The 121896-nt window shown below is 42.9% G+C and overlaps 8 protein-coding genes, 1 long non-coding RNA gene and 2 pseudogenes across 14 annotated transcripts; 4 read left to right on the top strand and 7 right to left on the bottom strand.

Moving 5' to 3' along the window:
• Window positions 1–285: 285 nt before the first annotated feature.
• Window positions 286–3806, top strand: LOC146649027 (uncharacterized). Of its 2 annotated transcripts, XM_085386746.1 has the most exons (5): window positions 308–453; window positions 581–697; window positions 829–1221; window positions 1773–1889; window positions 2399–3806. In XM_085386746.1, exons 3-5 carry the CDS (start codon window positions 844–846, stop codon window positions 3473–3475), a joined length of 1572 nt encoding a protein of 523 aa, XP_085242872.1. In that variant the 5' UTR covers window positions 308–453; window positions 581–697; window positions 829–843; the 3' UTR covers window positions 3476–3806. The 2 variants fall into 2 exon arrangements, with proteins under 2 accessions (XP_085242871.1, XP_085242872.1); XM_085386745.1 differs by lacking the exon at window positions 581–697 and having other exon boundaries at window positions 286–453.
• A 1942-nt stretch (window positions 3807–5748) lies between these two features.
• LOC146649026 (uncharacterized) lies at window positions 5749–8083 on the bottom strand (annotated as a pseudogene).
• An 18303-nt stretch (window positions 8084–26386) lies between these two features.
• Window positions 26387–28319, bottom strand: phax (phosphorylated adaptor for RNA export). Its single transcript, XM_085386953.1, has one exon. It carries the CDS (start codon window positions 27977–27979, stop codon window positions 26750–26752), a length of 1230 nt encoding a protein of 409 aa, XP_085243079.1. The 5' UTR covers window positions 27980–28319; the 3' UTR covers window positions 26387–26749.
• A 355-nt stretch (window positions 28320–28674) lies between these two features.
• pmpcb (peptidase, mitochondrial processing subunit beta) lies at window positions 28675–37259 on the top strand. The gene is made up of 13 exons (XM_085386951.1): window positions 28675–28807; window positions 29105–29242; window positions 29462–29548; window positions 29757–29886; window positions 29985–30183; window positions 30277–30356; window positions 30510–30622; window positions 35138–35281; window positions 35442–35602; window positions 35700–35785; window positions 35857–35945; window positions 36611–36686; window positions 37088–37259. Exons 1-13 carry the CDS (start codon window positions 28724–28726, stop codon window positions 37150–37152), a joined length of 1452 nt encoding a protein of 483 aa, XP_085243077.1. The 5' UTR covers window positions 28675–28723; the 3' UTR covers window positions 37153–37259.
• On the bottom strand, window positions 37198–45992 carry dnajc2 (DnaJ (Hsp40) homolog, subfamily C, member 2). Its single transcript, XM_085386946.1, has 16 exons — window positions 45796–45992; window positions 44353–44543; window positions 42874–42949; window positions 42684–42782; window positions 42378–42600; window positions 42225–42290; window positions 42058–42149; window positions 41809–41930; window positions 41100–41249; window positions 40928–41016; window positions 40350–40419; window positions 40077–40255; window positions 39903–40003; window positions 39701–39811; window positions 37478–37638; window positions 37198–37354 (listed from the first exon to the last, which is right to left on the bottom strand). The coding sequence occupies exons 1-16, from the start codon at window positions 45848–45850 to the stop codon at window positions 37286–37288; spliced, it is 1854 nt and encodes a 617-aa protein (XP_085243072.1). The 5' UTR covers window positions 45851–45992; the 3' UTR covers window positions 37198–37285.
• A 261-nt stretch (window positions 45993–46253) lies between these two features.
• Window positions 46254–51939, top strand: psmc2 (proteasome 26S subunit, ATPase 2). The gene is made up of 12 exons (XM_085386952.1): window positions 46254–46412; window positions 46667–46704; window positions 46795–46876; window positions 47898–47997; window positions 49628–49759; window positions 49850–49922; window positions 50003–50098; window positions 50195–50359; window positions 50449–50536; window positions 50645–50847; window positions 50928–51024; window positions 51680–51939. The coding sequence occupies exons 1-12, from the start codon at window positions 46343–46345 to the stop codon at window positions 51835–51837; spliced, it is 1302 nt and encodes a 433-aa protein (XP_085243078.1). The 5' UTR covers window positions 46254–46342; the 3' UTR covers window positions 51838–51939.
• slc26a5 (solute carrier family 26 member 5) lies at window positions 51887–74267 on the bottom strand. Of its 2 annotated transcripts, XM_085386945.1 has the most exons (20): window positions 70670–74267; window positions 70425–70466; window positions 70184–70295; window positions 64962–65227; window positions 63810–63949; window positions 63509–63619; window positions 58526–58707; window positions 58196–58360; window positions 57881–58116; window positions 57632–57779; window positions 57053–57166; window positions 56864–56941; window positions 56679–56774; window positions 56318–56424; window positions 56138–56207; window positions 55971–56063; window positions 54474–54578; window positions 54147–54347; window positions 53970–54024; window positions 51887–52615 (listed from the first exon to the last, which is right to left on the bottom strand). In XM_085386945.1, exons 4-20 carry the CDS (start codon window positions 65132–65134, stop codon window positions 52467–52469), a joined length of 2223 nt encoding a protein of 740 aa, XP_085243071.1. In that variant the 5' UTR covers window positions 65135–65227; window positions 70184–70295; window positions 70425–70466; window positions 70670–74267; the 3' UTR covers window positions 51887–52466. The 2 variants fall into 2 exon arrangements, with proteins under 2 accessions (XP_085243071.1, XP_085243069.1); XM_085386943.1 differs by lacking the exons at window positions 70184–70295; window positions 70425–70466; window positions 70670–74267 and adding an exon at window positions 66182–70154.
• A 140-nt stretch (window positions 74268–74407) lies between these two features.
• Window positions 74408–77255, bottom strand: LOC146649020 (zinc finger protein 277-like). Of its 3 annotated transcripts, XM_085386954.1 has the most exons (6): window positions 77166–77255; window positions 76974–77041; window positions 76408–76504; window positions 75608–75644; window positions 75348–75522; window positions 74408–75147 (listed from the first exon to the last, which is right to left on the bottom strand). In XM_085386954.1, exons 3-6 carry the CDS (start codon window positions 76411–76413, stop codon window positions 74976–74978), a joined length of 390 nt encoding a protein of 129 aa, XP_085243080.1. In that variant the 5' UTR covers window positions 76414–76504; window positions 76974–77041; window positions 77166–77255; the 3' UTR covers window positions 74408–74975. The 3 variants fall into 3 exon arrangements, with proteins under 3 accessions (XP_085243080.1, XP_085243084.1, XP_085243083.1); XM_085386958.1 differs by lacking the exons at window positions 76974–77041; window positions 77166–77255 and adding an exon at window positions 76690–76793; XM_085386957.1 differs by lacking the exons at window positions 76974–77041; window positions 77166–77255 and adding an exon at window positions 76683–76747.
• A 3121-nt stretch (window positions 77256–80376) lies between these two features.
• Window positions 80377–84843, top strand: LOC146649019 (G2/M phase-specific E3 ubiquitin-protein ligase-like; annotated as a pseudogene). The gene is made up of 6 exons (XR_014908203.1): window positions 80377–80630; window positions 80812–81122; window positions 81233–81408; window positions 81764–81933; window positions 83303–83520; window positions 84145–84843. The product of XR_014908203.1 is annotated as a G2/M phase-specific E3 ubiquitin-protein ligase-like (transcript).
• Window positions 84725–86486, bottom strand: LOC146649018 (uncharacterized). The gene is made up of 2 exons (XR_014908204.1): window positions 85600–86486; window positions 84725–85521 (listed from the first exon to the last, which is right to left on the bottom strand). It is a non-coding gene; the product is annotated as an uncharacterized LOC146649018 (long non-coding RNA).
• Window positions 86487–88679: 2193 nt separating this feature from the next.
• Window positions 88680–92788, bottom strand: LOC146649017 (zinc finger protein 277-like). The gene is made up of 7 exons (XM_085386959.1): window positions 92705–92788; window positions 91109–91247; window positions 90747–90835; window positions 90551–90633; window positions 90221–90312; window positions 89942–90104; window positions 88680–89848 (listed from the first exon to the last, which is right to left on the bottom strand). The coding sequence occupies exons 1-6, from the start codon at window positions 92730–92732 to the stop codon at window positions 90092–90094; spliced, it is 444 nt and encodes a 147-aa protein (XP_085243085.1). The 5' UTR covers window positions 92733–92788; the 3' UTR covers window positions 88680–89848; window positions 89942–90091.
• Window positions 92789–121896: the final 29108 nt, after the last annotated feature.

Genomic DNA, 121896 nt, shown 5'->3' with positions numbered 1-121896 from the left:
ATCGGATGGCTTCATTTAAGCAGTAATGAATACCGTCAAGTGAGAACCAGAAATGGTGGAGGAACAAGACATGCAACTGTGGAAAAAACTACAACTGTAGCTAAGATTTTGGAAATGGGAAAGGACCTGTTTTTTCCAGATGGGTACTCGCCAAAAGGGAGAGTTGAAGACTTTGTCATTGATATCTGTGATTTTAAAAGAAATCCGATTGCTTTAGATGACACTGTTGGCAAACTTTATGAACAAACCATATTGAAGCTCCTGAGATTTTACATTTGCACGAAAGATGAAACATTGTTAACAGTTCAGTCCTCATCTGAAGAGGATTTTTCTGTCAGCATAACTGAAGAAGATTCACCGGTGACATTACTTGGATTTGACAGTGAGACAGATGATTTTGTCCCAGATCTACTTGAACATGGGGATTCATCTGACAGTGACACTGGCAAACAGGTTTGTTAAAATAAGAAAGTTATTATTAAAAATAATGATCACTTTAAAGTTACTGTATTTTGTTGTGTTTAGTAGTGCTCGGTGGTAACATGCGACATTTTCTAATTTTGTTGTACTATTGTACTAGGTTTGACTGTGCAACTGCAATAAAGAGTTGTCTTATTCAAGTGCTTTATGTACATCTACGAATATTTGCACTTCTGAAGGATGAAATTATTCCAGGAATTTGTTGTTGACTTGTGTGGTAAGGTACATTTAATACATCTGTGAAAGACTTACAGCTTTTTATTCATTAACATGTACAAAATGACTGGCTGCTGAAAAAATAATTGAATTATTTTCGTTTGTGTCTTGTGTTTGTTTTCTGGTTCACAGATTCACAATTTCCAGATGGAACCCAATCCAAAAAAACTGAAATCACTCTGTGAGGCAGTGACAACACAAAGTCCAGAAAAATCCCATCATATGCATTCAACCCCAACAGACATTAAAAACACTGTCGTGGGACAGCGGCAGCAGACTGACTCAAGTGATCATGATTTCCCTGACCACTGCTCTGAAATTATTGATCTGACCAGTATAGTTGCTAACAAATCCTTCAAACTAGAGTCCTGGGACAAACTTCCAGAAGATTTGGAATGTCGTTTTCCACACATAGACGAAGCGGATACGGTTGTATGGAATCCTGAAGAGGATCTTGTCAGAGCAGATGGTGATGACACAGTCGTGATAACCCTGAATTATGTCAACAGTGAGGATCTCAGACAGGTAAGACCATGGACAGTTGTGGTTGATATGGTTCAAGTGTGACAAAATATGGAAATTTATTAATAATCAAATTCAGTAACTTGCATAGTTCTGATTTTAAAAAAGCTGATCATGCATTCCTGCTTGGACAAAATTTAAGCATGTGTGTTATTTTCTGTAATATTCTTTTGGATCGTAAAAGAAATAACTCACAGTACTGTGAAAGAATTGCTCAATTTCTATTAATCAGAATTCATCTCTTGTTTGTTTAAAACTTGATTTTTTTGCAGCAGTAATACAACATTTTAAGTAGCAATAAGTACATCAAGATCTGATAAAAACCTGTGGGATTCCACTGTAATATGTCTTTTTACTCTTGTAAGTGAGACATGTAGGCTGAAAATAAAGTGGTGTATTTTTGTTCTATTTCTTAATACCTATTGACATATTTTGCAGACTTTTTAAGAACATTCATGACTTAGAATAGGCCAAGGTAGAAGATTGAAGAAGAGTCTTCTAATCTTGAAGGGTTAAGGTGTCTGTTGTCAATTAATGCAATACTTCCTTCTCAGAATGCCGACACAAATGGATTACCTATGGATGGTTTCCTGCTACCATTGTCTTCAGCTAATGGCTTGCCCACACCCCATATGCAGTCAATACAAGAGGAAGCACCCCAGATTGCACAGGTAAGATGGATCAATTCAGGCAACCATAAACACCTACCTTTACATACTGTAGAGATGCCAAAAATGTCATGCTATTTTCTGAGGATATGGCAGTTTGTGGGTCTATTTGAATTAAAAGGATATTGTCAGTTGAGAGACAATTCCAGTGTTTTACATTAACATAAGATTAAACAGGAAATTTAGTCTTGAAATCAAGTTATTTACATAACACAGCAGTGAGACATTGTTTTGGTGTCACTATTGTGTTCTCTACCTATTTTGCACATAAGTGAGTCTTCTCATACATGTAAAGAACACTTGTATAATTTTCTGTGAGGCATACAAGGACATCCATCAGGCCACAATGTTAATGTTATATATAAATTGTCAGTGCAACCATGGTTTGGGAATGTACAGCCCACTAAAATTAGACAAATAAATTTCAAACTTTTTCAGAACATTGATATTGTGTAATCTGTACAATTCATTTGCATTTCTTATGGAATGTGCATGTTTTGTCTTTTACTCAGGACCATGGACTGAATTTCATTGCACAAGGTTTGCGTTTAGATTCAAGCAACCAACTTTCCCCATCAAATTCAGGAGACCCACAGAGCCCCCTACATGTATCAATTCGCAGGATAAAAGTTGTTGATGATCTTTTGGCTGTATTTATAGACAGTCGCATTCTGAATGTGACTTTAAAGATGAACTTTGTAAATGAAAATGCTGTTGATGATGCTGGGGTGTCAAGGGAGGTTTACACTGCATTTTGGGAGCAATTTTTGGAACAGTGTGAAGGTGAAAATGAACGAGTTCCAAGGCTGAGGCCAGACTTTAGTGAGGCTGAATGGCAAGCAGTTGGGCAGATATGGGTGAAAGGCTTACTAGACCATGGTGTCTTTCCAGTGAGGCTGTCAAGGGCTTTCATTTTAGCCTGCATCCACGGAATGGACTCAGTTGATGTAGACATTCTGATTGCATCGTTTCTCAACTATCTGCCTCCTGTTGAGAGATCAGCTGTTGAGAAGGCTCTCCAAGGCACAATGGATGAAAATGATGAAGAGGACCTGCTTGACCTTTTTACAAGGATGGGTTCCCACTTCCTACCACCTAAGAACAACATGCAGCCTGCCATTGAAACAATGGCTCATAAGGCCATTCTCCAAGAGCCTAAGTATATAATGGATTGCTTCTCCACACCCATGGCACATCTGCAGCTGAAACTGGCAGACAAGGAAAGTGTGTTATCTCTGTATGAGACAAAGAAGGCCACAGGCAAAAGACTAGTGCAGCTATTTGAAGCAACAAAAATCATGCTGTCTCACGGAGAACAAACAACGTTTAACCATCTTCAGCGTTATGTTAAAAACGCTGATGGAACCAAAGCTGAAAAAATCCTGCGCTTCTGCACAGGATCTTCTGTGATATGTGTTGACAAAATTTTGGTGTGCTTTAATGCTGAAACTGGGCTCAACAGAAGGCCTGTTGCTCACACCTGTGGAGCTACCCTTGAAGTGCCATGCACTTACAGTTCTTATCCTGAATTTCGCACAGAGTTCGACAATGTCCTTTCCAGCAATTACTTTGAAATGGACATCATTTGAACTTGATGAGTGTACTAATGGTTAGAGCTGTAATTTTTATTTGTATGATTATCCTTGAGTTCATAAATTCTGCCTTGTTTCATTTTGTCATTGAAGCATTTGATATATTCAGCCGTATAACAAGCAGTCACAAATTTAATTTTCTGATGGTTTAGTTGTATGTTAGGTCAGATTTCACAAGGACTCTTTATTGTTTAAAATTCTTTGAAAATGACCACATCTTTAACTTCTGTTGAAAACAAGGTTTGTGTTTAGCGTTAGAGGGACAGATCACATCAAAATTTGCTGTACACATTGTCATTATTTTCTTTTACTCCAGCCATCAGCCAGAATAAAGGCTTGCTTTTGTTTTAAGTTGATTGTCCTCTCTCTCTCGTTGTCTGCTTTTGGGTACGTTCTCTCAACACACCTGCATACCCCGCAGTGACACACATTGGCTTGCTGTTTATCCATCTAGAATGTTTTGTCGTGAGTTGCCTAGTTTTGGGAGATATTAGCTGTAGAGATCTCTTCCTTGTTGAAAAACAACATGAAGCTACATAAGGTCTACATAAGGACTTTGCTACTAAGCATTAAGTACCATGTGAAACAAGAGAGGGGTAGGCTTGTACAGTCAATATCTCTAAAATTGGGCAACTCACACTAAAACAGTGTGGATTAAGGAATACTACAGCTAGCGAACAGAAAAATTTGTAAATTTGATTTTAGGGTGAAAAGTCCATTAATATTAGTAAAGAATGTCACTATGGTTGCGAAAGAAGTTATTGAAAGTTAATGATAAGACCCTGTTTACAAATTCTTAAAGCTGATGTGGCCTATAAACATCATCTTGTAACAATAAGTCCTATTTTCCCTTGATTAGCTTCCAAAATGTTTACTAGTTGTTTTGTTAAAAATCATATTGCCATCACAAGTTTTTTTTTTTTTTTGAAAGGACTTTGCCATAATGTGACATACAGATGATTCACAATTCTTTATACTGTCTTATATAATTACAAATTAACAAGCAATGATAATCAGATTTAACAGTTTCTAGGATAAACAAGATTGTAGGCCAGGATTTCTAATTAGATTAAATAGTATATATGGTTAATTATAAAGTATTGCTACATTTTTGACAGATTATGCACTTCTGTCTACCCTTCTCTGAAATTAAAGTGCCTGGGAACACAGGCAGTCAATACACAGATGTTGTCGATATGCTTTTGTCATTTGCAATTTTTTAGTTGTCTGTACTACATAGTCCAAAAATAATTAGAAATTGATTAGATTTCAGTTTATTTGTCCGGTAGTTCAACAACACATATCATCCTTTCAGAAGTGGTGAGTTTTGCAAAAATAGCATTCGAATGAAATTGCTGTTCATCAACAGAACAGGTGGGTGCAAAGAATTTGTTATTCAGCTGATAAAATAAGCTTCAGATAAATTCAGTGACAAAAAAAGAATGTTTATATCTATTAGAAATTCTAAGAGTTCAAAAGGTCTCTATTTAGTTCTTTATTTTTTCAGTTTTGTTTAACCAACATTAAAAAACTAAAGCTCTTCTGGAATCAGAATAAATAGTTTAAAAAAAAAGAAGCAAAAATGACATGAAATAACTATATTTTTAGCCAGAGAAACTGGAGTTCAGCAAAATGCCAAGGTGCCCCCTCTCAGATCATGATGCCCCTTAGTACCATTTCATGTAGCCTGCCAATGTGACAGTTGGCGTTATAATATATATAAAGCAGCAAGGCATAATATCATATCTCTTCGATTTTAAACAGTATTCTAGCCAATATCAACAACTAAACATTCCCATCATTAACAAATACAGATGGTGTAAATAAAAACCAACTCACCATTTAAAAATTATTACAAAATACTCAACATAAACCACCATTATCTGATTAAACACTGTACATTAAAACTCCTAACACATTAAATTAAGATGTGTCTTATGTTTTGATCCATGTATCAAGCCAAATACACAGTTAAAGTAATTCGAAGTAATACACATAGACATGGAACTTGATAACATTTGACAGAACATTACAGTGTTTTTGTGCTAAAGAACACTCAGAATATCATTAACAGGCAGAGACTCCCCTTTATACTTTAGTTCACTGACCCTCCTGGAACACAACAATAAATATTTCTATATAAGATATTCTCATAAATGACTGTGTACTAGAAAGCTTACAGTTTACAGTCTGTTTAACATCCAGAAGTTAGCTTTCGCACATATCACAGGTCAATTTTGAGTAATGTTCTCTGCTGCATTGTATGCAATTTACACTAATGCCATGATGTTCTCTCTTAAATGCATGTACAAGTTCACAGCCTGATATGGTTGGTGGAGTCAGATGGGACTCAGTCATGATGATATTGCACAGTTCATATACATCGGGGTCACATGGTTTGGTCAGTCGAAAAACACACTCAGTTTTACACATTTCAACATGTTCTTCTTCAGTGGGGCAAAGGAAGTCTCTTGTCCCGTAGAGCTCAGGTAATGTATACATTACATTAGGTCGACCACTGGGGATATTGATGTTTGCTGATGGCCTGATGGAGTGTGTATTCCAAACCTGTGCAGTGTCATCCAGCTCATCCTGTTAAAAAGAATACAGAAATTTAAGAAATGCGATCGCATGTACGTATATACATATACCCAAATCACGATGAGACAACTCACTCACTGAGAGGAAGGTTTATTAGATTTATGCAATTTATTATTTTTAAACAATCATGTGCATTTTTGTAATCATGTACTTTACCTAATGTCATCTGTACAAGTGTTTCACACACTAACTACGGTTACTGTTATGCTGTGATATCTTACATTAGTACTATTAGTCTTATTACTACCTGCTTGGCTCATCTACTCACCTCATAATAATCAATTTGTTTTATGTCACTGATCATTGTATTTTGTATTTGTAAGTTATTTTGATATCCCAATCGAAATAATTCCAAATTGTAAATAGTTAATATTATAGATAAGAAAATTTCATATGACATGTCAACATAAACAACATAGATGTTACTGTAGTCTTGGTTGTTGAGCTCTTCCTTAAGGCGGCCGATTGCTTAAACCGAAATTATAGTATTTACACAATTTTTGATTTCATTTACTCCCTGCTCCTCTCACCCGCTTCTCCCTGTCTTGTCTCTTTCTTCCTGCAAGTCTCTCCATTCCCTAAACCTGGTACAGGGCCCTATTTCAGGAAGTGAAAAACGATACTCAGGGTTGAGTAACCCCGAACTGTCCAACTCGGAATATTCGGTTTCAGAAAGGCTGATAACAATTAGTTCAATCAACGTGGAGTTGCTTTAACCCCAAGTTAAGCGCGCGCACGAGGATACATAAAGCCCTTATTAGTGGAGCACAGATTAAGCGAGTCACCATGGAGACGGAGGGAAAGAAGGCGCGGTCAATGTATTTTACAGCGCTTGAGGCCGAAATTCTGATGGCAGCATATGCCGATAACATGCAAATCTTGCAGAAAAAAAGTAACACAGCCTCAGCTGCAAAAGAAAGGGAGCATGCATGGCAAAACATAGCCGACAGAGTCAATGCGTGAGTGTTAATTTAAACATTGATCTAGGGATTTCCACCCATTTAACACGTTATTTATTATATTTTATTTTATATTTTATACATTTTATTTTGTGATGTGATGTGAGCGCAGGTGCAACCCAACAGGCCCCAAACGTTCCTGGCAGCAAGTAAAAATGAAATATAAAAATATAGTCCAAACAGGTAAGGTGTAATTGTATTATGAGCCATAGTGCTTGGTCTGTTTGTCCGATGTAAATCAATTGCAGTTAGAGGCTACATTAATTGTCTTTCTGTAAGCACTTATTAAAATTATCTGAGCACATTACAAGTACATATTTGCTTACTCTGTATGCTCAAATGTGACCCGTTATGGCCACTAGAAAAAAAGCGGAGGCCCGAAAAAAAAGATGGGGGTCCTCCACCACCACCACCACACAGAGGCTGAGCAGTTGGCTTCCACATTTGTGATAATGGGAACACCACAAACGAGTACAGGAGACGTTTCACTTCCTCAGTTTCCTTTATCTCTCACTCACACACGCATGCATCCAGGCACGCAACAAAACATATTTTATTAACTCACCTGGATGAGTTCCATGCAACAAAACTGAAGGAGGTTTTTGTCCAGAAACCCACCATCAAAGTACCCGTTGTCTCTGATGTCTGCAAATAAGGATAACCAGAACTCCAGACACTGGCTGCGAAGAAAACGCCACCAGTATTCAATCCTTTGATTGGCGGTACTTGCTCCCTCCAAGTAACTCTCAGGGGTGTCGTTAGTAGCCACGGGCACAAGGAAACGCTGAAAGCCTCTAACATGGCCATTTTCAGTTCCAAGATCGCCCCTCACAACTCTAGGGCAGCCCTTTAAACGCTGCACCGCTTCTATGTAATACCCCCCGATCACTTTCAGATTACTATTTGTTGTGTATGCATTAAGCCAGATTATTTTTCTCGAGAAACCGTCAATACTACCATTGATACAGATGCCATATGGCTTCAGTTTGTCGTAGGAGTCCATGTGCCAGATGAAATTCGGCCCTTTTGAAAAATAGTTCCTCCGCCTGAAACGTACTGCTTGCCTCAGTGCGACGCCTCGGGGATCCAGCTCCTTCAAAACCAAGCGCACATCCTCTTTCCTCACGCGTAGTCCATGTTCCCTGCATTTAGCGTACATCCATCGGTATCCGTGAAGCTGCCCAGAGTACTGCAATTGGTTGTCTATAAATTCAACCAAGACGGCCAGGTCAGAGTACGCTTTGTGGCGAGTGTGTCCCCTTGCGCTAAGAACTCTCTTCAGATGTCTTTCGCTTATATGAAAACTGTGTCTAATGCAAAGCACAGTTTTAATGTCTTTATAGTTTAGTCCAAGCTCAAAGTAAAAATCTATGAATCGCTCAAATGGGTGTGTGTCCTCCATCGCTGTGGTTGTTTCTAAGGTTTCAGTGCTGATTTGGAGGTCTATGGTACAGACTTTTGCGAGATCTCGCAATACTTATTGCAAGATCTCGCAATACTTTTGCGAGCGCTCGCAATACTTATTGCGAGATCTCGCAATACTTTTGCGAGATCTCGCAATACTTTTGCGAGATCTCGCAAAAGTCCGTCTTAATTTTTTTTTTCTCCCTAATTCTTCTTTTTTTTCCCTCCCTAATTTTTTTTTCTCCCATGTCCCCTGGGGGGCTCCGTAAGTTATGCAGGCTTGTTTGCACAACAAGGCTAAATAATTATATAAACTTTTCTCAATCTAAATAGTGGACTTTGGTAGAATTAAAAAATAAGTGTAGTGCAGGTCTATGATGATTTTTAGTGCTACTATCATCTAGTTCTGATTCTGGTTCTGTCTTGGTTAAGTCCTCAGTAGTCCTGATTTTGAACTGTTGTAGTCCTGTGTTAATTCCGGATCAGTTCTGGGTCTGGTTGAATTGGGGTTTAGTCCTCGTGTCTTGATACAGCCCGACTTTGTTCTGCCTTGCTGCCTAATTAAAAAACTAGTCTAAGGTGTCCTGCACATGTGATATATATTTTTCCCTATATGAAGTCCTTCTTTTTTGAACAAAACTCAAAACAGAGCCAATTAATCTTTCAGTCATTTCTACACCCCCCCCCCCCCCCCCCAAAAAAAAAAAAAAAAAAATCCCACATGCATACTACCCTTTAGGGCTAAGCCCCGGGTGTTTCAAATGTCTGGCTCCGCCTCTGATGTCAACAACCACCAAACAGCTAAAACAGTAAAAGAGAGCAGGAACACGGATTCTGCACGGAGACGTAAACACAAAGCTCGGACCCGCCGACAGATCAGGATCAGTGAGATGTCGCCTTTCTCACCGACGGCACGGACACAGTCGGGGCTGAAAGCCGACAGCTCGCTGATTCTGATGTTTCGGCGGTTTTGTGTTTACGCCTGTGTTTTTTTGCTGATTCTAAAGCTGTTAGTTTGATCTCTCTCCAAACGGAACCAGCAGCAAAAGAAGATCCAAACTACGCTTCACATAAACATCATCATGAACTCACTCTTAGTGATAGTAGTGATGTGTCTGTTGCGAACGAAACGGCTCTTAGTTCTGACTCTTTGAAGTGAACGATGCCAACTCCTTATTGGGAGCCGTGGGGGGGTTCTCACCCTCTCTCTCGCACTTTTTTCCCGCTTCACTCCTCACGCAGTCTTGTGCTTTGCTGGGCAGAGGGGGGAGGGGCGGTAGTTACACTGGCAGTAGCACAGGAACAGAGCGGGAGGGAGAGAGAGAGAAAGAGCCAGGGACAACAACGTCACATTAGAAAGGTATAGAGATTGAAAATGTGACGTCACTCAGGGGTAAAACCGCAAAGAATTCTGGGAACTCGTGGCAAGAGGTACTAGCGCACGCAGGCTTTTAATTGAAATCAGTCACACAGCGATAAAAAGAAACACAAAAATGTCAAGAAGCTGTTGTATTATTAACTGCAATAGCCGGTCGCATGACAGCCACGGGAAGCCGACGGGTAAAGAGATCGGTTGTTATCGGATTACGTCGTTGAAGAGAAATTGTTCGAGCCATGTTTCCGAAGTAACAAAGAGGCGACGGATGGTCTGGATTGCAGCCATTCAAAGACAAAATATAACGTCCCAGAACACTCCAGCTCACAGGTTAGTCTGCTCCAAGCATTCCCACAACGGTCAGTCTGCTGTTGTAGTTAATGCGTCATTTTCATAACATAATTGGTGATATAGGTTACAAGCAAGTCTGGCGCTGAACAGAAATTGTCGCTCCTTTGTTTATTGTGCATAAATAGTGAATTGTCCTGACACAATATTGTGTTTCGCTTCTGTTATTATGGTACATTGACAAAAACATATACTTTTATTCACAGGGTAAAACAGTTGTTTTGTATCACTGATTGCCCAGTACGATTACAGCATACAGTATTATTGTCACTGCTACATTTCTGTGATGCTACCAGAAATTATTTCCACTACTAATTAATTACCGTTGAGCTCAAAGGTCCTATTAATAAACGGTTAAGGAATGTGTATTTATGACGACGATTTGTGAGACTGGTAAACTTATGATGTGTACGATGGTCTTTCGTTCTACACGGTGCATTTCAAGGTCCTGCACCGGTAAACTGTACCTGGGCTTGTTGCAGTGACCTGAAGTTACTAAACTTCATGAGTGTATGCACTCACTCCAAGAACCGTATAATTATAAATATGAGCTGGTGAAAGTTGGGCAGCACGCTAACGTATTTTGTCCCTCTGTGTGCACTGGTTTGATTTTTTTTCCTCGTATCTTTTCTTTGACTTTCATCAAGTCTTTGTACGGACCGGCATTGTTCTCCTTCGTTTTGTACATAACTTTTTGGGCGGCAAAGAAAAAGCAAGAATTTATTGGAACCGAAGAATGAACGTTTTGCGGTGCTGCAAATGCTTGCATTTGATGCAGGTACTTGGATTGTTTTGCCACGAGTTCACGGCATGCAATGAGCGAAAGTCACGTGGTCTGTCAATCTCTATAGTAATCATCCACAGCTATTTTCAGTTGCGGATGATAAAGGATTCAGAAAGTTTATTCATGCAGGCCCATATGACAGAGAACATGCATGTTCTTTTTGTTTTCATATTTTAGTTTATATTTAATTGTGTTGTGGTTTGCAGTGTTTTGTGTTGTTTCACTTTAAATTTGTTTAAAAGGAAAGAGCTGAAAATTTAAATAGTTAAAAGTTGAAATGTGAATAGTTGGTTTTTGTATTATATGATTTATTTATTAGATTTTATGTGGAGTGAATAAATAAAAGTATATTTACGGTGGCTCCTACAGACAAAACACGTACAAAACACAACAGAGGTGCTCCAGGATGCTAGGGGGCAGTGTTGAGCTTTTGTTACCTCGTGGCTACACAAGCCAGGAAGTACCAACGACCGGATTTGGTGTGTGGTAATAACAGGTAAATGAACATTTTTTTAAATTATTTGAATATATATGAATGCTTGTGTATAAATACACAAACAATACACATATGCTTTCAATTGTGTAATTTGAGTGATCTAGTAGCTCTGTTTTGAAGTTCAGTTAACGCTAGAAATGTGTTTTGTAGTTTGTACGTGTTTTGTCTCTAGGGGCCACCGCATATATTTATATATAAACATATATAAATAAAACCACTTTTTTACATTAGTAATTCCTTTTGTGCATAATTTAAAATTATTGTTAATAATAAATTAATTAAAGCAACAAAACAACCTGAAGAGCCGGTTCTCTAAAAAGAGCTGGAAATCCCATCACTATTCCCTCTGACTTTTCTGTTTTGCTTCCACCACAATAAAATTACACTTCATGCACAGCTCTCTCTCTCTCTCAGTGTCATGATCCTGGGCCATGTTGGCACAGTATTCTTAGTTTTTGTGTGTTTTGTGTTTTGTTCTTTATTTATGTCCTGGTTTCTAGGTTGTTCTGTTAAGTTGTTCCTTATTTGACTTCCCCTTGTGACTTTTACCCCCTGTGTGCCCCTCTGTGTATCTGTGAGCCCTCGTCTCCCCTCCTTGTGTTTTATTCAATGTTTTCCCCAGCCCGTTATGTCTGTGCTCTCTCTCCTCCTGTCTGAACCTCTGTGTACTTCCTGTTTTACTTTGACAGTCTCTCGTCAGTATGCGTCATGTTGCGTTCACTCCTGCCCTGTCTCGTTACGATTATCTGTGTCAGCCGTGCTCCCACTTCCCTCGTTAACCCTCTGTGTATTTATGTCCGCGTCTCCCTCTGTTCTGTGTCGCGTTCTCCCTCATTCATGGCCGTGTGTTTCTCCGTCTATTACGTTATAGTTTCCCAGTTTAGTTTGTATGGTTTTGCTCTCCAACAATAAAGCTGTGAATTTTGAGTTAATTCCTGCCTCCGTGAGTTTGCGATTGGGTCCTCATCCAGCCTGCACACAGCCGAATCATGACACTCAGTGTACTTCAAGAACAGTTTCCCGTCTAAAAATCTGTTTTCTGCATTATTAACTTGCTTGTTACACAAGTCTGCCGTTGTTTACAGGCTGTCGGCCGCTGTTTTTTTCCTTTTACTTACTTCCAACAAACCCTAATTTCTGCTGTTCAATAGGCTACTGATCAAATGTAAACTTTTTAAATTATGCATAATTGCAAAACTCTCAGCTGTGTCTCTAATCAAACCTCTGTAACTTTGCTCTGCTTCACTTCAGCAGCATCAGGTAATGTTCATGTGTTGATTCATGGTTTTCTTTCTTTTTTGATCTAATGCAGAATCTTTTTATAAAATCCAGGCCAGGAAAATCACCTTCATGTTTTTCTGTTTTATCTTCAGCTACTTTGACACAAAGGCATCTGCTGTGATGCTCACACCTTTGATAAAGTCTCACAAGTGTCAGCTTTGTTTCTATAGATACAAAAATATGGGAATGTACTGATGCATGATCTGAATTATAATATTTCTGACTGTCTGAGGCAAAATTTCCCAGATTCGAATCGAATCGAATTGAATCAAATCGAATTGTGGATCAAATCGATTCAGGACCTTGTGAATCAGAATCAAATCCATCCATCCATCCATCCATCCATCCATCCATCCATCTTCATCCGCTTTGTCCGGGGCCGGGTCGCGGGGGCAGCAGCCTAAGCAAAGAGGCCCAGACCTCCCTCTCCCCAGCCACCTCCTCCAGCTTATCCGGGGAACACCAAGGCGTTCCCAGGCCAGCCGAGAGATATAATCTCTCCAGCGTGTCCTGGGTCTGCCCCAGGGCCTCCTCCCGGTGGGACATGCCTGGAACACCTCACCCAGGAGGCGCCCAGGGGGCATCCTTGTCAGATGCCCGAACCACCTCAGCTGGCTCCTTTCCATGTGGAGCAGCAGCTGCTCTACTCTGAGCCCCTCCCGGATGGCCGAACTTCTCACCCTATCTCTAAGTGACTGTCCTGTGCTACAGTCCATGTGCCTGGTCTCTCACACGGGACTGCTTGTGTGTGAGGTACAGTTCCATAATAGCCACTGATCTTTAGTTAACTGTGGGAATTTCACTCACACATCAGACCCATTCACACTCAGTGCCCACTAATATACCTCCACTCATATCTGAATACGAAGCTGCAGCTGTAATCAAACTGCTGACCTCGGCTGTGTCGGCTGTGTTCTTCCAACTGAGCGACACCCGCCCAAAACCACCAACTCAGATTTCCTTTCTTACACAAATCAAGAGAGATATTTTTGTCTTGTGAAATTGTAATTTAGGTCTTCCCATGACACAGCAGAAGTGTTGACCCACTGTATGTCTGAGTATTCAAGTCAAGCCTTTGATCGCAGTTATGTCGCACATGTTTGAAGCTTTGTAATGAGACAGTCATAAATAGCACTGATATAGTTGGCTGCTTAAAAGAGGCCTCCCACGTCACCCCTGAGGAACATCACTGAAAGCAAATGCATCAGAAGATGCCAGTAACAGCTGATCAATGGCTGCATGAAAGGACATCAGTGCAGAGGTGGGACCAAGTCATTGTTTTGCAAGTCTCAAGTAAGTCTCAAGTCTTTATCCTCAAGTCTCAAGTCAAGTCTCAAGTAATGTCAGGCAAGTCAGAGTCGAGTCTCAAGTCACTGGTGTAAAAGTCTGAGTCAAGTCACAAATCTGAAAGTTTGAATTTCAAGTCCTTTCGAGTCTTTAAAAAAAAAAAACGAAAAAAAGCATGTTGCAGTTATGCTAAATGTAAATATTAGACCATGTAATTTTAAAATCTGTGTTTTTCTCAACACATGACAAAATAGTGAACTTAGAAAATATACACAAATTGTGAAATTGCACCTCTTTAAAATGCAGCTCAATTAAACCTAGCTCCAAGAATAATTTTCACCGACAGTTCTGAGATAAGCTGCATGTTATTCTTGGATGCGGTTGTAGGACCGGCTTTAAAATCGCATGACAAAAATATCATACATATTAAAAAAAACTGTATCACCAACGTAGCCTGGACAACATTTGCTAGTTGGATGAAGTCAGCTATCTCATCTTAGCATATTTATATGCATATTTATAATTATACGGTTCTTGGAGTGAGCGCATACACTCATGAAGTTTAGTAACTTCAGGTCACTGCAACAAGCCCAGGTACAGTTTACCGACGGATGGGTGCAGGACCTTGAAATGCACCGTGTAGAACGAAAGACCATCGTACGTATCATAAGTTTACCAGTCTCACAAATCGTCATCATAAATACACATTCCTTAACCGTTTATTAATAGGACCTTTGAGCTCAACGGTAATTAATTAGTAGTGGAAATAATTTCTGGTAGCATCACAGAAATGTAGCAGTGACAATAATATTGTATGCTGTAATCGTACTGGGCAATTAGTGATACAAAAAACCTGTTTTATCCTGTGAATAAAAGTATATGTTTTTGTCAGTGTACCATAATAACAGAAGCGAAACACAATATTGTGTCAGGACAATTCACTATTTATGCACAATAAATAAAGGAGCATAGCGCGACAATTTCTGTTCAGCGCCAGACTTGCTTGTAACCTATATCACCAATTATGTTATGAAAATGACGCATTAACTACAACAGCAGACTGACCGTTGTGGGAATGCTTGGAGCAGCCTAACATGTGAGCTGGAGGGTTCTGGGACGTTATATTTGCTCTTTGAATGGCTGTAATCCAGTCGCCTCTTTGTTACTTCGGAAACATGGCTCGAACAATTTCTCTTCAACGACGTAATCCGATAACAACCGATCTCTTTACCCGTCGGCTTCCCGTGGCTGTCATGCGACCAGCTATTGCAGTTAATAATACAACAGCTTCTTGACATTTTTGTGTTTCTTTTTATTGCTGTGTAACTGATTTTAATTGAAAGCCTGCGTGCGCTAGTACCGCTTGCCACGAGTTCCCAGAATCCTTTGCGGTTTTACCCATGAATGACGTCACATTTTCAATCTCTATATAATATGCGTGTTAAATTTTATATTTGGGGTAAAATATCAAGTCTTTTCAAGTAAACCGGTTCAAGTCCAATTCAAGTCCCAAGTCATTGGTGTAAAAGTCCAAGTCAAGTCACAAGTCTTAGAACATTTTTTCAAGTCAAGTCTAAAGTCATAAAATTAATGACTCGAGTCTGACTCGAGTCCAAGTCATGTGACTCGAGTCCACACCTCTGCATCAGTGACACTGGAGTTATATCCACACAAAGCGGCTTTGTACTCGCTCAAAAATGTGTTCTCAGGCAGCATTATTATTATTATTAAAATTATATGAAAAGTGATCCTCTTTAGTTTTTTGCTGGTTACTGCTGATCCAAAAACAGACACTCACTCACTGTGGCCAGCTCAATCAACCTACAAAACTGGTCAAATTCACTTATGACCCCCCAAAAATGCTTAAATACACTTAAAAATGCTTGTGACAATAACTAAAGATTATTGAGAAATAAGGAGCGCGAGTGTGAAGCATCTGCTTTTTCACAGAGATGTTTGCAGAGATAAAAGGATAACACTGCAAAGATCATATTGAATATTTCTGTATGCACATGATTGGTTGTATACAGTGTTGGGAAGGTTACTTTTAAAATGTATTCCATTACAGAATACAGATTACATGCCCCAAAATGTATTCTGTAACGTATTCCGTTACATTACTCAATGACAGTAACGTATTCTGAATACTTTGGATTACTTAATATATTATCATGCTTTTTACAACAACGTGAATGTACTATTGCTGTGTGATTTATTACTATTACTGAAGGTCCGCGACTCCGAGCTGTAGTAAAGGGACCTCTGACTAATACGGTGGGGTCCCTGTCGGCTCGTAGCCGAAAAATAGCTTTACTTTGTTGTGTGGGTCAACTTTTCTTGACAGAGAGAGGCGTTGAAAGACTGCTCCAACGGAACTTATTGTTTTCAGAGGAAAACACGAACACGGTGTACAGTCGAGTCTTAACAGCTTACTTACAGCTGGGCTCGTCAGGCACTCTTCTTGGCTGCAGTGGTTATTATTATATTTACATGCTTCCAGCTCCCGTTTTTCCTCGATGACAACTCATAGTTTTCCACTCCCCTTTTTCTCCCTCCTCGCGCTCACAGACCCATAACGTGTATGGCAGTCCATTCTCCCTGCAGCACGGACTACACTACCCATGATGCTACATTCTTTAGAGCTATGCTTGTAGCATTCTGCCTGTTAGCTTAGCACAACAACAACAACAACGAAAAGGCGCTCTCTCACCCAGGAAACACGCAGTCGCAGAGAGAGAGAGAGTGTCGCCCTGTAACCATGGCAACCGTAACGCTGCCGCCTGGAACAAAAGAACGTAGCTGTCAAACAAAACCCAAACAGTCCTGACCCGCCACAATATGAAACAGGAAAGTACCGCAGTGTAATCCATTTATTTCAACAAAGTAACTGTATTCTGAATACCACCTTTTTAAACGGTAACTGTAACGGAATACAGTTACTCATATTTTGTATTTTAAATACGTAACGGCGGTACATGTATTCCGTTACTCCCCAACACTGGTTGTATACTCTAAAGGTATCGCAGCATGAGAGCTGATGAGTCCAATAGTCTCTCTGTTCTAAACTAACCGCTAAACTGTGATGGTATATGGAGTCTGCAGTCAGCTGACCACTGAAACCTGACTACTAAGTGTCTGACACTGCAGGCTGACCAAGACTTCACTCCACACTACCCATCAGCTGAGTCAGTGGATCCACATGGATGAGACTGGATCCAGATTAGTTCGTGTCATTTACTCAAACAGCATCAGGAAATGTTTCCAATTGTCTTCTTCTATTATTTTGAATGTATTTTGTAAAGTTATGATGTCAAATGTGTGGTGGAATGAACCGGCAGCTTTTCCAATCTCACTATTGACTGAACATGCTTTAGAGCAGCGGTCCCCAACCCCTGGGCCTCGGACCGGTCCGTGAGTCGTTTGGTACCGGCCGCGAGAGTTGAGGCTCAGGTGTGAAATGTATAGTTTTCAGGGTTTTTATCGGTTTTCAGCGTTATTTTGTTATCGTTTTTATCGTTAACTCGGTTTTCCTGGGTCTTTTCAGTGTGTTATGAATAAATCTTCTTTTTTTCGGTACCGGTACTAGTTTTATTTTGTTGTATTTATCCGCGACACCTTAAAGGCCGGTCCGTGAAAATATTGTCGGGCATAAACCAGTCCATGGTGCAAAAAAGGTTGGGGACCGCTGCTTTAGACTACAGGCCACAACTACATTCATACGGTGCCTGAAGTGCTTGTATGCCTGGTATCTGTGGCCAGTTTGGGATCACCACGTAACCTAATGTGCGTGTTAGGTTACTGTGAGAGGAAATCAGAGAACCCAAAGGAGACCAGGAAGAAATTTCAAATTTCACACAGAAAAGTCAGAAACCCTCTTGCTATGAGCTGACAGATATCGCCCCGTTTCCAAGAGCTTGCTCAGGTGGATCATTGGATTGTTGTTGTTGTTTTCTGTATTATTGTAAAATATAAAGTGCTTTGAGAAAACTGTTGCTGCAATTTGGCACTATATAAATAAAACTGAACTGAACTAAATGATGCTTTTCAAACTTATACTTTCATTGGTTTGATACATCAACACTAATTTTACAGCACTTCAGATAAAAACACGGAAATGTAACTTTGGTGACAAATCCACCTTTTTGGACAAACTATTATTTTCTGTCATGTGATGATGAAGTTATCAGTTTTTACGTGTATTATCTGCCTGTTCCTCTTTTTTCTGGCCACTGTGATCATGCTTAGTTTGACTGGACTGTCATATCATTACCACAATGTGGCTGTCCATTTGTCCTGTACAGTCAGGACTCTCTGATACTAACATGCCTCCCTATAAATACAGCTCTGTGTAGGAGTTTAACTGCAGACAGACAGGTGGACATACAGATGGATCATAGTTAAGATTACAGACTGGATTTTCAAAATAAAATTCACATTTAGAGGGAGGCAGGTTTCATGTAGGTTGAGCAAAGTCTTGGATGGACGAGCTTTGGGTTTCACGTCAGGGCCCCTGATGTGGCACTGGATGAGGTTTTTAATAAGGAGGTGCATGGCAGGTTAAGCTTCTGTAGAACAGCTCATCTGCTCGTCAGAAGGTTGGTGGTCCAGTCCCCAGCTGCTCCAGGCAACATATAACCCCAAGTTGCAAGTTGCTAGAAAGCACGTGAGAATAGAAAATCTGAAAATCGTTGCCAGTTACTGTGAACCCCGCATGAGGTATGAATAGAAAATAAACTAGTAATAAACCATGTGCAGAATATTTCTCAGTAATCAAAGAGGAAAACAGAATCATATTTGGAGAGAAGCCATCCTCAAAGCTGATATACACATGTAGGAATGTGATCCATTGTCTCTTCACCTTTGCTTCAGCCAAAGTGTTGAGCCACTCTGATCACGTTATCTAATTTACTGTCGTTAATTAAAGGTTTGGATAGCTCAGTAGGTAGCGTGGTCGCCCCATGATCGGAAGGTTGGGGGTTCGAATCCACTGAACGGGCACCTGATATACCCCTGAGCAACTGTTAAAGAGTGAAGGTGAAAATTGTAGCCACTGTCTGTTAGACTGAGAATGTCCAACAGAGGAATGGGACGGATGATGGCAGATCCATGGTGTAATTGTGGTTGTGGCATTTCTGCCTCTCCATCAGCGTGTCCAAAATTAGCTCTGATAAACACAGACTGCATTTTACTTCTGGTCAAGTGATTAAAGAAAGTCTTTGCATAGCAGGCAGGGAGCCATTCATTCATAGCACAGCTGGATGATTGTGGGTGGATCTCAAAGACATGCTAATATGCAGCACTCAACATTTCATTTGCTGGAGTGACAGTGCTAACATCACACAGCACTTCCACCCCAGCCTGTCGTGAGATACAGGTCTTTCAATCCCCGTCCTGTTTAATCCAGTGGAAACAGCGTGTTGTATCCAGGCAACAAGTTTGTTGCCAGGTGACAGATACAGAGGTCCCGAGACCAGAGACTGCATGTAACAATTCCATATGAGTAAGGCTTTGAAAATCATGCTTTGATCAGCTTTACCCATTAAACCAAACGATGCATTCACATGCTCCGGCCTGCCTGCGAGCAGAAGAAGTGGCAGTAAAAGTCAATGGCAGGAAACTGATCTCTGCACCTTCTGTGAACCCTTATCTGCTTGCCTAATTGCCACATGGAATCGTGATGTTCGCAGTGACAGCTTATCAGAGGAGATATATCTGCCAGCAAATATGAAAACAGCCATAAGTGGTGGGATTATCAAACATGTTTCTGCCAACACACTGGGCCTTTAATGTGGCAGCCACAAGCAGAGATAATGATCATTTCCAAGAGCTTCAGCTGACAAATCCACCACCACCATTAAAGGCTTTCATTCTTGCCCAGAGCTGTGTGGGGAGACTGTATACTTTTACTTTGATTTAGATGCAGCTGCTTTAGCGGGGGCCATTTGTTTCCTCAGGCATGTTTATGTCAAGTAAGAACTCGGATTTGTTAGGCAAATATTGGAACTGTACGCTAGTTTACTGCTCCTTCTGTAGGTGAAACACCTGCTTTATTAAGCATATATTCTGTACACATATACACAGTACTATGGAACCTTTTAGACTCTTTTATCTTATTGTTTTGGTTTTTCACATTTTTGCTTTCAGCCACCTATTTTTTCATTCCAATGAAAATCCCGTGTGCTGTCAAAAATTTAATTAGCTGGAAAATCCTCCAAAGAATCTGGGAATTGCTTTGAAAAAACAGGAAAGATAAACAGGAAAGACTAAGATTGATCATGACTTTGAATGAATGAGTACTAACATTTAAGCACAAGTGTTAAGAAAGCAAGACTCCTCACTCAGCAGCTACAGTCATGAAAAAGGAAGTTCTCACTGAAAAGCTACACTACTCAAAACTTTTAGAAATCCTCAATTTTTCCACTTTTTTCAAATTGAAAATGGTGCATTTTAATGTCTAATTAAGATAAGATAAGATAAGATAAGATAACCTTTATTAGTCCCACACGTGGGAAATTTGTTATTTTAATTGCACTCTGAAATGAAAGCATAGTACAAATAAGCAGTTGGCATTAAAATAGAAACCATGGAATCAATTTATAGGCCAAAGTGTACTCTGATCTTTGACCCATCAGTAGCACCTTTGGCAGATATATATATATATATATATATATATATATATATATATATATATATATATATATATATACGAAGGATTGTGTGTGCAATGAACAGGGCAGAGCAGAAATAAACCGGCTGCTAGAGGAGAACAGACTGCTTCGAGCACAGTTGCAAAAGACAGAGCTGAATGAAAGTTTCTTAAAGGATGATACTGAAAAAGTAAGATATTACACTGGACTACATTGTTATGCTGTCTTAATGTCCCTCTTCAACACTGTCAAAGATTTCCTGCCAATATCGAAGAAACTGACAGGTTTCCAAATGCTCTTACTCACACTGATGCGTCTGAGACTTGATCTTCCAGTCCAGCATCTTTGTCATCCATTCGATGTGTCCCACAAAACACTGTCTTCTGTCTTCACCGATACCATTGATGTTTTGTATGCCCGCTTAGGACAGATAAATATGAAGGCATGCCGGCTCGGACGTCGCCCGGATCAACAAGGTCCACGTCAGGTGTTGAGGAACCAGGGCACCCTGACGAAAAGTGGGCTACTGGAACAAGAAGGCATCGGTGGGCAAGAGACGAAAACAGGGCGTTGTTGGAATGCTACTACGCAAGTAACCCCGGCGGCAGGGGCTACATGAATAGGATGAGGGACCTATGGATTCTTCGATACCCAACATCCACAAAGAAATACCAAGGGCTCAGAGAAGAGCTCGAGAGGATGTGGAGGGTGAAGGTAACGGTGGTCCCCGTGGTAATCGGAGCACTAGGTGCGGTGACTCCCAAGCTAGGCGAGTGGCTCCAGCAGATCCCGGGAATAACATCGGAGATCTCTGTCCAGAAGAGCGCAGTCCTGGGAACAGCTAAGATACTGCGCAGGACCCTCAAGCTCAGACCTCTGGTAGAGGACCCGAGCTTGAAGGATAAACCGCCCGCAGGGGCGCGCTGGGTGTTTTTTTTTTTTTTATATACACACACACACACACACACACACACACACACACACACACACACACACACACACACACACATATATATATATATGTGTGTGTGTGTGTGTGTGTGTGTGTGTGTGTATATATATATATGTGTATATATATATATATATACACACACATATGTGGCCAGCCTAGTAGGCCAAGTAGGCCAGCCAAAGGATACCATTTCAGCTATGGATCGTACGTGTTGTGTTGTCGGTTGCAACGTTAGATCACACGATCGTGAAGGCAAGAAGCTGGATAATGGGCTCTCTTTTCATCGTTTTCCATCCTGGAGGCAACGTGAGGGATCCCATGTATCCGATATGACTAAACAAAGACGTCAGGCTTGGATTGCAGCGGTGAGACGAGGGGATATCGAGTTCTCTGCAATCCCCAGCTTTTTGTTGGTTTGCTCACGGCATTTTCTTTCCGGTGAGTTCTAAATTAATTCATATCACTCTTGAAAGGCTTTTAGTGTTACTTTCAATGTGCTGAGGTCATAGATAATGAGATAAAACATGCTAATGTGTGATGCTGCAGAACCACGTCATGTCGACTGAGTTGCTTATGATTTGGCATTATTGCAGGCAAACCAGCATATGAAATGGATGTAACAAATCCAGACTGGGCACCAACACTGCACATGGGGCACGGCGACATACCTGTGTCAGACTTGGACCAGCACTCAAGGCGTATGCAACGGAAACAGCGAAAAAGAGCACCCATTGCAGGTAACCCCCCCCCCCCCCCCCCCCCCCCCTCTAAAAACATACTAAATTGCTATCACTGTACACTAATCCGCACATAACTTCCAGATGAATAACACACCTGTCATTGGAATATTGGTGTACATTTACCTTATGTCTAATTTTATCTTACAGGCCTTCAGTTATGCAGCTGCAGAGTCTGAAGGTGTGCCCCGTGCAGAAGTGATCGATGAAGATCTGACAGACCAACAACAAAATCACAATGTCATGGAGGCAGTGGACAGCAGTTGTGTTGGACAAGTGGAGGTTGAGGTAGCAGCTGCAAATGTGGACAGTGGTCATCGGACAGACAGTGGTCATTGGACAGACAGCGTCACGGAAGCTAAAGGGCAGACGAAGGATTGTGTGTGCAATGAACAGAGCAGAGCAGAAATAAACCGGCTGCTAGAGGAGAACAGACTGCTTCAATCACAGTTGCAAAAGACAGAGCTGAATGAAAGTTTCTTAAAGGATGATACTGAAAAAGTAAGATATTACACTGGACTACATTGTTATGCTGTCTTAATGTCCCTCTTCAACACTGTCAAAGATTTCCTGCCAATATCGAAGAAACTGACAGGTTTCCAAATGCTCTTACTCACACTAATGCGTCTGAGACTTGATCTTCCAGTCCAGCATCTTTGTCATCCATTCGATGTGTCCCACAAAACACTGTCTTCTGTCTTCACCGATACCATTGATGTTTTGTATGCCCGCTTAGGAGCACTGGTGCACTGGCCTGAGAGGCACTGTCTGCAGGCGACAATGCCTCCACAGTTTACTGAAACTTTTGGAAAACGAGTAGCCAACATTGTTGACTGTTTTGAGATTCGAACAGAAAGACCATCTAATTTAAAGGCACGTGCACAAACATACTCTCATTACAAGGGTACACACACCATAAATACCTCATCGGGATTACACCCCATGGAGATATTTCTTTCATTTCCAGGGGATGGGGGGTCGTGCATCAGATAAACACATCACAGAGAGATGTGGCATTCTTCAAAAGCTGTTACCAGGGGACGTAGTATTGGCTGACAGAGGCTTTGACATCAGAAATGCTGTAGGAATGATGTGTGCGGAGGTCAAGATTCCAGCTTTCACAAAAGGCTACTGTCACTTGATGCAAGGGACGTTGAACAAACAAGAGCAATTGCCCACCTGAGAATTCATGTTGAGCGAGTAATAGGTAGTTAGCGCAACAAGTTCAAAATGTTACACACTACAATGCCAATCCGATTACTCTTATCATGTGAGGCTGAAGACAACACTTCTTGATAAGATCGTTAAGGTTTGCTGTTTTGGTGAATATGTGCCCCAGTGTTGTTGTCAAACCAGGGCCAAATGACACTTGCTCCTGTTGAGTATTCTTAAAGCTGTTTTTTTGGATGTACAGTACATTGTAAATAGTTGTACTTTGTGTGAAGTTGTTTTAATAAAACAAAAAAGAATAGTATATTTGTTTGTTTGTTTTATTCTTGATCTGTTCACATGTACTTAGCAATCACATAAAAATGAAATGCAAACTATTTACATGGTAACACACAGCTGGCATTAATCTTGAACCACAAAATGAAACATTACAGGTTATTTAGAGCAGCACGTTGTTTGGAGAAGTATTTCCCAACAAGTTCAGGAAGGCACACTTTACGAAAGAAGTCTTGTGCTTGCTTTAAGCGCGGTTCCCAGAAATCCACATCAGGGAAGATGCATATCACAGCAAGGTCTCTCTGTGTCCACACAACGCGGTCACAGTGGTCGTCTGGGTTTCCACTACACTTCCTTATTTCATACGGGTCCACATTACGGATGCACGCAATTTTTTCAAAGTACCGTCTCTTGGCGTCTGGGCACAATCGGTCGCGATACAGCCCCTTACAGCCCCAGTCTTTTGCGCTGATTTTGAGCATGGTTCTGGCAGTCCCGATTCCAACACTCCAACACTGTGCGCTTGTTCTGCTTCCTGGCCTACTGACGTGGCGCAGCGATCCCACAGTGCACTGCGGCGTGACGTCAACTCCAAAACCCTATATATATGTATATATATATATGTATATATATGGCAGCACAAGAACAAGCTCTGAGCACAAGATCCATAGAGGCTGGGGTCTATCACACCAGGCAAGACCCCAGGTGCAGACTGTGTAAAGATGCCCCAGAGACAATCCAGCACATAACAGCAGGGTGCAAGATGCTAGCAGGCAAGGCATACATGGAACGCCATAACCAAGTGGCCGGCATAGTGTACAGGAACATCTGTGCCGAGTATAACCTGGAAGTCCCGAGGTCAAAATGGGAGACGCCCCCAAGGGTGGTGGAGAATGACCGAGCTAAGATCCTGTGGGACTTCCAGATACAGACGGACAAAATGGTGGTGGCTAACCAACCGGACATAGTGGTGGTAGACAAACAGAAGAAGACGGCCGTAGTGATCGATGTAGCGGTTCCGAATGACAGCAATATCAGGAAGAAGGAACACGAGAAGCTGGAGAAATACCAAGGGCTCAGAGAAGAGCTCGAGAGGATGTGGAGGGTGAAGGTAACGGTGGTCCCCGTGGTAATCGGAGCACTAGGTGCGGTGACTCCCAAGCTAGGCGAGTGGCTCCAGCAGATCCCGGGAACAACTTCGGAGATCTCTGTCCAGAAGAGCGCAGTCCTGGGAACAGCTAAGATACTGCAGGACCCTCAAGCTCGGGTCCTCTACCAGAGGCCTGGGAGCTTGAGCTTGTTTTTTTTGTACATATATATAGGGGGGCTGGAGCCTATCCCAGCTGTCTTAGGGCAGGAGGCGGGGTACACCCTGGGCTAACACACAGAGACAGACAACCATTCACACTTAGAAGCGAGACTTTGTAAAACAAAATGTTAGTGAACCTCAACGAAGATTTGTGTCTTCAGATTTCAGGTTTTGGGCCTTTGCAGATGTTGAAAGCACAGCACAGGTTTCACAAATTCTAAAAAAACAAACATATATTTGATTCCTCTGAATCAAACGTGTTTGGTTTTTGCATAACTGTCAAACTAATTTTAATACTAGACAAAGATAACCTGAGTAAATATAAAGTGCAGTTTGTAAATGGTGTATTCATGTATTAAAGAAAAAAATGCTATCCAAACCCACCTGGTCTTATGTGAAAAACTAATTGCTGACGTGTGATCATTGTACTGATGCATGACCTAAATGTGCTTCAGCTTCAGGGCGTGAGCCGATGGTTTTTCAGGATTTTCTTGTAGAAATCATCATTCTTCAGCTGACATTTAGGATTCCTGTTTAAGACACCACTCGTTGAGTAGTGGTGTCGCAAAAAAAAAACCCCAAACAAAAGCAGGAACTGACATTTTCATCAGTGCAGAGATGTTTAAGTTGGAGATGAGGATGTCATTTACGAGTACACTCTGTCCTAACCACCTGCATAAAGAATGACAAATGTGAAAGGTCTAACGTGGTGGACGTTTATCATTTGTGGTGCTCAATGGATGAATATATTTATTTTTCATTGTAAAAACAGAATTTCTCCTTTACATTTTCATAATCACGTGTGCCTGATTCTCACCCTCAGGCCATATGTTTGACACGCCTGAGCCAGGCAGACTGTGTACATTTGTACCAGAGTTATACAAATTAAACAGGACACCTGTGACCTGGTAGTTTAACCTTTACTATAGCAGGCAGCACTTCATATGCATGCAGTTTTGCATTTTTCAGTTTAATTCTTGAGTTATTCTTTTATATTATACGTTTTTATATATGCTGTACGGAACGGTTAAGGGTTCTTTCTATATACAGCCTTGGACTAAAAGGGCTCTCCACTCTTGCAGAAGTTGGAACATGGCTGCCATCTAGTGGACACTTCAGCACTTTTACATCAGCCATTCAATGCCTTTGTTTTCTTTGAGAAGCCCCACTTGGTATGAATGTCAGTACAGGAATCCTGATCTGATGATACTAAAACTCACCTTATATAACATTTATGTTATTTTGTGTTTGGAAGTGAGTGCACAAAAAAAGAACCCTACAGTTTTTTAATTCTTTTACCTGAGTCACCACTTTTATTATTTTCCAGACCGAGGTGCATCCATGAAAGTAATAACTCAAGACCTGTTTGTATAATGACACTTACAGCAACAAATGGTTATGAATTTGACTCTCACAACATCATTTTGTTGAGAAGGACTGGTTTTAAAAGGCAAAACAACATTTGAACGGCAAAAGCTCCAATCAACATGTTCATGCTGTAACTATTTGTTAACAGAAGCGCTGCTTTTATTGCTAAGGTTTCAAACAAAAAACAAAAAAGGACACCAGTGTGGATTTTGAATCAATCACATATTCAGTGCTTTCAGTGTTTCATTAACATCGTTGTTCAGACAGCAGGCTATTTTCAAAACACCTCCAGGTCTGCAGCGTTGTAGACCACTGCTGTCTCCTCAGTGCCCACAGCAGCTTCCTCTTGAGCCTCCTCGTCTTCTGCAGCTTCCTCCAGAGACTCCAAAGCCTCGTTGGTATCACTGGCAAAAGTCTCTCTGGAGACGTCATCATGCTCCTGCAGGTTTAGGGTGCCGATGGCCTGCTTCATCTTTTTGGCCACCAAATGTCGCCTCCTCTTCTGGGCAGCCTTCTTGCTCTTGTACTCCTTCACCTGTTCCTCAAAGAATATCTGCTTGATCTGGGCCTTGGTGATACTGGGGGTGTTCTTCAGCAGGTTGAGATACACCCCACCCGGTGTCCGACGCCTGCTGCCGTCCATGGTGTACACACCGCCACTCTCCTCCAGGGTGGCAGTCTCTCCGAGAAGTTCTATGGCTTTTTTCTTGCCAACTACTTTGACAACTCGAGTGATCAGCTCCTTTTTGGGCTCCTGCAGCCTGAACGCAATCTCCTCTATCACCTTATCATCTGGGTCACCTTCTGTGATCTCATAGCGGCCCTTGATGTCCATCTCTGCTCTGGGGCCCAGCCGCTCCTTTGCAGGTCTCTTTCTCTTTGCATCACCTCCTGTGTTCTCCTCTGACCCCCTACCCTTCATGTACTCCTCCAGCTCAGCATCCAGCATGCTCACTTCTCCTCCTTCCTTTGACTGTGCCTCCATCTCCCTCTCCTTCTCCATTATCTTCCGAGCTAGGACGAAATTATAAGTCTCCACATTCCTGGTGGACATGCCAACACCATCCATGCCAAATATGCCAAGTTCTGCAGTGATAGCGTCCTGGCACTGCTCTTGTACTACAGAGCCCCAAATGTTATTCACCTTGCGGCCACCCGTCGTCCCCTGGGCGGGCACAGGGGTCGGCCCTAGCCGGGCGCTGCATGCAGGCGGCTGTGGAGCACTGGACACTTTCTGGCGTTTCCGGCGCCAAACAGCCGCCTCCTCGTCAGAGGACTCCGGGTCACTGTCACTAGACTCTGCCGTCCTACCTGTGCTGCGATAAGCTGCGGCTGGAAGTGTCTGAGCATAGGCTCTGTTCTGGAAAGACTGGCCGCAGAAAGCCGGGGGAACCTGGGGTCGAGCTTCTTGTGCTGCTGTGGCTGGTCCCATCTCAGTATCCGAGCTGGACCCAGAGATCTCTCCATCTTCCAGGTCACCGTCCATGAGATCTCTGCCTCCCGCCATTTCTTGTCTGAAAGCCACACCGAAGCTAATGGCCGTACACTCCTGTTTTATTACATCGGCTAAAGTTGAGGCCACTAATTAGCGTGAACAGCTAACGCTGCACCGTTAGCGGCTAACGACACCGTTGAACCCAACAGAGAATTAATTAAGTCCGGGTTACAGAGGAAATACCTCCAGTGCAGGCTACAGCAGCAGGCCTTCTGCTCTGTACACAGCTGGACTTCAGCCTTGCTCTACTATTTCAGTCACACACTGAACTGCTAGGAAGAAGCTGACAGACCAACTTGAAACTCACAGAAAAAAAATCCGCGCTAGGCTAAACCGACACTTCCGCCTTCAAATTCTGACACCCTTTCAAAATAAACAAAAGCGATTAAACGTTAGAACGTTCGTTATAAACGAACCACGTCAAATATGGTTGAGAAGTATCCTAAATGTAAATATATATTACTTCAATACTTTATTTACAGCTAACGTGCAAACCAATAGGTCACATAGGCAGTTAGTCGTGTGGCAGCAATTTTCATATTTCCATATAATAGGTTGATCAATGTCTGAAATATAAAGTTATTTGTTCAGGTGTGTTTATCTCTGTTTTTATTGGTTTAAGGAGAGTGTAAGAATAGATTTCTTTGTGCGGTTGTCATCAAATCCTGTGGTATTTTTTCCCTACTATGAAAAAAGTAAGTCGTCATCTCCGGCGGATGTTGCGTCAGCAGAACGGCACCGTTACAGATAAACAATATGGCAATGTCCGTACAGTGCCTCACGTCTGCTGGGAGATTTTTCTTACAAAGACATTTACTGAAGAAGAATTCGATAAGCAGGGTAAGAAGAATTGATTCATAGTCATGTTTGGAGTTTCTCATTTAATTGATATGCCCGTGACAGCTGCCAGTGCTCAGTGTCATAGAGGAAAAGCTCTGCGCATGGCCGGCTTGTTTGCGAACAGCTATTTAAGCTAGCTTAGCTATCACGTGATCAACTCTTACTGTGATGTTTGGATGTCCCTGTGTAACAGAACCGCCAATGGGGCAGATTCATTCATTATCGCTGACTGGTAGCAGCAAACGTAACGCTCTAAGTTTTGAAGCGTCATGGTGACTGGCTGTCCTTCTCCCGTAGTTCACTGCTGGACCGCACAGACTCTTGGTTACCCAAGCTGCTCACCAGGTGGCGCTAAATGTTCCTGAAACCAAGGTGACTGCTTTAGAGAACGGACTCCGGGTGGCATCTGAGGACTCGGGGCTCCCCACCTGCACAGTAAGCTGGAAGTAAACAGTTTAAAACAGGCTGCTTTAATACATGCACGTAAATATGTTGTTAAAATACCATAACCATTGTGAAGCAGCCAGCCAAATGTAATAGGCATGACAAAAAATGTTAGCATCTGCTAGCTTTGCCACTACAGGCTGAGATGTGGGGTTGTGGTACAGTAGCAGCAGTTTGTGGAAGCGTATATTAATTCCTGCTTTGTTCCAGGTGGGCTTGTGGATAGATGCCGGGAGTCGCTATGAGAACGAGAGAAATAACGGCACAGCGCACTTTCTGGAGCACATGGCATTTAAGGTGAGATGGCAGCTACGCAGCAAAGTTTTTAAAGCAGTGGTCTTTATTTGAATGTATCTGGCCTATGCAGAGAGGGAAGAATGCATTCTAATAGTTCACAGCAGTATAATAACAAAATAATGACATAAATGTAATATTTCAGAGTTTCTTTATAAATGAAAGTAACATTCAAGACTTTGTTCACTTTGTCTGTATAAATGTGTGACAGGGCACCAGGAAACGCTCTCAGCTTGATCTGGAGTTGGAGATCGAGAACATGGGGGCTCACCTCAATGCCTACACATCCCGCGAGCAGACTGTTTACTATGCCAAAGCTTTCTCCAAGGATCTTCCGAGAGGTACGGGAGGGCAGAGGGGCTGAATGTTACATGGCAACATCTCAAACGAAAAACCTGGAATGTGTTAAAGCACAATAAAATATCTCTCTGTGTCAAAGCTGTGGAGATTCTGGCTGACATCATCCAGAACAGCACGCTGGGAGAGGCGGAGATCGAGAGGGAGCGAGGGGTGATCCTTCGAGAGATGCAGGAAGTGGAGACCAATCTGCAAGAGGTGGTCTTTGATTATCTGCATGCTACAGCGTACCAGTCCACAGCGCTGGGAAGAACCATCCTGGGCCCCACTGAGAACATCAAGTGAGACCAAACACCTAAAAAACACAAAGTACTCTGAGGTTTGCTGAAAGCATCCTGCACAGCTTAGCTTCCTGCTGTGTGTTTGTGACGCAGGACCATCAACAGAGGAGACCTGGTGGAGTATATCACCGCTCACTATAAAGGACCCAGAATAGTGTTGGCTGCTGCTGGAGGTTAGAGCTGTTTTCTGCTCACGTTTCGTTAACATTTTCTGTAAACCTGCAACAAACAGTCACTGATGCATGAGCACTGCTCAAAGTATGCAATAAATTCTGAACCAGAGTAAAGTTGATCTGATCTCCAGGACTCACTCCCTCTCTGATCAGGTGTCTGTCATGACGAGCTCATCGATTTGGCCAAGTATCACTTTGGAAAACTTCCCAGCAGACATCAAGGCGAAGCCCCGGCTCTTCCTCCGTGCCATTTCACAGGAAGTGAGGTAAGGCTAACTTTAGTTTCTCACTACTGCATAACGGGGCGTCACATCAGCACAGAGCAGCTACTGTGTTATTTAAAGAATGAGATCGAGTGTATCAGAGTAACACGGTTGTCTCTAAGGTGGATGCAAATGAAGGGTGGTGGCTCAGACATGTCCACGTCTTGGAAAATGTTTAAAACACACATATTACTTAAGATGCCTTAAATCTAGTTCAGATGGGTCTACAAGTGAATATGACTTTAGTCAGATGGCACGTGAGTTTCTGCACATTTTTTTTTTTTAATATATTTTTATTAGGATTTTGTTCATAGTAACAGACAATGACAAAAAGAACAAGTACACAAGAACCAGAACAGAACTTAGCTCAGGCAATACAAGATTCTGAGGCACATACAAACCACAACCTCTCCAGGAATCAAAGCAAATCACAGTAAGGCAAGGCAAGGCAAGTTTATTTGTATAGCACAATTCAACAACAAGGTGATTCAAAGTGCTTTACAGAGACATTAGAAACAAGAACAAATAAAAAGCATGATTTAAAATTGATTAAAACAAGCAAATAAACTAACTAACTAATTAACAAACAAACAAACAAACAACAGTATATAAAATCAAAACAGATAAAATCAGAACAGTAGATAAAATCAGTAGTTAAATGTAAGTTTTGAAATTTAAGCTTAAAGTGTGGATTTGGTGCTTTATTCAAATGCAGCTGAGAACAGGTGAGTCTTCAACCTGGATTTAAATAAACTGAGTGTTTCAGCTGATCTGAGGCTTTCTGGGAGTTTGTTCCAGATATAAGGAGCATAAAAGCTGAATGCAGCTTCTCCGTGTCTGGTTCTGACTCTGGGAACTGATAAAAGACCGGATCCAGATGACCTGGGGGATCTGGATGGTTCATACTGGGTCAGGAGGTCACTGATGTATTTTGGTCCTAAACCATTCAGAGCTTTATAGACCAGCATCAGAACTTTAAAGTCTATCCTCTGACGGACAGGCAGCCAGTGTAAAGACCTCAGAGCTGGACTGATGTGGTCCACTTTTTTGGTCTTAGTGAGGACTCGAGCAGCAGAGTTCTGAATGAGCTGTAGTTGTCTGACTGATTTTTTAGGTTGACCTGTAAAGATGCTGTTACAGTAATCAAGCCTACTAAAGATGAATGCATGGACTAGTTTTTCCAGGTCCTGTTGAGACATCAGATATTTTATCCTTGATATATTCTTGAGGTGATAGTAAGCTGACTTTGTTATTGTCTTAATGTGTTTTTCTAAGTTTAGGTCTGCATCCATCACTACACCCAAATTTCTCGCCTGGTTTGTGGTTTTTAGATGTATAGATTGAAGTTCTCTGGTGACCTGTAATCGTTTTTCTTTGGCGCCAAAGACTAAGATCAATAAGATCAATAGTCAGGCAAATGAATTCAGACTGGGAAAGCCTCTGCACACGGTTTAGATTTTCAGTCGGACTTGGATCATCCAGTGTGACTGCATCATGCAGGTTCATGCAGGTTCATGCAGGCTGTGCTTTCTGGTTCACACGGCATCAGGCTTTCATTAATGGAAACCTTTTAGATGAAGAAGGCGATAGATGTGTCGGATATTCCCTGAAATGAACGATTATACTGCAGCTGGACATGCTCGGGGAGACGGTGAGATATCGTTTAGAGGAGTAACCAGAACAAGTTTGCTTTCAAGTTGTATTTAAAGTGGTTTAAAAGACGTGTAAAAACAGTCATGAATTCAGTTTCTATATACACGTATGCATCCTGTCGTCTGCTGCTCGTCTCACAGATTAGATTTGCTCTTTAACCCAGCTCTGCCTTCAAAACAAAAGCGTTGACAGTTCCCCACTAACTCCTGCCGGCCTGTATCACAGCACTGAGAACTGTAGATACTTCCAGTTAGGGCTGGGCCATATTATACCGTTCACGGTAATACTGGTATAATGTTAGGCAACGATAGGAAAATGAAATATCGCGATAGAATATGAGTAAAACGCGCATGCGCGGTGCCTTTGTTTTCATACGCACATGGCTGATTGTTGAGTGAAACAGATGAACCAGAATTGGTTTGTAAAAATGGTGCAGCTTCAGTGATGTGAAACTGGTTTGGTGTTTGTCCGTCAGATACACAACAAAGCACATTTTTTTGCAGAACATGCAAGCGGCCGTCGTTATTGTCGTATTTGTCGGACTAAGATGCTCTTAAATAGGGATGGGTACCGGTGTCGGGTGCCATGATGGCACCGGTTCTGACAAACGGTAGTAACCAGACCGAAAAGCAGCGCACATTTCGGTGCTTTATTTCGGTGCTTTTTTTCCCTGAGCTGTGATACACTTCTAGCCAATCACTTTACGTTTCCGAGGATAGTAGGCGGGGCCAGGTACGTACGTTCAGTTAGAGCAGAGCTACAGATTAAAAATGTCCAAGGCGAAGCGGTCAAAAGTCTGGTTGTACTTCACAGCAAAATATGCAAACTCAGCAGCAACAAGTGCTTTAAGCTGATACTGTGATACTGTCAAAGGAGGTAACTCCTCAAATCCGATGAAACACCTGGCGACGCATAGTGTTTTATTTTAAAGCCGAGAAATGCGCCGTATTTGATAGCTTGCTGCGAGACCTCACACTGTGCACGTTGGGTGGGTTGCCAGTTATCGGACCCGGAGCAACATCCCCCAAAAACCCGAAGAATAGAGTCCTGGCCCCTAGCCCTGCCAGTGTAGCAGAAATGATGAGGATGATGATGCAGCAGCAGCCGTTCTTCTCTGCGTGAGTAGCTTAATGTTGTTCGTGTGTAATTTACGTTGAGTAGGCTAACCACGTTATTACATTAATGCATGTAAGGTGAACTAGCAAACATCATCATAGCTACATGCGGCTGCCTTCTTGTTTGATGGCAGATACTCCCTTCACCCTGGCCAAAAAGGCTAAAATGACCAAAGAAAAACTGGGAAACAGCTGAACATGAGAGGTTTTTGGACAAAGTTTGTGTTTTTTCCATTGTTTAAGCACTGCTTCCAGCCAAGAGTATATACCATATATGCCCCATAGCTGCAGAAAAGGCTAACATTATCTTTTTACAAAAAAAAAAAACAGCTGAACATGAGAGGTTTTTGGACAAAGTTTGTGTTCTCCATTCTTTAAGCACCGGTTCGAGCACCGTTTAAGCACCGGCACCGTTTCAAAAGTACCGATTTGGCACCGGTATCGGATAAAACCTAAACGATACCCATCCCTACTCTTAAATCTGGGAGTAATCTGGGTCCTAAACTCCGTATGCTTCAGGTCAAACGACACTGCAGCATCACTGAGAGTTTAAAAACTGTCTAAATTCTTTCATCTTTAATAAAACGATCAGCATTGCTGCTTTACCAGGTGAAACTATGAAGTTTAACTTCCAGGCATCCATGAAAACAAAATGTATTACATTTAACGGAGTTAGAAGTTAGCAGGAAGCTAGCGGAAGTTAGCTCGCTAGTTTCGCTAGTTACCTAAGCATGATATAGCACGTTCTGACTGAGAGATTTCTGGAAAAAATCAAACGTACAGCTCTGCTATCACTTCCAACATAAATGAAGGCAGGAAACTAAACAGCAGTGACGTTTGTAGGGTTACTGAAGTTGGGCTAGCTGGTATATAATGATGTGCTACGTGATCGCTAGCGACACAGCTATGTTAGCATAACATAAACAGTGAAGCTGGAGGACGAACACTAACACTTTTCCACTTATAAAAGTTAATGTGAGGGTTGTTCATGGTTAGAGACAAATGCAATCGCATGGCAGGATGCTGTAAACGGACCAAACTTCAGTCAGGAGAACAACTGAGATAATCCATCCACAATACGAGGTTAGTCATTAATATACTGCAACAACATGGGAATAGAGCAGCTGCAGAGAATTCAACATTAATGAATCAATGGTACAGAAGTGGAGGAAGCAAGAAGAATGAGTTTAATAAAGTTTGATTTATCTGACTGCTTCGTTTCGCTTAATGTGCCTTATAATCCCGTGCACCTTATGGTCCAAAAAATACGTACTGCACACTGCAGTTTAATGTTGCAAAGCACCTCTTTTTAACTTCAGTGGATATTATACATGGTTATGCTCAGGATATGTCAGCCCATTTCTACTGGAAATGCCTTTTGGTTAAACTTTCAGCAAGGAATTTGCATTTGCACGGTTACATTTTTATAAAGCTTTAATGTACATAAAAACCAGCTTCTTGTTTAAGTGAAAATAAATGGAAGGTTGTCTTTTTGCACTAGTAATGTTGTGGAGGTGTATTTTGTCTCGCATCAATTATATCGTCAGTTATATCGTTATCGCAAAGTTTCAAATATATATCGTGATAAATATTTTTGGCCATATCGCCCTGCTCTACTTCCAGTAGACCTCAGTTAAGTATTTGTGTGCTTTCTATCATTCGTTGACTGTGAAACTGGTGCAGTTTCATTTCAAGTTATTAAAAAAAGCTTTAATTTGGTGAATGCTTCAGGACTCTGTTACGGTTTCAGATCAGAGTCCGTGACGACAAAATGCCACTCGCTCACATCGCCATCGCCATGGAGGCTGTCGGATGGTCTCACCCCGACACAATCCCACTCATGGTAGCCAACACGCTCATTGGAAACTGGGACCGCTCGTTTGGTGGAGGCGTGGTGAGTACTGAGGAAACCTTGGATGTGGCACGTGTTGTTTTCTCTGTGCTGCTGCTAAATGCTCTTCCTCTTCTTCGCCATCTTTAAATAAAAACTGACCACACATACGTGCTCAGCATTTATTCAGCGAACCGTTTGTTTCTATGTCCTCTGAGTTTAGAATCTATCCAGTAAGCTGGCTCAGATGGCCTGTCAGGGGAACCTGTGCCATAGCTTCCAGTCCTTCAACACCTGCTACACAGACACAGGCCTCTGGGGACTCTACATGGTGTGTGAACCCGGCACCATCAACGACATGATGCACTTTACTCAAATGGAATGGTGAGCGCGCTCAGATCAGTTTAGTCGTCAGTTTTAAAGAAGGTTAAACCTGCTGACTGAACGTGTTTAATGCTTGTGTGTCGCTGCTTCCTGTCAGGATTTCTCTTTGTACCAGTGTGACGGAGAGCGAGGTAGCTCGGGCCAAGAACCTGCTCAAGACCAACATGCTGCTGCATCTGGACGGTAAGGCAGCGTGACTGTAGAGCGTGCAGTCGTGCGGCGCCTGGTTTCACGTGTTGATCTGCTTCCTCCAGGATCCACCCCAATCTGCGAGGACATCGGCAGACAGATGCTGTGCTACAGTCGCAGGATCCCTCTGCATGAGCTGGAAGCCCGCATTGATGTGAGTCGACAGGTTCTTCTGCTGTCAGTAACTGTTACCGGAAATCCAACTGAGGGCTGCGTTTTGTACAAGTTCATAACTCTGTGTACTCTTAGTATCCAGCAGCTACGGTTGGCTCTGTTAGCTTTCATTTTTACAGTCTAACAGCCTCTGTTATTGCAGCTCAAACTGAGGCCTGTACTTCACTTTTTATTTACCTGGTAACCATGGTAACCTGTTTAGACAGATTATAGTGGTGAGACTGCGTCGCGTCTCCAACACCTCCACGTTGATGCGTCCTTAGCGCGTGGTGTCGCAGAACGTCGCAGCTGAATTCCACCTTTGTGACTGTTGAACGTAGAAAAACTGCAACCAGAGGAGGAAGTGAGATCCCAGGAACGTTGAGCTTTCTGGCACTCGTCACGTGTGCTTATTTGCTGCTTCCATATTTAAAGTTAAAATGCATCATAAGAGTATATTTTTTCATAAGGCCAGGTTTCTTTACATTTAAAGCAGTAAGACCAGAACAATAACAGAGTCACAGTGATAAACTGTGTGAGGCTGAGAAAACCTCAATGTAAATCTGGTAATGTCCCAGCCGGTGTCTTTAAGCACGACCTGAAATAATGTTTGAAAAGCTCTTTTTGCCCTGATCCTCCACCATGTTTGTCTCTGGCTCTCCACAGGCCATCGACGCCAGCACCATAAAGGACGTGTGCACCAAATACATCTACAACAGAGCTCCTGCCATCGCAGCTGTCGGTACGTTTTCAAACACGGGACGCCTGCAGAGGCTGAACCTAACGAAACTCGGAGTGTACGATAAAAGGAAGCCGGCGGCTCAGTGTGGGGAGTGAATCCCAGTTTGAACTCTGCTGGTGATGCAAGTGATCGTCACTGTGACGGCTGAACTATGCAGACTGATGTTTTAGCTTTTAGCCCTGATTTACAATTTTAATCAGTTTTCTGTCGCCTGTAAAGAAAAGAATGGTTTATCAGAACTCTGGGTTTAAATCTTGAGCCAAAACAGGAAGTGAGCGTAGCTTCAAGTGTGACGATGCAGTCAGTCAAAGATCAGAGCGTCTCTGGAACTCAGTCTGTGTTCAAACTCGTGTTTCTGCCTGATGTTAAAGCAGATAAGCAATAAGTTTGTTTGTTCTCAGGTCCAATCGAACAGCTGCCCGACTACAACCAGATCCGCAGTGGGATGTTCTGGATGAGAAGCTGAGCAGGACATGCTGAGGAAGTGGACAAATGCAAAATTTAAGTCGTGTCACGTTATTTTTTCCTTCTTTTTATTATAAAATAAAGACCAACACAATAATGTTAAAATAACAGATTCTATTAACGCGTGGTTCTTGTCATTTTTTATTTTTGGCTGCCACTTGTTCCTGAGCAGCTTTCTTGGCTTTGACCATCTCCACCAGTTCCTGTCAGAGGAAAAAGGAAACGTGTTAGTTCCTCAGTTTGTCGCTGCAGAGTTTCACGCTGCAGTAAAAACACTTTAATGCAAAACACGAGCCTTCTGAGCACAGACCACGGCAGCAGCATACCTTATACCTCTTCATACAGTCCTTCTTGCTTCGTCCACGCACAGCAGCTGCGATCTTCTCCCAGCGCTCAGGCGTGTTGACCGGGTAGGTCTTCAGGGCTTGTTCTAGAAGTTTCTGCTCCTCTGTGGTCCAGGGGGCAGCATTCCCATCACTGCCTGAGGCTGAGGGGCCACACGTGACAACACAATCGTCAGGAACTCTCAAAAGCTCACAGCTGACGACTGAATGTTTTCATTACATCAGCTACTAAATAACGACTGGGACAAAAACGAGCCATCTACAGTAGCTGTGCCCCAAATAGAGACCAGCTCAGCTGCAGTAGGTGTGGTCTAGGGCCGCCACAAACTATTACTTTGATAGTCGACTAATCACATCATCATCCATTGGACATACAGCATACAGCTTATTGCACCAGCAGCATCTGCTCTTATATAACTATCATTAGCTTACAGCTTTAAGTGTTTAAGGTGCTAACTAAAAATAAAGACAAGATGATAGTTTATTCAATTTTAATGAAATTTGCAGATTGTTTCGGTGAAGTTTAATAAACTCCTTGCTTTCTAAAATATAACAGGACACCGGAGTATATTCTCCAGAGTCTCACACTTCTGATAATCAGCTGTCTGCTTGACGTTTATTCAGCTGTGTAAAAACTATAACTTTAATCTCAGCCAAACAGATTTACTCAGGAACAAATAAAATACTGAAAAAAGGCCAAACAATAACATTTGAAGACGATTTGCCGGGAGTCCGGTGTTCTCACGGCTCTAGTGGGCCTAGCCCCCGGCTAGCTATCGAGCTAGTGGGTAACAGACGTCTCCGAAGACGTCGGAGCGCTTTTGAAAATATGCGGTGTCTTGATAAACTCAGCAGATATTTGAGGTTTACACAGCTACATTCTCGCCTGAAAATATGTTAAACGTTTATTTTGTGACCCAGAAAGAATAATAAGAGTAAAGTTAAAACTAACTAGCTGCCGCCATTGTTGGAAACTGGAATTGGCAAGGCCACGCTATGAATTCTGGGATAGGTGGGCCACGAAGTATACACCTGACCCATCCTTCAAATCTGGGGAAATGAAGGCCGCGTTTGTCAGAGTCTTCGAATTTGTGCAGCCTTTGTCGTGTCGCTGTAACATAATCGGCCTACAAATGCAGGCACAGGAGGATGCGGTTCCTGAATTTGGACGCTGTCACTACCGGATCCGTACCGGAAACCTGATCAGTACTCCGCATGCGCAAATCTTCCGTCACTTCCTCTCGTTGCCAACATTGCGAGAGTTAATGTATTTAAGTGACACGGTTAGCGCCCAGTTAGCTCTTAGCATTTCTCAGCAGCTCTGCCTGCTTTTCGACTGCCCGGGACATTTAAACAATGGAGAATCCGTTTACAAACAAATTCATGCTTTTCTCGTCCCCCGATTGAGCAACAGCGCCGTAAAATAGAAAGAATGGCGCCTACTTACAGACTTAATAATACTGACTTAGTAATGTGTCACGTGAAGATTCATCAGCCAGATGAAGTGTTTACTGACAACTGACAGTGACAGCGCACATCATCATCACTATTCCAACAATCCTCTCCTCACAGACGAGCATAAACACACTCGACTGTCACTAAATCAGATTTAACACGCGCTTGACGCTAATTCAGTTTACAATAGGGTTCATTCGCTCGGTCAGCAGGTGGCGGTATCCTCGTACCCTGTACTGCACGGTCCAACTTTGCACAGGCGCAGTAAGGATCGGGGAGTCCTGATCCATAACTATCGTGTTATTTTTCGTTTTTGTCTACATTATATTGAAATGCTTCATTATTGCAAACAATTTAAGAGATATTTATTATTCTTAAAATCTTGAGAGATACTTTGACCCGTAACTATTGTAAAATTGGCTCTGATATGGTGCAGGAAAATGTACAGGCATATTTAAAGTTCAAAGGATGTTAGTAAGATCACCGACTCGTTACACTGTAACATCGTGTTTGATCACAGCGAGCATCACTGGGATGTGTGGTAGCCTGTGTGCTTATGCAGTGAGCTAATGTGTTTCAGTCATTTCACAGAAGCGCTGACGTGTGCGTGTAATCTATTACTGACACGATCAGCACAGGGAGGAGACGTACTTGATAACATTTGATCCACAGCACGTCTTTGACATTCTGCTTGGTGATGGAGCCAATCAGAATCGATCAGGTGTGTGTGTCTACCCCAGCCTCACTTACCATCAAACCTCTCTGAGGGCACAGCGTTGTCGATGGAGGGCGGCACTGATGTGTGCTCCTTCTTGAACTTTTCAAATGCTTTTCTATTTATTTCATCTTTCTGCACCGGATCTGTGGATGAGACCGTAAACAGCAGCAGGTCAAAGCATCCATGCGCCTACAGATAAAACCGTGGTAAGCTGAGGTTTCTTTGTGAGCTTACCGAGTCGTTGCAGGTTCTTGGCTTTGTTGATGACGTCTTTGGCCGTCCTCTTCATGCCGCTGGTGGAGTGCGTGTTCATATAGTCAGCAATAACCTCCCACCTAGGAAACACGAAACAAGCTTTATTGACACACAGTTCCCCGATTGACGCCGGCTGTAATTCCGAGCGCTCACCTGGCGTTGGTTCCAGCAGGGAACAGGTTCACTGCTTTTATGAGCAGCTGGAGGTCCTCTTCGTTCCAGCCCTTCCCCCCGCCTGCTCCCCCGCTGGCCTGCTCAGAGCTGCGAGCCGCCTGCCTGGCCTGGATCTCAGCCTCCCTCTCCTTCTGCAGCTGAGCATTCACCTCCTGCACCTGAGGAAACAGCAGCAACCTGTTTGTCGACGTGCTGGCTCCTGATGGTCTCCGGCTTCAAACCTGAGGCGCTACAAAGAAAAAGTTCCTCTACCTGCTTTTCTACTGCTGCCTTGTTCTCCTCTTTAGAGCCCGAAGCCAACTCTTCATTGAGGGACTGTAGGCTGGAAAGAAACAACACACATGCGTCACATCTCATCAAATGCACTGCTGAAGCTTTATGAAATAATAATTACACTAAATCTTAATTCAAGCCTGTAGTTTGGCACATCATGTCAAACCACCAAGTTCTTCACACTTGTAATGAAACCACAGGCTCTTCTGTGTGCCAGAGAACTGCTCCTGCCTGCAGCTGCAAAGGGTTCCTCTCCAACACTGAAAGCTTTCAGCTGCAGATGAGCAAACCTGACCCGATGTTTCACAGATGATATCCCAGGTCATTCCTTTCATTATATGGTAAGCTGTTTAAATGTAACCAACATTATCAACAGCTTTACGCTCATCCAGGATCATCTCATGGTGGAAACCTGAATCCAGTTTGTTTCTTCAAAGTCGAGCAAGAAAACAAAAAGCATCACGCCCTTTGGCGACGGCGGCCCTTTGGCGACGGCGGCCCTTTGGCGACGGCGGCCCTTTGGCGACGGCGGCCCTTTGGCTAAAACTGACTCGTACCTTGTTAGTTCCAGGCGGTCACAGAGTTTCTCCACTTCCTCCATCATTTTCACACTGTCAGCCTCGTTGTCTGCAAAGTAGTTCCAGTTCTGTGGAGAGGAACAGCATCAGATAGTGAAAATGCACCAAGCAGCAGCAGCACACAAACACGTCTGACACTGTAGGCGCTTACCTTGCACATGGTCCTGAGTTTCTGCCTCTCCTTCTTGATGGCCTTCTTCTGGATCTCCTTCTCTTTCTTGGCCTGCTGGGCGGCCTGCTTGGCTTCCTCTTCCTCCTTCTCCTTTGCCAGCCGAGCTGCCTCCAGCTCCGCCCGCCGGGCCTGTCAGACACGCAGAACCTGAGCCTGTGACCAACTGAAGCTCAGCATCTTCTCACAGCATGAACTGAGCAGCTTTAAGAAGCTTCTTTGACTGGAAATATGTGTATTACCCACAGTGTGAAGCACTGAGTGGTGTTTTTGTCCAAACATGACAATAAGAAAACCAAACTGTCCAATACTGTCCACTGCTCAGATTCTGGTAAACAGAAGCGAACACTATCCACTCTTTAAATTTCATAACAGCTCCAGGTTAAGCTGCTCCTTCGTGATCCAGGTCACAGAGAGGATGGAGGAATTACAGCGCCTGAACCAGGACAGGAAGCTGTGTGAACATTTGTCCTGCAGTAACCCTCCTTCATTTATTGATTTATTTTCCCTTTGTCACGTCTGCACTGGCAGGAATAAACTCAGCATGGATTGTTTTAATCACCATGTCTAACTAGAGGAGCAGCTAACAGCACCAACCCAATGAGATGATTCTATGCTGCTAGCTTTACCGTTGGACGTAACAGTCGCACCTTTAGGCCAATCGACCTTCCCCGCCGTGAGTGACACCTACCCTCTCCTTCTCTTCCTGCTCTCTCTTCTTGGCCTCAGCTTTGGCTTTCTTCTCAGACTCCTTCCTGGATTTTTCTTCTTCTTTGAATTTCTTTATTCTAGGGTCGCAGCCGTAGGCAGTATCTGCAGTGAAGCATGACAGACGATGAGTCACACTGCAGCCTCTTTTTACAGACCATCTCTGTACGTGCAGCAGCTATTTGCTCAATACTTCAGGGCTTTGTGTTGCTAATGAAGTGTGTGACTGTACCAACTAGTGTTCGTATTCTGTTCATCTCCTCCTTCTTCCTTTGAGCCCTCGAAGCTCGGTTCTGCTTTTCAATCCATCTCCTCTCATCACGACTACACGGGGGGAGAGTTGACGCGTTAGACGACAGAGGGCTAACACCTGCTTCATCAGGGCAGACGGGAGCTTACCATTCAGCCTTCTCCTTTTCTTCTTCATCCAAGTATGAAAATTCCCTCCAGGAGTCAAAGTTGTACCTTTAACCAAAGAGAAAAGAACGAACCTTTACCCTGTGTTTGTCTCGTTTTTTCATTCAAAGGAGCATCTCTCACTCTTCCACTTACCAAAAAGAGTAAAAATTATCCACTTCTTCAAAAGAGGACTCCGCGGTTCCAAGTTTGGGCACATGTTTCTTGGAAGACCATCTGGCATTTCTCTCAAAAACGGGAGCAAATCCCTCAAAAAAGTTCTCTTTCCCTTCACTCTTGGAAGGCACAGAATTGTCGAAGGTAGGATCTACACTGTCGAAGGCTCTCCTCTTCACGGGGTCGGACAAGATTTCCACAGCTGAGGTTCAACAGGTGGGTCAGTTAGTTCAGCAGATTCCAGAAACAATGTCTGTGTTGACGATTAGTTGCAGCACTGCGTACCTTTAGTGATGCAGGTGAAGTAGTCATTGTCTCCTTCCACGATCTGCTCCCCTGCAGCTTTCCTTTTGTCGGGATGGTGCTTCAGCACAATCGATTTGTCTGCAGATAAACGGCAGAGACTTGGGATCAAACTGCGTCATTACAACAAACCAGAGACATGAAACACGCGTGTAGGTGGGAACATACTCACGGGCAGCTTTGATCTGTTTCTGTGTCGCCTTGTACCTCAGGTGTGGGAGCCCAAGCACAGCATAGTGATCTTGATTCTGACAGGTTACAGGAGAGTATGCTGTGTCACATGACAGTAACGCTCAACGACATTATTGCAGCTCTTAAACTCTTTGGAGTCCCTCAGGGTTCCTGTTCCCCTGACTCTGTTAGCACCAACAGCTACACCTGTTATCAGATCACCGCTTCAAATAATCACTTAGTCCCAACACCGTACAGTAAATATGGGTTTACTTTAAAACATTACATCTGCACCGTCTTCTACAATCCACGTGCGGCCTTTTCGTTCCAGATAAACTCTAAAGTCAAAAGAAAAAACTCGCCTTCACATGTATCCGTCTACTTGTAACTAACGCTTTATTTTTAACGTGGAATACATTTCACTACAGGAAGTGCTCACTGTCGTTTGTAGCGATGAACCAAAACCGTTTAAGTTTGCGAGGCATTTCAGAACTCACCTGTGATTGGGTTTTTCAGCTTCATCTTAATGCAGTGAATCGAAGTCTTAGTGGCACTGACTGCAGGATCTGGCACAGGTGTTAACACCTCACCATGAGATCATTAAACTAATGTTCTGTGACTCACAGATTAGATGCACTACTGCGCTGTAAGCACACGGCACCGTAACCACTGAAACGTCAGGTCAGACTGAGAAGCACAACCAGAAAAGCTTGAAATGGATAATTGTGTGTTTCAGAAACATGACTCAAAGGACTTCACGATGAACCACATTTTAATCTCAGACAATTAAATGAACGACACTGGAAATGCACGCTCCGCTGAGAGAACGAGGCAAAAGCAAGTCCAGCCCTGACGGGGCCTGATGACGTGCTGCATGTGCCTGGTGTGCAACAAACCCAAAGCCCTGAAACAGCAGAAAGTAAAGAGTTCATCCATCAAACTGGATTATTTTCCTCTGTTTGGAAAGCACAACACCGTTAACTGATTCAAACAAAGCAGCGGTTGCTAACGTGAATTATCATCGACTCAGGCATCATTAAAGCACGTCTGTGCAGCGTGTCAGTGCATCCATCAAACACACACACACGGCCAAAGATAAGCGTCCACAGACAGTGAGTATCGAAGGCTTTGGAAAACTGGCTGTGCTGCAAAACACGCACCATCACCGGTTCAACTGAATAGTTTTTCCAGACTGTAAACACATCACAGGGAAGTGGAGAGGGCTGTCAGGAACCTCACTCTGAAATTCCCAACACATTCTACTTTGCTTACAGAGCATGCCCTCAGGTCAGCTGAACAAACTCCCCATCATGTTTTAATAAACAGGATCACAGCAGAACTTTGATGATTTCAGTTTTTGTTACATTTCAGTAAAAATGTTTCATCCATATTTGTTTGTCTTCTAAGACAGAAGAACCGTTTAGTACCGATGTGAAAGCAGGGATCTCTTTGCAAACAGCTGAGATGTATTGTCACATACCTTCCAGTCTTTAGGATCAAGTTTTCGGAGCATGGAGTACTCCTCCAGCTGAAACTCCTCATCTGCAGACTCTTCTGAGGACTCCTCCTCTTCCTCCAGCTCCTGGAAGGAAGACGACACATTTCTGTTTCTCCTCCTTATGTAGGCCTCGAACCACCGACCCACGGGCTCCACCTGAACCTGTGCAGAGGCTGTGAGGAGGAAGAGACATTTTGGTAAATGAAGCATCTTTGCTCCCTTTTTTGTTACTACGACACTGTAAAACTAAGTGTTTCAGTACTTCGAATCATTACTTATCTTAAACTTGAACACTGCCAAGAGATTTTTAGCAAAGCCTCAGGCGTTAATTAGCATGTTAGGGCTAAAGCGTTTGCAACTTTTCAAAGCTTTACATTAGAAAGACTCCAAGGTGGAGGGCTCTGGCAGCTATGGCTGTCTTTTATGTACAGTCTATGATTGACGGCTGGGAAACTAAGAGGCTGTTTGGCAGCAAAGAGCTTCAGAGAGACTAAGCAGACTATGCTCAGAAAGGGTTTTACTGCCAATGTTGAGCAGGTTTACAACATTAGGAAATTGCTGCGGTACTTGGTGTGAAACATGCTGTAAGACAAACACTTAAACATAAAATAAAAATTGAAAGTGCTGAGCAGATTGGTATATACATGAATGCAGCTGATCATCAGTGCAAAAATGGAGCCGATGCAGAGAACACAGGACAGGGTCATATGCTTGAGGTGGGAACAGTCTTATGGTTATTGAAGAACTGAAGCAGAGCTGCAAGCACAGTGCGAGTGTCACAACCATCACTGCCCCAAACATGGTGGAAAGTCTCACTGCGAACTCAGGATCCTCCAAACAAGAACTCCCACAGCTGAGAGGTCCCAAAGGAAGCGCTCCCAGTGACTGACTGAACATGTCGCCTCTCTCTTGCTTTGTCATTTTAAAGCTACAAAAGTATAAAATGCATTATTACTGGAGATGAATCAGCAGCACCGACATGTGACACGCTGTGCGGCGACACCGTCACAGTTTAACGGCCGTCAGTCAGTAACAGGGAGCGCTGCGTGTGTCCACCTTCACGCCTGTCACAGTCGTTCAGCCCTTACGTAACAGCCAGGTACTGCTCCACATGAAAGGCTGTGAAATTCCAAACTAGTCTGTCATTAATAATAATAATTATAAGTAGAAGCCAACTAACCGGTGAAGCTGGTGAGACGCTCTGGCGGCAGCGAGTGAACCCGGCGACAAACGCCGTTTGGATAACCCGAGACACAACACGGCTAACTAATACAAACGCAGAGACTTTACCGAGCTTCAAATTAGCCGGCAATGTTAGCCTGCTGTGTGCTCTGTTTAGCTGCATGCTAACACGCAGAGCAGCAATCAGTGTGTAAGAGTGCCTGCTCAACTAGCTGCCTCCCTCTGACCTCCTTCAGTGCTTACCGGCAGCTGCTCTGTAGACAACCGTTTCGTCCCCATCCAACGCTTCCAGCAGCATTTTCAAAGCAGGTTACGCGAACATTCAGATGCCCGAATGATCAAGTGAGACCTTTAGAAAGTGCTACAGTCTGTGGCCCGCTCTCTACCACATGGGCCTCCTTTTGCCACTGCCAATCCGAGAACGAGCTCTGCTGTCACACCGCTAAAACCTCCGGGTGTCTCATCGCGCCTCGTCACTTGTAGTTCCGCCGTTTTTGTTTTGGTATTTATCTGTAGATTAAAACCTGGCCCCGCTAGCTAAACATGTCATACAGTTTCTCTAATAATTAGGATGTAAAAATGATACGCACAAGATTCCTGTAGCCCCCAACAGAACAACATGATAATATTATATTTTTTAAACCCGTAAAGCTGGTACATCCTCACTACAATTCCCGCTTGTGTGTTCCGGTAAGTTGCGCATAGCGGCGGAAGTCCAAAGCTGCTGTGTAATTGTAGAGTTTAGCAGTCCTGATTGTTCGTGACCAGGCAGTTTGTTCACACGTTAGACATGCCGGACTATCTGGGAGACGACCAAAGGAAGATTAAGGAAGAGGAGAAGGGTGACTCCCCTATTAGAGGTATATCTAAAATCGTTTATTTTAAACCCTAAGATATTATTTCCCGAAAGAAAGCGCCGATATCAGCTAGCAACATTGCTAATGTTAGCTTAGCTCGTTGAAAACAGTTTGCTCCTGCTGAATGTATTTGTTACCATGTTGTTATAAATATGTGTTGATGGTGGAATAAAAAGTCTTGTGTATACTGCATCGCTCAGTCCGACAACAGTGTCGGAGTGCAAACGCATTCATGTGATTGTGATTCTTTTTTAAAGCTTTGGATGAAGGGGACATCGCTCTGCTCAAAACATATGTAAGTATGGCTTTCAAACCACGACACCAAGCAAGTGTCAAAGAAATGATTCCACAGTGAGTGAATGTGTTGCTTGCTGTTCACCACCAGGGTCAGAGTACCTATTCCAGGCAGATCAAACAAGTGGAAGATGACATTCAGCAGCTGCTCAAGAAGATAAACGAGCTGACGGGTGAGCGACGAATTCAGAAGTACATTTGTGCCACAGCAGGGCAGTAAGATGTTCTCAGTAAGCTTCTTACTGGGCTTGGTGATTAAACCGGACATAAGCAATAAAACGGCATTTATTTGAAAAGCTCATTTGCCGAACTAACTTTCTAAACCTTCAAAAATTCCAGCTTAGGAGGCCACTTGTGTCTGACCAGATTTCAAGTACTGGGTCAAACTCAGGGGTTTTACTCCGGCTTTCTTAGATTTTCTTTACTTGGAATTCACCATTACAACTTATAAATGTATTCAGATATTCTCAGTTTCATTTCTAACAACCAACAGTAGTACAGGAAGTATTTGGTAGCTCCATAGAAGTGGTTTACACATTAGGCTGACAAGTGGAAGGTCGCTCGTTGATTCCAGCAGGAGACGCAAATCAGAAAAGGCTTCTGAACTAAAAAGCCTGATCCTGAATGAATTTTGTCGCATCCAGAAACGATACAAAATCAGCAAGTTTAGCAAATTGTGCGTCCCAAGTTACAGACACAATGATAACTGCAGCTGCATGGTCCTGTGCATATTAACTGATTATCCTGCAACATGCACAGGACTCAATAACACTGTTGCACAAATACATTTGGACATTTTAGTTTCATTAGGTGCCAGTTAAATCTCATGTATTTTCACTCCTTGATTTAATTATTTGGTGCTTGCACGGCCTGTCACTTCAGATGCAGCTGTCTAGCTGGCCTTTCCCAGCCACCCAGTGCCAGCCTGTACTCTGGGCTAGTTTAACACACAAAGAGAGATCACCTTTTCTACCACAACCCACAGCTATGGGGCCAGTTTAGATTTTAAAAAGGCATGTCTAGTTGACTTTAACTCCAAAAAATGCAAAGGGCTGCATTGTTGTTGAAAATGGATCATCTTAAATTTGGAACGGTTGTCCAGCTTTATCAGAGGAGTATATATGGACGGTTTTGGTACTTTGGAGGGCTGCACAAGATGCTTTGTGTCTGATTTGTTTTTTTTTAATTGCACAGGCATCAAGGAGTCTGACACAGGCCTGGCTCCACCGGCTCTCTGGGATCTAGCTGCTGACAAGCAGACACTGCAGAGCGAGCAGCCGCTGCAGGTAGCAAGGTAAATGTTCGACTTTAACATCACCAAAATGTAAAGTGTGGTGTTATATCGCTGATCTTCCCTTTGGGATGTTTCGAGCGACATTCCTGTTAATCTGACGGGAATATTCTTAGCTTTCCTACTAGGGCTGGGCCATATTATACCGTTCACGATAATACCGGTATAATGTTAGGCAACGATAGGAAAATGAAATATCGCGATAGAATGGGAGTAAAACGCGCATGCGCAGTGCCTTTGTTTTCATACGCACATGGCCGGTCGTTGAGTGAAACAGATGAACCAGAATTGGTTTGTAAAAATGGTGCAACTTCAGTGATGTGAAACTGGTTTGGTGTTTGTCCGTCAGATACACAACAAAGCACATTTTTTTGCAGAACATGCAAGCGGCCGTCGTTATTGTCGTATTTGTCGGACTAAGATGCTCTTAAATCTGGGAGTAATCTGGGTCCTAAGCTCCGTATGCTTCAGGTCAAACAACACTGCAGCATCACTTAGAGTTAAAAACTGTCTAAATTCTTTCATCTTTAATAAAACGATCAGCATTGCTGCTTTACCAGGTGTAACTATAAAGTTTAACTTCCAGGCATCCATGAAAACAAAAGTTATTACATTTAACGGAGTTAGAAGTTAGCAGGAAGCTAGCGGAAGTTAGCTCGCTAGTTTCGCTAGTTACCTAAGCATGATATTGCATGTTCTGACTGAGAGATTTCTGAAAAAAATCAAACGTACACCTCTGCTATCACTTCCAACATAAATGAAGACAGGAAACTAAACAGCAGTGACGTTTGTAGGGTTACTGAAGTTGGGCTAGCTGGTATATAATGATGTGCTACGTGATCGCTAGCGACACAGCTATGTTAGCATAACATAAGCAGTGAAGCTGGAGGACGAACACTAACACTTTTCCACTTATAAAAGTTAACGTGAAGGTTCTTCATGGTTAGAGACAAATGCAATCGCATGGCAGGATGCTGTAAACGGACCAAACTTCAGTCAGGAGAACAACTGAGATAATCCATCCACAATACGAGGTTAGTCATTAATATACTGCAACAACATGGGAATAGAGCAGCTGCCAGAGAATTCAACATTAATGAATCAATGGTACAGAAGTGGAGGAAGCAAGAAGAATGAGTTTAATAAAGTTTGATTTATCTGACTGCTTTGTTTCGCTTAATGTGCCTTATAATCCTGTGCACCTTATGGTCCGAAAAATGCGTACTGCACACTGCAGTTTAATGTTGCAAAGCACCTCTTTTTAACTTCAGTGGATATTATACATGGTTATGCTCAGGATATGTCAGCCCATTTCTACTGGAAATGCCTTTTGGTTAAACTTTCAGCAAGGAATTTGCATTTGCACTGTTACATTTTTATAAAGCTTTAATGTACATAAAAACCAGCTTCTTGTTTAAGTGAAAATAAATGGAAGGTTGTCTTTTTGCACTAGTAATGTTGTGGAGTTGTATTTTGTCTCGCATCAATTATATCGTCGGTTATATCGTTATCGCAAATTTTCAAATATATATCGTGATAAATATTTTTGGCCATATCGCCCTGCTCTATTTCCTACTTCCTTCCACAGCATTTCCATTATGTAGCTTCATGATTCTTTATTTCTTTCTGAAAGATGCACAAAGATCATCAATGCAGACTCTGAGGATCCCAAATACATCATCAACGTCAAACAGTTTGCCAAGTTTGTGGTGGACCTGAGTGACCAGGTGGCTCCAACTGACATCGAGGAGGGCATGAGAGTGGGGTGAGGCAGAAACATGATTTAGAGGTGTTACAGTTTCCAGAAGGTTCCGTCAGCCGTAAGCTAAGTTTAGTGTCCTTTCTGTTTTTCCAGGGTTGACAGAAACAAGTATCAGATCCACATTCCTCTGCCTCCGAAAATCGACCCCACTGTCACCATGATGCAGGTTGGGAGGCGAGGATACTCTGTGATTGTTTGGTTATCTGTCTGCTTGCATGTGATAACTCCTTGGCCCACTTGCTTTAGGTGGAAGAGAAGCCTGATGTGACCTACAGTGATGTTGGTGGATGCAAGGAGCAGATTGAGAAGCTAAGAGAGGTGGTTGAAACTCCGCTGCTCCATGTGAGTGTTCCAAAGTTAGAACCACCACTGAGGCACGAGTGAAGCAACTGTCTTCTGCACATGGGAGCTCACTTGTCGTCTTTTTCTTCTCACCAGCCTGAGAGGTTTGTCAATCTGGGAATTGAGCCTCCTAAAGGTGTGCTGCTATTCGGGCCCCCCGGAACCGGAAAGACCCTGTGTGCCCGGGCTGTGGCCAACAGAACAGACGCCTGCTTCATCAGAGTCATCGGCTCCGAGCTGGTGCAGAAATACGTGGGAGAGGTGCGCTCACGAAAAGAAAGATTAGCTGCAGTTCAGATCAGGAAGGTTGATTCTCGTAAACGTCTGACTTTTCCTGAACTCGTTCACAGGGCGCCAGGATGGTGCGTGAGCTCTTTGAGATGGCCAGGACCAAAAAGGCCTGTCTGATCTTCTTTGATGAAATTGATGCTATTGGAGGTTAGTCTCATTACTTAAAAAGAAAAACATCCACTGACGTGCAGCAGCCCTTTTAATCCAGCGTGAAGAGAAATCCATTCTGAGCGTGTAACCCTCTGAACCTGCCAGGTGCTCGTTTTGATGACGGCGCCGGTGGAGACAACGAGGTCCAAAGGACCATGCTGGAGCTCATCAATCAGCTGGATGGTTTCGACCCTCGAGGCAACATCAAAGTGCTGATGGCCACCAACAGGCCGGACACGCTGGACCCGGCCCTGATGAGGCCCGGACGTCTGGATAGGAAGATCGAGTTCAGCCTGCCTGACCTTGAGGTGAGTTTCAAACTGGACTGTGTTACACTTCTCTGATGTAGCTCTGTCCAATTCAACCATCTTTAAACCCGCCGTTGCAGGGTCGCACCCACATCTTCAAGATCCATGCCCGCTCTATGAGTGTGGAGAGAGACATCCGCTTTGAGCTGCTGGCTCGCCTCTGTCCCAACAGCACCGGTAAGACTGCAGAGCAGACGTTACTTCCTGTCGAGTCACAGTCTCCCTCAGCTGCGTCTTTATCTGTTTTAGTGTTTCCTGCTCGTGTGGGTGTGGCATACATCAGCTGTCCTTTCCTTCAGAATGCCGTTGTCATAGAGACACTAAACCAGCGGTCCCCAAATCACGGACCGGTACCGAGCCGTAAGAGTTGAGGCTTGGGTGTGAAATGTTTGGTTTTCCCGGTGTTTGGTACCAGTACTGGTTTTATTTTGTTTTACTGATCTGCGACATCATAAAGGCCGGTCTGTGAAAATATTGTCAGAGATAAATTAAAACTTGGGGACCGCTGCACTAAACTTCCAGTATTTTTCCAATTTGTTTATCGACTTCTTGTTAGTTTAGAAGAGTTCAGACCTCTTAGTGTAGTACTGATGTATGACCACACGGGGGCAACCTGTTACTTGGAAAGGTTTCTTATTGCCCTTTATAAACTTGGAAGTATGTTATGTTAAAGTAGATGAGAGTCTGAGTCTTGGCTGTCCTTTAACACGATCCTGTATTTCAGCCAAGTCAAACTGTTTTGAATGGCTTGACAGCGTGGGATAAAGGTCGTCTACAGGTTTAATAGCTCTCTGAAAGTCTGAGCACTCTCTTAAATCGTGCTTCCTTTCAGGTGCCGAGATCCGCAGCGTGTGCACCGAGGCAGGAATGTTTGCCATCAGGGCCCGCAGGAAGATCGCCACAGAGAAAGATTTCCTGGAAGCCGTTAACAAGGTCATCAAATCATACGCCAAGTTCAGCGCCACGCCCAGATACATGACCTACAACTGAGTGTGTGCTTGTGTCTGATTTGGCTTTGTCAAAAAAAAGAGAGTCAAAAGGATTTTGTTTTGTTGTTATTGTTGTTCACTAAAAAATAAAAGTTATTCCAGATTTCAGTTTCAGTGTTTAACAAAATAAGCACAGGGAGCTTGAAAGGCCTCCTGTGTCGTTCACTAACAGCACAATTAAAGCTGTCCACTGCATTCATATATGAGTCATACCAATGCAAGTGTACAGTAACGGCAACATGACACTGCAAACAGACTGGAAAGGTCATTCCAGATCAGAATAACAAAAATCATATTGACAGATTATAGGTAACAATTTGGTACCAGCGTGATAATGAGGTGGTCAGTATTACATGTTTACAACAAGGCCTCCAACAGTACCTGCTAACATCATGTAGACAAAGCTGCAGCTTTAAAAAGTACTTCAGCAAACAGTGAGAACTACAACATGACTAAAGTGCAGCATCAACACTGCAGAGAAATCAGGCTGGACGCCACATCCTGAAGGTTCTGATTAAAACGATGTTCTTGCTGCTTTGGAACTTTAACAAGACTGAAAAACACTCCTGATATTTCAGCTGAAAACAAGTTCACAGTGAGGTTGTGAGAGCGCCACCACGTCCCATCCTCTCAGGTCGTGTCGCTGACCGCAGCCACAGACGGGTGAGAGTTTGAGTGCTGACAGTGGAGCACGGCGTCGTGGACGGTGGGGAACAGGAAGTCTGTGGTCAGGTCCTTAGTGAAGAACTTCAAGGTGTCCAGTTCAGCCAGCAGGTTTCCTGCAGAGAAGCATGCAGCAGGCTCAGTATTTACATCAATGACAACAACCACTTTCAAACCATTTGAACACAAACAGACTTTAGTGAAGGAAAGACTCACTGCAGTGGGGCTAATAAACGTTCTGTGCAGACACTGACATTCCTGCAGTGATACCTTTGTTCCATTTACAGGGCACACAAAGCAACTAAAGCAACCTGCTGTGTTCACTTGTTGGACAGCAGCTTTGTTACAGTGTGAAACGAGCCGCTGCAGCTTCATCCCTGCCGCCTTCTGGCTAGCTGCCACTCTGAAAACATCCTGCGCGCTCGTGAGCCAATATACTGAAAGTGAACTGTAAATATATCGTGTGACATGTTTACCATTTGGTTCCAAATGATATCTTCTCATTTTCAATCCCAAATGTGCAGAACAGGAGCGTCCTGTTTGTTACTGCAGGAATGGCTTCAGTCTGTGAACCACAGGCTGTGTTTGCACAGGTCTGTCAGGACCCACAGGCTTAATCATTCAAACCAAAACTTTCAACAGAGTTCTGTCATAGCGCTTGTTGCCTGTTTCCATCCTTTACATTATGACCCCAGTGTGTGGAACTTGTCTTTATTATAGGTCTCCACTTACAGACCTTATGTTCTCATTCATGCAAACATCGAAATCAGCCAATCACATGGCAGAAGCTCAATGCAGACATCAGCTGGAGTTCAAGGCGAGCATCAGAATGAACATGGCATGACTAGATATCAGGTGTGCTTTAGAAGTTCCCGGGACTTTCCAACACAATCATCTCTGAGGTTTACAGAGGACGGTCTGAACAAGAGAACGTAACAGGCGAGCAGCAGTTCTCTGGGAGAAGATGTGTCGAGCGTGACAGGAAGGTAAGAGTGACTCAAATAACCATGTGTTACCACCAAAGAGCTTCTCTGAATGCACCTCGTGTTGGAAAGCAGATGGGCTACAGCAGCATCAGACCACAGGGCGCCACATCGCCCAGCGACAAACAGAAACCTGAGGTTGCAGTATGCACAGGCTTTCTGTAGCAGACTTTGGTACAAACACCATAACAGCATGGATTCCTCCTGCATTGAATCCGTGGTGCTACAGTGTGAGGGATATTTCCACGTCCATGCCTTTCTGACCACAGTGTACCAACTCCTGCAGGACGATGTGTAACAAAGCACCAGTCCTCTAACTGGTTTCATGAACAGTTCATGGTCCACAAATAGTCCCCACAGCAATTTGTAAAGATAAGAGGATAGATGGATGGATGGGTTTTAATTGCGTTTTGTACGTAGTGCGTATAAAACAGAGCATGTGCACAGATATTTTCAGATCTAATGAAAAGTCTTAATAGTCACTTACTGTTGCAGCCAGCTATGACCACCCGGACATCTACGGCGGCATACTCTTTAATGACCTGCACAAAGAGATAATAGTTTTTAGTATTTGAGCTCTACACCATGAAACAGTGACTGGAGTTCAGTGAAAATATGCAGCTGGTGCTCCTGTGCAGTGCAGCGCTGGAGAAAGGGCCAGAACCTGTCTGATGGCTTTAGCTCCCACTGAGTCGATGAAAGTTGCAGACGTCCAGTCCAGGATGATGGAGTGGACTGTGCTGAAAGGCTCAAGGAAGACCGCCTCCTCTGAGTCGCCATGTCTGTCGCCAAACTGGCCGTTCTTCTGATCCTCCGCCACGTGGCTCTGGGACAAAACGTCATGAGTCACTGCCTCATCCTTGTACTAGAAACAAAGCAGCACCACAAAACATATTATATATACACACACACACGACCGTCACATGAGTGTGTATTTAACCTGTTGACAAAGCTCAAAGTTTGGATAGACAAAAGACAAACAGCGACCCACCTTGGCACAGATTTTCAGCGGAGACGACCGATTGCTGTTCGTCTTCTCCTTTCTTTTTTTTTGGGCTTTCCGAGCAGCTTGTAAGTGTTCAGGGTTTAGCCCCGTCTGTAAAGATCAACATAATCACAACAGAGCTGTTAACATCCAACTCAGCACGTCATTCTCCCTCACTCGTTTACCTCTACCATTACCTCACCTCTTATTTTGGCATTTTCTCTGATAATTATTCATATTACATTACATAACACACTTGTTATTAATCTCTGTCTCTCTTCCACAGCATGTCTTCATCCTGTCTTCCTTCTCTCACCCCAACCAATCACAGCAGATGGCCCCGCCCCTCCCTGAGCCTGGTTCTGCTGGAGGTTTCTTCCTGTTAAAAGGGAGTTTTTCCTTCCCACTGTCGCCAAAGTGCTGCTCATAGGGGGTCATATGATTGTTGGGTTTTTCTCTGTATTACTGTAGGGTCTACTGTACAATATAAAGCACCTTGAGGCGACTGTTGTTGTGATTTGGCGCTGTGTAAATAAAGCTGAATTGAATATGAAAAACAAAAATGAGAACTGAAACAATGTTTACAAAACAAACACATATCGACGTCTTTACTTTAACACAATAAGCATGAAGCACATGATCAACTGCTTTCAGTAACATCTGTGCTTCACCTGATTTGTCACAAAACAAACGTTAATCTTGCACAAAGATAACCTGAGTAAAAGCAAAATGCAGTTTTCAACGTGTGATTTCATTGTTTAACCAACACAAGCTATCCAAACCTGCACCTAGGTGAAAACGTAATTACCCAGAATTCATAGTTTCATCAACTGTCCAAGCTCTGAAGCAGTAACGTAATGACCCTGTTACCCTTTGCAGCTGGTCGTGGCACCGTGTTGCTTTTTGAGCTCTTGTAGCGTCTCTTTGTGTTATTGAGGCGATCAGGCATGGCTGTGACTCGTAAACACTGAGCTCAGTCCATGGTCTTACAACGGGACTCTTTTCCCCTTTAAGGACTCAACATGCCACCACAGTAGCAACAGAGACTGATCCCTAGGAATCAGGTGTTGCTGGTAAAGCTGGCACAGTTACTCCTTAGGTTAAGACTGGGAGAGGCTGGGAATATTTCCCACACGGTGCTTAGATACTGGATAAACCTTTAATTCACACAGTAAAGTTAAAATGTATTCTTTGCTCTTAGTTATTTGAACACACAAAAAAGCAGAAATGACAAACGTAGAAACGTTTTCACTGAACTGTTGAAGCTTCAGCTGTAACGTGAACAGGCTACAACTGCAAACCTTCATTTGTAGCCAAGACAGTGAAAACACAAGCAAACGGATTCCTGCTCATCTCAAAGTAGAGCTCTGCTCGCATCTACCACCAGATGATTACACGCTCACGCTGCTCCTCTCAGACCGAGTCAGGTGATAATAAGTGCTTCACACATTTCCCCCACAAAAGGGTTTCTGTTTGCTTCCACACACTCAAACACACTGCTACCTTCTCCTTGAGGCTGTTCACATACAGGTCACTGTTAGCAAAGTAGACTGAAGAGTTGGAGTGGAAGATCTTAATCCCCTCATATTCAGCCGCCTGAGAACACAAACAGCCGGCTTGGTCAGTGTGGATGTTTCACACGGAGCAGGTTTCTCTCCTCACACATTTACCTCTTCATACTCGTCGACGTCACAGTAGAGCCCCGTGTTAGCGACGTGACCCAGGATGGAAGTTTTAGGGCTGGAAGAGAAAGAAAACAGCTCAGAGCACAAATCAAACCTGCTCTTTGAAAACTCTCACAGCTGCCTTTAAGCTTCAGTTCAAGGAAAAACACATATTCGAATCATTACCTCTGTGTCCTGTATATGACTGTCAATATGGCGAATGTGACGGCCACCAGGAGGCCGTAGTCCAGTCCCAGCAGCACAGAAGCGATAAAGGCGATCACCCAGATGGCCTGAGAGGACAAAAAAGAAAGTAACATGAAACTAGCATGAAGAGGAAGCGTTTTGCAAGACCAAAGCAGTTTTTACATAAGCAAATGTCTTCAGACGACGTGCATTTATCTGATCGTTTCCACTCCTGCACATTATAGTCACACTTCTGTCTGCAACCTCAGCTTCTCCACTGTGTATTCACTCGGGTTCACATACACACCTCTCAGAACAACGGTGCACTTTAAGTCAGCTAAGCTTGGTTTTAAAGACTGACCAGTTCAATCTTGCTGGTCCTCCACAGACTGGGAATGTCTCTGAACTGCTTGAACATCCCTATGAGGTTGACCATGATGATGGCAGCCAGCGCAGTCTGAGAAACACAAGCAAACGAGAGCCAAAGACGACATTTAGGTGTGTGCAGGCTCACAGGTCACGCCCAAACATCAAACAGGAACTCACCTGAGGGAGCGGCTCGAAGACAAAGCCGACGGCCACCACCACCACCAGCACCAGCAGCGACGCCAGGAGCCCTGCAATCTAAAGCACACATAAAAAGCAATAACTCCATCAACACACCTCTCACTCTAACAACAGCTTTACAGCACCAATTTAGATAGTGTAATCACTCCTGCAGCTCGTGTGTGTCACCTGTGTTTTGCCTCCTGTGCTCTCCTGGACCAGACTCCTCGACATGGAGCAGGTGACGGCAAACGTTTGGAAGAAGGAGCTGATGAAGTTACACAGACCGAGTGCAATGAGCTCCTGAAAGTGGACACGTGGAGGAAAACCGTGAAAAAGAGAGGAAAGTCCTTCTGCAACAACATTTTCACACGTCAGCTTTGGACAATTTCAGGAAAATGCGACCCGTATATTTTCCACAGTCGTGCTTTGCTAAATGCGTGACCTGCATTTATTTGTCAGCTATGTGTCACTGGAGGACACGCTTTGCTCAGTCTTCAACGAATAGTACAGTCAGGCAACTACACAACGCTCCAAACAACTCAGTGTTCAATGAAATGAACACGTTCCAACAAACTGGAACAATGAACCTTTTTGTGAGCAGCATTTCCAATATCAGCGCGCAGGATAAAAATATAACTTTACAAGATTTGCAGCAAACAGCTAGAGGACGTCCCGTCATCCAGAAGACCCAAAGTGTCCTAACCAAACATTTAGTCACACACAGGCCAGAGGCTCATCGGCAGCTCACCCCGTGGACACACTCACCTGGTTGCCATCCACACTGTAGCCATGTTTCAGGGCAAAGATCTTGGCCAGCGAGACGTCCATGGAGAATCCTACAATCGCTATAGCAAAAGAATCTGTGACCAAATTGGGCAGCAGCGAGATGTTTGGGGCAGCAGGAGGGCGAAGCCTGTAACCAATAAGACAACATCTGTAGACCTCTGTCACATACGTGTAGAGAACACGAGCTTAAACCAAAAGACACTTAAACAAATAGAGTGTGCGGCCTACCCTGTTGGTATGTTCCCAACCACATGGACCTTGTACTCCTTTGATAACGACAAACCATAGGAGATGCCCGTGGACACGATGACCACAATGATCTCTCCAGGAATGGGAATGGGCAGCTTCTTCTTGAAGCGCTCATTGAGAACTTTGATCACGTAAAGGAAGATGATACACCCGAGCCCCAGAAGGAAAGTGGCAATATTGGTGCTGGTGATTCTGCTGAGCACTGCTTTGACACTCTGCAGTGACAGAAAGGTGAGTGTTAGCGATTCATTGACCATTCTGGGAAGGAGAAAGACAGGGCCTCTCAAAACTCACATAAATAGCAGAGAGAAACCCAGAATAACGCTGCGTTTCCACCCCCAGCAAGTACTTCAGCTGGGAGATGACGACGTGCATGGATGCTGCTGTGGTGAAGCCTCGCACCAGGGGCTCGGTGAGGTAGATTGCTACAAAGCCAAACCTGAGAAGACCTAAAACAATCTGAAAGGAATGCAGAAGAAGAGGGGGGTCATTCTGTTTTTGAAAAACAATGTTTAATACAGAAACAGTTAAAATCGAGTTGATACATCAACAGTGATTCAGACATGCTGCTGCTGCTTTGGATAAACAGATTAGCCACGGCTGCTCTGCAGGTGGGAGGCTGACCTGGATGAGTCCCGCCAGGGTTGTGACCATCACGGCCACCTGGACCCTGCTCTTATCACGAAGCTCCACGTTGATGGCATCAGATGCGTTGGATCCAGTAGCATTGATATTCATAAACATGCTGTCTGGTGCCTCCCTCACAGCGACGCCCCCAATCATCAGACTTATGACAGCAAAGGTACCTGCAGGTCATCGACACAAACGCAGCGCTATGATAGGCTGGGGTCAAAGCTGATGTCGAGTACAACGAGCGCTCAAACGCAGCACAGAAACTGCAGACTTGTGCTCGCACCGGCCTTTCCTCTCACCACCCTGTGACGGTAAAGGCCGTCCTGCCTCTCGTTCTCTGTCATCATTCCCACAGCAACCTGATGTCAGGCCAGATTTTGGCCAGCGGTGATTTACAATCTTTGCAGATTAGCTCCTCAGCTTCAAAGGGTTGAGCAGGTCTAGTTTATTGGACCCATTTGTTGGACGGATTTAAACTGACAATCGAGACAAGCGTGACAGCGTTGGAGAAAAGAAAGCAGCCAGATTGGTGAGACAACTGAGGCTGGGTTTAATGAAATCTCAGTCCTGCTGCTTATGTCAGTCTTTACATAGTTAGAGGCAGCGAGTTTTACAATCCCAGTTGTGGAAGATGTTAGAAAGTGAAGTTTTACAACATCTGTCAAGCTCAGATTTTAAAAACCTTCCACAGGAGACACATTCTGAGGGGTTATAATGTTGCAGTTTTTGCTGTTTTGTTTTAACATTTACTAAACTTTCGAATTCACAAAAATGATGTGGGTACATGCTGATTATCATTCAGGCTACGTTCACACTGCAGGCGAAAGCGCATCAAATCCGATTTTTCTGACCCTATGCTAGAGATGGCACGATACCACTTTTTTATGTCCGATACCGATATCATAAATTTGGATATCTGCCGATACCCATATGAATCCGATATAGTGTTTTTTTAATCAACAAAACTGTTTTTAAAATATCTTGCTGCATTTTGTATAAGTTCATACTCAAGTTTAAAACAACAACTACACTAAAGCTATTCTGTTATACCTGTATGCAAAAAAAAATGTTTCATAGTTCAGCAATACTGATCAATCTAATAAACTTGAACCTACACCATCCTCCCTATTCTGGTATTTTAAAGAGTACTTAGCATAAATATTAAGCAACCTAACTAATAGGGTTCCAACTCCCAGCAACAACAAAAATAAATAAATAAAAAATAGGGAACCACCCCTCACGCTCCACCTCATGATGCTTAATCGACGTAATCAACCTTAATTTGATGCAGTGTGAAAAAAAATGCACAGAAATCAATTATTTTTCAAGAAATATTAAATAGATTCAACATCTTTCTTCAACAAAATTGCAGACTGCACAGATGGTACCTTCCCAAAGGAAAAAGTACTATAGCTTACTAGGGTATATTAGACTTAATAGTCACTATATACAGTAATGGACTTCTATTCATTTTGCATCAAATTAAAACTTTGGGTGTCAGATAATTATTTATTAAAAGCTAGACATTTTAAATGAGAATAAGAAAGAAAAGTATGTCTTTGTGCCCCCTTTTCCCTGTTAATGCCCTATCGGCCCCCCTGGCTAAACTTTGCTAGATCCGCCCCTGCACAGTTACCAGCGTCAGCTACGTAGAAAAAGATCCTCGAGTAGAAAGTAATATTAAATACATTCTAACAACAGCTGATCAAGCTTAAACGTGCTTCTGTTGTTCAGCCGCTGGTTTCCTCTTTCTGGTGCAAAGTGGACCAAAAACAAAGAAGAGACACGGACTCGCGACAGAAAAGCCGATCAGCTGATCGTTAAGCAGTTTCATGATTGAAGTAGCAGCAAGAAGAGGCAGTCGCTCCATATATCGTTTGTTAAGCTTAATGCAGGAATGCTTTACAAACATTCAGAGATGGACTTACACACTTGCTTTACTTCTCTCGGGGATAACTTTGTCGGAGATGAAATGCCAGGTTGCTAGCGAAGCTCCACATGCTATCCAGACCACCGACAGGTCCCGCATGCCACAGCCGCTCTATCACGTGATGCATACTGCTCCAACGTGCTAACGTTCTGAGGTGAGTTACAGCATGTTGCAAGTTTTGTGAGGTGCTTTCGTGATATTTAATGGATCGGATTACATTTTTTATTTTTCTCCGATATCCGATCCAGTAATTTAGGTCAGTATCGGACCGATACCGATACGTAATATCGGATCGGTCCATCTCTACCCTATGCGACCATCTATCCAATCAGGGTGTGACAGTGTGAACGGCACAAATCCGATCTGGGTCACTTTCATATGTGGTCCTGAATCCAATACATCTCCGATGTTTTAGAAAGCGACTGCTGTTTGATGGTCATGTCGCATTAAATCCGTCTTTTACGTCACTGACACGAGACAGACGCCAATTATCAGCGCCGGAGAAGACATGGTGAACGCTTCCTGGCCATCCAGTGTAGATGTCAGTGAAACTGCTGGGAAGACAACGTTGGAGAAACGTGAACATTTTATTTGTTCTGTATAATCTGCAGATTCTGACAGAAATCTGCAGCTATCCTTTGAAGCAGCGCTCCTCTGAAACAGCAATAAGGATCATTATTAGGTTATCGACATTATTATGTAAATAAGAAAATAACTTAAAGCAAAAAACAATACTGTTTGCTCTGGGTCTAAACAGAGCGCGTTGTGTGTGACATCTTCTTTTGCGCATGCGCCACTTTGAGCGTTCACACTAGAGCGCGTTTGCTGTCGCATTTTATTTGTAGTGTGAACGAGCAGACAAAAAAATCGGATTTGATCAAAAAAATCTGAATTGAGCATTAAGACCTGCAGAGTGAACGCAGCCTAAGAGACTAAAAACATTTAAACCTGCTTGGATTGAAACCAGAGCACAAGGTTAAGCCTCTGTGGGCAGTATTTACTTTAAAGGTAGAGGTCAAAGGTGACATTTGGATGCAGATGTGAGCCCCAGCATCACTTCCTCAATGTTAATCAGAATTTTAAAAACATTTTAGGAACGTTTGAAGATCAGGTAATAACGTCATATTTACAGTCCCCATAAACACTCAGTGAGAAGGAAAGCAGCATGTATACAGCACTGTCTGTATAATATCAACACACATGTATGAATGACAGTTTAAGTTAGAAGGTTCTGTCAGTTTTTAACCAATAAAATCACTAGTGGAGCTTGAAGACCTCGGTGGATGTCAGTCAAATATGAATGGAGTCTTAACATGACGTCACTCCACACACACACACACACACACACACACACACACACACACACACACCTCGTCTATCATGTGATAACGGGGTTTTCTTATTTGCTTTAAGAACCTGCACCTGTAGATAGAGTCATCCACCCTCGCGTGCACACAGACAGAACCACGGTACAAACTACTGCAAACAGAAGGACAAACTGTAACCTACAAAGTAACACAGCTGTGACGGGATCATCTGCCCTGTGGGAGCAGAAGCCTTCGTCTGGAAGGCAGAAACTGAATCTCACTATGCAAAGTGTGAGAGACATGAAGCACTGTGTCTGAAAGGATGCTGGGTTTAGTCTGTGGGACCACGGAGCTCTTTCAGCTCTTTCTGTTCTTCACAGAGAAATATCCAAACCATCGCACATACGCAGAGGACCACGAAGGTTCAATAAAAGCACAGTTGGCTTTAACAAAATGAAACGTAATATTTTTATCGCACCTGTCCTTTTTCAGGAAACCCTCTGCCACACACAGTTGCACTAAACCAAACATCACTGCAGCACTTTGGTGCTGTTCATCAAGTGTGCGCTGTCATCAGGCTCATCTGTGTCTTATTCTGCCATAATGTGACGTGTTGTTTCCTCACCATGTGACAGTTTTACAGGAACACTTCCTGTCTGCGAGGTGCTTCATTGGGTCCAACAGTCAGAGGGACTCATAGGTCACAGCTGGCATTTGAGACTTGGACCCATTTCAAGGAAAGGAAGCTGTCACAGGGTGAGGTCGCTGAAATGTCACAATCCTCCCGTGAAAGCTAAGCACACAGTTAGCACACATCCAAACATTTCCTCCACACCTTTCATCTCATAATCTGAATCACTGTGTAACCCAGTGCACCTCACAGTCACTACAGACACAGCTGTGTGGAAAGTGACTCGTCGCCTGCAAGACTTCGATGTGACACCATTAATGTGGATTAAGAAATCTATAAAAAGCTCAACCATGTAAAAATGACATCATCTTAACTACATTTGTCTTTTCTCTCAAAAAGCAAGCGAGAAAAGAAAACAGCTCGGTGCGTCTGAACGTCACCATCTTTTGAAAGCAGACATGAGGAACAGAGGTGGAGCTAATGAGAGACAAATTCTGGACAATGTCAGGAGAGTCAGGCTGGAAACAAATCAGCTATAGTTTCCTATCCTCATAATAGGCAGCAAAGCATTACTGGAAATACTGTTAGACGTGAGGAAGCAGCCGTGGCCGAGCACACAGCTGCAGTGAAACAGGAGCTGCTTCCATGGTTTCTTTATTCCAAACGAACATCACGCTGGAAAATGAAGAAGCTAGCAATCAGTGCCACATCCAGGAAGCAGCAGTTTCCTTCATATACAATCATTTTCTTCTTATACATCTTATTTAAAATCTTCTTTCTTGGCGAGAACCTTAACACCAACTTTACATTTAACACTAACCTGAAAGGAGACGTCAGATCAGGGTGTGTCTGTTTGGATCGATTTCAAACAATAAATAAATATTTTGATAAATATTTAGGTCGGGGATCACTGTGGCGACGGCACCTTTAATTTCTCTCCTCTGTACAGAACATGAAATTTTCTGCTGTGTGTGTGTTGGGGGCAGGGAGTACATAAGAGGGCGGAGCTTATGGAACAATGACGAGCATATTGTAACTGTTTTCTTGTACGTGGGCAGAGCCGGTCACACAGGGCCATGAGGTCAGGACAGAGACGGCTCTCTCACCTACTGATATGTGTCTGGACGTGCCAAAGAAGGTGTACAGCAGGACCGGGTAGAAGGAGGAGTACAGACCATAAACAGGAGGCACCGCAGCCAGCATAGCGTAGGCTAGTCCTGTGGAGCAGGGAAGATAACACGTTTCCAAATAAACAATCCTGGAGGTTCAGTGACTCCATCACAGTGTCAAAGTGTCAGCGATGCCAAAACAGAGTCAGCATGAAGCAGAAACTGCTCCTCTGGAGCCGCAGCCGGCCCTGCTCGCAGCCTCGGTGCTTCACACGGCGCTGCTGCACAGTTCACTGACCTTGTGGAAGCTGCACGACTCCCGTGCTGAGACCTGAGACCACGTCTGAAAAGAGGTACTTCTTGACTGGATACGACGGCAGCCATGAGAGAATAGGCATGAAGCTCAGAGCTGCTGCCTTGGCCTTCTCTGAAGAACACCTGTGGATATTCAACACCAAGCAGATTTTTAAAAGCCTCCACAGACAAAGTTTTTCTGGAGTCACTTTCATGCTGCAGGATTCAAGAAGCCCCCTCGTGTTAGCTGAACTTTGGTATGACTCGTGCTTCACAATATCCCTCCTATACCTTTAATAGCAGCACCACGTGATTCACACTGGTTAACAGATATTTGTTTATTCTTACACCACAGAAATATCATTTCAGTGATGTAGCAATATTTGTTCTGCTGTTACAGATTTGAGCCCCAACATTCACCCTCACTCTGCACTACAGCCAAGAGTTATTTAAGAAACATCAATGTTTTACAACTTTATGACACGTTTGTTGTTCCCTCTGCAAGATGACAAGAAAGCATCTCTAGAAATGACTAACGTGTCACTGTGTCGGTTCCCACCCTGAGCTCTGTCACACCCCCTGCGTCCTGTGGATGGTTATGAGTGCAGACCCGTTCTTCACTAACTCCCGGGTTGCTCGCTGTACGCTTCCAAAGCACATCTCTGCTTTTGTATGAAGACCTCCTCCTCCTCAGCTCCCCTCAGTAAGCCCTCCCACCTGTCTCAGTCCCAAATTGCCAGTGAGCTGGCATCAACATGTCATTTCCCAGCCTTGTTCGGGCGGCTTGTTTAACCCCCGACTTCTCCCCCTTTTTGCTTGCCCAGCTGCATCAGTTCCCAAATAGAAAGCAGGGACAGAGGATCCCGGGTTTGTGCAGTTTAGCTCTGAATAACTTTTTCATTTGTTTTTAAATGTTAGAATGCAACATAATCTATTTGAAGATCAGTGTTGGAGCTTTTTTGCATTTTAATGTGATAAACGTCTTATTTTTCCACTCAAATAAAGGACATTCGAAGGTTGCACATCAACTCCCACAGATTTCCCACTGGCTTCTGGCTTCAGTTTACACAGCACACTGGGATCTTGTGTGTGGATCTATGTCGATGCTGATCTGTTCAACGACATGTTAACAGGAAATGTCCAGAGAAAGACTTACTGGAACTTTTCTGCCAGCTTCTGACAATTTGTGGTGGTGTCTTCTTTGCGTTTAAGAAGCTGTGCCTGGATCAGAGTTTCATTGTAGACAGGACGCTCGATCCTGTAAATCAGCTGGGAGTCTTCATCCTCTCGAGCTGCTGCAGCCACCACTTCTTCTTCTTCTTGCTCCATGGTAGAGGCCGGAGGGCTGGCGTAGAATCTGTCCCGTGTAGTTTATTCTCTCCCGCTTTTTCTTCTCGGCTGGTATATCCTCATTCCTTAAACCTTTTCAGAGCAAGCGAGGACAAGACATGACAAGATAGTTATGATTTCTACAAGCATGGGTGACGATAATAAGAAAGCCCTTTGCTATGCCGACAAAGATTTCAGTTTGATTTGCAATGCTGCAACTTTCGAGTAAATATTTGGTCTCTGACCAGCTTATGTAATGGCTTGCATTAAGTCTGGTGTACTGGGGGAAAGGTTTGCTGAATAAATCATACGGCATAGAGTTTCCTCAGGGTAGGTGCGCAGTGTTTTACAGCTACAGGCAAACCTCTCTCCCAGAAGTCTTGCAACCACACGTCATCATGGACCACGATCGAGGAACAAAGCCATGCATGTGGGTAACGTTTATAAAAGAGGAACCACGTAGCTGGTCTGGTTAAGTACTTGGATTACAGCTCGACATGGTGCCTTCAAAGTCAATCCAAAAAAACAAAAAAATCAAATCTCTGTCTATGCAGATAAATAGTGAATGAAACTACTGTGAGAATAGCAGGCGACTGTTAGAAAGGTTAGAAGACAGTTCTGTATTTGATATTTACATTAATTATTTATTAAATCTATATTTATTATTTTATATATAATAATATGCAAATGAGTAACACTTGCTTGTTTTTCCCCGTGTGTGGAACAGGTCCTGAGCATTAACAGACTTATGTCACAGGTTTTATTTATCATGCAGAATCTCCTGTTCAGTCATTCTCGCGCCGACAGTTGAACGCCTCGCGCTTCTTCCCATTTCCTCTCCTCTGCTAGCTCGCTCACATCACATTGTAAAAAGCAGCTTTGATAAATTCAAAGCGGAGACACGGAATTTTAATTAAAGGGCCAATATGTGCTACAGGTACGACGGCGAGCGCAACTACAGCAGCTCCCGTGGCTGTGACAGAGGCTTTCACCTCCTCACAGGGAAACAAGCTAACTCAAAGATACTAGCAAAGACACTTCGCTCACCTCCATCCTCCTTGTTTCCCTCCAGCTGCTAAGATGCTGTCGGCTCAAGGAGAACACAAGTACATAAACTGACCTCCCCGGTTGAAGTTTAACAAGGGCAACGTCCTTTAACTAGAGCACCAAACGCTGACGATAAACCACAGATAGGATGTGCGGACAGGATGAGTCCCTCTGCGTAAAACTTTCTTGCAACTTCCGGTCCGCATGAACGGGAGTAGCTCTGCACGCATGCGTTGTTGTCTTTATCATCCCACTTTGTAGTCCTAAAACAAAGGGCAGGCCTACTTTATGTTCTTGCTATGCTTTAATATCAGTGCTAGAAGACAGAAAGGAAAGGGGACCTTTACATTTTAGCAGTTTTTGTCTAAAAGGTTTTCCAAATCTGGCATTTCCTGTTCTCTCTCAAGACAAATACCAAATATGGCAGGCACATTTATTACAGACACACAACACCGCTGTAGACACTCATCTACTGGAGTCAGAGTGGGAGCTCTCGTGTTTGGGGACAGGGGGTGGATGATGAAGCAGAAAGTGTTTGACGTGTGGCAGGCCTGGCCCCCTCCTCCCGGTGCCGTGTTGGTCACCAACACGTGCTGCAAGCCAGGATTCGGCTTTGGAGTGAGCACTCGTGTAAATGAGGAAAATGACTTTAGTTGAAGTTTATTTATGGTCTGTGTGAAATCACAAGACTGCAGTCAGAGAGAAAGAACTCTGGGTGGTAAACATCTCATGAACAACAGCAGAAAGTCACACAGCAGTCTGAGTATAACCAAATATCCCAGCTCCAACAGTCATGCAAAAAAAGTAGGTTAAGCAAAGTTTGTTTGTCCTCTGCTGCACAACCTCTGCACAGGGGTGTGCTTGCTCAGGTTTAACAGGTATTGGTCAACGTGAAATGGCTAGAGTGGCTGGTTTGGCTTCCACTTTCCCCTCATGGATTATGGAACTAACTCATGTTTAAAAGTGTATTTTTATATTTAAATGTATAATTATGAACAATAAAAGTAATGCATATTAATATTGTTGCATATATATGTATAGAAGCTCAGAGACCTGAAGTGCAACAAGCAAATATCCCTGATACCACAGCAGCAGCACCCTGATCATATTTTCATGTCATTTGTGCATAATTATAACTCTACTGTGAATGTTGCAGCACAAGTTGACACTCACCAGACTTTGCAACATTTTTCTAATTTTTTGCTATTTTGCTGAGCCCATATAAACTGTAGTCTCAGCTTGTTGCCACCAGGTGCAGTCTTCTGCTGCTGCAGCCCATCTGCTTCAAGGGTCCATGTATTGTGTGTTCAGAGACACTACTTTGGTTGTAACTGTAGTTTTTACTTGAATTACTGTTGCCTTCCTATCAGCTCAAAGGAGTCTGGCTGTATTCCTCTCAAATTTAGCAGACTGATCATGTCTGCATGCCTAAGCATACCGAGTTGCTACCATGTGATTGACACATACACATGAGTGAGCAGTTGAACAGGTGTACCTAATAAAGTGGCCTGTGAGTGTATTCTGTGCTATACTTTTGTTTACTAGTCCCGAGACAACAGAGACAGATACACAACAAGATTAAATAAGAGACAAGACAGAGCAAGACAAGGCACACTGGAAGTCCTACGTGACATGTACATGTATACACAGAAACGTACACACTGCATGTAAGTGTGTATACAACTGAATGTGGGTACTTTTGTGTGCATTTGTGGGAGGGGTGCATATGGGAAGAAAACAAACAACAGATAAATAATCATGCATAACCCTCACCTGTCATGAAAATCGCCAATCAACTTTAACTACTTCTGAAAACCTGTTCTGACAAGATCATTTCCAGCATTTCATGGTTGCCCTCATTCCCATCCACAAAAGAAAGCGATGTAATCGGCCTACACTCATTTTGTTTGAGGTAAACGTTTCGTAGCGACAGTTTAAATATCAGTTTGATGCTTTGTAGCAGGATATTTGTTTAACCTGAAAGAGGTCAACGTTCCCTGCAATGATTAGGTGTCAAATTTCTATACAAGTTCTTAAATGTTTAGCAGACACAAAAAATCTAATGAAGTTTATGTGTAAGTTCAATAAGGAAGGTCTGTAATGACTCATATGCCTGCTTATCTGTTCTTCACATCACTACCACTTTCCCACGTTTTCACTCTCAACCATTACTCCAGGCCTCAAGGGCCGTTGTCCTGCAGGATCGAGCCGATTTAAATGGCTAAATGACCTCCTCAACATGTCCTGAAGTTCTCCAGAGGCTGGTAATGAACTAGTCATGTGATTCAGGTGTGTTGACCCAGGGTGAGATCTAAAACCTGCAGGACACCAGCCCTCGAGGCCTGGAGTTGGACACCTCTGCTCTAGTCCAATCTTCTTCTTGCCTGCCTTCTTTGAGCCAATCAGTCTCCTCATTCTCCCACTTAGACTCTCATTCGTGCAACCCACCGCCTTCCCATCTCCACCTCACAGACAGCTCAGTCAGAGCTCCACCCAAGCCTTTCATTTCAGTCAGTTGCAGTGCAGTGTGGGGTTTTTGTTTTGTTTTTTCTAACCATATGTGGACTACAAGTATGGGTTTTCTGGAGAGACTGGCAATGTAATTTAAACCCATCTTCTTCACAAAGGATCCACTTAGGATCACTGTGTACGATTTGAGAATCATTCTTCTCAATCAAGCACAGGCGACGGACATGGCAGCTGCTGAATGACTCATTAACACAAAGAACTGTGTTCATTCCAAGATAACCTCCAGTGAGCCACTGGACCACACACCTGCCCATCATACAGTAAAAACCTACGAGGCGATCGTGGCTCAAGAGTTGGGAGGTCGCCTTGTAATCCAGGAAAATCACATTCATGTTTTTCTGTTTTATCTTCAGCTACTTTGAGAGTTGGGAGTTCACCTTGTAATCGGAAGGTTGCCGGTTTGAGCCCCGGCTTGAACAGTCGCGGTCGTTGTGTCCTTGGGCAAGACACTTCACCCGTTGCCTACTGGTGGTGGTCAGAGGGCCCGGTGGCGCCAGTGTCCGGCAGCCTCGCCTCTGTCAGTGCGCCCCAGGGTGGCTACAATGTAGCTGCCATCACCAGTGTGTGAATGTGTGTGTGAATGGGTGGATGACTGGATATGTAAAGTGCTTTGGGGTCCTTAGGGACTAGTAAAGCGCTATACAAATACAGACCATTTACCTCTTGGCTTTCAGTGGTTCCAGTATGACACTGAAACCATACTTGTTTGCATCTTGTACATGAAAACGTGATATCACATTACTGAATTAAATGTAAAGTTCCTGACAACAAAACAAAGACAGGCAGACCCCGGCTGAGAACCAAAAACTGTGAACTTGGATCATGTTCAACTCTTATATGAGAAATCAACTGCGGAAAGAGGGAGAACCCAAATACAGACAAACAGAGGCAGGGAGTAACGATAACAAAGGCTGATTACCAAACATAGACGAAACAAGAAAACCAAACCAATGAAAAAAACCTAAACTGGAAAGACACTAGAAAACTTGGTGCACGGAAATACATGCTCTGACCAAGGACTGAGGAAGACAGAGACGACACTGTGGGGTGAAGAGCGAAGTGGAAACACATGGGAACATGGCAGGAACAAATCAGACGTAACGAGACAGGGGAAGCAAAACTGAACGCACCGAACTCAAGAGACAGTCAAAATAAAACAGAAGTACTAACACTGAAACTATGACTAAGATGTGTGGACTTGATTCGAGCAGACATGACAGAGAGACCTTGACAAAGACAGAGAAAGGAGAAGCAAAGCCTGAAACAAACACAGAGGACGCGACAGACTCTCACAGGAGACACGGGGATGACACAGAGGAACCTAACTGACAAGAGACCAGAAACACCCAAAAAGACCCCAAAAGAACGAAACCCAAGATTAACTCTGTAAAACTTGAACCAAATCATCTTCATTGTGCCAAAGAAAGATTCAAGACGTTGACACCTGAAACAAGTCAGTATGGTTTAACCCACCTACTCACGGTGCAGGAGTGCTTTTGGCTGGTCTGGCTCTCAGATCGCTGACTCTGAGCGAGCCCTTCATTTTCCTCACGTTAACGTTATATACTGTTGTTCACAGGAATGTCTAAAAATTCAGCGCAGCATCATCACACAGATTAAACACAGTGTGCATAGAAAATGTTATTTATTTTTGTTTACTTATTTTTTATTCTTCTGGACAAACAACATAAAGGGGACGTGGCTGCTGACCCACCTGGTTCCATGGATGGTTCTCCAAATTGTAACAGAACTACAGCTGAGATAAGAAAACTAAGCATTAGATGCAAGAATGATGTGCAACCACATTATAGAAGAGATTATACAATATTTTCTCACTGGGTACTGAAAGATGGGGAATGTCCATGACATTCAGTCCACTTTTTGACAACCCTTGCTTTACACTTAAAGCCGCCCACCCTCCTCCCTTGGTGGCGCTAGTGTGCCCTACCTTGTAATTACCTTAGAAAAGACTACACGTCTCTCAACTGCATCAATATGTGGAATTTTTTGAGATTGTGATCCCCTGTTGGTGATGGAAGGAGATTACAAGCAATAGCAGGCGGGCCATTTCTTGACCATGGGCTAGCTAGAGTATAAAGATATAAGAACAAGTCAGTCAAGTGAACAACCAAATGATCTCACCTGCGCACTTGTTTGGTAATTACATAGCCATGAAAATAAGAACTTAAAAAGCGAAAGTAAATGCAATTAACGAAAATGATTTAAAACAAGCAGAAAAAAATGCAGCTTAATTGTTATTTCATCAAGATCAGTTCCTGGTGGACTTTTGACTGTACCAAGCGTCACAGCTGGGGTCACAGCTGGGGTCACAGCTGGGGTCTTAAGTGATTTGCTTAGCCCCCTTTTATGACCTTTGGCTTGAAGTACTTGGGTCGTTGATGCAGTGTTTTTGTGTTTATGGATTTTTGACTCGTGTTTATTCAGTATTGTTTACTGTCTACTTGTGTTTCCTAGTTAAGTGTCTTGTAGTGAGTTTATCAGTACATCTAGTTTAGGTGGTCTTGGTTGTTTTTTGGTCCCTTTCATGTCTCTGTCTTGTCTCTGTGTCTTTCCCTCAGCATCTCCCTGTAAAGTCAGTCTTGTGTCCATGTGTTTTGGCCAGTCTGTCTCCTCAGTCATGTCTCTGGTGAAGAGTGGATGGAGTGGCCTTAAATGCAGGATTGCTGCCGATGGCTTGCAGGTGAGACTGGGCCAGCGCGACTTTGCCCAACACAGGCCAAAAGCACCAGAGCACAACACTTCCCTGGACCATGACGTTAACGTGCTGGGTGGCACCAAAATTGCCCTCAAAAGAATCCTGAGTCAGCTGTGAGTAATTTACATGGCTGCTGACTTCCTTGGATTTAGTAGTCATTTCTCAAGTGTCTTCTCCAGATTTAAACTAATTCACTATTACCCATTGTCGCCATGGTAGGCACATAAAGTACCATTAAAAGTTGACAGGGCAGATATTTACATGAAACTGTACTGCACTGTCTAGAGTGCTGAATGCATACCTGGAGGGTCAGCACTCATTTACATCTATTAGTTCTAGAACTGGTAGACCAGGTAGTCCATTGAGCAGCTGCCCAGCCAGGGAACACCTGAAAAATGCAGGTGGAGTGTTGACAAAGCAGCCTGTGAAACGTATTAGATTCAGACATTCTCACAGATAATGATTTGAAAGCGCTCCTGAGCCTGCACTTGATCAATTTGCTTCTTTATTAGTCCGAGCATTGTCAGAGCTGCTGTCCCCTTTTTGTCATCATTTGCACTTTCCTTGCTAATGTATTAATATGTTATTACTTTTCAAACACCATCTCCTCTACATCACACATGTTAGCCAAGGCGGTTATCGAGAGGAAACTCATCTGCAGATTTATCAGCCACCAGGTCACTCTTGGTCCGTTTGCGGTCTAGAATATAGCCCAGGACAGACACGTGACATGGAATTCATCATTTTCTGCCTTCACATAAAGCATATTTTCCAATAAATGCTGTAACACTTTCCTTACTTCTATTCAATTCAATTCAATTTTATTTATATAGCGCCAAATCACAACATAAGTCGCCTCACGGCGCTTCATAGATACAGAGAAAAACCCAATAATCATATGACCCCCTATGAGCAAGCACTTTGGTGACAGTGGGAAGGAAAAACTCCCTTTTAACAGGAAGAAACCTCCGGCAGAACCAGGCTCAGGGAGGGGCGGGGCCATCTGCCAGAGGTGTGGACTCTAGTCACATGACTTGGACTCGAGTCAGACTCGAGTCATTAATTTTATGACTTTAGACTTGACTTGAAAAAATGTTGTAAGACTTGTGACTTGACTTGGACTTTTACACCAATGACTTGGGACTTGAATTGGACTTGAACCGGTTTACTTGAAAAGACTTGATATTTCACCCCAAATATAAAATTTAACATACATATTATATAGAGATTGAAAATGTGACGTCATTCAGGGGTAAAACCGCAAAGGATTCTGGGAACTCGTGGCAAGAGGTACTAGCGCACGCAGGCTTTCAATTAAAATCAGTTACACAGCAATAAAAAGAAACACAAAAATGTCAAGAAGCCGTTGTATTATTAACTGCAATAGCCGGTCGCATGACAGCCACGGGAAGCCGACGAGTAAAGAGATCGGTTGTTATCGGATTACATCGTTGAAGAGAAATTGTTCGAGCCATGTTTCCGAAGTAACAAAGAGGCGACTGGATTGCAGCCATTCAAAGAGCAAATATAACGTCCCAGAACTCTCCAGCTCACAGGTTAGTCTGCTCCAAGCATTTACACAAAGGTCAGTCTGCTGTTGTAGTTAATACGTCATTTTCATAACATAATTGGTGATATAGGTTACAAGCAAGTCTGGTGCTGAACAGAAATTGTCGCGCTATGCTCCTTTGTTTATTGTGCATAAATAGTGAATTGTCCTGACACAATATTGCGTTTCGCTTCTGTTATTATGGTACATTGACAAAAACATATACTTTTATTCACAGGATAAAACAGGTTTTTTGTATCACTAATTGCCCAGTACGATTACAGCATACAGTATTATTGTCACTGCTACATTTCTGTGATGCTACCAGAAATTATTTCCACTACTAATTAATTACCGTTGAGCTCAAAGGTCCTATTAATAAACTGTTAAGGAATGTGTATTTATGACGACAATTTGTGAGACTGGTAAACTTATGATACGTACGATGGTCTTTCGTTCTACACGGTGCATTTCAAGGTCCTGCACCCATCCGTCGGTAAACTGTACCTGGGCTTGTTGCAGTGACCTGAAGTTACTAAACTTCATGAGCGTATGCACTCACTCCAAGAACCGTATGATTATTAATATGCATATAAATATGCTAAGATGAGATAGCTGACTTCATCTAACTAGCAAATGTTGTCCAGGCTACGTTGGTGATACAGTTTTTTTTAATATGTATGATATTTTTGTCATGCGATTTTAAAGCCGGTCCTACAACCGCATCCAAGAATAACATGCAGCTTATCTCAGAACTGTCGGTGAAAATTATTCTTGGAGCTAGGTTTAATTGAGCTGCATTTTAAAGAGGTGCAATTTCACAATTTGTGTATATTTTCTAAGTTCACTATTTTGTCATGTGTTGAGAAAAACACAGATTTTAAAATTACATGGTCTAATATTTACATTTAGCATAACTGCAACATGCTTTTTTCGTTTTTTTTTTTTAAAGACTCGAAAGGACTTGAAATTCAAAATTTCAGACTTGTGACTTGACTCGGACTTTTACACCAGTGACTTGAGACTCGACTCTGACTTGCCTGACATTACTTGAGACTTGACTTGAGACTTGAGGATAAAGACTTGAGACTTACTTGAGACTTGCAAAACAATGACTTGGTCCCACCTCTGGTGAGTTCCTGCAGCGACCTCTCGTTTCTCTCCTCAGTGCTGCATGTTCGTGAACGTGAGCCCGGACGCGAAGGACGCGGTGGAAACTCTGCTCCAGTTCGGCTCCACCATACGCAGGTGTCGCTCGGCAACGAGACGCAGAAAAACAACAGAAACGCCAAGTAGGACAGATGTTTCAGGCACGAGAAGTCCCTGGACTTTTTGAGGGGACAACAATAATAATAACAATGTGCAGTAAAACATACACTCATTCTTTTCATTTATTAGGTTCCTGTGTCGTGTTGTTTGTGTTGGCAGTGAGTTGGAGGGCGGGGTGGGGTGGGCTGCTTTTAACCAGGTAAAGCACTTTGTGCTGCATTTGTGTATGAAAAGTGCTTTATAAATAAAGGTTGATTGATTGTGCGTAGTGCCGACGCGGGACAGTTTCCAATTGTGTAGTGCTGTTGTTCCTAGTGTGACTCTGCAATGACAATAAAGAGTCTCTCGTCTTCTCTTGACGATGAGCTGCTCGTCCACCACAGCACTGAATCCAGCTCAGTTACAAGTTACAAAAGAAAATCATTTTTACTCGAGTACTGAAATTCATACTCAAGAAAACGCATGTTTCAGCTTCATTGCACGAGGCAGAGCAATTACGTTTCAGCGGACATCATGGCGTCCGCGTGTCCTGCTGTGGAGAGGACTCTTCTTTTAAACCTTCTTATCTCTACTAAGTAGAGACGTACAGGAAATAGTTGAGAGGGAAAGGGCCGGACTCAAACCCGTGCGGCTGCGTTCCAGCCATGTGGGATGTGGTCACCATGAGCTGAGCTCAGCCGACGTCAGAGACGACTTTGAGTCAAACGTATGACACGTGTCCGTCTGTGGTCCTAGCTCCTGCCTCCTCGCTCCTTCAGCAGCTGCTTGAGGACTCTCAGGTTAGAGATGTCCTCCGCGATGACCGGGATCTCCTCGCCGCGATGCTCCTCGCCACCGTCGCCTTCCTCGCTGTCAGAGAGCGTGCACAGGAGAGCGTCGTTCTCGTACGTGGGGAAGTAATACCTGCGGAGCGAGACGAAGTTTAGTGCTCAGGCTCAAATTAGTCCCAACTTAAAAAAGGACGCCATTTTCATCAGCTGATAAAAATACTCCAAATGAAGTGTAAACATCTGTGGCGTTGACCACGTTCATCAGCAGCTGGACGCCAGCTTTAAAGCCCGCGCTCTCATTGGTCAATTCTGCAGGCGCTTCGTTAAACCTACTGCGGCTGGTCCCAGGCGGACATCTCTGGCAGTTTCATCACGTGACCTTCAGCCGCGATGTGACGCAGGGTGTCCGCCCGGCAGTCGAACATCCGCGTGCAGCCGTAGCAGCGGCTCTGATGGATCTGCCGCCGGATGAAGTTCACCAGTTTGACCTGCTGGTAGAACTTGAGGTCTGAGGGAGGACAGAACATTAGAAACACTCAGAAGGAAGAAATAGAAGGAAACTGCGCTCGAATGACCACGGAGATTTCACTCACCGAGCTCGGTCTTAAGGAGGTCGAAGCCGTGAGCCTCCTGCAAAACAATCACGAAACAGAAAGACGTCAGGGTGACGCAACGCCGCGACGCTGGTTACAGACTTCATAAATAACAAAACCAGAAAGCAGAGAGAAACTTTTCTGCCTCTCAGGTAAACTCGTCACTCGTGAGCAGAAACTTAGAGTCACGTTTGGGAAACTGGTTCTAACTTTAAACCATCAGAACGTTTAATCAACGACAAAATCTGACTGCAGTCGACGTCCAATCCTAGATTTGATTTATTGTTCACGAGTGTTAAGTCTAATTGTTGAATGTTGTCATTGTGTTTCTTAAATTTGTACGGTCTGAGTTCAACCTATAGGATCAAGACGTTCCTTTGTCTCTGACCTCTCCAGCCACTCTGTGCTGGGGGAGCTTTTATTGCAGATGCATCCTGACAGATCTGTTTCTTCTGTTGTAAGCTTCCTGCTTTTATGATCCTTTTGGTCAGCAGGAGGTCTCACACACACACACACACACACACACTTGTTAAAGTTTTGACAATCATGTATTTATTTGGAACCTTTTCAAAATAAAAGGCTCTTCAGCTTCGGTCCATCTGTGTGTGAGGGCACTTTTTGAGTAAAATCCATGTTTTGTGCTTACGATGGATTCACGCGTTTGCAGAGACCTCAGGAAGCAGATCGTTTCCTGTTAGTGTGCACTGTCTCCGTTCTCCCAGAATGCTTTGCAGAATCGTTTCAGGGATGAAAAGCAGAAAACGATATTTTCCTTCTCTGAAACTTCTACGTTCCCGTACCTTCATATGCGCGTAGATCTGCTCCAACGTCTCCGATTGGTGATCACAGAACAGACACACTGCAGAGACCGGATGAGCCTGCCAGTCCGACCAATCACTGCGGACGATACGGAGATGAAACGAGCTGAAGACTGAAAGCATTCACACAGGATCAGAGGAGGAGTAGGAAGTGGACTTGATTTAAACTTTTGTATCCAGGCTGACGCAATAAATGAGAATATTCTCAGGAGGGACAACCCAAGGTTCAGTATCTGGGATCGAGCCGGGGATCAAACCTCCAACCTTTCGCTGCACCTCCTGATCCACAGCTACCCCGAGCTCACAGCACCTGGTTCAGCACCTGGTTAGCGCTGGAGATCAAGCGTGCTCAGACTGGTGATGTCGTGTTGGTTTAAAATAAACGTTACACCCAGTAACTGCACCATCTGGTGGTAAAAAACTGGTATTACATGCAAGTGCAGCCCGGCCCGGTTTTTGCCTTTAACACGACACAGAGCAGTGTGTATGACATGCATCAGGACACTTTAGTTAATGCCGTCCTCACAGAGCTACATGAGGATACTTACTCATCCTCATCATCCGCCAGCTCACGGTCATCTTCGCTTTGCAGCTCCTCCCACGTTTTTCCCAGTTCCTGACAGGACAGGAGGGACGCTTTAAAATCGGAACAATACATTCAGGTCGTGCGTTTGCTTCTACAGAACTGCTTCGTTTATCCTGACGTGGAAACGTGTGGCGAGTGTGTCGCTGGGCTTTACCAGGTAGTTGATGACGTAGAAGCGGTCGTACTCGTGGTTTTTGGCGCTGATGCGGCGGTGAGCTTTTTTCCTTCAGCGTGGTTTTATCTCGAAACGTTTTCTCGCAGTACAGACACTGCAGACTGAAGCGAGGGGAGCAAAATGAAAAGGCGCGCGAAACAAAACTTAACGCTGTGAATAAAAAGCAACGATTAGCGTACCTGTCCAGTTTGTCCTGCAGCGTGTCGAGGAACTCGCTGCAGTAGACGATGTTGTCCGGCAGTCCGATGCTGAAGGAATGCTCTCTGGCCATGTGGTTCAGCAGAGACCACCTGGAAACAGCACGTGGAGCCATTTTTAATAAACAACAGAAAACATCAGCTGACATCATCACTGTTAGCACTGCACTGCAGTCCTTTGGGCTTCGTCCAGAAGTTCCCATTTGGACAAGACTTCAAGATCCATGCAGCGTGCCCATAGTGGCAGACAGAGGGAAGCAGCCTCCCTCGCCATGGGCCGCTGCATGTCCAAATGTGAGGAGACCCGGAGCGGACACGTATGAGGTGCCGTAAGGGACATTATTACTGAAACGCTCTCACACACACACTACTGAAATTTTACCTCTCTCACACACACACACACACACACACACACACACACACACTACTGAAACCCTCTCACGCACACTACTGAAACCCTCTCACGCACACTACTGAAACCCTCTCACGCACACTACTGAAAATCCAAGGCATTTCAGTTGAACAGGAAGGCGTTTCAGTTGAACAGGAAGGCGTTTCAGTTGAACAGGAAGTTGTGTCCAGACCAGGAAAGTGAGGGAAAAAGTGGTACGCTTCAAACCACTACACAGTTGTCTACTCAGCAACCTGCTAGTAGCCTAAGTGAAGCAGCCGCATTACTCAACAGTATATTAGCCTCAGCAGAGACCATCAGAACTTTGTCAAATGCCACAGTCGTGGGGCAGCAACCTGTTGCAAGTACCAGTGTGGACGGACTGGATAGTCACTTAACATCCCTCTTTCCCTCACGTCAACGTAGCAGCTTGCCCATGCCAGCGACATCTACAGTCAGGAGAGAATGTGCACCTGCACCACGTTATCAAACTCGGCAATGCTTCGGCAGCTGGACATCAGGCACCAGAAGAAAAAGGTAGTTACAAAGTTTAATGAGTTTGTATTCACTTGCCTGAAATGGGGCCATATGTAATAGTCTGATATTTAAGAATATACTGCAGGGCTCGCAAAATCGCTAGCCCGACGTCCCAGGGCTAGCGATTTTTCCAAGGTAACAAAATCTCTCTCTGCCCTGCCCGTCGGGCTATCGTAGGAAGGAAAAATATATGTCAATGCTTTTGCATTCTTTCAGAAATGTAGCTGGGTAATTATGTCATTGGCATCGGTGAGCCACTGTCAATATGTGACATATTGAAGTCGCGTTTGAATTTGCGCTTGTTTTTTTGCTTTCACTTTGCAATCGCGCGAACTGTGTATAGAGAGCGACAGCACTGATCTGTGAGTGATGATAATTTGTGCACCAATTCCTCTGACATCGTCTTATTAATCGTTAGCTTACTACGCAAACATGACAAGTGAAATCTCCCGCAGCAAGCTTAAACATGTGAGAGGTTGATCGCGCAGAGAATCGCTGAGCTTATGTGTGTGTGTGTAAAAGCAGCAGTATATATATTTTAGTTCTGCTGAGCCAAATAAGACAGGTCAGGGTGAAGAAGTGACAGCCAAAGAAAAGCTTACCACAAAACGGAAAAGTTAGGACAAATCAAACTATAAGGCAAAAAGAAAGTGCAGCTTTATGGTTTCATGGACAAAGAATTTCTGTGGCTGCAAAATGACGAGCTAAATAACCAGGGCTGCACATAAGTGGTCCACAGGTGAGCATTCGCTGTCAAAACAAAAGACGCGCACAAGATAAGAAGTTGCAACGCGTGTTTGCGTACATAGGATTTTCTGGAGGAGGACAGACATTTGTTTAGAACTCTTAAAGATGTCGAAGACGCTCCTTTAAGCAATTACTTTGGTTTTCCTCCACCTCCAAAGAAATGTCAGGAATCCGAACCACAAAAGAAGCACGTATTCTCGGAAAAGTATAAAAAAAAAAGTATATAAAATTAACCCTTATGTTTGCCTAACTACAACAATTTTGTCTATGAAAGCATTCTGTGTAGGGGATTGGATAGTGTTCTGCATCTCAGTATTATTAGTCATCACTTGCTGTTGTTTATGGTATCTAATAGTTATATTTATATTTCAGAGCTATGGCCCAGCAGCATGACCATTTCAACAAAGATGTTATACTACTTCCAACTCCATCCTGGGGAGTAGTGTGCAAACAAGGTTCAAAATTATGGTTACACAAACATGGGCACATCCTCAGTGCTTTTGAATTCTAGAAGACCTGGGACAACCAAACTGTCGTGAAACACCTCAAGGAAAGCTTTGGTGAACGCCTTCCAGAGGATGTCAGGTAAAATACTATTGTTTATTGTTACTGTGTGTATTCATGTAATGACTTGTACTTAAAGATAATATACCAAAGTAAAGAAGTTTAAAATATTATTCATCATTATAAAAACATATGAACTATACCAGTAGAATTTAAAAGTCATAAAAGCATACACACAAACAGAACAGAATATAATAAAATATTTAACTAATTAGCAATTGCTGTTCTCCCTATTTATTTTTTGTAGCCTCGAGTTTCTAATGGCTTGTGGCAATAAGCTGGTGTCACCAAAGCCCTCTATGTAAGGCCATCAAGGACACTTTTAGTAAGTTCCTAAAAGAATGAAAAGTAATCATGATTTGGGAAAAAACCATGTCAACAATTGGGCTTCTACCAAAATAGAATATATTTATTTAAAACAAGTGTTTGGGAGCAATCAATATGGATATTTCTTATTTTAATATTTTTAAGATAAGCTATAATTACTTGCTTTTGATATATGTTTTTGGTCTTTCTCTGTTGAAGAGTGAATCAGATGAAGACAAAGATCCTTCCCACATCAGCTCCAAATCAGCATTAAGCAGTTGTGCAACTGATAAGGACAGTGACAATGATTGTTTTGAAGTTGATAGTTCAAAAATCCAACAAGACATGAGCAGCCAAGTCACTACAAGGTTAAGAAGTCATGTTAAAGGTGATAAACCTGGCACTAGCAGTGATGAAGAAGACCAACTGTATTGGAAGGAGTGTTGGTAAAAGGCAACGAGCAAAGCAAGGAAGTGATGGGAACAGCATTTGTGATGAAGGCTACATGGCAAGAAGTGATGACAAACCTAGCACAAGCAGTCAAAGCAGAGATTTCAATGCAAGAAGTGAAGACATGCCTGCCATGAGCGTTAATGATGAAGATTATTCTTCATATTTAACTCTCGTGGCATCGCTTTCTGGCGATTCTTCAGATGATGAGGATTTAAATCAAGCTATAATTGCGAGCTTGGAGAATCAGATGTGAGTAACAAACATACAGAATTTGAGTTTGAGACATAATTTGGGCTTTCCAGAATTGTCAAATCAATATAAACCTTTAAAGCTTTAACTCTCTATGATCAGTGTGACACATATTCTCAAATTCTGTAACATGACTACATGGCTGATATATTTTATTTTTTGTTTTATTTTCTTTTTTTAGTGCACAAAAAGTCCCTGTTCAAGAGATACTGCTGGAACTATCAAGCAAAATTAGCACAAAACAGCAGTGCAAATTTAATATAAATCGCTCTGCTGTGTGGGAGGGAGCCTTGCGTGGTTTTCAAAGGCTATCTTATGATCCCAACTTGATGATCTGTGTGAAATTCTCAGATGATATGGGGAAAAATGAGGAAGGGGTTGATTTAGGTGGGCCAAGGAGGGAATTCTTGAGACTATTGATGGACACCATTGCCAGGTCAGCCATGTTTGAGGGGAAAGAAAACTGCAAGAACTTGGCTCTTGACAGTACTGGTAATTACCTATTTTTCTAAGATTAATACGGGAACTGTTTAACTGATATTTATTTTTACAGGCAACATTACTGACAATTTTGCTTTTCCTTTTATTCTGTTGCTTTGCAGCTCTCAGAGGGGACTGGTACTACATCTCTGGCAGAGCCATTGCAGTGAGCTTGGTACATGGTGGTCCACCACCTAACTTTCTGTCACCAACAGTATTTTCCCTTCTGGTTGGAAATTCAGCAAATCCAGCCCTGGAAGACATAGCTGACCTGGAACTCTTTGAAAAAGTCAAAAAGGTCTCTATATGTTTATTTTATAAATCTTATAGTGAATTGGAAATAGTTTGTGTTCCAGTTTTCTTTTGCAGGGAGTGTTTATCCGGATCAGTCTGGCCATTGCTGAATGCCAAGTTTTTATATGTTGCTGCTGTATTAAACTAAGACTCAGCAGATAAGGGTAGACGAAAGAGTATATTTTCTCATTTTTTTTAAGCACATTGTAAACATATTAAAAAAATATGTGTAGTCATTTGACTTCCAATGTACGCTTGGGCATATTGTGATTGTGTAGACCACTGTTGGCTGGGTTCCTTCTAATAGGTTATAAGACTACTTCCATAACAAGCCCTTCCTCTGCTCTTTGTGATGCTAGATATCTCAAAGTACAACCCTTGAGGACCTTGAAAAGTCAAAAGAACCTCTGCTTGATTACTTGGCCAATGCAGGATGCCTGAGGCCTATGCGTTCACTAAGAGACAGGGATCTGCTGGTACATGACATTGTCATGTTTCAGGTCATCCACAGGGTTCAAGGTCCATTTCAAAAGGTATTTGGGCATTCTGTGTTTTTCAGATTAATTAAAATGGTGATAAAAATCTTACCTATTAATCAAAATGGCCAGTTAATAACCTAGTATAATTGATTGTGCCAAATTGATAATATACAATTAACTTAGAAGCATGAAATTGATTGATTGATTGATTGATTGAATCTTTATTTTGAACATGTTGAAAAAGTATAAAAAAAAATAGAATTAAAAGAGACAAATGAACAAAGCAAACAAAAGGAAAACGAGCAACCACAACTCCAAATAACGTCCATGTTCAAAAAGGAGCAGGAAGAAGCATAAGCTTATTTAATCCCACCCCTTTTCCACTATCTAGTATCAATAGACTACAGAAATACCTCCTTGTAATTACATTATATGTTATGTGTAATTTTTTTTTTTTTTTTTAATATATACACATATATGTTTCTATCTATCCATACCTACGTATATACACACATACGCACATATACACATTTTCAATAACCCCATTAACACCTGAAGGATACACAACCTACAATTATATATATATATATATATATATATATATATATATACATACATACATACACACACACACACACACACACACACACACACACACACACACACACACACACACACATACATACATACACATATACATACATACACATATATACATATACATATATATATACACACACACACACACACATACATATACCCATACCAACAAACCCTGTAAAAACCATATCCTTAAACCGCTTTTTAAACTGCGCCATGCTTGGACATTGCTTCATATCTTTACTTAGTCTGTTCCACAGCTTCACTCCACACACAGAGATGCAAAAACTTTTTAATGTTGTACGGATACGAGGATGTTTTAAATTTAATTCCCCCCTCAAATTGTATCCCCGTTCCCTTTTAGAAAACATTTTTAGAATATTGTCAGGAAGCAGGTTATTTATTGCTTTATATATAATTTGTGCTGTGAGAAAATGAACCAGATCTGTGAATTTTAGAATTTTTGATTTTAAGAATAGTGGATTTGTATGATCTCTGTAACCAGTTTTATGGATTATCCTTATGGCCCTTTTTTGTAATATAAAGATTGATGATAGCGAACATTTTTAAGTATTGCCCCAAACCTCTGCACAGTAATTCAAATACGGTGCAATCAGGGAACAATAGAGAATGTGGAGTGATTTGTGGTCCAGAATGTGTTTTACTTTACTCAAGATTGAGACACTTCTTGAAATTTTGTTATGTATATGATTTATATGAGACTTCCAGTTTAATTTATCATCTATAATCACACCAAGAAACTTATGTTCAAGTTTCTTTTGCAGAATTATTGAATAAAATTTCTTTGTGCTGTTTATCCAGATTTTGTGAAGGTCTGAAAACTCTTGGGGTTCTCGAGAAAATGAGGAGGCATCCAGACAGTTTTCGCCCTCTGTTCTGCTATGAGCCACAAATGCTGACTGCTGACCAGGTGGATGATCTTTTCAACATTCATCTATCTCCAGAAGGAAGCAACAGAAGAGCTGCTGAGGAGATGGTTGTTACCTTCTGGAGAGACTATCTCCAAGATGCAGAAGGTAATTGTCACTTTAGTGCACAATAAATAGATGTAACGATTTATAGGTTAGCTTTTCTGAAATCTTTATTTTAAATAACATACTCTGTAGCTGGCTGTAGCTCAGGCGGCAGAGCAGGTCAGCCACTAATCAGAAGGTCGGTGGTTTGATCCCAGGCTGCATCCTGGCTGCATGCCAAATGTCCTTGGGCAAGATACTAACCCCGTGTTTGCCTGCTGGTGGTGGTCAGAGGGCCCGGTGGCGCCTGTGTCCGGCAGCCTCACCTCTGTCAGTGCGCCCCAGGGCAGCTGTGGCTACAATGTAGCTTGCTATCGCCAGTGTGTGAGAATGGGTGAATGACTGAATGTAGTGTAAAGCGCTTTGGGGTCCTATGGACTAGAAAAGCGCTATACAAATGCAGGCCATTTACCATTTACTCATATAACAATAACACCACATTACCCTCTTGGTTGTAGTAACATTTTTACATAGTTCTTTGAGACTATTGAAAGATGAAAAGCATGCTCTATAGTCATTGCAATAACAGTCATTAAGATTCTTGCTTTAGATTAGTACTCACTGACAATTTATGTTGGCCAAATGAAATAACCTTTTAACACTTTTTTCCTTCTCTGTTTTATGCAGAAGAAGAAGGACCTTCCAAATTACAGAAGATATTGGCCTTTGCAACTGGAGCAACTGCGGTGCTACCTATTGGCTTTTCCCCAGCACCCTCGATTGAGTTCATTCATAGAGGAGACGATGACTTCTCTTCTACACCAATTTTCCCTCTTGCCAACACGTGTGTTAACTGCATTAGGCTGCCACTGCATGTTTCATACCAGCTGTTCAAGGAGAAAGTTTGATTTTGCATTAGGTAACACTTACGGCTTTGGCAGGGTATGAACACATTATGCTGGAGGAGTTTGCGTGCAAGCACACACGTGCTTGCACGTGCACACACATACACACAGTGGCATAAAATGTCTTTTTCCACACTACGTTTACCTGGCACAATCGATGTTAGAGATTAAAATTGTGATGTGAAATAAAGGATTAAACAACTCAACAGTATATACATTAGACAACATCTAAATTGATGTACTATGAATCCCCCAAATATTTAACATACTTATATCAATTTCAGTTTTTTTGGTTATCGTTATTTTTTATTATTATTATTATTATTATTATCTTATGCTGATCATACAGATTAACTTCAGTAATGTTTTGAATGAAGGACCTTTAATTTTGATGTATTGTGTTAATACTTTTTTTTTTTTTTTTTTTTTGTGTCCCGTTTGGATCTTTAGCCATCAGAATTGTTGTCTTAAGGCCAAGAAAGATGCCAAGCGGATTTATTTTACCAAGTGGATCATCATGGCCTTGCCATATTGGTCCATTTGATTGACCTTTATTATAATTATGAATTTATTTTATTTTCAGTTGCTACAAACGGGACAGACATGACTGGGGGATAGGACAGGGAGAAAGAATGAAAGAAAGAGAGGGAGAGAAAGAAAACCAAAGGGGAGAAGAGACGGTGAGAAGGGGGGGAAGAAAGAAGAAAAAAAAAAAAAAAAAAAAAAAAACACCTGGGTCACCTGTATGGAGAAAAAAAACAGAAGAGAAAGCAAACAACAAAGAGCAACATAATAAAAAAAAAGGCACCATCACAATAAACTAGCTAGCAGTAAATATCAGTAGATACTAAATAATAAACGATATTGTGCAGCACGCAAGATAGACAGCGCACAATGTGCTTTGAGGCAGCAGCCAAGAAAGCTTTAGTCCGCGTCTGTGAATACCCGTGTGTACACCTGTGTGGATCAGCATGCTTGCATTCCAAAGGTTTCTCCATGTAATAATCTGCTAGAGGGTGTGGGGGGGCCACAGCCCCGTCCTCCAGGGTATGAAGCAGGTATGGAGGAGATCAAAACTCCAGACATCCAGAGGCCCCCAGAACACAAGAGACCAAGGAAGACCAACAGAGGGGCAGCCGCGCCACTGTCCCAGTAAGAGCTGAGGAGAGTCCCAGATGATTGTGTTAATACTTTTAAACACAAGGCCTGATCATTTGTTTCAAACCAGTGAACTTACCATAAGTGGTTGGGGGCCTGAACACTATAGATCCTTCGCCTTATCGCATGACGACGTCTAAATGCACGTCCAATAGGATCCACTTCCTGTAGACTTTGTCTGACCCTCCAACGTTGAACTCTTAAGCCACGAGATCTCAGACTTCCAAGAATGTATACTTCCCCTGCATTTGGAGTGTTCTGTAGGATATCCGTCACAAGGCCATTCAGTTCTTGATTTGAAATATCCACATAGCTTAATGGCTCAACTCCCAAAGTTTGTCTGTGTCTGTACAGGGTTCTTCGACTTATTCCAAAGCATGATGCAATTCTCTGCCATGTCATACCAATGGAAACAAAGTGAGAAATCTGTTCAGCAGATATAGTGTATCGTGGCCGACCTGGATGACCACTCAAGGTGGTTGGGGGTAACAATCTGTGGGTCACATAAGCAGATCTCTGTCTAGCATCATATTCATGTACAGTGGGGCAAAAAAGTATTTAGTCAGCCACCGATTGTGCAAGTTCCCCCACCTAAAATAATGACAGAGGTCAGTAATTTGCACCAGAGGTACACTTCAACTGTGAGAGACAGAATGTGAAAAAAAAAAATCCATGAATCCACATGGTAGGATTTGTAAAGAATTTATTCATAAATCAGGGTGGAAAATAAGTATTTGGTCAATAACAAAAATACAACTCAATACTTTGTAACATAACCTTTGTTGGCAATAACAGAGGTCAAACGTTTACTATAGGTCTTTACCAGGTTTGCACACACAGTAGCTGGTATTTTGGCCCATTCCTCCATGCAGATCTTCTCGAGAGCAGTGATGTTTTGGGGCTGTCGCCGAGCAACACGGACTTTCAACTCCCGCCACAGATTTTCTATGGGGTTGAGGTCTGGAGACTGGCTAGGCCACTCCAGGACTTTCAAATGCTTCTTACGGAGCCACTCCTTTGTTGCCCGGGCGGTGTGTTTTGGATCATTGTCATGTTGGAAGACCCAGCCTCGTTTCATCTTCAAAGTTCTCACTGATGGAAGGAGGTAGGGCTGGGCCATATTATACCGTTCACGATAATACCGGTATAATGTTAGGCAACGATAGGAAAATGAAATATCGCGATAGAATGGGAGTAAAACGCGCATGCGCAGTGCCTTTGTTTTCATACGCACATGGCCGGTCGTTGAGTGAAACAGATGAACCAGAATTGGTTTGTAAAAATGGTGCAACTTCAGTGATGTGGAACTGGTTTGGTGTTTGTCCGTCAGATACACAACAAAGCACATTTTTTTGCAGAACATGCAAGCGGCCGTCGTTATTGTCGTATTTGTCGGACTAAGATGCTCTTAAATCTGGGAGTAATCTGGGTCCTAAGCTCCGTATGCTTCAGGTCAAACAACACTGCAGCATCACTTAGAGTTAAAAACTGTCTAAATTCTTTCATCTTTAATAAAACGATCAGCATTGCTGCTTTACCAGGTGTAACTATAAAGTTTAACTTCCAGGCATCCATGAAAACAAAAGTTATTACATTTAACGGAGTTAGAAGTTAGCAGGAAGCTAGCGGAAGTTAGCTCGCTAGTTTCGCTAGTTACCTAAGCATGATATAGCATGTTCTGACTGAGAGATTTCTGAAAAAAAAATCAAACGTACAGCTCTGCTGTCACTTCCAGCATAAATGAAGACAGGAAACTAAACAGCAGTGACGTTTGTAGGGTTACTGAAGTTGGGCTAGCTGGTATATAATGATGTGCTACGTGATCGCTAGCGACACAGCTATGTTAGCATAACATAAGCAGTGAAGCTGGAGGACGAACACTAACACTTTTCCACTTATAAAAGTTAACGTGAAGGTTCTTCATGGTTAGAGACAAATGCAATCGCATGGCAGGATGCTGTAAACGGACCAAACTTCAGTCAGGAGAACAACTGAGATAATCCATCCACAATACGAGGTTAGTCATTAATATACTGCAACAACATGGGAATAGAGCAGCTGCCAGAGAATTCAACATTAATGAATCAATGGTACAGAAGTGGAGGAAGCAAGAAGAATGAGTTTAATAAAGTTTGATTTATCTGACTGCTTCGTTTCGCTTAATGTGCCTTATAATCCTGTGCACCTTATGGTCCGAAAAATGTGTACTGCACACTGCAGTTTAATGTTGCAAAGCACCTCTTTTTAACTTCAGTGGATATTATACATGGTTATGCTCAGGATATGTCAGCCCATTTCTACTGGAAATGCCTTTTGGTTAAACTTTCAGCAAGGAATTTGCATTTGCACTGTTACATTTTTATAAAGCTTTAATGTACATAAAAACCAGCTTCTTGTTTAAGTGAAAATAAATGGAAGGTTGTCTTTTTGCACTAGTAATGTTGTGGAGTTGTATTTTGTCTCGCATCAATTATATCGTCGGTTATATCGTTATCGCAAATTTTCAAATATATATCGTGATAAATATTTTTGGCCATATCGCCCTGCTCTAGAAGGAGGTTTTGGCTCAAAATCTCACGATACATGGCCCCATTCATTCTGTCCTTAACACGGATCAGTCGTCCTGTCCCCTTGGCAGAAAAACAGCCCCATAGCATGATGTTTCCACCCCCATGCTTCACAGTAGGTATGGTGTTCTTGGGATGCAACTCAGTATTCTTCTTCCTCCAAACACGACGAGTTGAGTTTATACCAAAAAGTTCTACTTTGGTTTCATCTGACCACATGACATTCTCCCAATCCTCTGCTGTATCATCCATGTGCTCTCTGGCAAACTTCAGACGGGCCTGGACATGCACTGGCTTCAGCAGCGGAACACGTCTGGCACTGCGGGATTTGATTCCCTGCCGTTGTAGTGTGTTACTGATGGTGACCTTTGTTACTTTGGTCCCAGCTCTCTGCAGGTCATTCACCAGGTCCCCCCGTGTGGTTCTGGGATCTTTGCTCACCGTTCTCATGATCATTTTGACCCCACGGGATGAGATCTTGCGTGGAGCCCCAGATCGAGGGAGATTATCAGTGGTCTTGTATGTCTTCCATTTTCTGATGATTTGCTCCCACAGTTGATTTTTTCACACCAAGCTGCTTGCCTATTGTAGATTCACTCTTCCCAGTCTGGTGCAGGTCTACAATACTTTTCCTGGTGTCCTTCGAAAGCTCTTTGGTCTTGGCCATGGCGGAGTTTGGAGTCTGACTGTTTGAGGCTGTGGACAGGTGTCTTTTATACAGATGATGAGTTCAAACAGGTGCCATTCATACAGGTAACAAGTGGGGGACAGAAAAGCTTCTTACAGAAGATGTTACAGGTCTGTGAGAGCCAGAGATTTTCCTTGTTTGAGGTGACCAAATACTTATTTTCCACCCTGATTTACGAATAAATTCTTTACAAATCCTACCATGTGAATTCATGGATTTTTTTTTCACATTCTGTCTCTCACAGTTGAAGTGTACCTCTGGTGCAAATTACTGACCTCTGTCATCATTTTAAGTGGGGGAACTTGCACAATCGGTGGCTGACTAAATACTTTTTTGCCCCACTGTAGCAAGCTGCAAAAGCATCTATACAAGGATCCTAGTAGGTTGGTGGCAACCCTATTATTGGGATCATATCGAGATACAGCAGCAAGAAATTCTGATGGAGTTCGTGTATGATCATCTAGCTCTCTATAAAGCCGCTCTTGTCTGATATTGTCCGAATTTTCATTTTGGAGCGCCCCAATACATTGCAGAGCACAAGTAAAAAATCTTTCAACATCTTCTTCATTGGTTCTCACCTCAAACAACAAAGAATGTATGTAAAAAATTACAAGGATCCGATGTAATTTCATTGTAGATGAGGTACTGTCAGACACAGTCTTTCCAGATTATACGGGCAGCTAGCATAGCCAGGATGCCCCGACTTGTTGCAATAGGCTGCTACCCTACAACAATGTTTGGATAGTCACTGATGAAGGCAAAAGATTTTTCAATTATACCTCTAACAGACTGTTGTAGATGTCACCGCGGTGTTAGCTGTGCATTAATGTGTTATTTGTTTTTCCTCACCTTCCTGTGCAGCTAAAGTACCTTCCTGTTCAATTGAAATCTTCTTGGTTTTCAGTAGTGTGTGTGAGAGCATTTCAGTAATAATGTCCCTTACGGCACCTCATAGACACGGGTTATGTCTCTCGGCGTCCTCCCACAAGGAGCTGGAGGTGGTGGCTGTGCAGAGGGAGGCCGAGCATCTGCGAACCAACACAGTGACTGAAAATGGATGGATGGAAGCTTAACTGGAGGTAAAGACACAGATCCACACAAGAACTGTGGTAAACACCAGTGAGAAGCCAGTCACACCTTCATGCCATTCATGAACCAGCACACACCTGCACAGGTCTGAGACCTGACCCTTAGCAGGAGAGGAAGAAGGATGAGGAGCTGCACTGGTCTCAGATCAGCTTCTTGGTTCAGGCTCAGACATGTCACTGAATGATGTTTATGGAATTATGCATCAAAGCAGCTTTTTGGGGGTTGGATCATAAGAGATGACTACAGGAAGCAAAGAAGCTTTTAGTCACATGATTTCAGGAAGCTCTGCCTTCTGTCTGCTTTAATCTAACACACGTGAGGTTTCCAGGACTGATGGGAATCCTGCGGCACTTTACCTGTTTCCCGTGAACTCTTCGCTGCAGAACATGCAGAGACGATGGAAGCTGCTGTCGTCTCGCTCCTTCGGCTGCTGCTCCAGGACCTCCTCCTGTGGGAGCACAGAAGAAGAGCTCAGAGGAATTCTTCAGAAAACTACCTCAGAGTGCTCAGATATTTAAAGTGCAGAGGTTACAACGACACAAAGCGTGTCAAATCATCACTCAAATCTGCAATTTTTCTGATTTTGCCTGATTTTCAGACTTTGCCTCAAAATAAAGTTTAAAAGAAACGAAACTTTCAGCAGCACAAGATTCACTCAGGATGCTCCGAGTCTCACGTCTCCTCACCAGTCGTTTCTGCTGCAGCTTCTCTCGGAGGACTCTGTCTTCTGGAAGGACGTCACACAGCAGGAAGTAGTCCTCCTGCTCCTCTGTCAGGTCAGCGAGGAAGAAGAGTTTTTAATGAGTCATTAATCAGAGCTGGAGGAAGTGTACGTGGTTCACTTTGAAAGGTCAGGTCCTCTGTGGGTTTGAGTGAACTCACCGACTGGGCCCGTGGAGTTGGTTTTGATGACGCTGCAGAAATCTGTGAGCGGCTGCTCGAGGAATCTGCCCTTCCAGTACAGCAAGTACCTGATGGAGGAAACTCCTCAGTAAAACCGACTCACAGCCAGGTTTACCGGCGCACAGAAACACTTCGTCACGGTTCATAAAGGCAGCACACTAACAGGCGTGGACATGCTGGACTTGTTGTATATATGTATACTTGTAAGGTAAGGGTTTCCCCCCATCACCCCAAATAATTACAGGAAGTCTTTGGTGAAATGATCGAGTTCCAAATGCTAAAAACATCCAAACGTGTTCCCGAGAGTTAAACGAGTGAGCCGGAGCATGTGTGGCTCGTACTTTGGGACGTCTGCCATGAGTTTGACGTCGGCGATGACAAGCTTGTGCTCCATCAGCAGGTGTCTGAGGAGGACGTCTTTCTGCGGCGGTGGGACGGACTCAGAGCAGAACAGGCAGACCAGCGGCTCGGAGTCCTTACCTGAGAAAGCAGAAGAGAGACTACACCTTATATACAACACACACACTCTACTCCAGACCAGGTGAGTCAAAACCAAGCGGAAGCGAGAATGTACAGCCTGGCATGAAGAAGCATTTCCCTCTGATCTACAAAAATCTGTCTGTATACAATTATTTTCATCACCCGTGGGGACAAAACTATGATCTAAAAGTTTAAAAAAATTGATTAATTGATTAAATAACTCATTAATCGAGCTCAGACTTTACACGCTGTTAAATCCTGAATAAACTTCGCAGTTGTCAGACTGAGGATACTGACTGAATATAGAGATTGCTGTATAATCAGAGTTAGCAGCCCAGTTTGCAGATGACACCACCGTTATTGGACTCATCTCTGACGGGGATGAGTCTGCCTACAGGAGGGAGGTTGAACGTCTGGTGTCCTGGTGCAGCCACAACAACCTGGTGCTGAATGCCCAGAAGACAGTGGAGATTATTGTGGACTTCAGGAAGCACACAGCTCCACTCCCCCCCATCATCCTGACTGACACCCCCATCACCTCTGTGGACTCATTCCGCTTCCTGGGTACCACCATCACCCAGGACCTGAAGTGGGAGCCCACCATCACCTCCGTCATCAAGAAAGCCCAGCAGAGGATGTACTTCCTGAGGCAGCTGAAGAAATTCAACCTGCCAACACGGACGATGATGCAGTTCTACACCGCAATCATCGAGTCCATCCTCACCTCCTCCATCACCGTGTGGTACGCTGGAGCCACTATCAGGGACAAACAGAGACTGCAGCGTGTTGTGCGCTCTGCTGAGAAGGTGATTGGCTGCAGACTCCCATCTTTGCAGGACCTGTACACCTCCAGGACACTGGGGCGTGCAGCTCGGATCACAGCTGACCCTTCTCACCCTGGACACAGTCTGTTTGACCTGCTCCCCTCAGGCAGGAGGCTCCGGTCCATTCGCACCAGAACCTCTCGCCATAAGAACAGTTTCTTCCCCTCTGCTGTTGGACACATGAACAATAAACGTACGACTGTCCCCGCCACTAACACATGACCCTACGCTGTGTTCACTGCATCATTCCATGTTTGGCACTGATCACCACCTGCACTCATGTATATATCTTTCTACGTAGCACTTTTAATTCTTATCCCTACTTTTATTTTTTCATGTCTATTTAAGTGCTATTTATAACAGTATGTTTGCACTGAAGCACCGCAGCAATTTCCTAATGTTGTAAACCTGCTCAACATTTGGCAATAAACCCCATTCTGATTCTGAGCTATTCCCTAGCCTGCTAGCTTAGCCGGGCGGGTTCCCGCCTGCTTTTCTGATTTTTTTTTAGCCTTTTTTCTGCTGATTGTGAATTCCCACAGACTCGGAGAGTCACCGACACCCAAAGCTTTGCACGCAGACCACCAGATATCAGCAATAAAGCCGCGGACACGTTTAAAAAGTCACACTTACCGTCTTTACTCGGCTCGCTGGCGGCCATGTCTGGTGTCACGTGGTGCAAATAACACAAATCGAACCAATCGGAGGCCGTAAAATGCCAACGAAGCGCCTTCGCGGACCCCTGGTAAAACACGAATTAGAAAAGGTGCATTGAAGTGGTTCAAGGAAATATGAAAACTTAAGTTTCGAAAGCTGGAGGTTAATTAATGTAAATGAAGTTGACTAACATGTAACATTGGACGTTGTTGCATATATATAGCAAAGAATATAAATCACATGAACACGCAGATCCTCAAGATATACCTGAGAGTGTTCTCTGAACATGAAGGTTCAGACCAGGTATAGTCCTCTAGTGTAGCTGGTGTGAAAGAACCGCATTGTTTTAAATGCTTCCGCCCGGGGTTTACCACACGCACGTGCCCAAGTTGCGCCTGGGTTGCCCCAAAAGAACGAGGTGCTACCAAACCCAGGGCAACCTCTCACTGGCCTCTGACACTGCCTCCTCGACCCACTTCACTACCCCTTCCCTGCAGACATACATTAATCAAAATCACATTGGACAAATGAGTGAACCAAACAAAATCAAACTGAGGTGTTTTTATTTCTATTCTTGGCAATGATTATTCCCCAGCTGACAACCAAGAGGCCATCACAAATTGTTAAAATGACAATAAAGGTTTTGATCAGCAGGGGGGGTTGTGGGCACATATAGCTGTGAGAAATAAACTTCTTTTTTAACCAAATGGACAAAATGCTTCAAAACTCCATTTGGCCATCACTAGCTTTGGGGAGGTATTTTTGAGAGACAGAATGTCAGCGGGCAGGCTGGAATCTGAAAAAGAGAGGGTGGGCAGGCAGGTGAGTATCAGAAGAGAGTGGTTTACTGGAAAGTAGCAGAAGGCTGTAGTTATGGAGGATATACAGCCCAGTTTTACCCGCGAGGCAGTAGTTAGACTACGAGGAAAACACAGGACTTACTACTTAGCAGGAACAAGATACAGTTAAACAACAATTTACCACATAGTAACAGGACAAGCTGGCAGAGACCCACAGTGAGAGTTGATCCTAAATACAGAGCCTTTAGATGAGCAAATGACTTACAGGTGTGCAAAGCAAGCCCGGGCTCAGCAGCTCTACACTCAACGAGATCTGACCCACAAATCTGCCTGTGGAAGAAATACAGAGAAGACAGCCAAGCAGACTGCAGTAAGCTGCAGGAGGGTGTCAGCATACATTAAAGAATCAAAGACGTACAGCAGGAAACAATATTGTTTAACCTGGTCCAATTTGTCTTGTTAAACAGTCGAAGATACACACCGTCTCTGCTTGCCTTTCTGTAAAAGTCACTGCACGTCACTGGATTACAATGAAAACTATTCTTAGCACATCAGGAAACAGTGATCCATAGATGATGTTAGATTACTGGGAAAAATAGAGAGAAAAACCAGGTTGGCAAACTGTCCTCGGTGGACTAACAGAGTGTTTATTATTTGATTGTTTTGAACATTTCAGTTCCTGTGTGTTGCCACAAGGGGGCAGTTCTGGTGTTAGAGAGAAAACCATCAGCATCCAGAACAGACATGATGGCACAGAGTGTAGCTATGAGTTCACCGCAGTGCTGCGTTATGCAAAGTTAGAATAACAAACGGCTCAGTCGTGTTGATCAGAACTTTCCAAAGTAAGTTGAAGAACTATTAAAGCAAATAAGAGCAGAAAGGTGTAACATTCTTTCCCTCAGGTCCCCCAAATCAATCATCAGCTGAAGTAGCATTATTGAGTACAGACAGAAAAATCACACTTTCACTCCATCCACCCGGACAAGCAGAACTGGGCAGAGAGCCGCTTTAACATTACTTGACTCTGCTCTCTGCCCATTTGTGAACTCGTGTTATTTACCAACTTTATAAGTTGAGTTAAAAAGTTGTATTATAATTCACCACATAGCAGATTGCAGAGAAGCTCATTGTATGTCTTAAATGCTCAGTAGAAGTGCCCCCTGAACTCCAGCCACATTTAATGCAGCCACAGGTATGTATCAGCTGGCAGCTCATTTGGTTACTGGGCCCTTTCCACTGAATGACGTCTATCTTCACATCACATCACTCCTTCTTTTGTTCATTTATGTTTTTAGGGGTGTTTTGATGAAATTTAAGGATGCTTTAAAAAGCCCCAAAAAATGGACTAAACCCAACCAAGTGGGAGAACAAATGCAATAGTGATGGTGGAACCACCATCAAAGCATGCAACTATTGATCTGATGCTCCCCCTCCTTCCAACCAGCTCTGGAGCCTCCTTCCTCCTGAAAGAGAAGCAATCTCTTTGCATGAAATTTCCCCTTGTGGGACTAATAAAGGTATATCAAAATCAATCGAAACCTACCAAATTTGTCAAATTTGATTTATTCACCGCAGGAATCATACAACCATCTTTTTGTTTCTCTTTGTTGAAATAAAGGCCAAAACACAACCTCAACCTAAAAAAAAAATAGTATTTTTATTAATGTTTAGGCATAAAAAAAAGATTTTTGAACTTCATTTTTAAAAAAATCCACTTTAACCATTCACTTAGGTGGACAAATGATGTGTATGGAGTGACACATCAGTGTCCAATGTAGTGGTTTATGTGCAAGTGTACCATCAACACTGACACAAATACAAGAAAACAGCCTTTGAGTTGCTGTGCACTATAGTGACCATTATGTGTCAAAGGGTTAAGTGATGCCTTTTGGGCTAACCAATGCATCAACAGTCTGCCAAGTTTCAGTAAATGATATACTGAAGCACTTTTTGAATTCAACTATGTATTAATTCAGATCAAACTGAGGTTATTGTACTCGGCCCTGAAAATCTTAGAAATATGGTATCTAACCAGATTCTTACTCTGGCTGGCATTACCTTGGCCTCCAGTAACACTGTGAGGAACCTTGAAGTCATTTTTGACCAGGACATGTCCTTCAACGCACATATTAAACAAATATGTAAGACTGCTTTCTTCCATTTGTGCAACATCTCTAAAGTTAGAAATATCCTGTCTCAGAGTGACGCTGAAAAACTAGTTCATGCATTTATTACTTCCAGGCTGGACGACTGCAATTCATTATTATCAGGATGTCCTAAAAACTCCCTGAAAAGCCTTCAGCTGATCCAAAATGCTGCAGCAAGAGTCCTGACAGGGACTAGAAAGAGAGAGCAGATTTCTCCTGTTTTGGCTTCCTGTTAAATCCAGAATTCAAAATCCTGCTCCTCACATACAAGGTCTTAAATAATCAGGCCCCATCTTATCTTAATGACCTTGTAGTACCATATCACCCTATTAGAGCACTTCGCTCTCGCTCTGCAGGCCTACTTGTTGTTCCTAGAGTATTTAAAAGTAGAATGGGAGGCAGAGCCTTCAGTTTTCAGGCCCCTCTTCTGTGGAACCAGCTTCCAGTTTGGATTCAGGAGACAGACACTATCTCTACTTTCAAGATTAGGCTTCAAACTTTCCTTTTTGCTAAAGCATATAGTTAGGGCTGGACCAGGTGACCCTGAATCCTCCCTTAGTTATGCTGCAATAGACGTAGGCTGCCGGGGGATTCCCATGATGCACTGAGTTTTTCCTTTCCAGTCACCTTTCTCACTCACTATGTATTAATAGACCTCTCTGCATTGAATCATATCTGTTATTAACCTCTGTCTCTCTTCCACAGCATGTCTTTATCCTGTCTTCCTTCTCTCACCCCAACCGGTCGCAGCAGATCACTGCTGTCAAACTTCCTGTTTTATCCTCATTTCTGACTCTGGCAGGCCCAGGCTGTGTCCCAATCCAGCGACCGCACGCGTACTACATACGGCGCGTACTATAAGTACGAGAAGTGCGGAAGTGAGAGGCTTGTGAAATGGGACGGTCTAGCCTTCGTCGCGCTGTTCAGGTTGCCTAGCAAACCAGACCATGTCATAACTGCTGTAAGTCACACAGAATAGATATCAGAGCCTTAAACAGGCTGACTTCTGCTAAATGGGTCAAACTGGGCAGAAAGTCTACAAACACAACTACAGGCTACATTGACTTTACATGTAAACCTGACACTCTGGTCGCGTCGGTGTGAACACACCGTAAGTGCGGTGCAGGGTGTGATTTCAGAAAACAGTCGGCTTGTTGGCAATCTCCCAGGATTGTTGTTCCCGCCTCTTTACCTTCTGTTTTTGTTCCTTTGTAAGGTAAAGACCCTACAACAGTACAAAGAAAACAGAGACAAAGTTGAGTCTCTGGCTATGATTCCCCTCCAGTGTGTTGCTCGTGGTGTCCTGAGATAATGTTTTGATGGGACCGCTCCGTGGTGCAGATCGGTGTCCCAGTGAGTGAGAATTTCCTCTCCAGCTTTTAAAGAGGGCCCAGTCTGTGGTTATGGAGTCAAGGATTTACACACTTGGTGCTTTCTCAGAGTTCAGTGCTCTCCAGATGTGTTGGGGGTGTTCCAGGTCATGTTTTAGAGCAGGGCTGCCCAATCCCAGTCCTCGAGAGCTACTATCCTGCAGCTTTTAGATGCATCACTACTCCACCACAGCTGAATCAAATTGTTTGATCTCTTCAGCATGCCATCATGTTTGGCAAAGGCCTGATAACAAGCCATTCATTTGATTCGGGTGTGTGGGAACAAGGATGCATCTAAAAGCTGCAGGACGGTAGCTCTCGAGGACCGGGATTGGGCACCCCTGTTTTAGAGCATGTGCTGACCAACATCTTCAACCTCTTCCTGAAGCAGTTGGTGGTCCCCACATCCTTCATCATCATTCCCGTCCCCAAGAAATCAGAAGTCTCAATGTTCTGGCTGAGCAGGAGAGGACACTGCAGTGACCATGACAACCAACTTATGCATCCCACTGTTGCCAGGAAGAAGGATCATATGAGGACAAACAGCAGAGCCAAAGGAAAGAGATCATCTCTCACTCATGGCTCTACTCCACTTTAACACCACCAGGGGGTGCTGTAAGCAGCCTGTTCTACAGGGGAAAGTAGCTGTGGCCAAAGCCCTGGCTCCACACATCAGGATCCAAAACCAAGACTGAACAGTGTGCCACCATCACCTGTAGAATGTCACACCCTGGTGTCAACACAAGTAATGGAGACATTTCATTGGCCACACCCACATCAACAGGTGCAATAACAGGACTAATGGTTTGGAAAAGACAAGTGGTGGTGACAGTGGACTCATCTCTGTGCTTGTCCTGCTAGACCTCAGTGCAGTAGAAAAGAAAGTGGTGGATCTATGTTTCTGAGTGTGGGGCCATCAAGAGGCCACAGTATTCATAGAGGAGCAAAGTATTACTCCAACAGCATGTACAATGCTCATTCCAACTGCTGTTTCCTTCTTATTTCTTTGTATACATGCAGCTCACACTCGACTGTGACTCCTGACCGTGTTTAGGGGCCAAAGGTTTTGTTCTTTACATTGTCTTTCTTCTATATAATTGTTAAACATTTAATAAATATGTCTACAAAAAAGATTTTAAAAAAATCAGACATTTCACACAGACACCCAAATGATTTCTGACCTGATGAAGGGGGCTGAAGGTGCCCTGCTCTTGACCAGCTTCTGCTGCTCTCTCCCTGCTCACTGTCAGCAGCTGGCAGGCTCAGGTCCTGCCTGAGACTCTTCATGTCATCTATCAGTGCCTGTAAGGAAGAGGACTCCCTTACTATATTTATTTATATTATCTGTATAGCACTTTAGAGCACACCTTTCACTTTATTAAAAGCACCTTATCAAGCACTTTAAGCATGGATTTGCACACAAGAAGTTTAAATATTTATTGACTATTTATTGGGAATTTTAAAATCAGTTGGTAGCCTTATTTCAGATCCTGCACAGCTGCTCCTCGTCAAGGAATGTGGTGGTTGTCTGTCAGGAGAGAAGAATGGTGATTGAGATTAAGGCTGACCAGTAGTGATGGTCCGCTTGAAGCTGAAGCTCCGGTGCGTGTGTCAAAAAAATCAACACACTGCTTCAGAAGCACTGTGTCGAAGCTTGATTCGTTTGGCCAGAGTCACGTGATCAGTGACTTTCGAACTGCTTCGGTATCTGATTCAATGGTTTATAAGGAAGCAAATCATTCGCGGGATTTGTGGAGTGTTTTAATGGTGACAGATAGCGAACCACTGATCATTCCACTGAGAGATTTGGAGCCAGTGAGGAATAGAGGAGGTTCTGTTGTGTGGGAGAATTTTGAGTTGATTTTTGTCAATCGGGTGGGTTTTCCAGCTTTGTGTTCTGGCTGTTTGCTTTTGTTTGTGCGTGTTTATTATATCTGAAAACGGGAAAAAGATAAAATGTCAAAAATCTGCTTCCATAATATAAATATCATTAAATAACTTTAGAAAAACTTCCACTTGACTCTTTACATGTAGTGTTGTAAAAATATATATTTTATTGTTTAATTAATCTGAAAATGTTAGTCTGCCAAATGTGCAGCAATTGAATTTCTTTATTCTCTTTAGCTGATAGTTGGTGGGGCCCAGGTAGACTGTATAACTGCATCTCTACCAGTTTCTCTGCACTCCAGCCTCCTCTGTGCCATGTGAAGGGATTTCCCTTAAGGCAGGAGAAATTGTCTCCACGAAAAGGAACAGGTTCGGCCATCGCACAGTGGAACAAATTTTCTTCTTAAATACAAATGGAAAAGGGTTACCTTAAATGCATCATGTTTTTAATTTGCAAGTTCATAAGCATTTTCCTTTTCCATTTCACAATCAATTCTACCCCCAGGTCAAAAATATGTCTGGGAAAATTTCCTTAATATAATATTATTTATAAATACACCCCTCCGGCGATTAATTGCATACCTGCATGGAGGCCTGACCTGACCTCACAGCGGAAGCATACTCCATAATGTGTTTTACATTATTATATGTGTATATATATGTAACGTGGTATTTTTCAATTATTGTATTTACCAACATCAAGAAGTCACAAGCAAAGAAAGACCACACCATGGTGCATATTTAAACAAGGAGTTTACTGGTCAAAACTATTTATTAAACAAATAAAACACATTTTCTTAACCACCAAAAAATACACGTTCAAAGCAACACAACGGAGGCCCAATATCAGACAGGATTCCACTCTGTAGAGTGGGCAGTCATAATGAAGCGGTTGGTTTTATTTTGTGGATTCAAGCTGCTCTTCATATTTTTGGCCACCAGATGTCACCAGAGAGGACTGTGTTGAAAAGCTTCGAGTAATGAACCGTTTTTCAATACAAGCTTCAGTGCTTCAGAAAGCTTCATTTGGCCATCACTACTGACCAGTAAGGAAAACTAATGCAAATGTGTGTGTGAAATCTAGGAATAAAAGTGGTGCAAATAAGTGTAAGTTAATGATTACTCACCTTTCTTGCCTGTGTCCTCTTCAAGGTGTTTGGGCAAATGTTTCCCCGGGGGTCCAGACACCATTTAAAGGTTCCGGGAGAGACCATTGGTAAAGAGAGTGTGGTGAATCTTTTTGTGCTTGGGTTTCTGGGTTTTTATAATATTGGGTTTGGTGTAACATTGAAGTGTGAAATATTTATTAATATGTAAATGTGAAAATGTATTTATTCTAATTAATATATTGTATACTGTGGTGGAAGGTTGGGATTTAAGAATTTACCTGAGAGTGGAATAATGGTTAAGTCTGTGACAGCTGAACATATTTAAGGCTGCCAGTTGTCATTAGAGGATGGATTTTTGTGCTGTGAAGAAGCTTGACAAGTTAATTGTTGTAAGGAGAGCTGTATAGCAAATAAATACTTTGTTCCACTTGCCTTGGTCCGTCTCACTGTGTTTCCAGCCGCTAAGGGCCGCCCTGTTACAGTGCCAAAGAATATGGGAAATAGCAACGCACAACATGCACATTACAAAACGAGTACATGAATCAGCATTACATTCATTAGTGAAGTGCTGACATTCTTTCCTAAACTTTGGGCCTTAATTAACATTACTGTGAACTAATGTTTGCTTTGCTTCTTAACCAGTGAAGCAGCGAGGGGCTTTCTGAGGTTCCTGCTCGTAAATGCCCAAAATGAGTAGAGTATTTCTCTGCAACTACAAACTCTGTTTTCATGAGAGGTGTAAATATTACAGCACTGTGTCAGAGTCACTGAGGCTGGAACACAGAAAAAGGAAGTAGATGTATTTATTTTTAGACTTTATTGCCTGGAACCACTTTAAAAATACGCTTTAGGTCACAATTAACTCCAGAAAACCAGGAATCCACATATGAACATTATCTGTGCAAAGATTTATGCTTCTGAAGGTAAACACTGAAAACTTACAGCACTAAATGTACAGATAGCCAGGCGTTTCACATTTTGGTACCATCTGCCAGTTTTCATTTCTTAGGTATTAAAGAATAATTTTATTTACATGCTTAAAAATGTTTGCTTTTGAATATTATTTGAAGAATTACCCACACACTCAGGCACTGTGGGCCTGTTTCCCTTTGCATAAGCGAGTGTTGGAAACGTGCCTTTTCTCTTTAAACTCTGAGGGGCTGTAACTTTGGCTTCTATTGGCAGATTTGCATGATTGACCCTCTTTTTAAAATAATTTTAGCCAAGAGAATCAAGTTAACATCACTGTTTTTATGTCAGGTCCACCAATCAGAAGTTGCAGAGCAATAAATACACGTAACCATAAATTTACAACACTCACCCTGGTCCAATCAAATGTCTGTAGCCAGGCAAAATTTGTGATTTTTGACGGGAAACGGCTCTGAGGCATTGTGGGAGATCGAGTGAGGAAGGGAAGGTTCTGGAGTCCCGACTGGATGTTCACACGTTGGAAGGAGCGAATTTTACGTTATATTTTATTGAACGCTGTGCATATTTGTGGTCTGCTTTTTCAGCTGGTTCGATGAATTTTGGTCAGAGTGTGATGAAACTTGCAGTTTTGGAATCTGTGAGATCTCAGCTTTTAAACAATGTTTTCCTGGCCGCAGTTTTGCACTAACGAGGCTGCTTTGTGTTTGTTGTGAAATGACATAACGGCTCCTAACTGTTTGTTGCTTTTGCTGTATTTGGTGGTTGCAGAAATGGTTTAAAGGAGCTTTTAGCTGAGATTCAGGTTTTTTTAGGTACCACACACGCCGGGACTTATATTACAAAGCTCGTGTTACAGTCGATTAAACGGGATCTCTGCACCGATACCGGGAGCACTGGGGCTCATTTAATGTTTGTCAGACTTAAGCTACATGACAGCTGTGGGTAAATACAGATTTATGACATACCAACAAACTTCTCAAAATGTAGACTCTAACCAGTTGTCGGTTGAAAAGCTTTCATTGCAGGATGTTCAAATCTTCTTCTTCTGTAAGATTTCACACTGGAAATTCCTATTTTTCTCATTAGCACCACTAGTGTTGGGACTTGGATTTGAATCTGATGAGCACTCCCGCAAAGGACAGATGAGTGACAGGACAGGGGCACTTCAGGGGGCCAATCAAATTTCAGCTGGGACCAGTGCCCCTGTGGCGCCACCCCTGGAACCACTCCTGGCACCATCATACCCGCCACATGGTCATTTAACTCATCTCGTCAGCACACAGATGCAGTCGTTTCTAACTGTCATTAAGGCGGGAGAAGGCGCTGCACTATTCTCCTAAATTAGACCATTCAGACAGGATCACGTCACACGAGCTGATAAGGAGAAGCCAAAACTGGAAGCCACGACTTTGTTGAGGGTGTTTTATGCAAAGGTCTTTCTACAAATTCAAGTTTTCAAACTGCTTCAACATCTCACTCTGTGTATTCGTGTGTCTCTGAGCTTCGGTGCAGGATTATCATTAAAATGGTGGAAAAATGAGCATGATTGCAACGACCACGGCACAATGGATCAAGTTACAAACATTAAGCGATACTGACCAACGCACCACAACGACTGTGTCGCACGACACAGGATGTGATGTCACAACTGGTGCGAGACTTGCTGGCCTGCTCCTATGAGGGTTGTTTTCTGGGGATGGCTTGTTCCTCTTAGTTGCACGGTCGGGGTTCCCCCAGGTGTCGGGTGGTTCTTGGGGTCCAGGGTCCCGTCTTTGGCTTTCTCTGAAGTGGCCGGCCTCTGCAGTGGCTGGCTGGCCGCTGCACTGGACCACTAGTACTCCTTCCCCTGGCTGTGGGAGCTCCATCTGTGGCAGCAGGTGGAGACCCATTGTGTACATCTGCTTCACCCTCGACTTTTCCCCCACCACCCTTCTTTTCTGTCCCTTTTCTTTCTTCTATTCCTCTGCTTTCTTCTATCTTTCACTGATCTGGCCTTCACCCTGTCCACGCTATAACATCCACACAGGGGGCTAACGGCACTCTGGCCAGACAGGAGCTCATAGTGGTAAATCCTGTGGTTTATGCATTTATATGACACATTTAGACCAGAAACACTGGATCTTTCTTAGGCGCAAATAATGATTTTATCTGTCTAAAACTGAACGTCAAAGCTCTTCAGAGGTGACAACAACAAACAGATCCCATCCTGATCTGTTCCACTGCACAGGTGGACTCCAGTCCAGACCTGGTCTACAGATCTGGTCCAGAGTCATGTTGCTATCGGGGCTGTGTGACAGTATATGCTGCTCTTCTTCACTGCAGTCATCACATGGTTCTGTAATCAGCACAAACACAACCTGAACATCATCCACTGGATTTAGAAGATTCACAGCAGTCATTTTATTATGAACTATGTGATTTTGTATCTGTTGTCACTGTTTTCAACTCAAATCAAATCAAAATCAAATCACTTTTATTGTCACATCACATGTGCAGGCACACTGGCACAGCACATGCGAGTGAAATTCTTGTGTGCGAGCCCCACAAGCAACAGAGATGTGCAAACACAACAACACAAACGAGCAAAATACAAGAATGGCCAACCTGAAACTAATAAATATATGTACAATATATAATAGTGTATGCATTTCTGGATGTGTATACTAAATATTTTCCTACGCGCGCGTGTGTGTGTGTGTGTGTGTGTGTGTGTGTGTGTGTGTGTGTGTGTGTGTATACACATTTTTACAAATTAAATAGTAAAAAAAATAAATAAATAATAATAATAATAATAATAATAATAAAATATATAAAATATACAGAGTTGAATATGTGCAAAACAGTGGCATTACTGTACAGTATGGAGTGCATAATGTTAAAAGTTCCAGTAGTGAAGCTGAGGTGTCTATGAAGTGTTCAGCAGTCTGATGGCCTGGTGGAAGAAGCTGTCTCTCAGTCTGCTGGTACGGGACCGGATGCTGCAGAACCTCCTTCCTGATGGAAGCAGTCTGAACAGTTTATGGCTGGGGTGACTGGAGTCCTTGATGATCCTCCCCGCTTTCCTCAGGCAGCGCTTCCTGTAGATGTCTTGGAGGGAGGGAAGCTCACCTCCAATTATCCGTTCAGAGCACCGCACTACTCGCTGGAGAGCTTTGCGGTTGTAGGCGGTGCTGTTGCCATACCAGGTGGTGATGCATCCAGTGAGGATGCTCTCAATGGCACAGTGATAGAAGGTCCTGAGGATGCGGGGGCTCATGCCGAATCTTTTCAGTCTCCTGAGAAAGAAGAGGCGCTGCTGCGCCTTCTTCACTGTTTTGTTTGTGTGTACTGACCACGTAAGATCCTCAGCCAGATGTACTCCAAGGAACCGGAAGCTGCTCACTCTCTCCACAGCAGCGCCGTTGATGGTGATGGGGGTGTGTACTTCTCTGCACCTCCGGAAGTCCACTATCAACTCCTTTGTCTTTGCGACGTTGAGGGTGAGATGGTTGTCTTGACACCAGTGGGTCAGGGCGCTGACCTCCTCCCTGTAAGCCGTCTCATCACCGTTGGTGATAAGACCCACCACTGTAGTGTCGTCCGCAAACTTCACAATGATGTTGGAGCTGTTAGTGGCTGTGCAGTCGTAGGTGTAGAGTGAGTACAGGAGAGGGCTCAGTACACACCCCTGTGGAGCACCAGTGTTCAGTGTGACGGGGGATGAGGTGATGCTGCCCAGTCTGACCACTTGGCGTCTGTCAGACAGGAAGCTAAGGATCCAGCTGCAGAGGGAGCTGCTCAGTCCTAGATCCTGCAGTTTCCTGTCCAGCTTCGAGGGAACGATGGTATTGAATGCTGAGCTGTAATCTACAAACAGCATCCTCACATACGTGTCTCTCTTCTCCAGGTGTGACAGGGCAGTGTGTAGTGTCAGGGCTATGGCATCATCAGTGGACCTGTTGTGGCGGTATGCAAACTGTAGAGGGTCCAGTGAGTCGGGTAGTGCAGAGCAGATGAAGTCCCTGACCAGCTTCTCGAAGCATTTGCTTACGATGGGGGTCAGGGCTACAGGTCGCCAGTCGTTCAATGAGGAGATGGTGGAGGATTTGGGTACAGGGACGATGGTGGCCATTTTGAAGCAGGCTGGGACTACAGACAGAGAGAGGGAAAGGTTGAAGATGTGCGTGAACACTCCAGCCAGCTGAGCCGCGCATGACCTGAGGACGCGGCCGGGAATCCCGTCCGGACCAGTAGCTTTGCGTGCGTTCACCTTCCTGAAGCACTTCCGCACATCCTCCTCAGACACAGTGTGCGCACTGACGTCATCCGCGGTGCGCACACTGTCCGGTCTCATGGTGTTCGCTGTGTCGAATCTAGCGTAGAATACGTTTAGATCCTCACACAGAGAGGCCGTGGTCTGCGGTGTGCTGGTTTTCCCTCTAAAGTCTGTGATCGTGTTTAGTCCCTGCCACATACTCCGAGGGTTGTCAAACTGTTGCTCCACCCTGTCCCTGTACTCACGTTTGGCTGCTTTGATCGTCTTCCGGAGTTGGTAATGTGCGTGTTTGTAGTCCGATGTGTTCGCGGAGGCAAAGGCGGTGCTCCGTGCCGCGCGAACATGTCCGTTAATCCAGGGTTTTTGATTTGGGAAGGATTTAACTGTTCTGGATGGGACGACATCTTCCACGCATTTCCTGATAAATCCACAGACTGAGTCTGTGTACTCATCAATGTCTCTGGCGGCCACGTGAAACATTTCCCAGTCTGCGTGATCAAAACAGTCCCGCAGCGCAGACTCCGATTGGTCCGTCCAACAGTGCACCGCCCTCCGGGTTGGAGCTTCCTGTTTCAGCTTCTGCCTGTAGGCGGGCAGGAGCAGGATGGAGCAGTGATCTGATTGGCCGAATGGGGCGCGGGGGAGGGCTTTGTACGCATCCCGGAAAGAGGTGTAACAGTGGTCGAGTAGCCGGTTTCCACGTGTGTTAAAAAGGATGTGTTGATGGAGTTTTGGTGAGACTTTCTTCAGGTTTTCCTTATTAAAGTCTCCGGCTGTGATAAACGCTGCCTCTGGGTGTGCGGTTTCCTCAAAACTCAAAACGTGATCGTTTATTTTCTACTTTTTTGTTTTGTTTGTTTGTTTTTTTGCCTCCCATTTGGTTCTTTAGCCGTCAGAATTGTTGTCTGAAGACCAACAAGGAGACCCAATGGATTTACTTTGCCAAATAGATCATCACGGCCTTGCTTTATTGGTCCATTTGATCGACCTTTGCTGTTATTATTTATTTTATTTTCAGTTGTTACAGACGGGACAGACAGAAGCAGGCATGGAGGCTGGATCTCCTCCATGCCTGCTTCATGCCCTGGGGGGCGGGGCTATGGCTCTCTACATTCTCTAGCAGACCATTACATGTGGAAACCATTTGAATACAAGTGCGCTGATCCACACAGGTGTGCACACGGGTGTTCACTGTTCATAGACATAAACTACACCTCTATTGGCTGCTATTTCCAAGCACATTGTGCGCTGTCGGTCCTGTGTGCTACACAACAACATTCAATATTTAGTATTTACTGCTGTTTACACTTAGCTAGATTAACATGATGGTGTTGTGTTTAGTATGTTGCTCTGTTTTTTTTGCTTGTTTTCTCTTCTTTTTCTCTCAACAGGTGATCCAGGAGATTTTATATCTTCTTTCTCTTTTTAAGTTTCCTTTCTCACTGTCCCTCTCCCCTTCTGTTTTTCTTTTCCTTCATCTTTCTTTCTCCCTCTCCTATCCCTCAGTCATGTCTGTCCCATCTATTTTCTAGTTTTGACCCTTTCACGCATGAATTATGACAACCCCAATCAGGATTTTATTCTTAAGTGTTTTTATTCATCTTTAGGCATGAAAAAAGATTTTTGAACTTCATTTAAACGTGTACTTTGCAAAGAGTTTTTTTTACATGTCCAGTTAGGTGGATGACAGGTTTTGACAGGGTATGGAGGGACACATCAGTGTCCAGTGTAGTGGTTTATGTGCAAGTATACCATCAAGACTGACACAAATACAGCCTTTGAATAGCTGTAACTGTGTGTGAAAGGGTTAAGTGATCAGGTTTAACAGATCAGTGATAAATCTGTGCTGTTGGATCAATAATGAAACAGACTGCTGTTAGAAATAACTCTGATGCTGCTGTTTATATTCTGATCAAATAGATGATAAATAGTTTCAGTGCGTAACTCACAGAAAGAAGCAGAACAGTTCACATCAGGCTGAAACCTCTGCAGTGTCTTCTTGGCTTCGTCTCTGAATTTTAAAGTTCTGTAGTATTTTATAAGAAACTCCTTTAAATTGTTCTCCATGCAGCCAAGTTTGGTTCCAGTTAATTCCTCCATATAAAGAAGAAGAAGTGACTTGTGTTTATAAAGGATCTTCCTGTTATTCCACGTTTGTTGGAGAGAAGTTATGCTTAGAAGTTTCCATGTGTAACAGTCGCAATAGTGTGGTGTCTCTTTAAGACAACTTAATGTTTAGTGATGTCACAAGCATGTGCCCTGCCCTCTGTTGTATGAACGCTGCTCGCTTCATGTATGATAAGACAGCAGCCGTTCAGCTGGGCCTTGTTGGTGAGGAGTGTTTATTAAAGGACGAGCACTGTGGGATTCCCAGCACCAGTGTGGTCGGGAGTTTTTGACTGTCCTGCTGTCTGCCGCCTCCTCTCAACCACTGAATACACACGTCAGAAAAGCTTGCTCATGAAAACTGTTTCCTCTTCCTACTTTTCACAATAAAAGTCCTGCACAGTGACTGTTGTACTCTGGTTACTTGATATGTGACTATTGTGGTTATATCAGTTTGGTATCAGATTTCTTTTTTCCTAACACATTAAGGATAATATACTCTCTTTCCTCTTTTCCCACCTGTGGTATAAAGCACAGCTTAGCCTTAGCTAATGTTCAAAGAAAAGTCGTAACTTCCTGATTTCTGTTTCACTGATAAATATTGTCACACTGGGGTTTTTGCAAATGATATCAGTGACCACTGTGTGGCAGCTGGAGTCAGACAACTGAAGCTCCCAGAATCAAGACCACAAATAGCTTTCAAAGGAGATTTGAAGCTTTTCTGTCAGCAAGCTTCATGATTTATGGGACTATAACTGGAACAGAATCTACCTGATCACCAATGGTGAGGTGGCATGCAATTATTTTTATGACACGTTTATCAAAATGATAAATAAGCATGCCCCCATGCTCAGATTTAGAGTGAAATGCAGAAACAATCCTTGGTTTCCTCCTCAGCTATGCAGTCTCCTTAAAAACAGGGATGCTGCTCAGGCCAGAGAAACTAAATCTGGAGCAGATTGGCTGATTTGTGGCAGCTCGGAAATCGTTCAGCCTCCTTCATTAAAAAGGCCAAATCAGAATCCTGTCCTTCAAAAACTAAACATCTGAATGATCCTAAAAGATTCTGGAAAATAATCAAATCTTCTCATGTGACATAACCTCCAATGAGTTTCAGCCTTTGCTGTAAAGGAATTCAGGAGTTCACAGATGAAATGTACCTACAAAGAAAGTAGAATTGATTCAAACTTTACCAAGCAGTTCAGCAGGGAGTGGATGTGCTGTTGGGTTGTTGGAGGTACAACACACAAGAAGGCCGATGCAGGTGGATGCAGAGAGAGGCCAGGGCCACATTCAAACCTGAACACGCTGCACAGTGTTTTGGTCCATTTGTTAGGGATGAATGAAATGCTTCCTTGAAAGGATGTGTGCAGCCACCAGTGGGCGTGGAAGCATGTGCGCCCTCATTTGGTGGGTATTGGCGACTGTCAAGCCTTTGAGTCGCCGAGCAGCTGAATAGGGGAATAATGTTGACGCGCCCGCTGTTCAAAACGTAAGTCAAAGTTCCAGATTAAAAACGTCTTTATTTGTTATCAAATCCTTAAACTCCAAAGGAAATCCGAAGGACCAAAAAGCTCTCCAGAGAGTGATCCGTACAGCAGAACGCTGCTGCAGGATTGCTCTCCCCCCGCTTCAGGACACCTACACCAGGAGATGCCGGACTAGAGCAGCGCAGATACTGAAGGACCCGTCCCATCCAGGCAACAAACTGTTCCAACTTCTGCAATCTGGTAGAAGGTTCCTCATCATCCGGGCAAGGACAGAGAGACTCAAGAGGAGCTTCTATCCCCAAGCCATCCGTGCCCTAAACACACACACCCGCCCTCTCACATCATCTATAATTGACTGAGACAGGACTCTTCCAGACACTAAACCAAGGCACAATGTACATTTCAATTCCTTTAATTTTAAATATGTTTATATTGTCTATCCTGTAAAATAGTCAGATGTCTATTCATATTAATGTACAGAATTCACCTGCTTGCTGCTACTACTGCACATTCACCCAGTGTATATACTATATGTATGTATATATATATATAATGTTCTTCCTCTACACCCCCCCCCCCCCCCCCCCCCCCAATTTTTGCACATGTCGAGGAGCGTGTCAGGCTACATTTCACTGTGTGTTATACTTGTATAACTATGCATGTGACAAATAAATAAACATTCTAAGCTTGAGCGCTCAGCAAAAGTCCACTTCTCCCATCACCCACTCATTCACAAAAATTCCCTCGGGACGTGAACAGGTGATATAGCGATCACTATTACTATTACCGACACCACGTGACCCAAAGCTACGCCTATCCACAACAGTGGGTGTGCAAGAAAAGCCATCCTGTCACACAGCGATGCCTACATAAATCACACCACTCTGCTTAAATAATAATAATAATGTTTAGTGAAGCAGGTGAAGCAAAGGGCTGCTTTTAATAGGCTGGGAGACCCAGGTGTGCTGCTTTAGCTGGTGAGCCTCTTATGCTAGCCTCCATCTATAAGCTGGGATCATAGGAGCACTGCAGTCCTTACTAGATCAAGTATTGTTATTTATGCAGGTGACAAAAGTTTACATTCACAGAGTCATAGGATTGAGCCTCGTTTGAAAAGCAGCTGTTTAATGCAGCTGCTTAGAGTTCACATACAGTAGAAGAATCAGACTTGAGTCACATTTCAAACCACTGGAAAAATACTTAGCAAGTAATAATGAAAACACCACAGACTTAGTATATCCTGTTTAGTCCTGTGTTTGATATGTGCTGTTCAGAGAGGATCTTATGTCCTCTTTTACAAAGCCGCCCCTTTGTTTCATGATGTTTGTGTATAAATGAATGTAGGTGTATTTATACGGTAAGTGTGAAGGAGCCCTGGGAGAAAAGACTGAAGCTTGTGCCAAAGAACAAACAGGAAAGAAAGATCAGCATTAATAAAGACGAGCACAGAAGGAGCCCAAGCACGTGTTTCTTTTTCAGATTTCTCTAAAAGTGTGTGTTCATTTGTTCCATCTGTCAGACACACATGCACTCTGTGTCACTTCACAGGGGCTGATGAAAGTGGACACAGTAAAGGGAGAGCTGGACCTGCTCTACACATCCTGCACTCTGTTAACAGACTTTATTCTGCAGCATCAACAGATGACGTATAAAATATATGAAAATATAGAAACGTTTAACATTGTGACTGTTCACATTAGTGAAGCTGTTACTTTGCTGCCAGGTGGAAAAAGAAGCCTAAAGCTGAGTCTGATTAAACATCTGCTGCACGAGAGAGTTTCATGGCCCTGCTTTATCCTGTGCTTGCTGACCACCTCGTCCTGAAACCTCTTCATCATCCTCACAGTTGTGTGAAGAAAGAGGGAAGCAGGTGGAAACCATCTGTGCTCCTGTGTTCACTTGTGTGTGTGCGTCTATGGTCATATCTAATGTGTACCTATAGACAAATACAAACACAAACACCTGGCATTGCACAAGAGTCTCTATGGAGCAACCTGCAGATGTCAGAGATGTGATTAGAGGGTAAAGTGGACTAGTGAGTGCATCTATGTTGTTGTTGTCTGCTGGGGGACAGCATCAGCTCCAGAGATGCATCAGGATCAGCAAACTAATCTGCAAGGCTGGAAGTGTCACTGAAGGAGTTTGAGTCAGTGAGGGACTCAAACTCTTTATTCTGTGAGCTGAACACAGCTGTGAGCAAAACATCTGTGATGGGACATTTCTTTATTTCATGATCACCTTGTCTCTTAGTTCTATGCATGTAGGACAGCATCACATGTGAGTCTTATGCTGCTTCACATCTTTGTTCTACACACACACAGTGGGGCATTGTAAGTTCATGTGGGTAAAACCTTTTATTGAGTCTGTTTGTCATTGACCTGATTGACCTGTAGCACCTACCAGAGGGAAGGGTGGGGGGTGGAGTGAGTGTCCAGGGGGTCCTTGAGGACGACATTGCCAGTATATAAATGTCTCTGAGGGGGGTTAGTGTTGGGCCCAGGGCCGCTCTGCTGCCCTCACCACCCGCTGCAGTTTCCTCTTGTCCTCCACAGCAGCTGAACCACAGTGTGCAGCCAAAGGCTCTCCATGGTAGAAGTTCATTAGCAGTTTGTGATTAGCATTCTTACGTAGATCTCAAATGAAAAACCAATGATTGATGCAAAACTCATTTGTTGCTTTGGGTTTGTTACTTTCAGTTTATTTAATATAAACTTTTAGTTATGTCATTTCTTCTTCAAGTAATGATTCAAGACAAAGAGATAATAAGGCAAAGACGTATTGGCCACTAGTGAAGTGTGTGACTGTCAGTGTCATGGGCTGGATCTGTGACCCAGCATTTTGAGTTCATGATATATTGTGTATTTCTTTTATTAGTATGGGCAAATGTTAGGGTCTTGTGAAGTGTGTGACTGTCAGGCTGCCAAACAAACCTCTTCTCCAGCACGTCACACTTGTGCAGGTTCCTGGAAACTGTGACTGTAACAAGAGCAGAGATCAGATGTGGAAAGGGATCGTTCAAATGTATCTGCACCAAGTCTGATCTTTTTGATCATTCAGATGATCTGAAAGCAACTTCAAATTCAAATATAAATCTGGGGGAAGAAACACTGACTCCACATTCATAGGAGACTGAAGACATAAAATAAAAGAAATGAATTAGCCAGTTGACCAGTGTGCTTATTTTAGGAACTGTTTAATATTAGATTTTTCATAAACTCTGAGACATTTTAAGTACATTTGTAAATACACCCTCTAGTGGAAAATTTGTGTTGATGAAGATGAAACAAGGGTGGAAATTTCAGCAAACAATGATCCCAAACAGAGCCAGCTGGGTTCAGAGTGAGAAGATAAAGCTGATAGAACGGCCATTGACCTGAATCCTCACAGTTTATAGAAGGGGCCCTGTTGATGTGGAGAAACATCTGAGCACATGTGATGTGCAAGTTAAGAGCATTTGAGCATCTCATGGTGGTTACCTCGGAGACTATCTGTCACTTTGTGTAGAGCCACGCCCACAGCGCACAGAATACATGCGTACGACTAATTTGTCCACACAGGAGGCATCTTGATGCTGTCATCATACACAAAGGCTTTTGTACAAAGGATTAAACAAACTGCAGCAAGTGTGTTCAAGACTTTTTCCTTGTCTTATTTCTCTTTATTACACATAATCTATGGAAACGTGTGGTTTGATTACTTTGCATGTGTGGATTTGATGGGTTGTTGCCACATCTGGTGAGATTTTCATGTCAACAGCACCTTCTGAAATATATTTCTTTAGAAAATTGGTGACACTGGTGAAACTCGTCCAATAGCCGCTCTATTTAAACCCCATAACCACACTGGGTAGCAACCTCACCACTACATGGCCACAGAGATTTCCACAGTCTGCACCTGTGTGGAACAGCAACATGACACAGAAATGCGTTACAAAGATCTAGTCTGGTTAAATATTACAGTTTATCTTTCAGGTTCATTTCTTGGATGATTTTGTAAGAAACAAACTGCTTGAATGGCGACTAAATGAGTTGGAGGAACGATTTGAAGGTAAATTATTATTACTTGGTGGCTTTTTTGCAGCAACTGTGACACTTAGTAGTAGAACTGACACACAAAACAACAACTACACTAACTATATACTCTGCAACACACCCAGTGAGCTTGATTTGAAAACCTTTTCTGTTTTACTGACATCACTGAGTTCATCCCTGAAGTTGGTCCAAAGATTCAAAGTCTTGGGCAGTTAAAGGTGAGTCTGTCACGGGTCTTTGTGACCCAGCATTTTAACTTGGTGTATTTTATGTTGTGCTTCTGAGTCCTTGGTTGTGCTGTTTTGTGGGAAAGCTGACCTTCACTACTACCTCTCCCACCTGGAAAACAATGACTCCTACATCAGGGTACTTTTGGTTGATTATAGCTCGGCTTTCAATCCTGGGATGCCACACAAACTCACTCACAAGCTGGCTACACTCGACCTGCACCCTCCACCCTCTGTGACCGGCAACACTCGACCTGCACCCTCCACCCTCTGTGACCGGCTACACTCGGCCTGCACCCTCCACCCTCTGTGACCGGCTACACTCGGCCTGCACCCTCCACCCTCTGTGACCGGCTACACCCGGCCTGCACCCTCCAACCTCTGTGACCGGCTACACTCGGCCTGCACCCTCCACCCTCTGTGACCGGCTACACTCGGCCTGCACCCTCCACCCTCTGTGACTCCTCCACCCTCTGTGACTGGCTACACTCAGCCTGCACCCTCCACCCTCTGTGACTGGCTACACTCAGCCTGCACCCTCCACCCTCTGTGACTGGCTACAGGACTTTTTGACTGGCAGACAAACACTGGCGTCCCACAGGGTTGCGTCGTCAGTCAATTCAATTCAATTCAATTTTATTTATATAGCGCCAAATCACAACATAAGTCGCCTCAAGGCGCTTCATAGATACAGAGAAAAAAAAACCCAACAATCATATGACCCCCTATGAGCAAGCACTTTGGCAACAGTGGGAAGGAAAAACTCCCTTTTAACAGGAAGAAACCTTCGGCAGAACCAGGCTCAGGGAGGGGCGGGGCCATCTGCTGTGATTGGTTGGGGTTAGAGAAGGAAGACAGGATAAAAGACATGCTGTGGAAGAGAGACAGAGGTTAATAACAGATATGATTCAATGCAGAGAGGTCTGTTAATACATAGTGAGTGAGAAAGGTGACTGGAAAGGAAAAACTCAATGCATCATGGGAATCCCCCGGCAGCCTACGTCTATTGCAGCATAACTAAGGGAGGATTCAGGGTCACCTGGTCAAGCCCTAACTATATGCTTTAGCAAAAAGGAAAGTTTGAAGCCTAATCTTAAAAGTAGAGATAGTGTCTGTCTCCCGAATCCAAACTGGAAGCTGGTTCTACAGAAGAGGGGCCTGAAAACTGAAGGCTCTCCCTCCCATTCTACTTTTAAATACTCTAGGAACAACAAGTAGGCCTGCAGAGCGAGAGCGAAGTGCTCTAATAGGGTGATATGGTACTACAAGGTCATTAAGATAAGATGGGGCCTGATTATTTAAGACCTTGTATGTGAGTCCCATCCTCTACACCCTGGTCACCCATGACTGTGTCGCTTCCAACAAAGACAACATCATTTTGAAGTTCACGGATGACACTGCAGTGATCGGTCGCATCACTGGAGAGGACGACGTGGCTTATAGGAGAGAGGAGGCTGGTCTGGTGTCACGGTGTGAGGACAACAACCTCACCCTCAACACTGATAAGACAAAGGAGATGATAGTGGACATGAGGAAGAAGAAGAGGCCTCACCAGCCGCTGTTTACCCGGGAGCGTGAAGTGGAGAGGTGGAGCAGCAGTACCTGGGCGTCCACATCAGTGAGGACCTCAACTGGACACTGAACACCACACAGCTGGTCAAGAAGGCTCAGCAGCTGCTGTATTTCCTGAGGAGGCTGAGGAAATTTGGTATGTTGGCCAAGATCCTCAGCAGGTTCTACAGCTGCACTGTGGAGTGCAGCCTGACCAGCTGCATCACTGCATGGTACGGCAGTACTACTGCAAACCGCAAACGCCTGCAGAGAGTGAAAACAACTGTGGAGAAGATCATCAGGACCCCGCTGCCCTCTCTGCAGAGCAGCTACCATCACAGAGTCTAGAGGAGAGACACACCTCTGCCCTCGAGTCGAAGGTTCAGAAGTGTGAAATCTAGAACATCCAGACTCAACAACTCCATCTTCCCCACTGCTATCAGACTCCTGAACAGCTGACCGACCTCAAACTGCAGTTTGCACATCAGGTCACTTTGCACACTAAGTTCATTTTGCACATTAAACTCCTTTGTACATCCATGTACATCGACATCTGCAGACCACACGTGTCTTCAGTTACTTATTTGTACTTATTTGCAGTTATTTATCTTTTTATTTTATTTTTTTAAGTTATTTTTTAATCCTCATTTTTATCTTTTTATTTATTAAGTGTGCTGTGGAGCAGGGAAATTATTTTACTGCTATTGTTAAATAATTGTCATCATTACCATTGCATTAATAATATAATCTGGAGTTTATATTGCATTCAGGGGTTAAACAGTGTGTCTTTCAGAAAGGCTAAAAGTAACAGGACAGGAAACAGGCTTGGAGAGTTTTGCAGAAGTGGAAGTTATTTTGAGCAGCAGGCTAAGACGAGGCTTTAACAATGTAACAGATAGCTTTAAGAAGGCCTTAAGCAGTTATGACTATTTTATACACAATGCATATCTGTGCTTATTAAAGAGTTGGAGCTCGGTCAATTAATTGGGGGTCGGAAGCTTTGTTCGGCGCGATGTTCGGACAATCTATTGTGCAAGTGACTTGGAGCCATAGAAGGAATTGCAATACATGCTTACAAAACACTTATATATCAGATCATTTTATATTAAGCTTTTAAGTAGAAGTTCTTGGTTAAAACATTTATTTAGTAGAAGACATACACATAATCTCAGTGAGCCTCTGGTCTGGTGAAAGGTCAGAAGTGCAACAGGTGAATTGAGAAAGAGCATGTGAGGTCGTGACACACACACATGAGTTAAATTTATTTAGAGGAGAGATTAGTCATGTCTGGTTGTAACTGCAAAAGTGTCTCGGTAAAAGAGGAACCGTCCTTGTTGTCTCGGCAAGAAAGAGGAACAATTTACTTTAAGACAAGAACGGAAAGTACCAGCCATGAAAATAGAAGATGATCTTCTAGGTTAAAAGCCATTGTGGTGTTGATCTGATCTATGTATAAAATGTATCTGTGACGCATGAAGGGGCGTCAGTAAATCAAACCCTGATGCTATAAAATATCTGTTCATGCTTTGATTAAGTCGAGGACTACTGGCTGTCTGCGTACAGAGTGTCTTCCCACACGTGTGTTCATTAAAATCATTGTTTGACCAAGACCTTCTGGACCATGGGTGGTTTGTACTCTCCCTCCTCAATTGTGAACCTTAACATTTGGGGGCTCGTCCGGTGGTTGAGGAGGGAGGATTGGAGGTGTAGACGGTGATGTATGGTCCGTTGTGGTCGGACAGGCAGGCGTGACCCGGCAACCAAACTGAGGGGACAGGCGCCTTTAAAAAGAGGTAGGCACAGGCCTGTTGATTTTATCTGAAGTGTGCTGAATTGGATGATAAAATTAAATGTCTATTCAGTAAAAGTTGCCGGTAAATGTCTGCTTTGATTTTGATGAGAATCTCATGACAGTACTGAGGATTTAAAAGCAGTTGGACTGCTGGTAATGATTGAATGCGGTTGGACCGCTAAAAGGATTTAATACGGTTAGACCGTGGGAAGCAGTTGGACTGCTTAATGATTTTAGTATGTTAGGGAATTTGCTTATTTTTTGGTTATAAGGTTGGACCTGCTTCAGTCATACACTTTGTTGGGTGTTTTACTGTTGTTTCAAAGTATTATAAATTATCTTAGAACGGAACCGTGGGGGTTCTAGGAAGCGCAGTTCTCGGAGGTAATGCTCCCTCCCGGCCAAGGACGCTTGGCCCTGACCTATCGGCGAATAGGGTTAGTACGGTTGGCAACCGGGGAGAACTTGGGAACCTCCAAAATAGCTAGGAGTTAGAGTCTCCTTACCGTTTGGAACGGTAGTCTGCGCTTTTTTGGTCAGAAGAAGTTGGACTTCGGGCGTGTAACTTTAACTTAAAACTTCAGGGTAAGCCTTGGCTGGGAAACGCCAAAAAATAGAGCTTCAGGCAAAGTTTGGGTTGGTTGACGCTTTTAAATTGTGTTAGGGACTTTAGAGATGAGGCCAGAAACTGTTGGACAGATACTGGTTAATTGGTCGCAAAAAACTCAGGGAGTTCATCCGCTGGGCGGTTATTTTAAATTTGTCGAAATTGTGTAGGCGCTAAAGCTGACAGATCTGACAGTGGTTGTAAATATAAGACGTCGTGGTAATATAGAATAAGAAAATTTGGTGTGAGAGATCTCTGTGTGTCGAGTCAGTAATGCACTGACTGCCTGCTGCTATTTTTAGATGTGTGTGTGTGAGTGAAAATGCAAATTAGTAAGCAGTGAACTGTTTAAGCCACAGTTGGTTTTACAAATACTGCTGCAAACATTGTTGAGTGTGTGTTTAAAATGCCATTTATGTTTATTAGAGGACTATAAATAAAGTTTTGAGTTGCCGTAGGGGATGTATAGTAATTGACTGAAGTTGGATGTAGATATATAAATATATTGAGTGCACTGTGTATACTTAAGATTAACATATTACTTTCAGTAGTAACTTCTCTCCAGCAATAGTTGCTGGTGTGTTTTATTTTTAATTTCTTGTGTGTGCGGTGAGAATTAATGGAGGTTTCAATTTTTTGTTTGTTTGTTTTTTACTTGCTCTTTTTGATTATGACAAGCATGTCTAAAATACTCTTAGGAAAGTGTGTTTTGAGTTATATTCCTCAACTCTGGTCACACTTTAAGTGTGTGAATGCGGTGACTAGAAGGTTTTGAATGATGAATAAAGGTGTGAGAGGTATTTCTTTGGTGATGTAAAGTAGGATGTTTTAAAGTTTGAAAGTGTTTTTAATTTAAGAGATGCATGAGTGATGTTATAAGAGTTTAGTTTATTTAAAAGGTGTGTGTGTGAGAGGATTATGAAATCATTGTGTGAATGATGCTACATTTTAGATCAAAAGTTTTTGATTGGTAATTTATTTCAACATGTGAACAATATACAAGTACATTTAGAAAAGAAATGAGAGAAAAAAAATATACTATACAAATTACATACAAAAAAACATTCTGATTAATTTACATGTTGAAAGGGAGTGGGAAGAAGTATACACTTATTTAATCCCACCCCTGTCCCATAAATTATCAGTGAATATTTAGTCAGCTTCCTTACTGATATAATTTGTAATAAAAATAGTGAACAGATTTCTGATATACTATATACTATAATATCACATCATGAATTTTTTGTTTGTTTGTTTTTAAATAGAGACATTCACTTAATTTAAATATTTTCCTTTTCTTTATAGATCGAGAAGATCATATTTTTATAACTCTTTTTGAACAGTTTTATGTTTGGACATTGCTTTAATTCCATATTCAGTTTGTTCCATAGTTTCACTCCTTGAACAGAAACACAAAAGCCTTTTCTTGTAGTACGTACCTTCATTGTTTTGAAGTTACAAAAACCCCTTAAATTATAACTTCCTTCTTTCAAAAAAAACATACTCTGAATATTACCTGGCAGTTCTTTATTTTTTGCTTTGAATAGAATTTGTGCTGTTTGGAATTTCACTATATCGTCAATTTTCAATATTTCAGACTGCAAAAATAGTGAGTTTGTATGTTCCCTATAACCTGCATTGTGGATGATTCGAATTGCTTTCTTTTGAAGAGTAAAAAGTGAATGTAATGTGGTTTTATAGTTATTGCCCCAGACCTCTGCACAATAGCTTAAGTATGGTGAAACCAGTGAACAGTAGAGAATATGAAGTGATGTTCTGTCGAATACCTGTTTTGCCTTGTTTAGTACTGCAATGCTTCGTGATACTTTGGAATGAATATATCTTACGTGAGCTCTCCAGTTAAGTTTGTCATCTATTATTACCCCCAGAAATTTATTTTCACTGACTCTTTCAATATCAACACCATTTATTTGAATCTTTGCATTAGTATTTAAACTACTATTTCCAAATAACATAAGTTTAGATTTATTCAAATTTAATGATAATTTGTTTTTATCAAGCCAGAACTTCACTTTACTTATTTCATTAGTCATATCCTCCAATAAATTCTGCAGATCATCACCAGAGCAAAAAATGTTTGTATCGTCAGCAAACATTTTAGCTGGGGTTTAGTCTGGATTACCTGCATAACTTCAGGCTCTGGGACAGACACTGAGGGAACACTTCTCTTTACCACATCTGCATAAGACACTGTGGCTGTCTGAACACTGCTCTGCACTTCTGTGCTGGGAAAAGCTGAAACACACACCTTTACCTGCTCACTGCTCTGAGAAACATTCACCTGTTCTTTCTCCTTCTGACGTCTAAGCTTCTGAGACTGCGACCTTTGACCTTTTCTTGGCATTTTGCTGAAGTACAACCTGGAGCTTATATGTGGTTATACACAAATGTAAACAAAACTCAACCTTGAAACAGAAAACGTATAACTCAAGTTACTGTTAAATCTGAGAAATGTACTATTATACTACCTTAAAATGTTTTTAAGAATATATAAATAGATGTTAAAAAGCTGATTTGTACTCCAAACTCAAAATAAAGGAAATTCAAAGTTCTCTGGAAACAATTTGATCTGTTTTATTGTAGCTCTTTTAGAAACTATAATTTTACTTATATTTTTTTTTCTGTAAAATGATATGCAGAATAAATCTCAACAATCAACAGGCTATAATAAAAGTCTTAGCTCTTAGGGGAGTTTATGTAAATCTTTCAGATATCTAAAATTGAAATCAAATATATGGAGCTTTGGTGGTGTGGTGATAAGATGACAGGTGATGAGGATTCTTCAGCTGGATTTTCTGCAGCAGTCAGGAAACAGGAAGTCCTCAGGCGCTTCTCGATGACAATACTAACTGAATACTTACACTGAGTGACAAAATGGGTTTGTCCTTAAATAACAATACTATAAACTTGCAGTCAAATGTTATAGCCAATGAAACAGACTAGCAAAATGTATTTGGATCTAATTTATTATTTATCTGAATGTATGTATTACAAAATAACCAGATTATCTTATTACAAATAAACTTAATAAACACCACCAAAGAGGTGATATTTTATATAATTGATCAAAGTAAGCCAAACTAGCAGTGTTAATTCCAAAGTCTAATGCAAAATTAAAATGACAAATGTAGTACTGTGTAAATACTTTCTACTAAAAGTTCTACTGTAATTCTACTACTGTATATTCAACTTGTAATTTCCAGCAAAATGACTGAATGTGAGAGTTTAATGACAGGAAAGAAAGAGCAATGAGAGCAGAGATCTCTCAGAATTCTGTAACAGATAGATCAAGTTCTGGTAACTTGGATTTCTGAAAATTGGATTCTGAAAGGATTCTCAAAACTTGGATTCTCAAATTAGATAGAGCAGTAGAGATAGAGGGATACAAGATAGAATGGCTTTCAAATTAGATAGAGCGGTAGAGATAGAGGGATACAAGATAGAATGGCTTTCAAATTAGATAGAGCGGTAGAGATAGAGGGATACAAGATAGAATGGCTTTCAAATTAGATAGAGCGGTAGAGATAGAGGGATACAAGATGGAATGGCTGTCAAATTAGATAGAGTTGGGAGAGTGATAGGATAGACAGAATTGCTTATAATGATAGAGAGAGAGAGAGGATCTTCTGCAGCAGGTCACCTGTAAGACACAAAAGGACTGGAATTAGTCGTATTTCCAATATGCTTGGATTTACCATATTCTTCAGACTATATGGCACACCTAAAATCCTGTCATTTTCTCAAAAACATACAATGTGCCTAGTGTATCGATTCTGGTTATGCTTACTGACCTCAAACGGGATTTCTGTGGTACACAGCGCTCAAAATTCTGTCAAATATTTTAGTAAGACTTCGGTAAGCTACAAAGCTGCGCTGCTTGATGTATTGTCAGAGCATTATGGCTACCATAGTCAGGACCCTCGCAGAGTAATTCGTACGGTGCTTCAACATAACATTATGGTGTGTGTACAAGGGCCTGGCACGTGCTAAGAGACATGCTTATGAAGCAGATTTCAAACTGATCAACCCATGAAGAGTTTGATGGATTTGTGGATGAGGAATGAACTGAAAACGTGAGTGTATTGTTCTGTATTTTATGTGTTACAACTGAACAGTGTTGAGAGTTGTTTGTGAATGACTTGAATAAAGTTTTACTTATCTGACTGTTTTGTTTGGCTTAATCTGCCTTAAAAACAGACTTGTTTATTGACAATATGCCTTATAATCTCAAAAATACAGTATATGTAGGGCTTTCAATACTAAAGAGTTCTACAGTAAATTATTGGACTGAACAGAATGACAATGTTTAATAAATGATGGTGGGACTGTTATAAGGACATTTTTACGTTCTATTAAAACAATAAACTAAGTCTATAAACTCAAACCAAGACGTGCTGCTACAGTAACTTACTGTAAATATTATATGGTCCAAATAAACCCGCACACTGAGGTTACAGCAGACAGTTTCAGGCCTCCTGCTTTAAACACTTTATAACCATTAAACTCAAAATTATTTATTGACTGGCCAAAAAGAACAAAAACTTTCTCACATTTGCCTAAAAACATCTTGATGATCAGCAAGAGCTGTGCGGACTCACTGTACTAAACTGAATCTTCTAAAGTGAGAGAAATATTTCAGAAAAACACCAGCATTAAAGTCAAACATGGTGCCGTTAATGGTGATGGTACATGAGTTCCCTTACTACTTCAGGACCTACATCAACTCATCTCAGCTTAAGTTTAATCACACTTAGGATTTGCAGCAGGAAATTGATCTGAAGCACACAAGCAAGTCCAATTGAATGAATGAAACAAAACTCTTGGTATAAACTAATCAGTCTGGAC

Source organism: Rhamphochromis longiceps, linkage group LG17 (genome assembly GCF_057381845.1).
Source record: "Rhamphochromis longiceps isolate RC_006_pf linkage group LG17, R_longiceps_female_GT1.1, whole genome shotgun sequence".
In the NCBI taxonomy this organism is placed as follows: Eukaryota; Metazoa; Chordata; class Actinopteri; order Cichliformes; family Cichlidae; genus Rhamphochromis; species Rhamphochromis longiceps.
The sequence above is the reverse complement of the archived record's forward strand: the minus strand, read 5'-3'. Positions and strand labels throughout refer to the sequence as shown.

What these genes read in the sequence shown, in the direction of transcription:
- LOC146649027 (XM_085386745.1), top strand. Translation starts at nt 844, where the DNA reads ATGGAACCCAATCCAAAAAAACTGAAATCACTCTGTGAGGCAGTGACA. An exon ending in ACAGTGAGGATCTCAGACAG is followed by an intron (nt 1,222 to 1,772) that starts GTAAGACCATGG and finishes CTTCCTTCTCAG; the next exon opens with AATGCCGACACAAATGGATT. An exon ending in AAGCACCCCAGATTGCACAG is followed by an intron (nt 1,890 to 2,398) that starts GTAAGATGGATC and finishes TCTTTTACTCAG; the next exon opens with GACCATGGACTGAATTTCAT.
- phax (XM_085386953.1), bottom strand. Translation starts at nt 27,979, where the DNA reads ATGGCGGGAGGCAGAGATCTCATGGACGGTGACCTGGAAGATGGAGAG.
- pmpcb (XM_085386951.1), top strand. Translation starts at nt 28,724, where the DNA reads ATGGCAATGTCCGTACAGTGCCTCACGTCTGCTGGGAGATTTTTCTTA. An exon ending in CTCCAAGGATCTTCCGAGAG is followed by an intron (nt 29,887 to 29,984) that starts GTACGGGAGGGC and finishes TCTGTGTCAAAG; the next exon opens with CTGTGGAGATTCTGGCTGAC. An exon ending in AGCTGGAAGCCCGCATTGAT is followed by an intron (nt 35,946 to 36,610) that starts GTGAGTCGACAG and finishes GGCTCTCCACAG; the next exon opens with GCCATCGACGCCAGCACCAT.
- dnajc2 (XM_085386946.1), bottom strand. Translation starts at nt 45,850, where the DNA reads ATGCTGCTGGAAGCGTTGGATGGGGACGAAACGGTTGTCTACAGAGCA. An exon ending in GAAAAGGAGAAGGCTGAATG is followed by an intron (nt 42,150 to 42,224) that starts GTAAGCTCCCGT and finishes CCCCCCGTGTAG; the next exon opens with TCGTGATGAGAGGAGATGGA. An exon ending in AGCAGGAAGAGAAGGAGAGG is followed by an intron (nt 41,250 to 41,808) that starts GTAGGTGTCACT and finishes CGTGTCTGACAG; the next exon opens with GCCCGGCGGGCGGAGCTGGA.
- psmc2 (XM_085386952.1), top strand. Translation starts at nt 46,343, where the DNA reads ATGCCGGACTATCTGGGAGACGACCAAAGGAAGATTAAGGAAGAGGAG. An exon ending in GAAGATAAACGAGCTGACGG is followed by an intron (nt 46,877 to 47,897) that starts GTGAGCGACGAA and finishes TTAATTGCACAG; the next exon opens with GCATCAAGGAGTCTGACACA. An exon ending in CCACTGTCACCATGATGCAG is followed by an intron (nt 49,923 to 50,002) that starts GTTGGGAGGCGA and finishes CACTTGCTTTAG; the next exon opens with GTGGAAGAGAAGCCTGATGT.
- slc26a5 (XM_085386945.1), bottom strand. Translation starts at nt 65,134, where the DNA reads ATGGAGCAAGAAGAAGAAGAAGTGGTGGCTGCAGCAGCTCGAGAGGAT. An exon ending in CGCTGAAAATCTGTGCCAAG is followed by an intron (nt 54,348 to 54,473) that starts GTGGGTCGCTGT and finishes CTTTGTTTCTAG; the next exon opens with TACAAGGATGAGGCAGTGAC. An exon ending in GAGCTAAAGCCATCAGACAG is followed by an intron (nt 54,025 to 54,146) that starts GTTCTGGCCCTT and finishes CTCTTTGTGCAG; the next exon opens with GTCATTAAAGAGTATGCCGC.
- LOC146649020 (XM_085386954.1), bottom strand. An exon ending in CCTCCTTAAGACCGAGCTCG is followed by an intron (nt 75,523 to 75,607) that starts GTGAGTGAAATC and finishes GTCCTCCCTCAG; the next exon opens with ACCTCAAGTTCTACCAGCAG. An exon ending in TCCGCCTGGGACCAGCCGCA is followed by an intron (nt 75,148 to 75,347) that starts GTAGGTTTAACG and finishes CTCGCTCCGCAG; the next exon opens with GTATTACTTCCCCACGTACG.
- LOC146649017 (XM_085386959.1), bottom strand. Translation starts at nt 92,732, where the DNA reads ATGGCCGCCAGCGAGCCGAGTAAAGACG. An exon ending in CAGCGAGCCGAGTAAAGACG is followed by an intron (nt 91,248 to 92,704) that starts GTAAGTGTGACT and finishes CTGCTTTCTCAG; the next exon opens with GTAAGGACTCCGAGCCGCTG. An exon ending in CTCATGGCAGACGTCCCAAA is followed by an intron (nt 90,836 to 91,108) that starts GTACGAGCCACA and finishes TTCCTCCATCAG; the next exon opens with GTACTTGCTGTACTGGAAGG.